General features: G+C 37.1%; 2 protein-coding genes across 2 annotated transcripts; one reads left to right on the forward strand and one right to left on the reverse strand.

Moving 5' to 3' along the window:
* The first annotated feature begins 19250 nt into the window (after nucleotides 1-19250).
* On the forward strand, nucleotides 19251-29264 carry Tcs5 (TP53 regulating kinase). The gene is made up of 2 exons (XM_090382762.1): nucleotides 19251-19446; nucleotides 28751-29264. Exons 1-2 carry the CDS (start codon nucleotides 19251-19253, stop codon nucleotides 29239-29241), a joined length of 687 nt encoding a protein of 228 aa, XP_090238888.1. The 3' UTR covers nucleotides 29242-29264.
* A 23495-nt stretch (nucleotides 29265-52759) lies between these two features.
* Nucleotides 52760-111191, reverse strand: LOC150078826 (ganglioside-induced differentiation-associated protein 1-like). Its single transcript, XM_090383390.1, has 5 exons — nucleotides 110857-111191; nucleotides 93493-93685; nucleotides 75222-75392; nucleotides 66522-66722; nucleotides 52760-52979 (listed from the first exon to the last, which is right to left on the reverse strand). Exons 1-5 carry the CDS (start codon nucleotides 110917-110919, stop codon nucleotides 52789-52791), a joined length of 819 nt encoding a protein of 272 aa, XP_090239516.1. The 5' UTR covers nucleotides 110920-111191; the 3' UTR covers nucleotides 52760-52788.
* Between the last annotated feature and the right edge of the window lie 12083 nt (nucleotides 111192-123274).

Raw genomic sequence — 123274 nt, forward strand, 5'->3', positions numbered from 1 at the left:
ATGAGAGCTCTCACTGGCCAGAAGGAACTGGCGGCAATATTATTAATATCTTTTTCATCACACTCAATTTTGAAGGATGCATATGTGGCTGCTCTCTTCAGTAAGGTGACTCTTACAGTTATATTCATGAGTTGTAGGCTTTCAGATAAAATTTGGTCTGGAGTAGTCTGAAGGTCGACTCTGGAAACAAAAATGGGTTTAGATTGTTGGACGGGTCTTGTGATCATGAGTTTTTATCCGAGAGGAGAATGATGCACCTGACAATCTACTGCAGTTGTTATTGGTAGGGTATTGTGTACCGGCTGCCAAGATGGAGTTGTTTCGGCTGTACCCGTTGCGACTAGATGAGTAGGAGGGGATGGGAGGTCTTTGAACAACTTTTCTTATGAAGAAAATTTCATTTCTGTTCCCATATGATTTGTTATTCAGTTTATTTGGCATAAGGCTACTGAGACAGTGTATAGCATTCTGGATTGGCGGGCAATCCGGCAGTCTGGTATATGAAGTATTAGCTTATTGATACGGCCACTCAGTAACGTCTTCAATTTGCCACCGGATTATTTGTTGTGGATCTGTTGATGCATTTTCCCATATGAGTTAAGTGGCCTCTCTGAAACTCAGTTGGTTTGTTTGTTGAGATATCTGGCCTTAGGACCTACCCCATTGGGATTATTTAATGTGGGGAAAATGATATTATTCACACAACAGTCACTCGATGCAGGTGCGAGACTTAACTTCTCCGTTCCATTACATGAATTGCTTGCGCTGTTTATCCTCATGAGGTACTGATAGATTAGAATGCTGCCAATTTTGAGTTTCAATTTCGAGCGAAGGAATTATACGGTTGATAACACTAGCTTCTGGAACTGGTTGAACACAACTCATGTGTTGACGGTTTTGGGTGCCTTTAGTATCATGACCATTACATGACCTCACGCTTGGTTGATATGTGTGTGAATTGACCCTGGGGATATTCGCCATCGTACCCTGATTGTCGTGATCTTCACAGAGTTTTAATAATTTGGCTTTGACTAGAGACATTAGTTGACTATCTAGAGCAGTGCTTCTCAAACTTTTTTGGATCACCGCCCCCCCTAAAAAAAAGCCCTCGCCAGGGCTTTTTTTAACCCACCAATATAAAGTGAAGCTAAATAACTGAAATGAATATTTGTCTGTTTGCCTCCAAAAACGTTAATGCAGCCCTGCATGTATGAGTGTGAATTATAAAGAAAACTATTTACTGCACTTTATTCCTTCTTCGTAAAAAATTACAACTGCATAAATAAAGTCAGTTTTAGTCACTTAAATTAAGTCATAAAAATTAAAGTTAATTACGTAAATAAGTCATGATATTAATGGAAATAGTTAATTATATTTTAATATTTAATCCAATGGATGAGCTTGGTGGAGATTTATTAGCTTATCAATATTAGGTTTAATATCTTTAACTAGAAGTCGTAAATTGCCACGTTTAACAACATCCAGACAATTTCTGTTTTGTCAGCAAATAATGGTCAGGGATTTTCTTTTGTGACCAAAATTCCTGATATGAATTTTGAAATTTTGGCTTCAGTTTAACTTCATTTTGTAACTCAATCAATTCTTCTACAAAACATTCACCATCGTCATTATTTAAAAAAGAATTTATAACCCAATCTGGAATTTTCAAATTAAGGAGATCTTCGAACCTTTCCTGCATATCTCTGTGCAACATTTCTAGATGATTACAAAAAGTTAGTAGAGTTTCATCAGCTATTTTTTCTTTTTTCTCTATTTCCAACAGATTTGGAAATTGATACAATTCATGTCGTCCTACGTTGCGCATAAAAAAGCTTTAATTTTGAAATAAATGCTGAAATTTGAGTTTTCGCCTTAATAAGGCGAAACGGCCTTTCGTCCTTGTTAATGTAAGTTCATTGAGTTGAATCTAGTAAATAAATCTGCAAGATAAGCAATATCAGTTTTCATTTTATTGAGGTCATTACTAAGGTCGTTGTTCCTATCTTCAAAAAACTCGACAACAGTATCAAAGAGTTCATAAAATCTGTCGAGACAGTTGCCTTTTGACAGTCACCGAACCTCGGAGTGAAGTAGCAATCGTTAAAAATCTTCATTGTTTTGATCACAAAGCTTTCGAAATATACGATCATTCAAAGAATGTGCTTTAATTTTGTTTATAGCAGTAATAACAGTTCGTAGAGAATTGTGCAGTTGTTCACCAAGTTTTTTCGCAACTAAATGCTGAGGGTGAATGGCACAATGAACAGTAATAATATTTGGCACAGCATTTTTTAAATAAGCCATAAAACCCTTGTAATGGCCAGTCGTTGATGGTGCTCCATCCGTCCCCTGTCATGCCTAACGCCCCCATGGATAATTCAAACGCCCCCGGGGGGGGGGCGATATCGCCCACTTTGAGAAGCACTGATCTAGAGTGTTGATTATTAGATGCCTTATTTCGTTCGCGATGAGTTCTAGTTTTTGCTCATCTAGGCGGAGGAACGTAGTATTATCTGGTTGTTGGCACACAGCTTTTTCTTTGGTTCCTAGGCAAGGTTCCGCATCCGAGTTTGATATTTTACTTGGGGCGTCTAGACTCGCGCTGTTTTTTATTTGGCTGTATTCATTTAAATTTACATTTACAATAGTATTTCCACTGTTAGAAGCAGTATCAGTCAGGGTTTTATTATAATGTTGGCTGACATATAAAATACTATCACTAGTATGCAGCCGTCTGCATTGATTTTGTCAAGTTGCGCTCGGAACGTAACTGGCTTAATGGATGCGGTAACATTGCCATTAACATCGTAATTCCCATTCACGGGAGATTGTATCCCGATATCAAAATTAGTGTAGACACGGCAGGTTGGCTGTGTTCGCCGGCTATTTTGTCATTCTCATTATGTCCGGGTGTTTTCTCCGGCATCAGGTCGTCTATTTTAAGAGCTAATAGTACGCCGCCACACATAGAATCTTCGACGCTGGGTGGCACCTCACATGCAGCTTCAATTTCATTGACAGCTACGGAGTTCGGTGAGCTGTGTAAGACTGCAGGACTGACAAAACTGTTGCCGTCGTTGATTACCGAAAGAGGCTTCGCTTTATCTACGTTAGTGGAGTTATTAGGTTGCGTTTCCTTTCCTTTCGCCCTTTTATTTGGTGGTACATTCTTATGTACAGGTGTTTTGCACGCTTGGCACAGGTACAATTTTCGCTTAGAAGCTGACAATTTTGAGAGATTATTTACCCAGCAAGCCCCTAGGCTAAGTTAACAGCTGACACACTGCACAGTGAGAGATGCAGGCTTTTGACACTGGCTACACGTGGTTTTTCCGGTGCACATGGCATTCTTCTGGGTAGGGCTTAGCATATTTGAACTCTGACAAATTTTACTGTAGCGAATTTTGAATATGCTTCTTTCAACTGACTTTTCAGTTAAGTTCAGAAGAGGAGTTACTTTCAAGACGATTTGCTACGGTGACTTTCAGCAGATTTAATTGCAGACTTCAGGCAGCTGGCGCTTGGGAGGAGGCCATTAGGGAATTTAACGCACTTAATGATCAAGGGATTTAATCAGGCCTATTGTGTGGCAACCTTGACCTGGTGAGGTTTCTACTTACACAGTTGGGCCAACCTCGAAATACCGTAGTTATGAGTGCAATATATGCGACAGAAAAATGACAGTAAAAATTTATCTGTCATAGAGAGTTGTACGATACCTCCATCAATTGGTCGCAAATACTAAACGGAGTCTTCTGGTATTCGATTCATCATGGTACACAGTTATTAACACTATATTTTTAGCACTAAACGTGGGGCATAAAAATGCGTGGCTTCAAGGTCGAGGGCAACAACCAATCATGTGACCATCTCAAGACATGCATTTGCATAGTTTGACGACACTGGTCAATTTGCAAATATCATTAATGATAAATACATAACACACACACATATATAAAAGGCGCCTCCGTAGCCAGGTGGGAAGGAGCAGCAGTGCGTAGCACACGCTTCTTGATTAGACCGGGGTTCGAGCCCGTCACCACCAAATACGGAGGATGCGGAAAGGTTAAGGAATGACCACCGCATATCCTGGAGCAATATGGCCTTAGTTGCTAATGCTCCTAAAAACCAAACAACAACAACATATATAAATCATTTATAATGCAACCCACAAACATTTTTTCCCTCCTGAATTGACCCCCATGCTGAAAATGATTGTCCACCACTGACTTAATGTTCAAAGTCACCACATCACAGCTAGAACTTTATAAAATAAGAACAGTAAACACAACATGAATAATTACAGACCTGTTAGCCTAATGTCTGTTCCAGGGAAAATAACAGAGTCACTGATTAAAGAAATAACACAAGACCACCTAGACAGGAGTGCAGTTATACTTTAGTCACAGCATGGGTTTGTTAAGAGGCAGATCTTGTCTTACCAATTTGATTGGATACTATGGTGCAATGACAAAGGAACTGGATGCAAAAAATAATTTTTATATTATTATTATTAGTCATATGGTGCAAGGAAGCCAGAGGCTTATGCTGCACCAGGCAAAAAAATTTTTTTTTGAATTATCCCAAGAGAGAGAGAGAGAGAGAGAGAAGTAGAAGGGAATCACCAAGAAAGAGAAGAATGATGATATCCAGCTCAGGACCCTGGGTGTGCCAAACCCATACTCACCAGATGTTATTGTTATTGTTATTTGGTTTTTAGGAGCATTAGCAACTAAGGCCATATTGCTCCAGGAATATGCGGTGGTCATTCCCTTGACCTTTCCGCATCCTCCGTATTTGGTGGTGACGGGCTCGAACCCCGGTCTAATCAAGAAGCGTGTGCTACACACTGCTGCTCCTTCCCACCTGGCTACGGAGGCGCTCTCACCAGATGTGAGCCCCTGGGAGTATATATTATATACTTAGATTTCAGGAAAGCTTTTGACACTGTTGCACATAAGAGACTGCCATATAAATTGGGGCAGTATAGCATTAAGGGAAAGTTGCTGCTGTGGATAAAGGAATAGTTGAGTGGGAGAAGACAAAAGTGGTTATCAATGGACACTGCTCTTTGTGGACTAATGTTCTTAGTGGAGTCCCACGGGGTTTAGTGCTAGGCCCATTGTTGTTTTCTGTATTTATTAATGATACTGATGAGGGTATATATATCAGGCTTAATTACTATGGCACTTATAAGCTTTCTTGCATTATTATTTTATTTTATTTTTTTGGCTGATGCTGTATAAGCTTGCTTTCTTGCATTAGGCAATCAGTAGAGGCATTTGATGCAAGAAAGCAAGCTTATACAGAATCAGAAAAACAAACAAAAAAAAAAAAAAAAATCCCTTCCCATTTCACCAATCAACTTTTGGAATGAGTTCTGCCTTCCAAAAGTTTGTTCCGCAATCAACCCACTGGGCTAATTTCTACACATCTATTCTACAACCACCTTTCCTCAATTTGAATTTATGCCCCCTCAAGTGCATAATCTGAGCAAGAGGAAGAATCCCCTCAACACTGCAGATGATACAAAGATTGGTAGAGTAGGTATAGTAATCAGAGTAACCAAGTAGTTATGAAAGTATGCTGCTGCAATGAGATCTAGAAAAATTAGGCAGATTAGCTGAGAAATAGCAATTAAAGTTTAACATCATTTTCAAGAAATGATGTAAGAAATTTTAGTTAATGTAGTGTTAGTATTAATACTAACACTATTTAATTAAATAAATTAAGCTATTTATTACAACTGCAGTTTGGAAGAATAATTACATATTCCTCTCATGAAAGAATTTTCTTAAATCAATTCTTATACTTTTAAATTATTGTGATATAAAAATATAACATACTCAAAACAAAAATGCAAAATACTAATTTCATTATATTTTTATTTTATATTTACTTTTTTATGGTTGTGTTGTATTAATGTTTTTAACTATAATACATAATTTTTGCACTCTAATTTGGAATATTTGAAAGTATAAGAACTGATTTTTGAATTCCTCACTGAAGGCCTCATTTCTATTATCAGAGAATTTGTGTGTGTGATTATTCTTGAAACATCGGTGGTAATAAATAAACTAATTTAAAGCAGTTTAAATTCATTAAAAATAACTACTGTCACTCTTATTTTTCCGAGAATTGACTTTAATTGAATTGAAAAGAACAATCAAAAAATTTAAGAAACCACACATGATGATTCATTTTCTTTCACATGATAATCATATCTGTGGGTATCTGAGTGGTTAAATTAAGAATAAAGCATATGCGTAAATTTTTTTTGTATACAGTCATGCTGAATGGAAACAATTCTGCTGTTCATTTGTTATGTTTTTAATTGCAAAAATATATTTAAAAATTTTTTTATTTAGGTATAATCTCAATTACAAAACTTTAAAAGTTAGCTAATCATTTAAACAATAAAAGGAAATAATGAGTACCTATATTTATAATAAAATAAGCTTACTCTTATGGAAAACATACATTTGTGAGATGCTTATATGTTTTTAGAAGTTTAATAACAATACACAGCTCAAAATTTAAAAGTAGCAAGTTCCTCTGGTGCAAATTTCATGGGGGATGCACCTTCAAGAAAAATTTACAAGAGAATTGCTCCCTTTGAAAATGCTAAGTGTGAAAAGCTAAATCCAGGAGGAAGTATATTTCTACAGGTTAAAGATAAAAAAAATAATAATAAAAGATTTTTATTATTATTTTTTTTATCTTTAGATATACATACTGGTTTTTCTGGTTAAAACAAATCAAAAATATACAAAAATGTAAATACTGTAAAAGATACATGAAGGACCCAAAAACTATTATGAGAGTGAACTGACATAAAATAATGATAAGTCATGCAAAAAAAAAATTTCTTAAAAATATTTCATTGTGGGCAAATTTGTAATTGAAAGATGCACTCAGAATTCACCAAATTCAGACCAAATTCACTCTTTTTACTCAGCTGCAACTCGCAATACTTTTCAAATAAAGACTTTTCTCAGTTTCTCTATTAAAAATTCAAGAAATCTCCACGGTATAGGTCAAAATGACCATGAAATGGATAGAATATTAACATCAATAGTAAGCTAATAACAGATGTGATGGAAACCACAATTCTGTAATAAGAATTCATGCCCTGCTTACTAAAAAAATTTATAAAGAATGCAAAAGCAATTACAACTTAATCTCTTTATGTACAATCCCTACCTCATAAATCACCATTTTTGGCTTATTTCCACAGAGAAGGGCATCTACTGATGATTCATTGCATCATATTAATTTAACCATAACTGGGCTATTCAACTTTGATCCCAAAGCAGCATAATTTCTGTACTGTTTCTGGACAGAAAATTAATGTACAACACATAGTTCTCCAAAAACAAAGGTAAGTAATAGAGGATAACTACAAAATTCAGCCACACTTGGAGCCCACTACTATCTTTTAAAAGAACCTTATAAATCACCGTAAGCTTGGGAGAAAGAGGGGGGATAGGAGTAAATTACTCTGCAATCAGAGTACCCATACTCATTCCTGATGTTGCAAGTGCCAAGTAAGGTAATTTTCACAAAAAATGTAAATAAGTAATCATTATTATTGTGCGGGTTAAATGCCACATGGTACCTGCAGTAATTCCTGATATGGCATATAGAACAGGGGTTAAAAATGCATATTGGCATTCATTGGGAGGGGGGGTGGAAGTAAGACCTAACAAACAACAATCACTAACAATGAATAATAGAAGCTAAGCGTCACAATTTTATTTTCAATTAATTCTCTCTCCCTGTCCCAACAAAAGCTGAATTTAGGTAGTCTCTGGCCCTAATACAAAGGGCACTTGAAAAGTTCATGGCTTAAATATGGAAGGATAATGGTACAGTGCTAAAAAATTCTATACTTAATGTACAACACTTGAAATGGCAACCCACCAAGTTTCATGCAGTTTCAATAAGTTTTTTTTTTTTTAATTACAGGTCCTTAAGTCAACAAAGTTGTGTGAATAAGGAAAGGTGGCCAAAATCAGTCACTGTGCATTCATCCAATATTTTGGAAAAAAGGGATTAATGCCAAAGGCAATTCATGTGGATATGGTTACAACATTGGGGGAGGATGCCCCTTCCAGTTCCTCAGTTAAGAAGTTGGCAGCAGAATTTAAACAAGGGAAGTAGGGTCTGGAAGATTTCCCATGCTGTGGAAGACCTGCAACTTCCATCACTTCAAAAGTTGTTGACAGTGTGTATGATCTGGTAATGAGTGACAATTTGAGACATTGCCAGCATCTTTGCATCTCATCTGAATGTGTGTACCACATAATAAGAGGCCCTCACTACGAAAAAGGTGTTAGCACAATGGGTCCCAAAAGTTGTTGACAGCAGATCAGAAATGCACAAGAATTGTCAAATCAAGTGAATATTTTCATCAAGCAGATCCAGCAAATTTCCTTGCAAGGTTTGTGACAATGGGTGAGACATGGGTCCATAACTTTCAGCCAGAGACAATGGCACAGTCTACACAGTGGAAATACAGCTCTTGTCCCCCTCCAAAGAAAACCAAGTTGATTCCTTCTGCTGGAAAGGTGATGGCATTGGTTTTTTGGGATGTTGATGGAGTGTTGCTTACCTGATGATTACCTTCGGAAAGGCCAGTCACAGGGTAATATTACACAGATCTTATGGGATATTTGCATGAAACATTAAGGACAAATGCGAAGGAAAACTCAGCAAAGGAGTTTTGTTACACCAGGACAATGTGCTGCTCACAATTCTGCCATTTCCATGGCTGCATTGCATGGGTGCAGCTCTGAAATCTTGGACTATCTTCCATATTCACCAGAAATAGCACCATCAGACTTTCACCTATTTCCTAATTTTAAAAAAATACCAGGCTGGCATCTATTTTCTCACCGACAGTGACATCACTGCTACAGTGGATGCATTCCTCGAGGCCTAGGAGAAAACTTTCTTCATAGCTGGAATCAACACACTGCAGTTTGGTGGAAAACGTGTATTGACTTCAAAGGGGACTATACTGAAAAGTAACATGTTACCAGACTCAAGCCACAAACTTCAAATGCCCCTTGTAATTATATTTTTAGAGGCCCTAAAATAAGGTTATAGGAGGCATTGGTGCAACAGTAATTGCACTGATATGGAGCCATGATCTTTGGGCCTGGAGTAACCATGCAGTTGCAGCTCTGTAAATCCAACATTGCCATCCTTAATTTTTTTTTTACTATCCAGGCACTGCTATGTTACTCTCCAAACAGGCAGATTAAGGATGTTTACATCACACAGAGTATTAAGGCATGATATTTCATAAAATGACAACTGAAATAAAATAAAAAAAGTGCACTATGGCAGCTCTGCAGGGGTGGAATGTCCCAGGCAGCTAAGCAGCAATAGGATGTTAACAGCTGCAAAAAAAAAAGATGGTGCTAAAATTGTTGGGTGCCACTGTGGACAACTACAGCCAGTCCACCCACTCAAGCTCTATTCCCAGGATTCAAAACTGCACTATGCACAGCCTGATGGTTACATCCACCACCACCACCACACTGTGCTATGACTTTTATTTTGGTTTAAGAGTATTATTTGTCAATGAAAAGTTTTCAACTGGTTCAGATTTTTGATATACTCACCTCTTCACAACTGTGAATTATAATAATTTAAATAATATAGTCTTAATTAATGATGGAACAACCAAAAATTAGATAGAAGCCAAATGAAAAATTGAAAAAAATTAATATATAATTCTTGGATTTGGGCACAACTGGAACAGAGAGTTACTATTAGGGCTTACAATACTGAGATTCCAGTATCCCGATAATTTTTTTTTTTCAGGATTTGAAATACCAGTATTGATACAAAATACCGGTTTTTCAGTAATAATTTAAAAAATAATTGTTTATGATTTATTCACATAAAAGTTATAAAATTGACAGCGATAAATCATTAATATTATAGAATATGCAATAGAGGGATTGTTATACACAATACAAATGCAACGGAAACCTGAAAATGTCATGAAACTAAGACAAACTCTTACAAATATATTTCTCTTAATAAGTATAGCGAAATAACGAATAACTTAAGGAATAACAAAAACATCATTATGGAAATATTTTCATTAGTGGGAGTAGGCCTGGTAGGGCATTTAAGGAATAATGTAAACAATGGCATGGCAGGTGTGGAAGGGTTAAAATTAAAAGCTTCCGAACAATAGTTTAATCCCTCTATTACACTGCTGCTTGAGGATGCGACATTTAGTGCATTTTGGGAAAGGGCATCAGTATGGAGCAATACAAATGTATTGTCAGCAGGTGATCTAGAGGTAAAAGATGAAAGAGTTTCCTCGTGTGGGAAAAAACAGAATGTCTTTCCCACACGATTCTCTCACGAAAAACATTCTGCTTTTCCCACCAAAGGAAGAAGAGTGAGTTTAAAGAATAACGCTGTAATTGGGTCAGGTTTAAATTAGATAGGCGGAGATACGTAAATGAAAAGGAAATAAATAAGGTTCTTGTGCCAAAAGAGTGGGTTGTGGTTGTTGTTCGGAGGGGTTGCAGACTTGCAGTGGTAGTTCTGGGTTCAGTTTGGGTTCTAGTTCTGGGAGTGTCCCGCTATATAGTGAAGAGTTAAGCCAGGCATGTTGCTGTGATAGAAGTTAATGGAGAAGCTGAGTAACAAGCCAGTCAGATAGTGCCCTGCCTACTGCTGTGGTAATTTCCTTCGGTATTAACAGAGAACTATTCCCGAAATAAGACAGTACTGGAAGAGATATACGGTAGAATTCAACTAAGAAGAAAGACTTCACTGCAATCTGTGGAAGGGATCCCACTGTGAAAGAGAAGGAAGGTAAGTCCTCTGAACTGTGTTATATTGAAAAGGGTGCTTAGATAAAACTGTAATTATTTTAAAGGATGAAGTTGAAGAAATTACAAGAAATTTACAGAAATGTTTAGTATTGAGTTGGTTTATTGGTTGAAGTTGTAACGAAAATTGATATTACTAAATTAAGAGAGAGAGAGATATATATATATGAAATTGTTAGTATTAAGTCAGCTTATGGATTGCTGTTCTGAAGAGAATTGATATTGCTGATTAAGAGAAATATGAGGAAGTGATTAAGTTTGAATTAGTTTAGTGTTTGCAGCTGTAAAGAGAGTTGATATTTTGTTAATTGAGAGAAATTTTATGGAAATGATAGCATGTATTAACAGATTAAATGAGAAAAATGAATACCAATTATGTATATACTTGTAGTTTTGTATGACAAATGACTTTTATAATATTTGTGTCATTGCTCATAAGAAACTATGGAAAAATCCCTCAGCTCCTACAAATTCTGATTTTTTAACGAAGTCAGGTAGCTTGTGGGCCTTAGTGCTTGAGGGGAGCTGCTGCTGTACAAAAATCATAACAATAGCCACTGACGGCAATACTAAGGTACAGGGAAATAAATAATAATAAATAACCCCACATCTTAGATTTGGTTTCCTCACCAAGCTTAAACATCAATCCCTTTCTTTCGTTAATATGGATACAGTGCCATGAAAAGCCAAAAAGAAAATAAGAATTTTTGAAGGTGAGGGAATAAGGGGGGTTAAACTGCAACTCGTCTACGACTATCTCAGTACAATAGCACCAACCAGCACAGAATCCAAAAGGATGTTTTCTGCCGCTAATTAAATATGCCAAAATTAGATCCAATTTAAATGATAACACTAGTGATTGCTTATGTTTCTTAAGAACTCACTGTATTTGGACAGGTAGTGTGGATGCTTAGTACTGTATGTTTAATAATTTTTTGTTAGAATATTTATTATTGTAATAAAAGTTTGATTTAAAACATGAATTCAAGTAATTACTTTTTTTTTTTTTCTTACTTTATTGCACCTAATTGTCATCAAAATTTATTGAGAAAAATAGGGGTTTTTTTTGGAATACCGGTATTAAGATTTTGACCAGTATTGTGGGCCCTAGTTGCTATGCCAGTTCTGATTTGCATTGTGTAAGAAAAAAAAAAAAAAAAAATCTGTTTTACTAAACAGAAAGACATTTCTCATTGTGCTGCCATGTGAGCAGTATTTTGCCCTCCAATTATAACAAAACATGCTATGTATTTTTAATAATTACTACGTTGTAATCTCAACAACCTGGAAATGAAACCTGAGCTTAATATAAATAGTTTAATTCCTTGCTACATAGTCTAAGGACAGCCTTTTGGATTTCAAGACACCATATCACACAATAATTTTATATCTTTTGAGTGAACAACAAAAATAATACTTTAAGACTACCTAGAAAGGGAATATTTATAACATGTAAAAAGAACTACCATGCTAAAAATAAACATATTCATAAATCAACAATAGTTATTTACAATAATAAATACGATTCAACAATATTTTTGTAAAAGTACAATTTAGTATTAAATGGACACCATATGGTTATTAAATGGTTTTAACAAGAATTAAGAGTATTTCATAAAAATATATTTTGTATCTGGAAGACAAGCTATATGGTTGTAAATAAAGTTTGTATAAATCGTAAATTATTTCCTTTTTCAAGTTTCCCTTTCATTCATTTTTCATCCTTGCACTAAATTTTTAGTTTCTAACAGAACAATTTCTTCATGGCAACAAAACAAAAGAGTAAGCAAACATCATAAATAATATTACAACACATCTTAACAAATATATATATATAATCTATAAATAATATATATTAAATATGTATATACAGCAGAGAATGGGAGGAGCTTGATACCACTGGGATCCTGTCCAAATACAAAGGCTAACTTCTAGTAGAAAACCTCCAAAATTCAACACTTACAACAGTGATTGTCTCTAAGATAATCACTTGCTTTATTTACTCTTTTTGTGCAATAGATACACAAACATCCAACATCCTCGGATATCTAACACTGAATGTACAGTTTGATTCCATAGTCTTACTGGTTTATGAGTAAAACAAAACTATTCTTAAATGTTCTCTCTCCATTTTGTACAAATTGATAATAAAAGTTTTGGGTTTCATGACATGAATTAAACACCACAGAGATATTTATTGCTTTCCATTTCTAATCTTAAATCAGGGAATGAAGACAAAACTCGCCAAATGTTGTTTTAACTGAGAAAGAAGTTTTTGTTCCATTTGTAAAACAGCTTCTTGTTTCACCTTTTGCACTTTTTCCACATATTTGCAAGATACTTTTTTCTGCATATCATGCATCTTATTTTCAAAGTGAATCTCTAATTTCTCAAATAATAAAACTGCTTCATCCAGGTTCTTTAGTTTCTTAGCCAGTTCAATTCTGTGTAATTTGCACTCTTTCAGATATTCTAGAAGATCATCAGAAGGTTTCGACTTTAACTTTGATTTCATTTCAACATCTGCAATTATTGAACACATACTGCTTTTATAGTCTGCTAACTCTTTGCAAAATATAGCAGTCCAGTTCTGAATTATATTTACATACTTTCTTGATAATGTATTTAATGCATGAGTCATCTGCTTTGAAATTCTGAAATTCTCGTCAAAATGGGCTACTACTACTGGAGATGATGTTTGATATATAGTTGGTGCCCAACGCTCTTTTAATGATTCTGTGCTACTAGTACAAAACGTAAATTGAGAATCAAGTGAAAATGATTTCCTGCGGAAACTACCCTCTTCTAAATTAGCATATCTGTTTCGATCGAGACTACTAAGTTTAAATATTTTAGAATTTTTGATTAAGCTATTTTGTTTTGTACATGATTCTTTTAGCTTCTTGGATGAATTATGGTCATTAGTTATTTCTACAATTTTTTCCGAGAATGAATTACGGTCATTAGTCTTTTCTATCCTTCCAATTGAATCAAATGAATTTTTACTTAAAGAGTTCATTAGAGATAATGGTGACAAGTTTTTTAATTTTTCCTGATCAGAAGCTGAGCTAACAGTATCTACCTCTTTGGCAGATGAAGGTGAACTAGATATTATTTCAGTTAGATTAATATGCTCCAGATTTTCAACTGAAGATAAGATTCTATCCGAACTGCTTTCTTTGTCATGTAATTCCAATCTAATTTTTTCAGTGGAATCATCACTTTCAGAACATATATCAGCTTTCCTTTTCATTTTATTCCCTTTCTTGCATGTAGGTAAAAATTGGTAAGTTTCTGGTTCCTGTGTTTCGTTAAACATTTCATTCAAATTCAGTGCCGTGTCTTTAATATGATTCTCTTGTTCGTCTTCAAAACCTTGATTAGACAATAATTCTAGATCATTTGGGTCATCCTGAGCTGTTTCTGTTAAGTCATAATACGTAGCTGTTTGAATAACAGGACTGTCAGTTAAGAAATTCTGCATATCACAGACTTGTTGTCTACTACCTTCCTTTCTCAAAGACAAATAAATATTTTCCATTTGCATAACAGATATTGGATCATCGGTGATATTTTTTGAAATCTTTTTAGTGTCAACAGTTCCCCCCTTTTTAGAGCTCTTGTTACGAAAAGTAGATATGTTATCATAATCAGAAGGCAGTGAAGATTTATTAGTAACTGATGGTCTTAATAACTGCTCATAATTAGGTATGTCAACTGTCATTTGAAAATTGTCAATATCAGACCAATTAACCATATGAGAATTTTCACTTTTATGAAATTTAGATGTACAAACAGCTTTTGATTCTAATTTGTTCTCTTTTGTGCTATGTCTTCTTTTTTCTTTTTTGTTACCGCTTAGTAAATACTCATCTATGTCCGTATTCTTGTATGAATCCACATTTATCTGAGTTAGATCAAATTCATTGTCTTTCTTTTGCAAGTTAAGCTGTTTATTTAATTTTGTATTTTTCTTCTGTTTAACACAATTTGATTTTTTATTTCTTGTTGTGTATGTTCGTTTGGGCTTTTCTAATATAACATTTTTTGTTTTCCCTGTTAACCAACTCACTTCACTACTTGAGTCTGTCTCTCTTTTTAAAGGATGGTTGTCCTTTTTTTTTCTGAAGGTGATAGATTTTAATGACCGTCTTTTCTCTCTGGTGCTCATAAAAGATGATGCAGCATCTTCAATTTCTCTTTCTTCTTCTGACGAAAAGGCACATGCATTAAGGATTTTATTCTTCTGTTTTGCCACCACAGCAGCTTTTCGTGGCATTCTTACTTCTTGGTTATTTTCAGAACTATTCCTCTTGAAGACAGATGTTCCTGTTCTCATTTTGTAATCATCCTGAAAAAAGTCACTTTCAGAATCATAGTGCAGTTCATTTTCTGAACTTGAACTTTTTCCATCATGGACTTCATTTAATTTATATTTGAGAATCCTTGAAGAACTGGCAGCTTCAGTACTCATCATTACTTTACTTTGAATTGCATTATCATTTTTTTTTGAATAGCAATTTTTTATTGATTCAGTTGAGTGTGTTAATAAGAGTTTATTAGATTTGGAATTTACTGAATGTGGAGATGAGGCTATACCTAAAACTTTGGATCCCCGGCCATTAGGTGATATTTCTGAAATTGTTTTCAAAGATCTTTTGTACAAACTTTTGTTAACCTTATTAACTTGTTTATTTTGAAATTCAGATTGTTTAGCTTTAGTTATCTGATTTATTTCTGTAGTGTTATATGTATTTAGTTTTATATTTTTTGTAACATATATAGTATATGTTTTCTGCTTTGAATCATTTTTGCATTCTAGTTCTTTACTCTTTCCATTTATTTTATTCCACTGTGCAACTCTCAGATTCTGTTTTTCCAATTTAGGCACTGGAGATGGCACAATATATTCATTCTGGTTTGATAACTCAGAGAGATTTTCATTTGACTTGTCTTTATTCAGTTCTAATGTTTTATTATTACCAGTATAACCAATTTTGGATGAGTTTTGTCTCTCTGTATTTTTATGTAATTCAGAATTATTACCATGTTCTATGGGTCTCCCTGAGTTCATAGTTCCTTTGATATTTTTTCTTTTTTCTGAAGTTTTCCGAATACCCAATCTACTCTTAGTTCTCAAAGAACTCTTTGTAGCTTTTGTAGTAGTAACCTTTGGAGGAAGTGCTATTGATTCCACATGTTCAAGGTTTTCAAGTTTTGATTTATTCAGAGTACCATTATTATTGTTACAAACATTAGAATTCAGTTCTTCAGGATGCTGCGAGTTATCAGTATCCTGACCTGATGGCTCTTCAAACTTGTTCTGTGATTTCTTCTGGTTTCTTTCATTTTTAGAACAGTTAAAATAAATTGTATGTACAGGAACTGATACTTTGGTTCGACTGTTTTCAGATGCTGAATTATTCAATGACAATGATATTGAAGATATAGACGAGGAAGCTTTCCTCTTTTTCTTATCAGGCTGTGAAGTCTGTGTGTTACCTAAATGTGCATCTAGTTCTATTTGGTTAGAAAGATTTGACACTGTCACTTCAAGATTATCCATCTGTGACTGTGAGCTAGCTACTTGTTGTCCATGATATGCATCTTCATAAATATGAATCAAATGTGAATGAATATTAAGGTCTTCATTAAATTTCATAAGAACTTTATTTCCAGTGATCCTAGCATTTGTAGATGTTGGTATGCTAGCATACAGTAATGTATCACAATGTTGGAAAAGATTAATTTCAATTACCTGGCTTGAACGTACCCCAACAGTTAACACGCACATAGCTACACTTTCTTTATTTATCAATATGGTTTCCCATAAACTTTGTCCTTCTGCTTGACAATCAGAACTCAGATCTTGACAATAAAATGAAATACTTTTACTTCTGTAATTAAAGTCTGTCCACAGATTACAACCATATGGTTTCTGAACTTCATATTCACCAAATATGATAGACTGAGCAACAAAAGAAAACACATTTTGCTGACTGCTATGGGTATTTAGCAAATTCAAAAATTTACGACATTCTACTTCAAATTGTATGGTCTGAAAAGAAAGAAATAAACTACATATTGCAGAATCATTATCAAACCACTGTTTTGCCCAGTAGACTCTGTTAAGGGAACTAGTAAGGCGGAACATTGACTCTATAAAATTTGCTTGGAGTTCATAATCACCAGCTAGAAGAAGGCCTTTACCCAATTTCCTTAATATGGCTTTATCATAATTTACGTTGTGACATAAAAATGTTTTAGAATTCAGTAGGTAATTTACGATGACTAGTGCTTGTTTGGATATTTTTATTTCTTGCTCAGTATTAGTTGCTAACAGCAGAAGTTCCTTACTGAAAGAAGCAGCTAACACTTCATCTTCTATTTCGTTATGATTACATACTATCCATAATAATTCTAAGATTCCAGCAGAATGGTCCACATTTTTAATAGTGTTATTCTGAATCATAGTAACAACTTCGAAAATATTCTTAAATAAAATTTCAGCATCGCTTTTTTGAAGTGGACACCTCTCAGTAACATGATCAATGATAAAATCCAAGTTTTCTGGATTCCATAATCTTTCTAAGATATTAATGTCTAACGGTTGCACAGGTTTATTTTCTGACATTTTCAAAATATTCCAAATCACACAATTTTGCTCCTTTACGACTTTTTACTCGATGATTATGAAAAACATCATGGAATTAACCCCATTTGTTTAATGGCTCATCGAAAAAGTTTTTGAGTATGCTAGAAACTATATCACTGCTGAAATTTTAAAACCCTGCATGATAAATGCTTGTTGAATTATCTCTAATACAATAAAACTTAAAATAAATACATGATAGAAACCTGTCATAAAGCAGACGACATTTTTAAAATTATCATTTGTTTCTGAAGAATCCAGTCAATCGAAAAATGTCCGCACGCATGGCCGGACGTTGCCACTGATAGCAGAGAACTCTAAGACATAATAAATATAATTTTAAAATTAATAGTTTATTTAAATTTATCCAAATTAGTGTCATTCTTTATTAATACAATATTTATATTGGCGCAATTTATAATATTCCATTCCATTCTGTATTCTGTTGTTGGAGGTTTTTTTTTTTTTTTGCACTAAATTAACTAACACAAAGAATCAGTGTTGGTAAATTATGTGTAATCTAGTGATTATTATTATTATTAGCCATGTGGTGCAAGGAAGCCTGAGGCTTATGCTGCACCAGCCAAAAAAAAAAAAAAAAAAAAAATCTGAATTACCCTGAGAGAGAGAGAAACAGACAGAGAACAAGAGTCAGAAGTTGAAAGGAATCTCCAAGAAAGAGAAGAATAATGATATCCAGCTGAGGACCCTGGGTGTGCCAAGCCATACTCACCAGATGTGTACTGTTACTATTATTTACTCAGACATTCATTCAATCAAACTATAAATACTGTCTCAAATTGAGTGGCGTAGCTACCATGTAGGCAGGCAAATTGTTCAGGGTTTGCCTTGCCTGCCTACATAGGCCCGAGCTCGAACTCGTTAGGGGTTCGGCGTGTTTGGCTGTTTCCTGTTTTTGCAATTTTCATTAATTAAGTAGGGGCCCGAACATGTTTTTTTCCCCCGGGCCCAGAGGCGGATTTAACGGCGGGCGCACCGGGCGCGCGCCCTGATTCCCGACTTCTGAAGGGCCCACGCAAAACCCCAACAAATTAGTTCAACTAATATGTTCAACTATTAGCATTAGCATTAGCATTAATGCTAATGCTAAATGATTTGTGATTATTATTATGCTATTATTAATTATATTATACATATATTATATTCAAATTTTATTGGAAATAAAACATTAATAGTACATAATATTTTTTATTTATTTAAAAAAATGATTAACATGTATTTTTATTTTCCCTGTCTCTCTCTTTTTTTAAGGGACCCAATATTTTCTTTTGCGCCCGGGGCCTAAACCGACGTTAATCCTCTACTGTCCGGGCCCGAAAAAGGGTAGCTATGTTAGTGTGAAAATTGTTGATTTTTTTATGCTTGGCTATCATTAATTATTCAAATAAAAATCTGTGTTTTTTAACTCAACTCGGATAAGTTGGAAATTTTGAATACGTTTGATTTTGTTACAGAAGTTTTCTAGAGTGCACAGAGAAGTAAGATATGTCACTAAGACCGCCGTAGCCTAGTGGTCAGGCAGCGCGGGTGCATAAGTACACGTGCCTTGAGTGATCGAGGTTCAAACCCGTGACTGCTGAATACGGTCCTGTTTCTTGTATTCTTTCTATCTTGTGAACTCCTCTGACCATTTGGTCGTCCCAGAGTATAAACAGAAAATTTATTTATTTATTTTTTACTCTGTGCTCGAGTGTAGGCAGTAGAGTGAGGCAATGGTATCTAAGGAAGAGTTTGTGTTATTGCAACAAGGGGCAGAAGCAAAAGTATACGAAGGTGTGTTTTTAGGGAAGGAAGCAATTTTAAAAGAACGCTTTCCAAAAGCATACCGGATTCAACAACTGGATGATGCTTTGGCAAAAAACAGAATGAAAGCCGAATTGCGAGGTTTAATGCGATGTAGAACTTTTGGTAAGATTGCTCTTTCGTAACCACGTGGATAGTATTTTTTATACCTTTCTCTCATGTAAGCTAAACCAAGAAATTCACGATATATCTGCATTACATGTATCGATATTAACATGAAATATTTCCACTTGAGATTATGACATCTCATCTCGTGGTTGTTCCAGCGGATAAACAGAAAACTTATTTATATTGAGACCAATATTGATATTTGTCCCGCTGTCTATATGAATATTTAACTTTAATCTGCTTTATTCACACCATAAATTATAATTAGGCCCATTCCTCAAACTACATTGCTCCAGAACAAACAAAATCGTTTAATTGGAATATACCTAGGATAATGTAGCGTGATCACTGGCATTGGAATAAACATGTTAGAAGCCGGTATTCCGGTGCTCATCAGAAGTTGTTTTAGATTTGTTTAGAGAACATTTTTCCCCCCTTCCAGTTAAGTAATCAGGAAACTGATTATCCGGACCCCGAGAAACTTTCTGCACTCTGTATAGTTGTATCCTAGTAGAAGTTATATACATAATTGGTACTAGGTAAATATAACTATTGCTTTGCATAATGAAAGTTATTTTAGCTAAAACTTGGAATGGAAAGCTGCACTAGGCCTTGTGTAATTTCACCCCAGTCTGTGGTTTTGGATTTGTTTGTAGTACCAAGTTAACATAACCAGCATTTGGAGTCCAGAAGGATGAAGAAAGCAGTTTGGCAATCTTATAAATTCAAAAAGGAGTCTATTCAAGAAAGTGACATTTCTCCCACTTGGTCTCTTATTCAGTAATCGTCATAACTTAATACCAACTGCCATATGCAAATTACAGCTATGTGGCTAGTTGAACAAAGTGTTTGTGTGAGCTGATGACAAGGTTGTCACTTTAGGACATCTGAGAGTAAAGGAAGAAAATGGCTAGTGCGAGTACAGCTGGAAAAATATATGCTTCGTTAAATCTTTGGTTAATGTCTTCCATTAGCAAACTTACTGACTCCCACAAATAATAGATTTAATTCCACACAAGCAAGGTTTTTGCTGCCCTTATAACTGGTTATGCAGCTTGTTAGCTGCATGACAAATTACATTGGCAGCAAAAACAAAACTTAACAATTTTTGTCATTACGTACAAGAAATTGAATTGGATTTCTCCATAGTAAATATTAAAATCAAAATGTCATCTAAATTGATAAAATTTTGCACATACCTTGTTAAAATTATTCTCTAGAAATAGTTAATTTTTTTATTTTCCAATGCAAAAGTATATTTTCTGTAAAGCTCATTCACTGATATTCTTTCTGAAAGTGTACTGGAGATGCATTTAAAATTGTCATTGCAGTAAATGACATTTGCCCTGGACTTTTGAGTTTATTTAACAGACTGAACTGCTATTTACATATGCAAATAGCAGAGAGCTCTGATATCTGTTTAAATGAAGTATACAAGCTAAGGACAGACTGGAAACAGCAAAATGGAACTAGCATATGTGAAGGTACTCACATAGATTAGCTCCTTTAAAAAATTATCTTTGACATGAAGACTGTGGACCTTGCTTGTGTGGAATTAAATCTCTTATTTGTGGGAGTCAGTAAGTCTGTTTATGGAAGACATTAACCAAAGATTTAATGAAGCATATATTTTTCCAGCTGTACTCACACTAGCCATTTTCTATCTTTCTTCACTCTCAGATGGCACTAATTACTAACACTACCTTTTAATTTTTATTTAAAGATGTAAATAAGTGCAGTTGTTAGTGTCTAATATCCACTGAAATGTGTTTCTCCAAAACTGCCCAACCACTAGATATACTTCTCTTAAATCCAACACATATCAATCCCCATTGGCACCACATTTCAAAGAGTTTGTTGTAATAGAATATTTCATATTTCAGGAATAAGAACATCAGGTACAATTATAAACTTAAACATTAGGTTTTCAAATAAAATTATTTGATCAGGTGTAATGATAACAAATAATTATTCATGAACAAGGCTTTCACTTGTATATTGCTTGTTTCAGCTTAAATTTAAAACTTGGAATTGCTGTGTTTTCATTCTGAGTTGGAGTCTCTTGTACCTGTCTAAAGCCAGTCTTGTCTGTATTGGAAGAATAAGAATATTCAATGTTTTGTACACACACACATACAAAATTTAGTATACAGAATTATGTTAAATAAAACTGGAGCTCTGATATCTGTTTAAATGAAGTATACAAGCTAAGGACAAGTTGGAAACAGCAAAAAGGAACTAACATATGGTAAGGTACTCACATAGATTAGCTCCTTTAAAAAATTATCTTTGACATGAAAACTGTGGAATTCCATAGTCTCTGAGTCAAAGATTTTTAGCATTATCATCAGCAATATTGTTCTTAATCCTGTTTTAGCAGCAAATGTCTGTCAAAGATCATTATTTTTAGGAAAAAAAAACATTTCTTCCTGTCCATGTACTGCTGCACAACTATAGCAAATAGTTGTTTTTGTACGGCATAAAGTTTTTGTTTTGTTTTTAAATTGTCATCAGAAACACTACAGCGATAATTAATTATGTGAATGGTAATTATACCATTGTAGCACTGGAAAATTCAACATCAATTTTGCATCATGAGTTTGATCCAATGGATGGTAGCATAGCAGCAGTAGATTAGATAACAATGAAACTTGACATGCAGTTAAAACAGTTGGCATTCATAAAATTCTTATTTGCTGAAGGTGCAAATATAAATGCATATATGAATGATGGTGTAAAGTGAACTTATACACAAATGATGACAAAGGGTAAATGCATATATGAATGATGCACAAGCAGACTTGCATCAGCAGCCATGGTGTGAGTACCACTGAAGCCATCACATTGTAATCAGACCTGGCCTTGTCATAGAGGCCACAGGAACATCTGTCAGTATGTCAACCATTGATAGGTAGCTGTGTATCATCTGCTTGGTTACTTGAAGGAAGGACTGCAGCCACATTATTATGAAGATGTTGATTTCTCGACTGCAAGAAGGAAGGCTTTTAGAGTAGGAATACATGCTCTTTCCACTGCTATATGCAGTGTAATTTTCACACATGTACCTTGCAAATTGCATGAAATAAATATTCAGAGGCATTCCTTGAATCATATTATATATTGAATATATATGCAATATAATACAAATAATTTGATATAATGTAATACAGTACCTGCAGAAGTAGCTAATATTGATCAAATTTTACATGATATGTGATTTTCTTTGATCATTGTTTGTTATGGATAGCCATTTACATACCCAGAATGTTAGTATTAACCATATAGTGCAAGGAAGCCCAATGCTTTTGCTGTACCAGCTAAAAAATAAAAAGTAAAATGTGATGTTGTTATCTGTGATATCTCTAAAATGTGATATCTCTATTTGGAACTGGGTAAAGTATCGTCAAAACATCCAGGTAGCCTTCTGAAAAACTAGCTCTTTTAGTGCGCGACTAGTTCAGATCAAATATAATGGAAGCATTGAAAAGTTTCTGAGGTTCGGAGAAATTTCTGCTAAGGAGATGATTCCAGCTGTGCTGCAACTGCAGCAATTGGACATATCAATTAACAGATCTGTTATGGCAGTTATGCATGAGGAGCAGACCAACTAGATAGAGGTACCAAATTACAGTTTGACACTAACAGTTTCATAATTTTTTAATGTGTGCAAATGGGTGAAAATTTTGTGGGAGTTAGTGAAATGTGAGACAATTGCCAAGTCTTTCAAGAAATGTGGAATCAGCAATACCCTTCATGGCACTGAAGATGACATATGACATACTCTTTAAAGAAAGTTCAGACCATAACATTAATTATGCAGTAGTTATGACTAGTTTTTGGCATTCTACAATGGCATTTTGTTTGGTAAGTGCTTATGTATTTGTTTCAAATTTATGTAATAATAAAATGTGAATGCATTATATCATCCAGAAAATATAGTATTTTGTCAGTTAGCATTAGTAGAGGCATATGATGCAAGAAAGCAAGCTTATTCAGTTTATTGAGCTCAACAAATATCTCCTAAGAACAATGTTAAATATTCCCAGAAATTGTTTTGGTCATGATAGAAATCCTGTAGGAACAGTTTTAAAGGGCTCTATGCATTCTGTTGTCATGTTTTTTGTTATTATTAGAAAAAATTGTGAAAAAAGCACTGATTCTTACTACCACCTAGTTTCTAACAGTTTAGGAAAAGCAGCATTTTATTCAGAACTACTGTAGTGGATTCACCTTACTGGTAGAAAGATGTCTGCAGCAGCGTACTTATCAGCTGAAGACATCAATTCTGTCAATGATGCTCGAGAGATAAAACTTACTGATGTTATGCCCGTCTCTTCTCTTTTTTTGTAAATTTATAATTTTGAAATTTTTTTAAATTGCACGCTTTTGTAATTATTCCTGCACATGAGATAAAAAACTGAATAAATACGATAAATAATTCTTTTTATATGTTCGTCGAACATTTCTTTTTTGATTCAATCAATTCAGCGAGCACAATTGCAAGTGCTGCACAAGCATGGGGGAAAATCTGACTTACTTAAAATTTGACTTAGGTAGCTTTCCGTGGAACGCAACCCTTATGTAAGTCGGGGAGTTCCTGTATATATACTTTCTATTAGTAATTAGATGTTATATCCCTGAAAATATGTTGTACTGTGGGCATTAAGGGCAAGTCACTACAATAAATAAAGGGATGGTTAAGTGGTAGGAGGCAAAGAATAAATGGCCACTGCTCTTCATGGACTAATGTGATGAATGTGGCTTTACAGGGGTTGGTGTTGAGCCCACTTACTGCTTTTAATATTTATTAATGATATTAATATAGGCATTTCAGGATCAATGTCTAAATTTCCTGATAAGTCTAAGGCAAAAGCCTCAAGATATGCAAGCTATATAAAGTCATTATGAAAGCTGTATAAAGTTATTGAATGTGTTGGGCATAGCCTCTTTCTATACATAGTTATGAGCAAACTGGGTTTGGTACTTAGTGACAAATCTCATATTGTGGAGGCACTTCACAAGTTGCCTTGTTATTGCACTACTCTAAATAAAAGGCTCTACTACAATGGAGGAGTATATTGCATTTTTTTTTAAAGTGTATGCCACTACAAAGACCAAGGTTTCAATCCTATTTGGGATTTCATCAGTGGGGGCAGGTAGGCATTGTTGAAGACGTGAACAACCCAGTTACAAGACATCGACAGTATGAGATGCAAGTGGTGTGCATAGTATTAGTCAGGCACCACCTGTGGTTTCCCACATCTGCACCATATGTACACTAACTGAAGAAATACAGAACACTGTAAATGCCAGAAAAGTATTATATTGGGTTCTGTTGTGTGTCCTGACATTTGGCTGCAGGGCCCCTTGTGGGACCACATGTTGTCCACACACACACTGCTAGGCGGTAGCCAGGCTGCCCATTGTTCTTTTGCTTGTCTCTGCCACAGTCACCACACCTTCCTTAATGGAGACAAAAAAAGAAAAAAGGTAGAGTCAGGGAAGTACAGAGTGTACACAAGAAAGGAGGGTATAGCTAGAAATACGGAGGATGCAGCCGAAGGCATCCTACAGGTTATCAATGGAACAATAAGCACCAACAGGTGAAAGGGGAACCCAATGAGGAGGATAAATGACATAGCAAGAGAGCTGCATGTAAGTCATCACTGGCAAATCAGGTGGCCTGTTGGCCAATTAATCCTATCCAGGGTAAGATTGGTTGGCCAGTTAGGTTAGGATCAGATGTTTGGAGTGTTCCTATTCTGCATTGGCAATAGGGTGGTCCGTCTTGTGAAGAGGGCTTGTGCAAACTTGCTAAACTCATAGTAGTAGTTCTCCTCTGTGATGAATAAATGTTCATTTCCTTGAGGGTTGTCTTGTATATGAGTAAACAGGATGCGGTGGAGGTCCTCATAATGTTGACAGGTATATACTAGATGGTTCCAGTCTTCTATTTCACCACATTCACAGTAGGGATTTTTAATAATTCCCATGGATATTAGTTTGTGGTTTATTGATCCGTGTCTGGTAATAAGGTAGGTGGGATAAAGAAAAGGAGAGAACCAATTTGGAGACTTCGGAAATACGGCATTTACATAAGGTATAAATTTCTTGGTGATTGGGCCCTTGTTGGTAGCAGTCCATCTGTCCTGCCAAGTCTGAAGTAGTAGGGTGGCAATTTGTTTCTTTTCCTACCTGATTTCATTCAGGTTATTGATGGAGTGTCCAAGGATAGTTGCTGGTATTCCCCTTGATAGACAGTCGTGGGGGCCCCTTCGAATAACCTCCAGATCAAGCGGAAGGATGCCTGCAAGAACCTGAAGGGCTGGGTTGCTAACTGTGCAGCATGCCCTTGTAATAGTAAGGATGGTGATTCCCAGTTTACGTTTGTTGTTGTAAAGAGTTGCCCTGCGAAACCAGACCCAGATCCACATGTTATGAAGGGAAGGAAGATTGATTTGTACAGAACTTTAAGGGTGCGTTGATTCAATCCCCAATCACGACAACTCACCTGTGCAATGAGAGCAGTTAGTTTCTCACTTTCATGAAGAGGTGTGCAAGGTGCAGAGAGAAAGTAAACTTAGGGTGAAGTACTATTCCCAGTAGTTTTAATGTGGAAACTAGCTTGATGGTTTGGCCTTGAATTTTGATAGTAGGGTTTCTAGTAGGCTGCAGTGATCCCTTCAGGAGATTGGATTGTGTCATCTGGGGTGAGAGTCTTAGCTTGTGTAGGGCTGTCCAATCCTGAAGGATTTGGTGCAATATGGCCTTTGTAGCCCTTGTGCCAGAAAATCCCACAACAACAACAACCTGAAGGATTTGAAGTGCTTGGTTTCCTCTGGCCTCCAGGGAAGCTCTGCTGTCAGCCTCAATAGAGATGGTGACATTATCAGCAAAGGCTTGTATAGCTACAGGGCTTAGGTCCATTCCAAAGAGCTCATCCAGAACAATATTCCACAGAAAAGGACCAAGGACTGAACCCTGGGGACAACCTCTGTAGATAGACTTAGTGATTCTTCAGTACGTTGAGATGGTAATTTTCCTATTTGATAAGTAGGTTAGGATGCATTTGTATAAATTTAATGGAATATTTGCTTGCATAAGTCTGCAAAGAATATTTGCCCACTAGAGCCTGTCGAAGGCTCCAGCATAATCTATTGCTATTAGTAGGTAGTATTTGAAGGCAGAAGCTGAGACTGCAGAGATGATCCTTTGCAGTGCAATGCCCTGGTCGAAATCCAAACTGGAAGTTGGACTGGAGCCCGGCTTTGATGTAATGGTCTTGGAGCCATACTAGGAGTAGACGTTCAAACCGTTTACTGACCATGGGCAAAAGGGCAATGGATTGATATGACTGATTGTTGGAGCGTTTTAGACGGATTTTTTTTTATCAGCTTTACATTGGCATTTTTCCATTCTTCTGAGAAAGATCCATGGGACAGGCACTTATTGAAGAGGTCGAGTAGAAACTGGATGTTGATTTGGGCAGTCTTTTTAAGGACTTCAGGTTCAGTGAGGTGTGGTCCGGGGCACTTTCTCGCCCGCATTTTGGTGAGAGCCTGCTGAGAGTTCATATCGGTTAATTGGTCTTCTACAGCATTGTTGATGCATGATGGTGCACTATGTGAAGTAAATATAGTTAGATCTACAACAAAAGTCCCAAGTTTGGAAGCCCAAGTCACTGTACATTATTGTTGTTATTATTATTATTATTAGCTATATGATGCAAGGAAGCCTGAGGCTTATGCTGCACCAGCCAAAAAAAAAAAAAAAAATTCTGAATTACCGAGATAGAGAGAGTCAGTCAGAAGTAGAAGGGCATCACCAAGAAAGAGAAGAATGATGACATCCAGCTCAGGACCCTGGGTGTGCCAAGCCCATACTCACCAGATGTGAGCCCCTGGGGTTAAGCATAGCCTCTTTCTGTACTTAGCTATGAGCAGAACTGGGTTTGCTACTTAGTACATTAATCTCATATTTCTTTGGAATTAACTGTCTACTCCACTTACCACGCTATCTCACTTATTGTAGATATATCTACAATATGTGAAATAGTAGCTGCATTGATCTCTCATTTCTCTGGAATCATCAGAAAAACAGCAAATCATCAGAAAACATCTTTTAAAAACATCCATCAATATCATTTATAAAAATTAGAAATGAGAGGGACCCAACACTAATCCCTGTGAGATATTGCTTTATACTGGTGCACCCTGAAGACTGACTGTTTATGACAACCTTCTGTTTCCTGTCTTTTAGCCAGTCTGCAATGCAGCGTAGGACTACCAATAGCTCCAGTTTTTTCTTGTTTATACAGAAACCTTTCATGAGGGACAGTACTGAAAACTGGACTAAAGTTTAGATATATAATGTAAAAATTGTTACCTGCACCTTTTTTTTTTTTTTTTTTTTGTTCATAAGTTCAACCACAACCCACACTGACTTTTAACATGGTGCTACACTGGGAGACTCACAAAATTGGTACGTCTGAGATGAAATGCATGCAGGAATTCTGGCATGTTACACAATATTCATGGCGTAGTGTCTGAATACTGTTGATAGTATACATGTTGGCCATATACAGGGTGTTTTAATTAAAAGGCACTGGGGGTCTATCTCATTTATTTTTATGATTTCTTAATTTCAGTTTTGCCTAATCAAATGCTTTTTCTTCAATGGGAACCTGTTCCCCATCCCCAGTTTTCTCCGAAAACATCATTGGTGTATTTCTGAAACAAACATTAAATGATTTTATTTGATGATTTAAAGAAAAAAATAAACAGTTGTAAGCTGAGACTTAATACATAACAAACAGCCCATGTATTGAAGAGCATAATCCTCAGGCTTTTTTGCATCATATAGCTAATAATAATAATAATGTACAGTGACTTTATGGCTTCCAAACTCGGGACTTTTGTTGTAGATTTAACAACATATAACTGTTTCCCCCCCCCCAAAGAAAAGTAGTTTGTTTCTAAAGCAACTGATAGCATTTTTAGATTAAACTGAGGATGCAGTACAACTTTCTTATTGAGAAAAAAACAGTTGATTAGGCAAATTTTAAATTTAGAAAACATAAAATATAAATGGTAATGCTTAATTTAATTTTAATATCAAATTCAAAACTCCAAATATGACACATTACAAATAGCCAAAACCTAAATAAGCAAGATAGATCCTGATGACATTTACTCAAAATACCCTGCATGTGCAAATACACCATTTATTCTTTCTTGCTTTTAGTTAGCATGTGTTTTGTATTTAACTTCTTTTACTTTTTAATGATTACTACTTTTTGCAGGTATTCGCACACCAGCCATTTACTTTGTTGATATTGAATCCAGGTGCATTGTGATGGAGCACATGAAAGGCTATATAAGTGTAAGAGAAAATATCAATAAAACTCAGAAAGATTTGGGAGAGAAAGCAAATCTACAACTAAAACCACTCATTACAAAAATTGGACGCAGTATTGGAACTATGCATGCAAATAATATAATTCATGGTGATCTGACAACTTCTAATATGTTGGTCAAAGAAAATTTAGAAACTGAAGTGAGCATTGTTTTCATTGACTTTGGCTTGAGTTTTATGTCACATGTTGCTGAAGATAAGGGTGTTGATTTGTATGTATTGGAACGAGCTTTCTTGAGTTCACATCCAAATTCTGAAGAATTATTTCAATATTTGTTAGATGCTTATAAAATTATATATCATAAAGGTGCAAATGAAATTTTGAAAAAACTTGATGAAGTACGAATGAGAGGAAGAAAAAGAACAATGGTGGGTTAATGTGGTATATCGCAAATCAGTGATAGATGTCAAAGTAGTTGATCCATTTTCCAAAGTGGTCTGATATTTAGAAATTATTCAAGTAAAGTATTTAAAAAAAATTCTCTATTTCTTTAAGTAAATTTTTATATGTTTAAATGTGATCCAGCTAATATTCTTTTCTGCATATTTTAATGTATCACTAATTCAAAAATTAATAGAAAATGACATCATAGGAATGAACCTACAAAATAAGCATGCTTCTATTATGGAATTTATAATTTTAAACCTTTAACGATTTACTTTTTTTGTTATTCTATGAACAATGAGAAGCAAGATGTAATAAGACAGATTTTCCATTAATTTTTGAATGTTTTCACTTTATAACTTGAAGCTGTTCTATAATAAATTAATTAACATACTGTTAATTTAAAAATGAAAAGTAATTTAAAATTTTTTATCAACAAAAATGGACACCTTTTTTGTGGCTACATCCTAGAAACTTGTTTTTTGTAGTTATTTTTGAAAGTTGGAAGCTTACGTCTTTTTACTTTCCACTTGGGTAAATGTTGTAATTCATACCTAATTTTTTATATGTAAACAGTACTAATATTTAATGTCAGTACTAACAGTATTTTGAATTTAGTGTCAGTTGCTTCATCCCCGATGAAGCAACTGACATTGAAAAGCAGTGTCTTTGCAGTAACTCGTGATAAGGACTTGAACCTAGCTGTCAGTAATTCTTTTACTTAATGTTGATCACACAGTGTAAAAGTATCATATAATAACAAACTGTGGACATTAAACAACATTAAACTCCTATATGTAAAGTGACCAGATCCTTTTCAATGTGGGGCATCTGGGGGGGGATTTTTCAACCCCCAGAAACAATGTACACGCATTTTTTTAAAAAAATTTATATATAAAAAATATTCACATACAAAATACATACATAAATTAAATATATTGACTTTTCTGAACTAAACTTATAAAATAAAATATCAAACTTTAAAAAAAAAAAAACAAATATAAAAATATATATTTATTTATTTTTCACAGAAAGGCTGAAATTCAGTATATGGTACCCCTCATGTTATGCTATGTAACAAACAGGTTGTGTGAAGGATGTGAACTGAGAAAAATAATTGTAATTAGAAGGGGAAACAAAACACTTTAATCAATTATTGCCAACAAGCCGGCTTTATCGATGCGTACCTTTGTACAATCAGTAACTGGCTTGGTATTATTTGTTTGTGGAGACAAAAGTTTAATTATCACTATGTATGGTAATTGTGAAATGTCACCTGGATTGTCAAAATGTGTTTATATTTCATGGCGGTCTCCAGGATTTCCCTCCTTAGCCACTCTAGTGTCTGTACGAGGCATGTATATTTTTAATCGATTTTTGTTTAGTAAAAAAAGGTTAGGTTTATTCTGAGAAATAATAATAAAAATACATACTTCTTTTAACAATAAAAACAAGAGAAATTAAATATATTTTTCTGCTGAGTGAATTTTTCTTAATTCTTTCTTATTTGCTATTTCTTCATAAAATTCTTCACAAGAATTAGCAAAATTGCACGTAACTTGTAGTATTGCTTTCAGCGTTTCTACGGTCAGCCGTGTTTTTGTTGACATCCACAGCATATTTACTATCGAAAAAACTTTCTGTTATGGTTCCCGACAAACATAATGCAAATGATTTGCATTATGTTTGCCATTAAGTATGGAATGTGGGGCAAACAAATGAAATCTGGGACTGTCCCACATAATCTAGGACGCCTGGTCACTTTACCTATATGTAACATAGTTGTTTACTTTACTCTCATTGTGTAGAGATGACGCTAATCTCCCTCTCTCCCAGAAAATGCATACATATATAATATATATAAATAAATTAGAATAATGATTAAAAAATAAATAATGCCAGCAACATGGCAAGATAGAAGAGCAAAAATAGTCAAAATTAAACATAACAATCAAACCAACAGGGAGGGGAGGGAAGAGAAGGGTAACAAGATTAAAAATATTGCAGCAGAAACTCTCCAATAATTTAGACAATCTAAATGCAAAGATAATAAAATAATAATCAATTAAATTTTGAATGCCAATTAAATAGAAATTTAATGGCACCCCCTCTAACGGGCACCAAGTCAAAATTTATGTGAAATATCACCAGCAGAGATGTAAATCAACTACAATAAAATAAAACAAAAATAAACCAAAAATGGACTGACCATTACACCCCATCTCAACAGAGGATCACAAGACCAATAATGGTCAGGGAATCACTGCATTTCGATCGCTAGACAAATTGCCGCAAAGGTGAGTCGATTGAAAGATCAGTCTGCCACCTGATCCCCAGATCGAAACGCCAATACAGAAGACTTGAATAGCGGTGGTCCCGATGCAGCGAAAATTAAAAATAGGACAGATACAAGCACTCCAATGCAAAGCCACACCACTGACAAAAGTAATCTTAATCAGATTACAGACAAATAATGAACTATGGATGGCATCATGGGCGCAGTGTTAGCAAATCTGCCCACTACTGTCATGTGATAAACATATATTTGAATGTTTGAAATAGTTTGATAATTTGATAATTTATTTATCCCTATTTTGTGTTACAATTGTTGGGAGATAACAGCAAGAAGGGAGGGAGAACACATAAGCCAGAGGCTTTTTAGGGGGTGTTCCCTTTGAAAAAGATAACAATAAAAACAGATACATCATGAATCGGACATGTTTCTACATTCCATTACAGAGACTACGTAAACCAACCACACATGTCGCGTGGTTAACAACAGTACTTATAATTACATTGTGAGTACTTTTACAATAACAAGTATGAAAGAAAAAATATGAAATAATTGCATAGAGTGTTACAAGCTTTTTTGACAGCTATTCCTTCAACTTGTTTACACAATTTCCAAACTGGTATGCATTGTGGGAAGTTCAGGAGTTGAATGGAAGGTGAATTAGATCAGACCTCCCTGATGATGTGTTCAGTCAGGAGCTTCTTGAACTTGTTTAGTGAAATGGCATTTTTGATGTTTTCAGGAAGATTATTCCAGGTTTTTGCGCCTCTGTATTTTATATTTTTCTGGCCTATGGCTTTTCTGAAAAGCAGAACCTTCAGGTTCGCTTCATTTCTTAAATTATATCTTATTCCTTCTTCTTCTATTGTTATAAAAAAGGATCTGAAGAGAGGAGGAAAGTTTGGTGTTTCCGAAGCATTATAGACAAAGACCGCCTCAGCTTTTTGTATCGGTTGGTAGATGCTTAAGAGTCTCGCTTCCTTATCAGTTGATAGATGCTTAAGAGTTTCGCTTCCTTATATCTCGAAGTCACCGATGCATTCCAGGGAAGGCCCAAAATTGAACGAACACATCGATTGACAATTGAATTGATTCTCGTAACGTTATATTGACTGGTCGTACCCCATGAGATGATTCCATATGTGAAGTGAGGCTGTATTAAGGAAAAGAATACTAGTCTGAGAAGGGAAGGAGGTACCAAGGCAGAGGCTCGGGCGAGTATTCCTGCTAGTGACGAAGTTTTCTTTCGTAAAGTGATCATTTGTTTATCCCAACTCAGCTTGTCATCTAGCCAGATTCCTAGAAACTTGGTATCATTCACCCTTTCCAGTTGTTTTCCTTTGTATGTTATTTCAAAATCAATTATTTCCTAAACACCATATATTTGGATTTTTCTGGGTTTAGTATTAGCTGATTCTTTTGAAGCCAACTATGCATTTCAGAGAGCAGGGCAGAGATCTTGCATTGAAGTTGGTTAGGGTCTTTATCAGTGATTAGAATGGAAATGTCATCGGCATACGCTACTAGGTGGGAAGATGGAAGATGAGAGAGAAATTCATTAATGTAAAGAACAAATAGGATAGGTCCGAGAAGTGAGCCTTGAGGTACTCCCCTGGAGAAATAAGAAATGTCTGAAAAAGACTGGTTTGTTTTAACGACAAATGGCCTATCAGTAAGGTAGTCTTCAAGGAGAAGGTTAATTTTTCCTCTCAAGCCAAGATTGTTGAGCTTGTTGAGTAGGATATTATGATTTATGCAGTCAAAAGCTTTTGATAGGTCTAGAAACAGTGCTATTGCATAGTGACCCTTTTCAAGACAGTCCATGATCCTGGAGCAGAAGTCAACAATTGCCAGGTCAGTGGATCGTTTTGAACGATAAGCGTACTGTTGTTGATGGATAAGCTGATTGACTTCCAGGAAGCCCATAAGTCTGCCGTGAAGAATTTTTTCGAATAATTTTGCAAAAACTGAGAGTAGAGCTATTGGACGAAAATTGTTGATAGAGTTACAATTTTTCCCCTTAGGAACAGGAACAATGACTGCTTTTTTGAATTGAGACGGGAATTTACCAGATTGAATGGAAAGATTGTAAATATACTTCAGTGGTGTTAGAATTGAGTTAAGGACCTTTTTCAGCAGAGCAGGAGAATTTTCATCAAAGCTAGGGGCTCCCTTTTCTTTTAATTGATGTCCTGCTTCTAAAATCTCTTGATCTGAGAGCGGAGCGAGGAAAAAAGAGCTCCTCATTGAGTGCTTGACAGATTCTCTCGTTGCATTATCTCTAGAGTCAACTTCATCTTTAAAAAGGTTATTCACGCTTGAGATAAAGTGATTACGGAATGCTGCGGCTTTTTCCTGGTCATCCGAAATGAGTACCTCGTTCTCAACTACATCTCCAACGTAGCTCTGTGATTTTGTTTTTCTTCCAGGTAGTAGCTTGTCCAAGACTGTCCACTTTTCCTTGCTTGTAATGACACCTTTAAGTTGGGAACTATAATATTTCCTTTTCTCCGACTTAATACTGTTGGTGACTTTGTTTCTGTACATTGTGTATTTGTTTTTATCCTCCTCCTTTCCTGTTTCTCTAGCAATTCTTGCAAGTTTGTCCCTTTTCTTTAGCATGTTACAAATTTTGTTTGACATAAATGGGCATAATTTCCATCTTGGCCTAGTGGTCTTTTTATTCCCTGGGATCCTGATGTATGACGCGCAGTTTTCATAACTATTTAGGATATGCTCAAAGAAGTTCATCGCAATTTCAGGATCATCTGTAGCAGCCACTCCATCCCACGAAGACTGCTGGAGATCATAACAGAGCTGATTGAGAGAGCCTGGAGTCACAGATCTGTAAGTGTGCATGATCTCTTCCACAATTTCTTCATTTTCAATTACCATTAAAATGGGACGATGATCAGAAATGGTTGCATCCAGTACTGCATAGGTTAGTGAGCATTCCCCAATTGCGAAGTCAAGAAGGGAATTGTGGGACTCTCCCATTCTAGTCGGGATAATTCCGTCAGTCAGAAGAGAAAAACCATTGGAAGAAATGACATCTAGGAGGTCTTGCACTTGAGAGGAAGAGCTTTGAAGTATGTTAATATTAAAGTCTCCTATCAGCAGAAGACTAAGGGATTTGCTTGTGAAGTGAGATAGAATATTGTCAAGAGTTACAAGGAAACTGTTGACTGAAGCTGAGGGAGGTCGGTATAGACACCCAATCACCAGAGAAGCAATGCGGATAAAAGTGATTTCACAAGCTTGATCAGGCAGATTTGTGATAGGAAAGGCAGAGCATCGCAGATGTGAACGTAAATAGCAACTCCACCCCCTTTAGAATCACATCTGCAACTGTAAAAGAGAGCATAGTCTTGAAATCGGACTGAAACTTCAGGGGAGAACCAGGTCTCAGTAAAAACCATCAGGTCTGGATGGAGATTCCATGATGTCAGTTGAGTGAGGATTTCATCATTATGTTTTACAAGACTGCGTGCGTTCATATAGAATGCAGTAAGGCATAAGTTATTTGGTTTAATTGTTGGCAAGTGACATGGCAGAAAGGTATTTTCACAAGAGTTAGATTCAGTTGAAATTGAATCTTTCATAATAAAAAAATAAAAAGGGATAAAGCAAACATCAGAGGTAGCAGAACGCATATTCCTCTACATGCTGCTTGAAATATAAAAATAAATTAGAATGATGATTAAAAAATAAAAATAATGCCAGCAGCATGGCAAGACAGAAGAGCAAAAATAGTCAAAATTAAACATAACGATCAAACCAACAGGGAGGGAAGAGAAGGGTATTTTTGGTTTATTTTATTGTAGTTGGTTTACATCTCTGCTGGTGATATTTCACATAAATTTGGACTTGGTGCCCGTCAGAGGGGGCACTGTTAAATTTTTATTTGATTATTATTTATTATCTTTGCATTTAGATTTTGTAAATTATTGGAGAGTTTCTGCCGCAATATTTTTACTCTTGTTACCCTTCCCTTCTCTCCCTGTTGGTTTGATCGTTATGTTTAATTTTGACTATTTTTGCTCTTCTTCTGTCTTGCCAATGCTGCTGGCATTATTTTTATTTTTTAATCATCATTCTAATTTATTTTTATATTTCAAGCAGCATATAGAGGAGTATGCTTTCTGCTGCCTCTGATGTTTACTTTACCTTTTTTTTATTTTTTATTATGAAAGGTTCAGTTTTCAACTATTTCAAACGTGTGTGTGTTCTGATAAGATTTCTGTTATTATTTCCATTTCTATTTTTTGACTCCTTTTTATAGCCCTAAATATTTAACATTGCTGTCTCTTTTAGGATTATATTTTCACATCTCATTGCTTCATTTGTCATTAGGCTAAATATGCTATATGTCTCTAGAAATTTCAGTTATTTTCATTTCTATGTCTACATAACATCTTATTTACTCATGGTCTTGGTGCATTATAGCCTTAGTTGCTAATGTGCTAATAAAATCCAAACCAACCAACCAATCTTTTTTACTCTTCAAAATTTCTAGATTCTGATAAAATTTGTTTCCAGGTGCTGCTATTATTTAGTTTTATTTTTTCTGCAAACTCTTGTTTACAGCTTTGCCTGTGTATAATTGATTGGTCAAAATTCTTTTTCAGTTATTATTAATCTACATTGCTATATTTCTAATATCTTCCATATCCCTTTATACTTCTGTGAGCTACTTACTCTTATTTTTGTTTTCAAATCTCTTTACTTTAACTAGTATTAGGCTAAAATGTTATGTCTCTAGAAATTTCAATTATTATTTACAGTTTTAATTTTGCATCTTCATTGTGTCAACTGTAAATTTCAGAAAATATTTTCTAAAATATCCCCCTTTTATTTTAGTTATTTTACATCTTTCTTTAATTTGGTAACTAAAAAATTTTATTCTTATTTTCATTTATATTGGTAAATAAAAATTTTTCATTGTCACTTATGTTTATACTTTTTACCCATTGGCTTGTGGTTTACATCAGAAACGAAGACATTATGTTGCTATTTTGCTGGCAATTCCAGCCATTGGCACTTGATGGGAGGTCGGTTTGTAAGTTGTGTGCAAAAATCTTGTTTGATCAATTTTTATGTAAATACAGGCAATCCCCGTATAACACAGTACTTCTACAACACGGTTTCGTTCTAATGCGATTGATAAAATTGTGGCAATCCTCGCACAACACAGTACTTATGACATTGGTTTCGCTTTAACACAGTTAGAGAATTTTAGTAAACCTCACATAATGGTATTTTTGAGCTTTTGTGCAGGGAAAACCCTGCTGCTTTTTTGAATCCCTGCTGTTTACTCACTAGTCAAAAAAAAATTATTGAGAAATTCCTGTATTTTATTTTGTTGGGAAATCCCCATGTTATGTTCTGTGCTATTGAACTTGTGCTTGTTGAACTTGTGGAAAAATCTAGATTTCAAAGTTTTATTACTATTGGATAGCACACCAGGCCATCCAAAAGATTTAAGTTATCCAAACGTTGAAGTTTTCTTCCTACCACCACAGTTGTACTAGGTTAATACAACTTCTTTCATTCAGCTATTAGATAAAGGCATTATATCTGCCTTTAAAACTCATACCATCAGAAAATCTGATGGAATGATTTTTTAGTTCATACTAATCTATTGAAGTAATGGAGGCATGGAAAAGTTTCTCAATTGTGGACTGTATCAGAATCATAGCTATATCGCTGAAAGAAGTAAACCATCAATGTTAAATGCGTTGGAAAAATGTATGGTCAGAGTCAGTTCATCCAGGAAGGCGCCTTCGTAGCCAGGAGCAGCAGTGCGTAGCACACAGTTTTTGATTAGACCGGGGTTCGAGCCCGTGACCACCAAATATGGAGGATACAGAAAGGTCAGGGAATGACCCCTGCATATCCCTGGAGCAATATGGCCTTAGTTGCTAATGCTCCTAAAAACCAAATAACACAATAGTTCATCAAGGAAATATGATCGAACTGGCAGAAAATGGAATCGGTGCGATAGTAGAAATTGCTATGTCGGTAGGAGGGGAAGGTTTTGACGATATGACTGCTGAAGCCCTTGTGGGTAGCACAGTTGATAGAATCGTCCTCCTCCCCACAGCGGCTGGAAAAGATCAGAGTTCGAATCCCGTCGATGATTGGAGGAATTTTTATTGGTCTTTTTCACAATGTGGCTGAGTTAGTCAGGCAAGGGTAGCGTGTTTTTTATCCCGGAAACCCAGGTTTTTTGTCCATCAAAACAGAAAATTGGCCTCAGGACACACGCAATTTATAGACAATATACACAGAGTAACATGGCCTTAGTCGCTGATGCTCCTAAAATAATATTTAAAAAATGATTACTGAAGACATTCAAGAATTACTGGTAGAAAAAGAAGCCGCCTAGCGGATTTGGTGCATATGGCATCAGAGGTCGAATCAATTCAGATGATGATATTACAGATGAAAATTCTAAACTTCCAAATTTTACACTAAAAAGCATACGGGTAGGCATAAAGTTAGACGAGCAATTAGAATCTAATTTTTTGAATGCAGATTCTTGAATGAAAGGAGCCCCAAGTTCAGAAGGGAGCTTCAAAAATTCGTAGTTCCATAGGATGAAATTCGCAATGGTTTATCAATTAAAAGCAATTAAAACCAGATTACTGATTCTTTAAAGAGAGCAGAAGATACACAAAATCTAGAATGGTGTGCTATAACTATAACTAATGTTGTTGTTTGGTTTTTAGGAGCATTAGCAACTAAGGCCATATTGCTCCAGGGATATGCGGTGGTCATTCCCAGACCTTTCTGCATCCTCCGTATTTGGGGGTCACGGGCTCGAACCCCGGTCTAATCAAGAAGCGTGTGCTACTATAACTAATAGAATGGTGTGCTATAAATAGATAACTAATCAAATATGCATTTTATTATGCATATTTGATTAGTTATCTATTATCTTCATTCTGTTTCTCTCACTTTCTTTTAAGTTTTTTTTTTTTTGGATTACTGTTCTTTTATTCCTTTTCCTCTCCGCTTATACTTTATATATACAGTCCATTCCGGTTATTTGGGACACATTGGGACTAGTGCATTTTGGCCCGATGAAGCGGCTACCCCAATTATTCGAAGTTTCACGTAAATAGTTAAAATTGTACACTGAACAATTGGTTCAGTGTACAATCAAATCATGTTACGATGAACTCACCATAGTAAAGTGCCGTTCACTATATGATGTGTAGTAAGCGCCGGTCATTTGTGATCACGTTTGTGAATTGAATTTTAATTCTATTAAACAGTGATTCTAATTAGAGAAAATAGAAGGAATATTATCCACAGGCTATAAAAGCAAAGATATATTAAGCACAAATTATTAACTTACCAATTAAAAAATTAAATGATACGTGAAAATTGGAAGAATATACGTGATAATTGGAATAATTAATATGTACTGTAATATGTACATACAAACTAGTTGACATTTCTGTTCACTGACATTTGTGGTTAAAATTTAAAACAGTAAAAAGATAAGCAATCAATAACAAAGAACACGGCACACACAAATTGCAAGTAACACAATACGCGCAAGTGAGAACGGAGTAACGAGTTACAAAGCTTTAAAAATAGGAATGAAGAGAAGATCTTAAAATTAATTTTTTTATATGATTGAAGATTTCATGGAAGTGTAAACACATTTCACCCTAATAACCCAAGAATTCCAGCTGTCGGTATTATTGCAAATTCAATAATGAGTTTACTATCCATTTAGCCCAATAATCAGGTGACTGCTAATTGTTTTTATTGATTTATGGTTGTGACCTCCAGAATTTCGACCAAATCACGTGGTACCGTTGGAGACAATTGTAGGGTAAGCTCCAGTGCTGTGGTCTCCTGCCCCGATTAAATGGCATGCTGTCCCTATTTTCTCAATTGATGTCTGTTTTTTAAGATTTTCGCCGATTAACCGGTGGCCCAAATAACCGAAATCCACTGTATATATATTTTTTTTTTCTTGTATGTTTATGCATTAGCATTAGCATAGGCATATTATGCAAGAAAGCAAGCTTATGCATCATCAGCCAAAAAAAAAAAAAAAAACTTCCACTTCACCCCTCTGTTCGTTCGAAATACCTGTCCAGCTGAGCCTTAAATTTATTTAGGCTATCAACTTCCACAACAAGGGATGGAAGTCTGTTCCACCAACCAACTACCCGCTGGCTAAAGGCAAATTTCTGCACATCTTTCCTACATCTGTCTTTCCTCAATTTGAATTTATGCCCTCTCAGGTGATTATTCTGAGCAAGAGGCAGAATCTCATCAGCATTGAGCATGCCCAAACCATTCAAGGCTTTATACACCTCTATCAGATCACCTCGCCGGTGCCTAGTCTCCAGACACTGTAATTTGCAAAACTTAAGATATTCTTCGTAAGAGCAACCCTTTGTTCCATTCACTAATCTTGTTGCCCTTCTCTGTACTCGTTTCAGCAGCTCTACATCCTTCTTGTAATGAGGCCTCCAGACCTGTATACAGTACTCAAGGTGTGGCCTGACCATTGCCTTATACAAGGGAATAATTGCCTCCTTATCCCTGCTAGAAAAATTCTTGTATATCATTGATAAGACACAATGAGCTACTCTTGCTGCCCGTCTGCACTGCTCAGAGAACTTCATATCTGCCTGCACAATTACCCCCAAGTCCTTTTCATTCTCTACCACTGTCAGTGTAGTACCACAGAGTTGATACGTTGCTCTGGAGTTGCTGTTTCCTATATGTAGTACTTTACATTTCTCAATGTTAAACTTCATTTGCTACCTTCTCAGCCCATCTGCTCAACCTTTCCAGATCCTGTTGCAGCAGCATAGCGTCAGTAGTGTCCTTAACAACCCTATCAACCTTTGTATCGTCTGCAAACTTAGACACTAAGCTTGATATACCATCATCAATATTATTTATAAATACAGAAAACAATAATGGGCCCAACACTGAACCATGAGGGACTCCACTAATAACATTAGTCCATGATGAGCAGTGTCCATTGATACCACTCTATCTTCTCCCCCTCAACCACCCCTTTATCCATAGCAGCAATTTGCCTCCAATGCCACAGTGCTCCAATTTGTGCAGCAGTCTTCTATGTGCAACAGTATCAAAAGCTTTCCTGAAATCCAAGTATATGATATCAAAATTATGTTTAGCATCCAGTTCTTTTGTGATGCATCACAGTATTCGATCAGGCAAGACTTCCCCTTAACAAAACCATGCTGTGTCCGAACTATAACTGAAACCTTGTCTAGACGATCCTGCAGTGCTTCTTTAACCAGTGCCTCCATTAATTTTCCTGGAACAGAAGTTAAACTCACAGGTCTATAATTACTTGTGTCAGCCTTTGAACCTCCTTTGTGAATTGGTGTCACATTTGCACATCTCCAGTCTATGGGTACCTCCCCTGAGTCCAAGGAAGCTCTCATAATTATGGCTAAGGGTTTGCTTACTTCCTTTGCTGCCCCCTTTAATATAACTGGATAGATCCCATCCACCCCAGGTGCTTTTCTTGTGTTTATCTTCAACAATTTCTCCTCCACTTTACTCTCAGTTATTACAAGATTATCTAGCTTAGTGGAGTTGAATAAACCTCAGGCATTCCCCTCGCTGAATAACTCATGTGTGAATGTCGATGCAAAATATTCATTTAGTTTGTTAGCTACCTGAGCAGGATCATCAACAGTTCATCCTCTTCCTTCTAGAGTTTACATAAGTAAAGAACTCTTTGCTGTTTTTCTTTGCATCCTTTACCAAAGATTTCTCGTAATCTGCCTTCGCCTGCCTAACCTCCTTTGTAACTTGGTTACAGATCTAACTTATATCTATCATAGACGTCTGTGTCACGTGTTAATTTATATGTATCCCATGCAGTTTTCTTCACTGCCATATGTCTCATTAGTTCATCTGACATCCACATAAGCCTTGAACAATATTTCTTAGTTGGTATGTAAAGCCTAGTAGAATCCAAGATAAGTTCTTTGAATGCTTCCCATTTTGACTTTGCTGTTGGTAACATTTTATAGAATTTAAATACTGTCTCAGACCATCGTAGTCGCCTTTACGAAAGCAATAATTCTTCCCTTTACCTCTGATGGTAGTTACCTCTTTGAGTAAATCCCACTTCAGCACACTGTGATCATTGCCACCTAGTGGTTCCTCTATCTGCAGATTCTTAATGCATGAAGAATCACTACTGATAATCAAATCAAGAATATTAATCTCTCTAGTTGCCTCCCGAACGTGCTGATGTAGAAAACAATCATCCAATAAATCCACAAAAGCCTTGCTAGTGTGTGAGTGGCCAACCCACGAATTCCAGTCAATATCTGGGAAATTAAAATGCCCCGTTATAAGACTCTCTGATTTACTGGCCCACTCTATTTCCCTGTACAGTTTCTTATTATACTCATCAGAGTCATTAGGCCTATAGCACACTCCTATTCTCAATTTTGATCTCCCAATGCTAATGTCACACCAAACTGACTCGACACTGCACTGTCCAGCGATGTCAACTGGCTTCACTTCCTTGGATTTTATGTGTTTCTTAACTAATAGCATAACTCCTCCTCCCTTCCTATCCTGTCTATCCTTTCTGTAGACGTTGTATGTACTCCCCAAATTGCAGTTCTGCATTCCTTATATCTGTGTGACATAAGAACAGGTGCATGTATACTTGCGTGTACACCAATGTTAGGAGTTTGGTAAATAAATTTGATAAATTTGACACCACAAAGATGTGACACCACATCTTTGATATACCAACAATATCCGCCTTTGATGCTTTGAGCAATACCTCAAATTTATCAAATTTATTTACTAAACTCCTAACATTGGTGTACACGCAAGTATACATGCACCTGTTCTTTTTTTTAGCTACCCTAGCACAACCCATGTTTACTGGTACCATAATGACTCCCATCAGTCTCTGAAATATCCTGCATCTTGTTTTCCAGGCTTCTGCTCATTCCAATAGAAGCAGTGCAAGAATCACTTTCACCTCTGCCAGTGGCTACTGTTAATCTATTAGTCCTTGTATCCCCCCCCCAAGCTAGCAGTTTTCTGACCCACCTAACAATGCCTCAATAGCATCAGCAAATATTCTTGCACTCTTTCTATATAAGTGTTTCCCATCCCTGTAGAAGCAGTCCCTTTTGTTAACAAGTACAGACCAGGCTAAAAAAAATTCTACCCCTTGAGTTTTGCACAATCTTTCCAGGGCCGAATTGATCAACAAGGCTTTCATCATATACTCCCTCCTATCGTGTCTGGGCAGAATTGCAGACACTTTCGAATTCAACCCTACTTCATGGCTATTTTTCAACAGTGACCTGCACTTATTAAGTAATTCTGCTGGTCTCCTACTCTTAATATCATTAGTGCCAACGTGTACACTATATCACCTTTTGTGCCCTTAAAAGATGATATCCGCTCTACAACATCATCAACCTTTGCCCCTGGCAGACATACCCTGGTCCTGTTCCCCCTATCCTTTTTATAAAGCATGTTCCCCGTTTCCCTGACAATAGCGTCACCAACAACTACTAGTTTCTGTGGGACCAGCGCATTCTGCCTTGGGGGTTGCCGCAGTGTTGCGTGATGACCAAGTGCAAGCTGTGGCGTTGATGTAGGCAGATGAGAGCTTGATGGGCCCTTCACTTTAGATCTTTCGAGGGCATCCACCCTGTCCTCCAAGCTCTCATATAGGCCCATGACAACGCTGAGTTTTTGCCTGATTTCGTTACGCTCCTTGCATCGCGCGCTCACACAAAGACATCCCCCATGGCAATATCATGTCCCGTACCCGATTGCTCCACAAACATCATGCAAGCAGTGCATTTTAAAAGGCTGTGATTGAGAGGGCAACTGCACCCCTCGGTTCTCCCCTGAGCCACAGCACTCCCATTAGCTTGAGCCTTTTGTTTTGCTGCTCTGGTCTGAGTCATGATTTCGATTTAGTTTCAATAAAATTTCAATTTCAGTACAAAATTATAACTCTAAACTTGTATTCCAACCCAGTTATAACGCTATATATATTTTTCAGTATCGAGTATTATCTATGAGTTCCCTTTATATAACTTCCGTATCAAGTTATGTATTAATTAATTATGTTATGTTTGTAGTCTAAGTCGTTATATGTATTTAGTTAAAAGTACAATTTAATTGACAACGAAATTTAACAAAATTAATAGATTTTACTGATTAATTGACAATATTATATTATATACTATACTAACGCTATCTAGTTCGGGATATAACGTATCGTATAACAAAGGCGGCAAGTTACGAACGGTAAATCTATGGACACTTAAGTATTAATTAACTTCCAAATCTCGCTCTCTCAATTCAGAATAAACTAACGATCCTGACTAGGTCTATAAGCTAGTTATAGATGTATTGTAGATTATTATAGATTATAGATTGATATACTTATATCAATTGGTCAATAAAGTGGCTAAATATGGCTAAAAAACGTCTCGTTCAGTGGAGCTGCAACTTGTAACACGTGGATATGATACCCTTACCGATACTTTTATGCAATTACAAGGCTGAGTAAAGAATAAATACACCAGATTAATCATAAAATCATAAAATAATGCTATACTACTAAATTTAAATCAAAAGTTTTAGAAAAACAATAATTTCAAATCAATAAATAAGAAAATCCACTTAGCGGCTTTGAACACGTCTGGCTCCCACTGATATTTGAATGTGTTTATTTATACATGTTTCTTCCCCCCCCCCCACCAGTCTCTGTTAGAAATGTTATGGATGTTTGTTCACAATTACCAGGGGCATTTTAAGTGGGACACTAATTCATCTTCGACAAACTTTATTAATTAAATCTTCAACATACTGTAATTTTCAGAATGTCGAAAAATAATACCATTCATAGAAGTAGAATTCATCACTTACTTTTGGGCTGACGGCTGTAAATCTGTTTACATAAACTAAGCTGAACACAAGCAAAAAAAAAACAAATAAAAATGTGTACTAAGCTATAGACAGAAATGAATCATTGATGATAATAGCCCAGAGTATAGTGTGGCTCAAGGTACAATACTTTCCACTACATGTCAGCCTGTATTAGATTTTATGTTGTTCTTGTTCTGTTCAGCTGTGGAATAAATAATTACGGGTAATCCAATGTGAACTCATTACAACCATGTTTTGTATGCAACCATAACAGATGTTTTGTATGCGAAACATCTGTTAGGAAGCCATAGGCGAGTAATACTGGGTGGTGATGATCTGAGCAGGGCTACTTGTTAAGTGTAGATTCTCCGTCACCATCTCTTGGTTGCTGTACCAGACACACTAACTCAAAATTATTTGTAAATACATAAGTAGTGTAAGGTGGACAAATTTACACATAATGAAGGCAATTCATAATTGCCTTCGTTATGGAACAGAGTCTCCTCCCCTATATGAAGTTATCTGCAGCAACTGTACTCAGAAGTCATACGGGACTGGTTTTGAAGATAAGCCACCCAGTGCAATTAAAGATATCAGCCACATAGCAACCATTTTGGTGTAAGTGCCATAGAGGAGTTCCTAATCTCCTAAGGAGATTTCTTTACTAATGAAGAACTATGTGAGTTTGATATCCATGTTGCTTTTGAGAAAACACAGTGGTCTTAGAAACCACTCTTGTGAGAGTTTGACTCTCAGTCATTGAAGAGTTTCAATATATAATCAATGCACGAATTTGTGGGCTTTTCATGAGTAAGTGCTGTGAATTGTTTATGACTAATCAGTGCTAGGCAAATTATGTGTAATAAGGAAAAAAAAAGTGCCCAGCAACCCACATTGGATTCATTTTTTTATATGGGCTAGTGGGGTCCTATAAAAGTTCATCATCATCAGCCATTTTCAGTCCACTGCAGGATGTGAAGACCTCTCCGGCAACTTTCCAGTTCCTTCTGTTTTGTGCAATGGCCATCCATTTACCACCCACGAACTCGTGAATTTCATCTGTCCATCTCTGTTGTTGTCTTCCAGGTTTTCTTCTAGCTCCTCTTGGGTACCATTCTGTTATTTTCTTAGTCTACCTGTCATGTCTTTGAGCTGTGTGTCCTGCCCAAGACCATTTTAGTTCTTTAGTTTTGATAAGAATGTCCTTTACTTGAGTTTGTTGCCTAATCCATGTGTTTCTCTTCTTATCTAACAGTCTGATTCCTAATATAATTCATTCCATTCTTTGCTGTGTAGTTTTCAGTTTCTCTTCCATTCTTTTGGTAAGTGTCCAAGTTTCACTTCCATAAGTCATGGTGGGGAGTATACACTGGTTCATTATTTTGTGAAGAGACAAATTGGGATATTGCTCCTTATATAGTATGTAGTATGTGACTATAAATATAGTATGTGACTATATTTCCTGAATGCTATCCATACAAAATTTATTCTTCTCTTGACTTTCCAGCCATTTCTCATTATTACAGCTAATGACTTGTCCCAGATAAGTATATGAATCCACCTTTTCGATTACTGCTCCTTCAATGATTATATCCCTTTCTGTGACATGCTTGTTTTAGCCATATGCATCTTTAGTCCAAAATCCTTACTAACTCTGCATAACCGATTAAGATTTTACTCTAATTCTTTGGGATCATGGCTTATGATCACAATTCATCTGCAAATTGTAAATGGTTTAGGTACTCTCCATTCACATTGACTCCTTTCTGCAACAAGGCTAATCTGAAAGCTTCCTGAAGAGCAGCAGTAAACAACTTCGGAGATATTGTGTCTCCTTATTGAACTCCTTTTTCAATTTTAAATTTGCTACTGTCTTTGTCTAGTCTAGTAAAGGAAGTAGTGTTCTCGTATATTTTCTTCAAAATCATAATATATGGTGTATCTATGCCTTGTCTTTCTAGTGCCTGAAACATTGCCTTATGCTGTATGGAGTCAAATACCTTTTCATAATCCACAAATGCCGGGCATAATAGTGTTTTATATTCATTTGCTTTCGTTATTAGCTGTGATATTATGTGAAGGTGATCTATAGTTAGAATCCTATCCTAAAGCCAGCTTGCTGTTTCAGTTGATTGTCATGAAGTATTCTTTCTAATCTGTTAGTAATGACCCTTGTGAACAACTTCTGGATGTGGGATAACAGGATAATGTTCTATAATTTCCAGTTTCCGATTTATCTCCTTATGCAGCAAAACTATGATTACATTATTCCACTCCTTAGGCATCACACCTTTTCTGATGCATTTTGTGAAGAGTCTTGCCAGTTTCTGTGTCATGTCTCCTCCTCCCAATTTTAATAACTTCATCTTCCTCCAGGGCTTTCTGATTCTTCATTTTCTTCAACGCATGTTCTACCTCATCAGGAAGGATATCAGGTAAGTCGTATGTGTTACTAATTTGTGATCCATCTTCCCCACTGCTGGCATCATTCCCTTGCTCCTTGTATAATTCTCTGTAGTAGTCTTCTGCTATTTGAATTATGCCTCCTCTGCTATCTATAAGTACACCATTGCTGTTCTTTAATTTTAGTATCATTTGTTTTTCTATATTACTGCTCATGGCTGCTGATTTAAGTCCTTGGTTTTCCCTTAATGCTTCCTCTTCTTTTCTTGTGGTAAATCTTATGTTCTCTCTGAGTCTCTTTCTAATGGCTTTCATAATTCGGTATACTCAGTTTTGTGCTTGTCAGTGTTTGTCTTGCTCTTCATTTGTCGTCTTTGGTTCATCATGACAAGTGTTTCTTGACTAACTTTTTCTTCTTTAGATTTCCTTTTACCTTTTATAAGTTTTTTGGACTTTATCTATCACTTTCAGAAAGTTGTAGTATTCCTTGTCGATATCTTTGTCCTGAACAGTCTGCAGAAGCTCAAACTTGTTCTTAAGTTCCAGTACATACTGCTTTATATCTTGGTCCTGAACAGTCTGCAGAAGCTCAAACTTGTTCTTAAGTTCCAGTACATACTGCTTTATATCTTGGTCCTGAACAGTCTGCAGAAGCTCAAACTTGTTCTTAAGTTCCAGTACGTACTGCTTTTTCTCCTCTTCTGTTATCACAAAAGACCTTCGTGTTATTTACTTGAGTCAGTTTTTTCCTTTCTTTTCTTATATCTAGATCAAGTGTGCATCTTACCATTCTGTGATCACTTCCACCATTTACCTTGTTCAGGACGGTAACATCATTCATGATATATCTTCTGTTAGTGAGGATGAAGTCGATTTCATTAGTTGTTAATCCATTTGGGCTCTTCCATGTCCATGTTCTGTCTGCCCTTTTCTTGAAAAAAAGCGTTCATTACTGACATTCCTGGAGATTCTGAAAATTCCACAAGTCTTTCACCTCTTTCATTCCTTTCACCAATTCCAAAATTTCCTATAGTTCCTCGTTCCACAAAGTGTCTCTTTCCAACTTTAGCATTGAAGTCCCCATAATGATAGTGTACTGTGTTTTCTGCTCATCTAGAAGACTCAATTTTGGTGTACATTTCTTCAACCTCTTTATTATCATGGCTCAATGTTGGTGCATAGATCATTATAACCTTTAACTTGTACCTCTTAGAAATACTGAGTAGTAGCTTTAACACCCTTGTTGATGTAAATTTGAATTCTGAAATAAAAGTTACACATTTCTAAATAAATATTACATACTTCAACAAAATATGTATACAGTGTATAAAGCTTTTTGTCACTTTACTCTCATTTTATTGTTCCTTTAATAATAAATAAAAATAAAATTTATTTTATTTTTATTTACTATTAAAGGAACAATAAAATGAGAGCTTACATATGCTCAATTTTTCTTATGTTCTATTAATATTTTAGAAATAAACAAGGAATTATCTTTTATTCAGTCAGTAGGATTTCTTCTTTATCAAATCTCCTTATGCGAATAAATTACGAAATGATACGTTGAAACAAAATTACATAATTTAAAATAATTTAAAACTCATGTGTTTCTCACTATTGACACACGGACAGTCCAACACCCCAGGATCACAGCGGTGAACCCCAACCCAATCCCAGCAATATTAAACCCCCCATGCAACCTCTAGTGAAGGAAGACATTTTGTCATAAACATGAATTTGGAATACGAATAAAATATTATTAAAATGAAATAAAAGTACGATAAAACAATGAAATTAAAAAATTCCTCACTGGAATACGAATAAAATACTATTAAAATGCCATAAAACAATGAAATTAAAGAATTCCTCACTTAAGCAGACTAAAACTTTTTGCCTAGTGTCATGTTCACAGGGTGGAATTAAACTAACGAAACTTGTATGTTTGGAATCTTATAAATATAAATAGGAGATTAGTCTTTGGTATGCATGTGTTCGAATGACCACAAATCAGATATGAGAAATGGACGACAAATGTTAATAGAGTTTTTTTGTATTTTCATTTCTAAAGTCTCGGCAATCAATAACTTAGTATAATTATGTTGAATATTTAAAATTTTGGCTTCATTGAACAGGAATGTGTGGTTTTCATTTATCACATGGAATGCTAGTTCCGATGAGTTCGCATGTGATGCACTGGCTGATGCTTCATGTTGGTTAACTCTAGAGTTTAAAATACATTTGGTAGGTCCAATGTAAGAAGAAATACAATCCTTACAAGAAATATGGTAGACAAGGTCATGTGTTTGTTTGGAGGTCGATAGCATTGTGTGATTTTTGAGTGTAGCATATAATTTATGGACCGGTTTTGCTACTATTTGCATTTCTGTACCTCTAAAAAGGTATAGACCTTTTTAGAGGTACAGAATTTGTCTATACCAGTGTTCAACATAGGCATTTAAATAAAATATTTTTTATTAATCCTGTTATGTTTGTTATTGATTATTTTGTCTTTAGCTTCTAATTTAATCCTATTGATAGAGGTAATAGGGTATCCTCTATTTAGGAACCTATTCATCAGTTCTATTTCTATCTGTAGGACAAGTTGTGTGGAGGGGTATTTGAATGCATTTAAGAACTTGTTTAACATGATTGACCTTTTATATGAGTATGGGTGGTAGCTACTATAGTAGCTACCACCCATACGGGGATGTTCCTACAGTGTAGGAACATCCCCGTATTTGTGGGCTTACGATAAATACTGAAATTTATATTTTCGCCCTTCCTCTTAAGTGTAAAGTTTAAAAAATTTATGGACTTTGTTTCTTCTCAGTTATAATAATTGATTAATCTCATTAATAATGACATTAATCCTGTCATTATGTTTGTTATTGATTACTGTTATTGAAAATCTTGATACTCTTGTAATAACTTACTAGATAATCTTGTAATAACTGAGAGTAAAGTGGAGGAGAAATTGTTGAAGATAAACACAAGAAAGGCACCTGGGGTGGATGGGATCTATCCAGTTATATTAAAGGAGGCAGCAAAGGAAGTAAGCAAACCCCTAGCCATAATTATGAGAGCTTCCTTGGACTCGGGGGAGGTACCCATAGACTGTTTTCTGTATTTATAAATAATATTCATGATGGTATATCAAGCTTAATGTCCAAGTTTGTAGACGATACAAAGGTTGGCAGGATTGTTAAGGACACTACTGACATTATACTGCTGCAACAGGATCTGGAAAGGTTGAGCAGATGGGCTGAGAGGTGGCAAATGAAGTTTAACATTGATAAATGTTTTTTTTTTTTTTTTTTTTTTTTTTGATTTGGTAGTTGTTGGCGCATCGGCTTCTGTGGCCATATTGCACCTCCCAAGGTTTTTGCAGTACTTTGATCCAAGCCCGAGGCGGGAATCGAACCCGCGACCTTTGGGTTGCCGGGCAGGTACTTTACCCACTCGGCTAGCCCGGTCGGCCATTGATAAATGTAAAGTACTACATATGGGAAACAGCAACCCCAGAGCAACGTATCAACTCTGTGGTACTACACTGACATTGGTAGAGAATGAAAAGGACCTGGGGGTAATTGTGCAGGCAGATATGAAGTTCTCTGAGCAGTGCAGATGGGCTGCAAGAGTAGCTCATGGTGTCTTATCAATGATATACAGGAATTTTTCTAGCAGGGATAAGGAGTTGATTATTCCCTTGTATATAAGGCAATAGTCAGGCCACACCTTGAGTACTGTATACAGGTCTGGAGGCCTCATTTCAAGAAGGATGTAGAGCTGCTGGAACGAGTACAGAGAAGGGCAGCAAGATTAGTGAATGGAACAAAGGGTTGCTCTTACAAAGAAAGGCTTAAGTTTTGCAAATTACAGTGTCTGGTGACTAGGCACCGGTGAGGTGAGGTGATGTGATAGAGGTATATAAAGCCTTGAATGGTTTGAGCATGCTCAATGCTGATGGGATTCTGCCTCTTGCTCAGAATTCAAATTGAGGAAAGACAGATGTAGGATAGATGTGCGGAAATTTGCCCTTAGCCAGCGAGTAGTTGGTTGGTGGAATAGACTTCCATCCCTTGTTGTGAAAGTTGATAGCCTAAATAAATTTTAAGGCTCAGCTGGACAGGTATTTCGAACGAACGGAGGGATGAAGTGGAAGTTTTTTTGTTTTTTTCTGGCTGATGCTACATAAGCTTGCTTTCTTGCATCATATACCTCTGCTAATGCTAAGAGAAACTTTGTAGAAAGTTTCTTCTCAATAACAATAAATAACAAACATAATGACAGGATTAATAAAAAATATTTTTTGAATGCTGGCATGTTGAACACTGGTATAGACAGATTAACAACCTTTTTAGAGGTACAGAAATGCAGATAGTAGCAAAACTGGTCCATAAATTATATGCTACTCTCAAAAATCACACGGTGCTATCGACTTCGGCGCCTCCATAGCCAGGAGGGCAGGAGCAGCAGTGCGTAGCACACACTTCTTGATTAGACCGGAGTTCGAGCCCGTGACCACCAAATATGCAGGATGTGGAAAGGTCAGGGAATGACTACCGTATATTTCCCGAGCAATATGGCCTTAGTTGCTAATGCTCCTAAAAACCAATAACAACAGCTATCGACTTCCGAACAAACACATGACCTCGTTTACCACATTTCTTGTAAGGATTGTATTTCTTCTTATGTTGGATCTACCAGATGTATTTTAAACTCAAGGGTTTTAAGCAACATGAAGCATCAATCCGTGCATCATGTGCAAATGCATCGGAACTAGTGTTCCATGCGAAAACCGCACATTCCTGTTCAATGAAGCCAAAATTTTAAATATTCAACATAATTATACCAAGTTATTGATTGCCCGAGACTTTAGAAATGAAAATACAAAAAACTAACATTCGTCGTCCATTTCTCATATCTGATTCGTGGTCATTCGAACGCATGCATACCAAAGACTAATCTCCTATTTATAAGATTCCTAACATACACATGTTTTTTTAGTTTCATTTCACTCTGTGAACACGATACTAGTCAAAGTTTTAGTCCGCTTAAGGGAGGAATGCTTTAATTTCATTGTTTATTGCATTTTAATAGTATTTTATTCGTATTTCAAATTCACGTTTATGAGAAAATGTCTTCCTTCACTAGACGTTGCATGGGGAGTTTAGTATTTCTGGGATTGAGTTGGAGTTAACCCCTGTGATCCTGGGGTGTTGGACTGTCCGTGTGTCAACAGTGAGGAACACATGAGTTTTAAATTATTTTAAATTATGTTGTTTTGTTTCAACGTATCATTTCATAATTTATTTGCATAAGGAGATTTGGTAAAGAAGAAATCCTACTGACTGAATAAAAGGTAACTCCTTGTTTATTTCTAAAATATTATTATTTAAAGGAGAATTTACCAAGGAATACAGATTTGCACTTAATGTGCAGTCGCCAGGAATAAATCTCCAACATTAAGTGGGGATTACCTATATATAACTGTATTATCATGCATGCATTCATGTGTGTGTGTGTGTATAAAAATAAACAAATACTTTTAAATTGCAAAATTTATTTTTATAAAATATCAAAATTATTGTGCTTTTATAGCATTTGCTCTCTGTAGTGATTGCATCTTGCAGCAATGAAGTTCAAATGCAGATGCAAATGAAATTTCATTTTAACAAATTTAGTTTAACTGTGATTCGATAATTTCCTTTATAAATTAAACTAGTAAAAATTCAATAAAACATTTCACTATTAAAGCATGTTAAATTATAACATTCTTTATGTTATAATTTAACATTATAACATAACATAAATTATAACATGCTTTATGTTACAACAATAAAACCACATGCTGTAAATTTATCCAAATTCTGTCTCGTAAAAATGGAGTTTTCTTTGCTTTTATTTATAAACAATATGTCATTTTAAAGCTCTTTCGCTGTTTTACTCGAGTATAGTAATTTTCCAGATGCACAAATTCTCCATTACCAAAAATATGGTCCCAAAATCCTGTGAATTCCAGTCTTTGAAGGGCCACTGTCAAAATAACATCAGCATCAGTGTACATATCTGAGCATAGCCACCAATTGGACTTTTCTAAAAGGAACATTAAAAAACCTCATTATTTTTATAATGTGAAATAACAAGCAAAAAATATATGTTAATCTTGTGATATAAAACTTGGAAACCAGTAGCAAGCATTAATTTCCTGCTCATTGAGTTCAAGTGTACATTTTATAGTAAAGAATAAATAGTAGTAATATCTGATCACTTTCACAATTTATGGAGTTTGCTTAAGTGAAGCTTTTTTCCCCCCATAGTAATTCCAAACAGAAAAAAAAAAGAAGTTAAATAGCTGAATCACTCACTGAAATGTGGACTTGATTCTCTCATATTTCTAATAGCATCATAGCATGGGAACATAACGTACTTTAATAGTGATCAGCAGCAAATTTTCTTTTGAAGGTTAGAGTTTAACCATTGTTTCTAACTTTCCTGGTTCAAAAAAATCTATTTCAACAGTAGTCATGTTATATTGTAAAGTATAAAAAAAACAAGAGACTTCCACGTCACTGCCATTTTGGTGAACACATATTTTTTTTAAAATTAATACTATTTATGCATATCACGTATGTAAATACAGTGAATCCCATTTTACGATGGACTCTCCATAATAAAATACTGTTCGATAGACGATATGTAATAAGCACCGGTTATTGTGATCACCTTTGTAAATTGAATTACTATAATTTTATTAAATGGTGATTCTAATAAGCGAAAATAGGAGGAATATTATCCACAGGCTATAAAAGTAAAGATATAAAGCACAAATTTACACTTTATTACCTTACCAATTAACAAAATTTTTTTTTACTGAAAATTGGAAGAATATTTTCCACAGGACAGCAAAATAAATATAAATTTACGCTTACGTATATAGCTTAATTAATATTGTATGTACATACTAACTAATTGATATTTATGTTCACTGACCTTTTTTTTTTTTTTTTTTTTTGGTTGCAAGGTTAGTAAAAAATAAGGTTAGTTAGTAATAGTAAAAAAGATAAGAAATCAAAAGCAAAGAACATAGCATGCACAAATTGCAACTAACACAATATACACACGTGAGATATGGAGTAATAAGTTTATGGAGCTTGAAAAATAGGAATGAAGAGAAGATTCTGAAAATTTGTTTTTTATATGATTGAAGATTTCAGTGAGGGGAAACATTTCTCCATAATGTAAAAACCCACAGAATTCCAGCTATTGGAATTATCACTAATGCAAAAAGATTGGGCTTACTACCCGTTTATTATTATTATGATTGGCTATATGGTGCAAGGAAGCCTGAGGCTTATGCTGCACCAGCTAAAAATAAAAAGAAATTTCCGAGTTATCTGAGAGAGAGAGAGAGAAGTAGAAGGGAATCACCAAGAAAGAGAAGAATGATGATATTTGCACTAACAGAAAAGCCCAATAAACTGGAAACCAAATTATTTTATGGTAGTGACCTCCAATGTGCTTTAGAAAAATATCACAAAGCATTCAAAAATGATTCTTATAACCGAACATATGATAATTAGCATTAGTAGAGGCATATGATGCAAGAAAGCAAACTTATACAGCATCAGCCAAAAAAAAAAAAAACTCCTTCCCATTTCACCCATTTCTTCGCTCCAAATGTTTGTCTAGTAGTCCTGCCTTGAATGTATTTAAGTTGTACACTTCTACAATGACAGATGGAAGTTTGTTCCAGAAATCAACCACCTGCTGCCTAAAGCAAATTTCTGCACATCTGTTCTACAATTGCCTTTCCTCAATTTGAATTTACGTTCCCTCAGGCGATTAATCTGGGCAAGAGGAAGAATCTCATCAGCACTGAGCTTGATCAAACCATCCAAGGCCTTATACACCTCAATCAGATCACCTTGCAAGTTACCTAGTCTCCAGACACTGTAATTTGTAAAACTTAAGCCTTTCTTCATAAGAGCAACCCTTTGTTCCATTCACTAATCTTGTTGCCCTTCTCTGTACTTGTTCCAGCAGCACTACATCCTTCGTAAAATGAGGCCTCCAGACCTGTATGCAGTACTCAAGGTGTCTTGACCATTGCTTTATACAAGGGGGATAATCACCTCTATATTCCTGTATATCATTGACAAGACACCATGAGCCACTCTTGCAGACCGTCTGCACTGCTCTGAAAACTTCATATCTGGCTGCACAATACCCCCAGGTCCTTTTCATTCTCTCATCTAGTGATCTGGCTCCTACTTATTTCATTTTACAATGGGCTTAAGATTGTCTCCGACCGGACCACGTAGTTCTACCTCTCAGCCAGTAGCAGTGTTTGTAAACATGTTGGCCTTGTGTTTTGTTTTTGCATCCTTTAGTTGAAGCAATTTTTTGTGTTGTGTTTAGTTGAAAATACGGTATTCAGTATTCTGTATAAAACTAATAACAATTTCCATTATAAAAATCACATTTTAGAAAGATAAATAGCTTAGTTATATAGTGAATATAACTAAGTGAAATTTTATATAGTGAAATTTTTAACTTCCGAGGTCTTGGAATGAATTACCAAAAAACCATGTGTTATTGGATTCACAATATGATATTTTCATGGTATGATGGTGTCTCTGGAACAGATTAATATCTTAAAGTGGGAGTCCATTGTACTATCAGAAAAAAAAATCATAGCAGATACTTATTTGCAGTTGAATTATAAACATCTAAAGATGAGATAAGATGATGTTGCAAATTTAAAAAAATAATAATTACAGTTATAAACATGATGTTTTAATCTCATTGAACATGAAAAAAATATGTTATAATATGTTACTGCCATAACTGTAGTTAAGCTTTTAAAAAAAAAGTTACTGCCATTATGAAAATGATATTTTATTGTTATAGTCCTAGTATTTGAACACAAAAAAATTTCAGGGTAAATTCTTTCTTGGCAAGCAACGTTATATACATGAATATCTGCTTTAATTCAAAAATAAATGTTTATTATACAGCCATTATTATTCAGGTTAACTGTTGATAATTTATTATAATTTTTCTTGTCATTAATATCATAAGCACTGTAAAATATTATATTCATAATGGCCACTAGAAACTGCCACTAAATGGTGCCTTAGAGAAAACATCCTTAAGTGGCATCATGGCTGGAGGAGAGGGATACTTCTTAATCCTAGCCTTCTTCTGGATGTGAAAGACTTGTACAACAGTACTATTCAAGTTTCTCTCATTGATAAAGAGTATTTATTCTAAATCACTGAGAGAGTGAGAGAGAATCATTTTATCATTTTAGAAATACGACCTATGCTCATATATAAAAATATTTATATGTAACAGGTACAATATTTAGCAATTTGACCCTTCAAGGCCAAAAGGCATTTTATGAGAATTACACAGATAAGTTGGAGCCCCAATACCAAGTTAAAGGAGTCCACATCGTGAGTAAAAAAGTGGAAAATCAGATAAATAAATAGAAGAATATATATTCAGTATCAACAGGAATAAATGAAAAATAGAATAAATAATTACACAGCATAACTTCACACAAAGTGCAACCTAAACTAGCTGAACAGTTAGTTTGAAAGTCACTCAGAATTATGTGGCATTGACTTAAGTCAGTCAGAGAGTTTTTATCTTGATGAAGGTCTAGAGATGATGACATTATGTACAGCTGAAAAATATCTGATGGATAATACTGGCATAATTGGTGAGAGCTAGTGATTAAGTATGCATTTTTGATATACAGGGTGATTCTAAATTATTGTTGGGGTTTCTGTGGCCTATAATTTTCAAACCAGAAACAACAAAATAAAACTGCTTATGGAATATGAAAGTGTAACTCAAAAAGTTTTATTTGGCAACGCTGTACTCGCCGCATTGATGTCTGGGAGATATTGACGGCATTACTTCAAAATGGCGACTCTTCAAGAGAAGGCAATGTGCGTGCTTTGATTTTTTGAAACAAAGTCCGTTATCACAACACAACGTCGTTACAGAACTCGGTATGGAAGATCCACCTTCAGATAATGTTATCCGACATTGGTTAAAGCAATTTCAAGAGACTGGTAGTGTTCTGCATCGAAAAGGAGCGGGAAGACCGAGCACTTCGCAGGAAGATGTTGATCGAATCCACAAAGCATTTTCTTGAAGCCCACAAAAATAAACTAGACAAGCTATTTTGCAGTTTGGTATACCACAAATGACTGGAGGGTTGTTCATAACCACCTTCACCTCTGTGCCTACAAACTGCAGATTGTGCAGGCTTTAAAGCTGAACAGTAAACCCCGCCATTTCCAATTTGCCCAAGACATTTTGTCAAATATCGAAGCTGATGAAAATTACCTTCGGAGATGGAGATTTAGTGATGACACGTTTTACGTATCAGGGAGGGTAAATCGTCATAACTGCAGAAAATGGGGATCAGAAAACCCTCAAGCCATTCGAGAATTCGAAAGAGATAGTCAAGAGGTCAATGTCTGGTTTGCTTTGTCATGTTCGGAAGTTTTTGGGCCCTTTTTCTTTGCAGGAAAAACTGATAGCGGTGACCTATCAGGACATGCTACAGCTGTATCTGTTACCCCAATTGGAAAATCATCAGCCAATTTTGGTGTTCCAGCAAGATGGTGCATCGCCACATTGGGCTCTTATTGTCCAAGAATTTCTTGACGCATTTTCCTTAGTACTGGGTTGGGCTTGGTGGATCAATTCCGTGGCCTCCATGCTCACCTGATCTTACACCACCTGATTTCTTCCTGTGGGGATACGTGAAGGACATTGTATACAAGACTTCTGTGACCTCCCTCGATGAACTGAAGCTCAGAATTGTTGCTGCGATCAAAACAGTTACACCGCAAATGCTGGAGAACACTTGGAGGGAAATTGAATATCGCTTGGACATCTTACATGCCACAAAAGGCGCACATGTTGAAGTTGTTTAGCATTCTACGGTATTGATTCTATGGATAATAAAACTTTTTGACTTGCACTTTCATATTCCGTAAGCAGTTTTATTTTGTTATTTCCGATTGGAAAATTAGGCCACGGAAACACCGACAATAATTTAGAATCACCCTAAATTGTTCTCCACAAACATGTTGAAGTCGGAATCCAGCTCTTTTCCAAGTGAAAGCATCTCAGCTGGCAGAAAACAATCTAAAAGGGAGATAATTATTATTTTTTTATTTCTCATGTGCAGTTCTGAGCCAGATTCTGGAAACCCTGCCATGTTTATGTGAAGATACTGTACTGAGAAAAGCTGATCAGTGTAGTGATGAATATGCTTGCATAATGTGATGATAGATTGTTGTTTGCATTAAGTGATTGGCCTCTTAGCCCAGTGAGATCCAGAACTTGCAACTCATAGTTTCTGTCGTTGCTCTGTGGAGGCAGGCTGTCTACTGTTGTTCTATATGCCATTACTGATAAAGGATTTCACCTTGTGTTCCACAGCAACAGGGTCAGCAGAAAAAAGAAAGTACTCAGAAAACCAATGAACTCCATACCAAAGAAAGTCATAAAACCTAAAATAAAAAGCCAAGACTAAATAACCAGTGGAAATGCCACTACAGTCTCACTTACAGTTTAGTTCTATCCCATTTCATCAAATTCATAGCTCTAAGGTTTTCTTACATTTTTCTAAACCCTTTAGTCATGAAGTTCACACCATATTGAAGCAATACAATTAGTTATAATTGCACTAATCTATAATATGACCTCTGCTTTTAAAATCTTAGGGAAATTCCATGTATCTATACTCAGTATATATAAGTTTGCTCCATAGCTATGTACCCTCATTCACTGATAAACACTCCATTTACATTGATATTATGCTCCATTTTTTTAAAAAATTCATCCACCCTGTCTTGAGTTCCATTTACTGAGATGTGCAGCAAGTAAATCATAAAAAATCCTACTTCATATTTCAATCATTTTACAAAAATTTTCATCTACACCCTTCAAGGCTATACAGCTCAGGGCTGCCCGAAATTGGAAACAACTGGAGTCAAAAGTCACAACCAGTTGAAACTGGTACTGCAACCATAATCTGTAACAAGAGCAGGGAGAAACAAAATTCTATTTCTCAATTCACTATATCTGCTTTTGCTTCCAATCAATCATTTGTTTCTCAAGAACCTTGTTACTCATTTCCTTCTCTAGCCAATTCTAATTTGTCAAATAACTGAAACACATGCAAAATCATTAATTTCTTGAGAGCTTTATACTCAGTTTGTTACGTATGAGAAATGGTGATATTGGATATAATTCAACTAAGTTTTTTCTTGAATGAATGTCAGTAATTCTAAGCAACCAAATTTTTTTCCCTATTAAAACATGTTGTAAAGATTGGATTTCTTGATGTAACTCTGGCATCGATGTCGCTGCTGTCATCTTCACCAATGAGAATTCCTTCAAGTTGTTGACATTTTGTTTCTATTGCACTTTCAAATAAATTCATGAAGTTTTCTGACTTTAGAATAAGATAAAGCCGAGAATATTTCATTCATCTGATCAAATCTTTCTTGTAAGCTAACGATAGCTACATTGATCATTATATTAAAAAATTCCGTTTGAAACATTTTGGTTGGATCAATAGAACATTTATCTGAAGTTTCGTAGGTAAACTCTCGCTTTTTTTCTAGAAACTCACACTTCTGGTAACACTGACAATACTTCCAACTCAGTTGCAATGTCTTATAGCTTATCCATACACAACACAATTTAAATCCTGATGCACTAAATTCGTTCAGTTGACCAAGAGCAGCTTCTATCAATATAACTGCAGTGTTCATATCAACTGTACTACTTTGCATGGCTTTACTTGCTTTATTTATAATACTCAGTATTTCATACAAACAACTACACTTATAATAAATTTAAAAGAAATAATTTCTATTAACAAACCTTTTATTTCAGACTGCAATTTTGCATCTTTTAATTTGGCCTGTTCCTTGATTTCATTTAATGCAGTTGTAATATCCTGTAACTGATATCATACTGCTTCAACAGTTTTTATCTTTCCTTCCTATCTTGTTTCTGGTAGAGATTTCACAGAACTTTTACATGCCTTTTTAAATTATCCCACCTACTTGGCAAAGCAGCGCAAATCATGTATAATCTTTGCAATGTTTCAAAAATAATTCTGCTGTTGTTGAAGATGTGCTGCATCAGATACAACTAAATTTAAATTATGCACGAGACACAACATAAAAAGCTCTTCTGTTTTCTTTTAAAATTCTTGCTCGAACAGCATGACAGTGGTCAGGAGCATGAGTGCAGTAGCAGGCGCTCTTTGAGTCAACTGGAGTTTAAGCCCATTACTGCTAAATATTTCACCATCCATTTGCTCTAAAAGTTTATCCAGTTCTTCCTTGAATTTATTTAAGCTACCAACTTCCACAACGACAGAAGGAAGTTTGTTCCAGCAATCAAGTACCCGCTGACTAAAGGCAAATTTCCACACATCTATTCTACAACTTTCTTTCCTCAGTTTGAATTTATTTCCCATCAGGTTCATAATCTGAGCAAGAGAAATAATCCCATCAGCATTGAGCCTGCTCAAACCATTCAAGACATTATACACCTCAATGAGATGACATCACAGGTGCTTAGTCTCCAGATGTGGCAATCTGTGGAACTTAAGACTTCCTTGGTAAGAGCACTACTTTGTCCCCCTCACCAATCTTGTTGCCCTTCTCTGTACTCGTTCTAGCAACTATACATACTTTCTAAAATGAGGCCTCCAGACCTGTACACAGTACTCAAGGTGTGGCTTGACTATTGCATTATACAAAGGGATAATCACCTCCTTATCCCTGCTAGCATAATTCCTGTATATCATTCACAAGACCCCATGGGCTGTTCTGGAAGCCTGCCTACACTGCTCAGAAAACTTCATATCTGGCTGCACAATACCCCCAGGTTTTTCATTCTCCACTACCCTGAGTGTAACACTGCACAGTGCATTAATCTGGGGTTACTGAAACTCATATGCCGTACTTTGCATTTGTCAACGTTAAATTTCAGTTGCCACTTCTCAGCCCATCTGCCCAACTTTTCTAGATCCTGTTGCAGTAGTGTACTGTCATTAACAACCCTGCCAACCTTCGTATTGTCTGCAAACTTGGACATTAAGCCTGACTGATATACCTTCATCAATATCATTGATAAATATACAAAACAACTACACTCATAAGATTAGTCCATGAAGAGCAGTGTCCATTGATTACCATTCTCTGTCTTCTCCCACTCAATCGTCCTTTCATCCATTGTAGCAACTTCCCCTTAATGCCATACTGCTCCAATTTGTACAGTAGTCTTCCATGTAGAACAGTATTAAAAACTTTCCTGACACCAAGTATATTTTTTTTGCATCCATTTCCTTTGTGACTACACTGCAGTATCCAATCAAACACATCAGGAAGACTTCCCATTAACAAACTCATGCTGTGTCTGAATTATTACTACAGTCTTGTCTAGATGGATCCTGCAATGCTTCTTTAACCAGTTTTCCCTGGAACAGAAGTTAAACTAACAGGGTTGCAATTACTCGTGTCACCCTTTGATTCCCCTTTGTGAATTGGGAATACATTTGCACATCTCCAGTCCATGGGGTCTCCCTTGAATCCAGAGATGCTGTCATAATAATGTCTAAGGGTGTGCTTACTTCCTTTAACATAACTGGATAGATCCCATCGACCCTAGGTGCCTTTCTGAAGTTTAATTTCAACAATTTCTCCTCCACTTTGCTCTCAGTTATTACAAAATCATTTAGCTCCCTGTTAGAGTTTAATAAGCTTCTGTACTGCACTTCCCTACAGAATTCCTCATGTGCAAGAGTAGATACAAAATACTCATTCAGTTTGTCAGCTATCTGAGCAGGATCATCAACAGTCGAACTATCAATATCAAATAGACTAATCTGATTCATCCACTTCCTTCTAGTGTTTACATAAGTAAAGAAGTCTTTACTGATTTTCTTTGCATCCTTTGCCAAAGATTTCTTGCAATCTGCTTTTGCTTGTCTAACGTCCTTTGTGATTTGATTACAGACTATCTTATATCTACCATAGGCTTGTGTGTCTCCTGATAATTTATGTGTCCCATGCATTTTTCTTCTCTGCCACGAGTTTAATTAGTTCATCTGACATCCATTTAGGCCTAAACCTTGAACAGTATTTCTTAGTTGGTATGAAAAGCTTAGTAGCTTCCAAAATTAATTCCTTGAATGCTTCCCATTTAGAATTTGCTGTTGGTAACATCATCAGTCAGTCCCACCATTTAGAATTTAAAAACTATCTGAGACAACTGTAGTCACTTTTATGAAAGCAAAAACCTTTCCCTTTACCCCTGACGGTTGTTATATCTTTAAGTAAATCCCACATCAGTACACTGTGATCACTGCTCTAGTGGATTCTTAATGCATAAATATAGTACTACACACCGACTGGGTTAGCCGGGTGGGTAAAGTGCCTGCCGGCAACCCAAAGGTTGCGGGTTCAAATCCCGCCTCGGGCTTGGATCAGAGTAGAAAATGCAAAAACTTTGGGAGGTGCATTATGGCCACAGAAGCCGATGTGCCAACAACTAACAAAAAAATAGTATAACACAGGTCCATAGTTATAGAACTTTTTTTTTTTATTATTTGAGTTTGGGTGATAAACAATATGTCAGTAAGGCCCTACTGTATTTTTTCAATGTTGTTTTGTTTCATTTATACAGTAACTTATTTTATATAGAAAAAGCAGTAAAATTCAGAAAGTTTAATTTTCAATAACGTGAAGTGTTTTTAATCTACCTTCAACTTTCAGTTATCGAGGGGCTGTCATATAAGCACCATAAAAATAAAACATTGCATTCGTAGTGGAAGTTTTTTTGTTTTTTTTCATTATCTTAGTGCAGAGAGCCAAAACGTTTTGCAAGAGCTGATACAAAATACATTCTGCAAAGCCAAAAAGTATAGCTATAATTTGGTGCAAGGCCACTTGCAGACATGGTTCCATTTGCTCCATCATTTAACCAGCTCTGTCTAAAAGGGAGACAAAGACCAATAGATTGACAGTAGCCACTGGCAGAGGTGAAAGAGATTCTTGCACTGCTTCTATTAGAATGAGCAGAAGCCTGAAAAACAAGATGCATGGTATTTCAGAGACTGCTGGGAGCCATTGCGGTACAAGTAAACACATGGGTTGTGTTAGGGTAGCTAAGAATAGAAACAGGTGCAGATATACTTGCGTGTACACCAATGCTAGGAGTTTAGTAAATAAATTTGATGAATTTGAGGTATTGCTCAAAACATCGAAGGCAGATATTGTTGGGATATCAGAGACGTGGTGTCACACAGATATAAGGGATGCAGAACTGCAATTTGGGGAGTACAACGTCTACAGAAAGGATAGACAGGATAGGAAGGGGGGAGGTGTTATGCTATTAGTTAAGAAACACATAAAAACCAAGGAAGTGGAGCCAGTCGACATCGCTGGACAGTGCAGTGTGGAGTCAGTTTGGTGTGACATAAACATTGGGAGATCAAAATTGAGAGTAGGAGTGTGCTATAGGCCTAATGACTCTGATGAGTATAATAAGGAACTGTACAGGGAAATAGAGTGGGCCAGTAAATCAGAGTGTCTTATAATGGGAGATTTTAATTTCCCAGATATTGACTGGATTTTGGGGGCTGGTTACTCACACACTAGCAGGGCTTTTGTGGATTTATTGGATGATTGTTTTCTACATCAGCAAGTTCGGGAGGCAACTAGAGGGACTAATACTCTTGATTTGATTATCAGCAGTGATTCTTCATGCATTAAGAATCTGAAGATAAATGAACCACTAGGTGGCAGTGATCACAGTGTGCTGAAGTGGGATTTACTCAAAGAGGTAACTACCATTAGGGGTAAAGGGAAGGGTTATTGCTTCCGTAAAGGCGACTACGATGGACTGAGACAGTATTTAAATTCTATACAGTGGGACCAACTGATGATGTTACCAACAGCAAATTCAAAATGGGAAGCATTCAAAGAACTTATCTTGGAAGCTACTAGGCTTTACATACCAACTAAGAAATATTGTTCAAGGTTTAGGCCAAAATGGATGTCAGATGAACTAATGAGGCATATGGCAGAGAAGAAAAATGCATGGGATACATACAAATTAACACATGACACAGAAGCCTATGATAGATACAAGTTGATATGCAACCAAGTTACAAAGGAGGTTAGGCAGGCGAAGGCAGATTACGAGAAATCCTTGGCAAGGGATGCAAAGAAAAACAGCAAAGAGTTCTTTACTTATGTACACTCTAGAAGGAAGGGGATGAATCAGATTGGTCCACTTGATATTGATGGGTCAAGTGTTGATGATCCTGCTCAGGTAGCTAACAAACTAAATGAATATTTTGCATCGACATTCACACATGAGGAGTTATTCAGCGAGGGGAAGGCCAGAGGTGTATTCAACTCTAGCAGTAAGCTACAGAATCTTGAAATAACTGGGAGTAAAGTGGAGAAGAAACTGTTGAAGATAAACACAAGAAAGGCACCCGGGGTGGATGGGATCTATCTAGTTATATTAAAGGAGGCAGCAAAGGAAATAAGCAAACCCTTAGCCATAATTATGAGAGCTTCCTTGGACTCAGGGGAGGTACCCATAGACTGGAAATGTGCAAATGTGACCCCAATTCACAAAGGAGGATCAAAGGCTGACACAAGTAATTATAGACCTGTGAGCTTAACTTCTGTTCCAGGAAAATTAATGGAGGCACTGGTTAAAGAAGCACTGCAGGATCATTTAGACAAGACTTCAGTTATAGCTCAGACACAGCATGGTTTTGTTAAGGGGAAGTCTTGCCTGACCAACTTGATTGGATACTATGATGCAGTCACAAAAGAACTGGATGCAGGGAATAACTTTGATATTATATACTTGGATCTTAGAAAGGCTTTTGATACTGTTGCACATGGAAGACTGCTACACAAATTGGAGCAGTGTGACATTGGAGGCAAATTGCTGCTATGGATAAAGGGGTGGTTGAGGTGGAGAAGACAGAGAGTGGTAATCAATGGACACTGCTCATCGTGGACTGATGTTGTTAGTGGAGTCCCTCAGGGCTCAGTGTTGGGTCCATTATTGTTTTCTGTATTTATAAATGATATTGATGATGGTATATCGGGCTTAAATGTCCAAGCTTGCAGACGATACAAAGGTTGGCAGGGTTGTCAAGGACACTACTGACACTATGCTGCTGCAACAGGATCTGGAAAGGTTGAGCAGATGGGCTGAGAGGTGGCAAATGAAGTTTAACATTGACAAATGTAAAGTACTACACATGGGAAACAGCAACCCCAGAGCAACGTATCAACTCTGTGGTACAACACTGACAGTGGTAGAGAATGAAAGGGACTTGGGGGTTGTTGTGCAGGCAGATATGAAGTTCTCTGAGCAGTGCAGACGGGCTGCAAGAGTAGCTCATGGAGTATTGTCAATGATATACAGGAATTTTTCCAGCAGGGATAAGGAGGTGATTATTCCATTGTATAAGACGATGGTCAGGCCACACCTAGAGTACTGTATACAGGTCTGGAGGCCTCATTTCAAGAAGGATGTAGAGCTGCTGGAACGAGTACAGAGAAGGGCAACAAGATTAGTGAATGGAACAAAGGGGTGCTCTTACGAAGAAAGGCTTAAGTTTTGCAAATTACAGTGTCTGGAGACTAGGCACCAGCGAGGTGATCTGATAGAGGTGTATAAAGCCTTGAATGGTTTAAGCATGCTCAATGCTGATGGGATTCTTCCTCTAGCTCAGAAAAATCACCTGAGAGGGCATAAATTCAAATTGAGGAAAGACAGATGTAGGATAGACGTGCGGAAATTTGCCTTTAGCCAGCGGGTGGTTGGTTGGTGGAACAGACTTCCATCCCTTGTGGTGGAGGTTGATAGCCTAAATAAGTTTAAGGCTCAGCTGGACAGGTATTTTGAACGAACAGAGGGGTGAAATGGAAGTGGTTTTTTTTTTTTTTTTTTTTTTCTGGCTGATGCTGCATAAGCTTGCTTTCTTGCATCAAATGCCTCTACTAATGCTAATGCTAATTTGTAAATTAACATAGAAATTCAAAAATAAATGGTAACGTAACATTTGATCATAGAATATCATCTTTAGAACTTTATTATTCAGGTGTAAGAAATATTACAAATCTTTTTTTTCTACAAATTACAAATAAAAATGTAAGCAATTCTTTGACCTTGTTTTATAATACACATGAATGTATTATAATATGCTACAAAAATAGCTGGTTTAGTGGCATGGGACATAGGTAAACTGAAATAGAGAAAAGTGAAAATGTAAGTATTTCAACCTGCGTAGTGTAAAATCGCTATATCGAGTAAGACTGTTTGCATATAGTAGGTGGGGAAGAGATTGCTAATCTTGAAATTGTGATTACATCATAATAGATATTTTTCTGAGGAGAAGGTTTGTATCAGGTGCCATAATTGCTGAAATAAGTAAATTACATTATAAAAGCATTTCCAATTAACAGATAATTAGTGCCAAACTACTAAGAAGAGATTCTGAATTCATTATCAAGACTACAAAAAGAAAGTAAAATATCACTCTCTTACCTTTGGTGTGTGCTACCAGTTCTTTTTCCAATTTCGTGAAAAGTGTGTGAGTATCATCTAGAATCTGCTTAAAAGAATCAATGTTGTTCAGAAGATAAACTAGATTTCCAAATTTTTGCTTTTTAAATTCATAAACATTCTTAAATTCTGGATATTTAATCTTTTGCTTGTCCATAGTGTGCAAATATTCCTCAAATAATTCTGAAAAATAAAATTTAAATATATATTACCTCTTAGATACATTGCAATATTTGAAATACCTGTTTGCCCTTCATCTTGTACATGATAGCATTCTTTCACTTACACTTTCTTTTTTCATTATTATTAAATAATTTAATCATTATTATTAAATGAATGGTATTAAAGAATTAGAAACTACATTTTGAAATAATTTTTATGTTAGTTCAAATAACAGCTGAGATGTTTCCTCCTTGCTAAAGCCTCTTTCTCACTTCACAGCTTGTATTGTGGGGTTAGTTGTTTGGAAAAAATATGCCCATTAGCAGGGGTTGAATGGTTTCATTGTTATACAGCTAGATATTAGAATTTTGAAATGTATCATACATGCTGTACCACTTTTTAAAATTAGTAGAGGCATATGATGCAAGAAAGAAAGCTTATACAACATCAGCCAAAATAAACTTCCCAATTTATTCATCCATTTGCTCCAAAAGTTTGTCCAGTTCTTAACTGAATTTATGGCACACTATGGCCATAGTTACTGATGCGCCTAATAAATCCGTAAACAAACAAACAATCCTTGAATTTATTTAAGCTATTGACTTCCACAATGACAGATGTAAGTTTGTTCCGGCAATCAACCACATCTGGCAAATCTCTGCACATCTAGTTATTTTTTATTTTTTAATTTTTTTTTTATGAAACCCCCAAACATAAGTGGTATTAGAACCTATAGTACTTAGTACCAAGTGTTCGAACTGCTTTGAAAGAGATAGTGGGAATTATAAAGCCAATTCAGAAGAACAGTGCCCATGGAAGTATCTGTAGAAAAGGCATGCAGCAGACACAGTACGTCTTTGAGACAGAGAGCGGAGAGACTTTGTTAGAGAGGAGTCATTAATTAACCTAATTGCCCTTTTCTGAATGGAATCTAAAAGTCTGAGAGAGGTTTTGGGGGCACTGCTCCAGATGTGGGAACAATATTCCATGGTATGGTGGATTTCTGATTTGTACAGAGTGAACAGCTGTTTGGAAGAAAAGTAACGCTGAGAGCGAAAGAGAAAACCAAGTTTTTTAGATGCAGAGGAAGTAATATTTGTAATGTGCTTGTGCCAAGAGAGATTAGAAGTCAGGGTAATCCCCAAAAGAGATATATCATTTTGTCAAGAAATCGGAGTGTCACCAAAGATAAGCATAGGAGCAGAAGAATACTTTTTGCGAGATATAAGATGACTGATTTTTAGAAGGACTGACATCAACTAAGTTGCCTATGTCCCACTGGAGAATTCTGGAGATCGGCATTTAAGGAATTGGTAGCGGATCTTCAAGAAGTTGAAGCTGATTGAGCAGGGCAAGGTTTCTCAAACTGGAAAGTGGAATGCAATGTGCTATCATCAGCAAAACTGGATAGAATTTGTGGTCATTCGAAGAAGGTCATTAATATACAAGAGGAAAAGAGTGGAAATTAGAAGACAGAGCACCATCTACCATCACCCTCAGTAAGCGGTCAGAGAGAAAACTGAATAACCAATTACAAAAAACAGTTAGCAAACCATAAAATGGAAGCTTGTTTAGAAGACCTTTATTGCTAAACACGATCGAAAGCCTTTGAGATGTCAAGAGCAACTGCTTGTGTTTCACCAAACTTTTCCATTGAATTTATCCATAAATGGGTAACATAAGCCAGAATATCACCAGTGGAACGACATCGACAGAATCCACACTGGTGATCATTAATCCAACGGAAGGTTTCTAGATAGTTTAAGAGTTGGCGATTAATTGATTTCTCCATTACTTTATAAAGAGTAAAAGTAATTGCAGTGGGATGATAATTGGATATGAGGGATTTGTAACCCTTTTTAGGGACTGGCTGGATATGAGCAAATTTCCAAGCAAAAGGAAAAACACCTTTGGAATAAGAATGTGAAAAAAGCCTACAAAGAACAGGAGTAAGTTCAGGAGCACAAATTTTGAGAACAAGTGGAGAAATACCATCAGGACCTGGAGCTTTCTTAGCATCAAGATTCAACAAAATCCTTTTGATGGAAGACCACAGGTGGCATTGAATGGAGCGTACTGGGAATGGTGGCAGGTGTTTTACAAAGATCATTAATACATGAGCTGGAATTAAAATGGGATGCTAGCAGGTCAGCTTTATCCTTGGCTGAAGTGACAAAGAACCATCTGTTTTTCAGAGAGGTGGGAGCAGAGATGGGCAAAAGTTGTGGCCAATAACTTTGGCAAAAGACCAGAATACTCGGCTACCATTAGGGCAAGAAGCAAGTTTTCTACTGGTAGTCTGTTCAAAATCTAGTTTGGACTGATTAATAACTGCTTTACAATTGTTGTGAGCTTTGGTGTAAGCAGAAAATGAAACTGAAGAGTTGGAAACAAGCCAATTAGAATATATGAAACATTCTTCTCTTGAAGAACCTTAGCACATTTATTGGAAAACCAAGGTTTATATAAAGGATGAGATTTTAAAGTGGAATGTGGAATAAAGGATTCCCTTCCTACAAGAATAATTTCACTGACATGATCTGAGCAAATGTTGACATCAGAAGTTTTGAAACAGTAATCCGACGAAGGGAAATAAGAAAAGAAATCTCACAGGTCATCCCATTTTGCATTCTTGTAATGCCAAACAATACGAGGTTGGGAATAGCCATGAGATAAAGGCTCCATTGGAGAAGAGACAATCACCAAGTTGTGATCTGAGGTGCCTAAAGGACCATTCACTTCAACCATGTACTTAGAAGAGTTTTTTGTGAGAAAAAGATCAAGTTTGTTGGCTGTATGGTTAGGATTGTCTGGTATTCTGGTAGGTAAGTGAACAATCTGTGCGAAGTCATTAGTAATTGCAAAAGCCTCAGCACCTTGACCAGAAGGTGCCTCCGTAGCCAGGTGGGCAAGAGCAGCAGTGCATAGTACACGCTTCTTGATTAGACTGGGGTTCGAGCCCGTGACCACCAAATAAGGAGGATGCAGAAAGATGACCACCGCATATCCCTGGAGCAATATGGCTTTAGTTGCTAATGCTCCTAAAAACCAAATAACAAACAAACCTTGACCAGCTGGCTCTGTGTGACTAGAAAATGGAAACCAGCTGGAGTTGTGAGCATTAAAATCACCAAGGAAAATTAACTTACCATTAGGAAAGTTGGACTGGAGAAAGTCAAGTTGCAGGGACAGGAGGAAGTCAGAGTTCCAAGTGATTGGTGGAGTTGGGAGAACAGTAGAGACATCAGATGAATTTGACAGAATGAGGTAGAGAGATTTTAAGCCAAAGAAGATTGAAAAGAGGAGATTCCAAATTGCCAAGTCTCTGACAGGGAATATCGGAACATATGCACAAGTACCACCTTTGAGGCGTAAAGAATCATACAGTGTATAATTTGGGAACTGAGATGAGCAGTGGTTGAACCAACCAATAGCTGAGATTCTGTCAGAAAAAGTACATGGGGTTTGGCAGACTGTAAGTGGAAATGGATACCATTGAGATTAGAACTGAGACACGTAAATTTGTATAGTTGTAAAATTAACTAGGAAGTGTTTGGGTGGTTTAAATCGTTTTGCAGATAAGTTTGTTCTATTAGTTTGACAATTCATGGTATATTCAATAGTAAGAAAAAGTGTGGGGGCAGGACATGCTGTATCAAGTAATGACATTTTTGGATATGGTATACATATGGTAAGAATATATCCAGATTCTTGACATAACGTGGCCTCGACAATACCCTTCACATACACACTACTCGGTCTCCCTCCTGTCACTATCTGGCAGAGTAGAGGTAGCAAGATTATGCACTAGCTGATCTGGAAGCCTCGTAGGGAGTTACCAATAAGTTCGTTCCGGAGTATATGCTGTTTTAGAGCTTTACCCTTGAAGTGTATGGAAGTTTGGATCTCACCATGGTGATGATCATAACCTCAAAAGACATCAATCATGCTGCATGATGGAAGAGATGGGGAAGGATTGACTGGAACTTAGCCCAGGAGACTAAACATGGATTCCACCACTTCAAGCCTCCAATAAGCAAAGTGGTGGAATTACACTGGTTAATGACAGTTATCTACCACCCAGTATTGCCTGTTAACACAGAGGGGGTATCATTCCTCTGTGTGGTGTGGGTGCCACACCTCAATCCCTGCTTATGTTGGTTCACACCTGGGTGGGTGGTCACCCACAGTGTGCATGCACATGGGGGTTATACCCAGTATTACTAACAGTCCCACCATCGTGAAGGTGCAAGCAAGGATTTGTCCGTCACAGACTATCCGGACTTCACCACTCAAGCCAAGTGGACTTCACGTGGCAAGTGAAGTCCACTTGGCTTGAGTGTCACCTGAATATCAGTTCCATCAGCATTTAGAGTCCCAGGTAGCAAGCACAGCTTGTCTGGTATATCTGAGAGAATGTCTGTGACAGCCTCAAGGACAGTCTACAATTGCCTTTCCTCAGTTTGAATTTATGCCCCCCCCTGAGGCGTGTAATCTGAGCAAGAGGAAGAATTCCATACGCATTAAGCTTGCTCAAACATTGAAGGCTTTATACAGCTCAATCTCCAGACAGTGCAATTTGAAGAACTTGAGCCTTTCTTGGTAAGAGCAACCCTTTGTTCGCTTCACCAATCTCGTTGCCCTTCTCTACTTGTTCCAGCAGCTCTGCATCCTTCTTAAAATGAGGCCTCCATACCTGTGTGCAGTACTCAATGTGTGGCCTGACCATTGCCTTATACAAGAGGATAATCAGCTCCTTATCCCTGCTAGCAAAATTCCTGTATATCAGGGGTGGCTAACAAGTCGATCGCAATCTACCAGTCAATTGTGGCTTTAATTTTGGTTGATCATGGCGAATTTTAAATATACAGTCGATTCCTGATATTTGGGACAAATCGGGACTAGTGCATTTTGGCCGATTAAGCGGCTGCCCCAATTATCCGAAGTTTCCCGTAAATAGTTAAAAATACAATGTACCTCCCCTTCACAATTAGTTCACTGTACAATCAAATCACGTTACGACGAACTTACCATAGTAAAGTACCATTCACTATATGATGTGCAGTAAGTGCCGGTCATTGTGATCACTTTTGTGAATAGAATTTTAATTCTATTAAACAGCGATTCTAATTAGTGAAAATAGGAGGAATATTATCCACAGGCTATAAAAGTAAAGATATATTAAGCACAAATTTACCCTTTATTACCTTACCAATTAATAAATTAAATGATACATGAAATTCGGAAGAATATACGTGATAATCGGAATAATTAATACGTACTGGTACATACTACCTAAACTAGTTGACATTTCTGTTCACTGACATTTGTGGTTAAAATTTAAAACAGTAAAAAGATAAGCAATCAATAACAAAGAACACAGCACACACACAAATTACAAGTAACACAATACACGCAAGTGAGAACAGAGTAACGAGTTACGAAGCTTTAAAAATAGGAATGAAGAGAAGATTTGAAAATTAATTTTTTTATATGATTGAAGATTTCATGGAAGTGTAAACTCATTTCACCATAATAACCCGCAGAATTCCAGCTGTCGGTATTATCGCAAATTCAGTAAGATCGAGTTTACTGTTTGTTTATGATAGATTTCACTAACAGAAAAGCTCAATAAACTGGGATGAGGTATAATCCTCATCCGATTGTGACTCAGATTCAGCAGACTTTACATTCCCTGTTTGAATGTTCATTCAATATCCGTTTCTGCTGGATCCCAAGCCACATTGGGATCGGGGGAAATGAACTGGCAGATGCTGCGGCCAGATTACCAGAACCCCACAACACTTATTGCCTGTTAGTCCCCTATACAGACTACAGGCAGCTAATACACACTAAATTATTGTCCCAGTGGCAACAATCTTGGCATGAGCAAGTCACAAACAAGCTCTATCCGATAAAGCCTGTAATCGGACATTGGCAGTCTAGTCTCCGCAGGAATCGCAGAGAGGAAGTTGTTTTAACTCGCCACCGCATTGGACACAGTCATCTTACACATGCATTTCTGCTTAGGGCGGATGACTGTCCTATGTGTGAGAACTGTGGCACCATTTTAACTATTCATCACATTTTAACCGTGTATCCACGTTTTAGACAGGAACGTGATTTATATTTTACCGCTTTTAGTCATCTGGCTGAGCCTTATACACTCAGTCAGATTTTATCCGACAATGACCATGTGTCTGCTGTTTTTAGCTTTTTAAAATCAAGCGTGTTTGCTTATATATAAAATTTACATTTTATTGTGATTTTCTATTGATTTACCTTTTATACATTTGTTATATATTTTGACATAGTGACCTAACTAATTAGGCCACTGAAAGTTTAAAATTTTTTATATATGACCTGGTCTTGGCACATTATAGCCTAAGTTGCTAATGTGCCAGTAAAATCTAAACCAACCAACCAACCAACCAACCAGCCCAATAAACAGGTGACTGCTAATTGTTTTTATTGTTTTATGGTTGTGACCTCCAGAATTTCGACCGAACCACGTGGTACCGTCGGAGACAATTGTAGGGTAATCTTCAGTGCTGCGGTCTCCTGCCCTGATTAAACGGCATGCTGTCCCAATTAAGCAAAGTAAACCCTGGCTATTTTCTTGATTGGTTTCTGTTTTTTAAGATTTTCCCCAAATAAACGGCTGCCCCGATTAACCGGTGGCCCAAATAACCGGAATCCACTGTATATGAAAAATAGATTAGTCAAAATCTAAATGTTGTTATTATTATTATGCACTCCACTGCATACGCTTATTACAAATCCGTTGAATCACGTGACCAATATTGTCGCCGTGCAGCAGCTAGGCTTGTCTAGTGAAAATTAACGCAGTTACATTGTGGAAAACAGCGTATGTGTCGAATTCTTATTTAGCTTACTTAATATTAATAACTGGCCAGTATTTATACATGAATTTAATACTCTTTGATTTAAAATGAATACTACGAAAAAGAGTAAAACGTATCATTTTCATCAAGAGTGGGAACTAGAATACTTTTTTTGTAATTATAAAAGTAAAATGTTGTTTGATTTGCAATGCATCCGTAGTTATACCCAAAAAAGGAAGTTTAGAAAGGCACTTCAATGAACTCCACGGTAAATACCAATCAGATTTTCCGCCTAATAGTGACTTAGAAAATATAAATTAAAAGAGCGTAAATCCAGATTATTTGCACAAAAAAATTTCTTCGTGACACCTAATTTACATTCTAATCTACAGCAGTAACTGTAGCCCATTTAAAGTGAGTCATCTTCTTGCAAAAAAATGCAAAACCATTTTCTGATGGTCAATTCACACCAAATATGCATTTTTAGAAATAACAGATTCTTTTTTTGAAAATTTTAAGAACAAAAATGAAATTAAAAGTGCTCTTTAAGATCTGTAATTATCTTTAAATACTGTGATGGGATGCATTGAAAAAATGAGTAAAAATGTAAGCGAACAATTCAGTGCTCATATTGCTAATTGCGTGTCCTTTTCTTTACAACTGGATGATTCTACAGACATTGGTGATATAGCTCAATTGCTCACTTTATTCGTATGGTTTTTGATGATTCTGCTACTAGAGGAGAATTGCTGGGTGTGGTTTTGGTAAAAGAAAGAACTAGAAGTCTTGATATATTTAACACATTCTAAATTTTTAATGAAAAAATTAAATTTCCAGTATTTAAGCTTTTATCAATAACAACAGATGGAGCTAAAGCAATGACGGGGCATCTTAACGGATTCATCGCATTGTGACAAAATGCTGATGAATTCCCAGATTTTTTGAGTTACCATCGTATCATCCACCAACAAGTGTTAGCCAGCAAAAGATTAAATACTAAAAAGTATTATGGACATAGCTTTCAAAATCGTGAATACCATCATAGGACAATCTCTTCAAAGGAGACTCAAAATGCAACTCAATGAAAATGAACCCGATCTGATATTACACACAGATGTGAGGTGGCTGAGTCGGAGCAAGTTTCTACAGAGATTTTGAATTTGCTGAATGAAATTAAAAGATTTGTTGATCAAAGGGGAGTTGATTATCAGCAGCTACAAGATACGGAGTGGTTGTGTGATCTGGCGTTTTTTGGCATTTACCAGTAAATTGTGTGATCTGAATTTGGAATTACAAGGAAAATAAAAATAATAAAATAGAATAAAAGAAAATAAATAAATAAAGAAAAAAAAAAAGTCACGAGCAGGTGGGGGGGCCTGCACCTTTGCTTCAGACCAGTTAATTCAAACCTAAGTGAAAAGAGGAACACTACTTTTCACTCAAGTTTGAATTAACTGGTCTGAAGTAGATATGAGAATAAATATGAGATGCTGCTATGACAGCCTATTTCAAGACTTACTGTCTAATTGGATAGTGAATGGTCTTGATTAGTGAATCTCAGAGGGCTTGTGATAAATGAATTTCTCAGTTTTCAACTTTATTTCATAGGCCATACAGCTTTTTCTACATTAAAATAATTTTAAAAAAAAATTAATAAATGGGAAAAAAAAGATACCTTTTCTGTATCGTATTTCTGTTTCTGATATCTTTAAACCTTTTGTTAACTGAGGATACAGAAGACAACCAAACGTAATCACAGGAAATTGAAAAGTATTTACGAGAGTTCTCATTTCTAATACTTTGTGAGCTTCTTCTGTTCCTTTTTCTGGAATAAGTCTGGGAAAATCTGGAGGGATGTGTCAAAATAAAAAAGTCAGTTCATTTGTGAATTTATTAAATACTGTATATATTTCATAGTGATATTTTAAATACAAATACAGAAACTAAATAACACATTAATTTTAAAATTTTAATATATCTTTTATGGGAGACTTCAATCTTCAACTGATGGAGCAACTGATCGAAGCTTATCATGGAGGATGAAATTTTAAATCAACTAGACAAGATAATATATATAAGTATAAAAAAAAAAAAAAAAAAAAAAAAAAAAAATATATATATATATATATATATATATATTTTTTTTTTTTTTTTATATATACAGTCCATTCCGGTTATTTGGGACACATCGGGACTAGTGCATTTTGGCCCGATTAAGTGGCTGCCTCAATTATCCGAAGTTTCACGTAAATAGTTAAAAATACAATGTACCCCCCCCCCCCTTTACAATTGGTTCACTGCACAACCAAATCACGTTATGAACGTGATTATGATGTGGACTGGTTGGTTCACTGTACAACCAAATCACGTTACGATGTGAACGTATACCGTTCGTATACGTTCACTATACGATGTGCAGTAAGCGCCGGTCATTGTGATCACTTTTGTGAATTTTAATTTGAATTTTAACAGCGATTCTAATTGGCGAAAATAGGAGGAATATTATCCACAGGCTATAAAAGCAAAGATATATTAAGCACAAATTTACCCTTTATTACCTTACCAATTAAAATATTAAATGATACGTGATAATCGGAATAATTAATACGTACTGTAATATGTACATACTAACTAGTTGACATTTCTGTTCACTGACATTTGTGGGTGGGAGTTAAAATTTAAAACAGTAAAAAGATAAGCAATCAATAACAAAGAACACAGCACACACAAATTACAAGTAACACAATACGCGCAAGTGAGAACGGAGTAACAAGTTACAAAGTTTTAAAAATAGGAATGAAGAGAAGATCAGAAAATTAATTTTTTTACATGATTGAAGATTTCATTGAAGTGTAAACTCATTTCACCATAATAACCCACAGAATTCCAGCTGTCAGTATTATCGCAAATTCAGTAAGATCAAGTTTACTGTCCGTTTATGATAGATTTCACTAACAGAAAAGCCAATAAACAGGTAACTGCTAATTGTTTTATGGTTGTGACCTCCAGAATTTCGACCGAACCACGTGGTACCGTCTGAGACAATTGTAGGGTAATCTCCAGTGCTGCAGTCTCCTGCCCCGATTAAACGGCATGCTGTCCCAATTAAGCAAAGTAAACCCTGGCTATTTTCTCGATTGGTTTCTGTTTTTTAATATTTGCCCCAAATAAATGGCTGCCCCGATTAATTGGTGGCCCAAATAACCGGAATCCACTGTGTGTGTATATATATATATATATATATAAAACAAGTATATCAGCATGATAGGGAAAGTACTAAAGCAAAGATTCTCAAACTTTAGTGACCTAAGTACCACCATTTAGCTTAAATATGAGATTTGGAAGTGATGTGCTAGGAGGAAAGAATAAGTTGAACCTTTCATCACCTGTAACCCATAAAGTTTCACAGGGAAAACAGGAACCATTAGCGAGGGGATGATCTTATTGTTATTTGGTTTTTAGGAGCATTGGCAAATAAGGCCATATTTCTCCAGGGATATGCGGTGATCATTCCCTGACCTTTCCGTATCCTCCGTATTTGGCGGTCACGGGCTCAAACCCCAGTCTAATCAAGAAGCGTGTGCTATGCACTGCTGCTCCTGGCTACGGGAGGCACTGGGTTGATCTTGGAATACAATCAGTTCTGCTATAATGCACATTTTTGCAACGTGAATTTGCTCCAACACGACTGATATATTAGGGAACAATGTGAGTATAACGCAATTTTCATGTTGGCTTCTGCGTAATTTCATCTGCGAGTGACACCAGGTGAATGCAAAATTTGGCACCGAGCTGAACGTAGCAACCTGTGCAGCAATACATACAAGTTTACGAAGCTTAAAAATGTCAAATGTGTGAGAGCTATATTTCCCATTTACTGTAGTTGTATTGGTCAGAGACACACTGTTGTCATTCGATGTATTCACAAGATAACAGGTGATATTGTAGGCCGACTCACGCTTTCAGCTCACATTTTTCTGTTTGAACAGAAATTTTGGGAGGCAGGATAGCGTGAGCGGAGGAGCACATTTCTGGAGGTCACTACCATAAAACATTAAAAACAATTTGCAGTTTCCAGTTTATTGGGCTTTTGTGTTAGTACAATCTAATTATAAACAGGTAGTAAACTCTATCTTACTGCATTTGCGATAATGCCAATAGCTGGAATTCTGTGGGTTTTTATGTTATTATGGTGAAATGTGTTTTCCCTTCATTGAAATCATATAATAAAAAACATAAAATTTCAGAATCTTCTCTTCATTCCTATTTTTTAAGCTTCGTAAAGTTGTGCAATTTGTGTGTTCTGTGTTCTTCATTATTGATTGCTTTTCTTTTTTTACTGTTTTAAATTTTATAATCCCAAAAAAAAAAAAATGTCAGTGAACAGAAATATCAATTGTTGTTGTTGTTATGTTTTCTGGTGCAAGGGCTATGTAGCCATATTGCACCTCCCAAATCAATTGACTTTACATAAAAGAGCTGCTTGTGCAGCAGTTAGAAACAGTCATACATTTGAATTTGTTTTAAATAGAGAAAGAATTCCAAGAGATTTGCTTCTTTACCTATGATGCTATTGAGACACAAAAGTTGTTGTAGATCTGAAATCAAACTAAAAGATTTTTGTCAGGCGTTGTTGAACAAGCTACATTCAAGGAGTATATGTTTTACTGTAAGTGGCTGCGAGCAGTGTGCACACCGAGGAGTATCATTTCCTGTAAGTAGGTAGAGATGTGTGAGGTGAGTGCGACTTATTAAATTCTGGCTAAGATTACTTCTTTTCTATTTTTACGAAGGCTAGAAGGCCATAATTGTGGTTCAGGTTTTATTTGAAATAGCTTGTTATTTGTTTGCATTTTCCACAGAAGTGTCCATTGTTCCATAGATGTTCTCCGTATGTTGTGTTAATAATCAGGATATGGGAACAGATCATTTGTTGAGGCTATGTTGGAAGGATGCTTTGCAGCATCATCTGCACATTCATTTCCTGGAATACCACTGTGGCCAGGAATACAAGAGAAGATAACAGTTTGCCGATGCTCATGTAGACACATCAGCTTATGTCTTATGAGCTTTAATAAAGGATTGTTAGGTGAGGAAGTGCTTTTCAAAGTTAAAAGAGCACTCTGTGAATCAGTATATATTATGGTTTTATTTATTGATGAGAGTGAGATGTTTTTCAGAGCAAGCTTAATGGCATGGAGTTCAACAGTATAATTGCCGCATTCGGCTGGAAGTGAAATTGAAATAGTTGTATTAGGGAAGACTGCAGCTGCACCCACTCGATTCTCAGACTTTGAACCATCAGTATAGATCTGGGTAAAGTGGCGGTACTTTTGTGTGTGTGAGCAAAATGTAGTTGTTGAATGTTAATATTTGTTATAGAACCTTTATCCCCATTGCTCAAAGTATTCATCACAAGACAGTGTAAAGGAAGTCCACAGGGGATCTGGATCTTTGATTCTCTAAGGATATTATCAAGCCAGATGTTCCAGCTTTCTCTTAGATTCTGCAGTCTGATACCAGTAGGCTGAATTGTTCTGGGTTTTTTCATAATGGATTTTCCACTGAGGATTATGCAGTAGTGGCCAAACAGGATGAGTAGGCATGCTTTTAATTTTAGCTGAATAATTCATCAGCAACATCTTCCTTCTGATGCTAAGTGGAGGTTCGTGAGCCTCAGTGTAAAGTCTTTGAACCAGAGATGTTCTGTATGCATCTAGGGCTAACCTAAGAGAAGAGTGTTGGAAGGGTGCAAGATGGACTAAGGTGCTCCCCCTAGCTGAGTCATAAACATGTGCTCTCTAGCCTAGCTGAGATCTAATTAGGGACTTATATAAGTGGAGCGGGTATAACGATCTGCACCCCAAGATGACCCAGAGTATATTCATTTTCTTTGCGCAAGTGGTTCTTAGAAATTTGATGTGCTCCTAGAAGTTTAACTTCTTATCAAAAATTAGCCCTAGGAGGCAAATACTGTTCACTATTGGTGGAGGGTGATTGGCCAAGTGCAGCTCAGGTTCAGGATGCATTCTGTGCTTTGTGCAGAAATGTATGGCTGCAGATTTGGGGCTTGACAGTCTGTATACATTTTGTGCCTTCCATAATTCAATATTATTTATGGATATTTGTAGATGCCTCTCAATATAGTTCATATTCTGGGAATGGCAGGATATGGTAAGTCAACAGTGTTTGGAATGTGGTTTGTGATATTGTTTGTTCATATTGAAAACAGAGTGGCACTAAGAACAGAGCCTTGTGGGACTCCTTTTTGTATGTATGTTTGAGATAAAACCTGCCGGTACCTAACTTGGAAAGATCTGTGTGTCGAAGGAAGCTTTGAATAAAACATGTTAAACGACCTCTCATATGATTAGGTTGCCTTATCGCCATGTGGTATCAAAAGCCTTCTCTATATCAAGGCATATCATGACGAGATGTTGATTTCTGATGAATGTGTTTCTTATGTTTGATTCAGTTTTTGTCATGAAGTCTAGGGAAGATCTGTTCTTTCGATAACCAAACTGATTGTTACTGATTATGTTTCGGAATTCAAGATACCAGGTGAGTTGACAGTGAACCATTTTTTCCAGTCTTCTCAAGCAGCTGGTTAGAGAAATTTGGCTATAACTGCAAGGAATCAAATGATCTTTTCCAGGTTTCAGTATAGCTATTACATAAGAATGTTGCCAGGAAGTGGGAAATATATGTTCTGAGAATATCCGATTGTAAAATTTTAGCAATGACGATAGTGATTTCTGATTGAGATATTGAAGCATTATATAGTAAATTCCGTCAGGATCAGGAGCACTGTTTCTTGAGGTATATATAGATTCTTTCAGTTCAGATATTGTGAGTGGTTGGTTATAGGGTAAAGGACATGTAGCTTTGAAGTTCAGTTTCCTTTTCTCAGCTTCGGCTTTAATTTTTTGAAAAGACGGTTGATATGCGCTTGAGGCGGACAATTCACAGAACACAGTTCCTAAGGCATTGGCAATCCCCCAGGAGAGGAAATCTCCTTCCCATTCCAGTTAATAATAGGAGAAGGTGATACATGATATTTTCCACTTAGCTTCTTTATTTTTTCCCAGATTATTCGGGTATCAGTATTTTTGTTGATTGATGAAGCAAATTTTATCCATGAATCTTTTTTGGCTTTTTGCCAGATGTAATGAGCTTTGGCTCTCAGTCTCTTGAAGTTAATAAGGTTGGCAGTGGTGGGATATTTGCGGAAGTTGTCCCATGCTGCGTTTTTTTCTCATTTTGGTTTGTTACAATTACCATTCCACCAGGGATTGGTATGCCAATGGTTTCTTATTTGAGACTGTAGGATGGCAGCTGTTGCAGCTGTTAGTATCTGCATTTTGATATGATCGGTAGCAGTGGCAATAGCAGAAGATTCGATGATATCCTCATCAAAAGATACATGATTGGTAAATTCTGTCCAGTTAGCTTTGGAAAATTTCCATTTCTTTTTTGTTTCTGTTTGTTTGGACTGGATGGTTTGAATGCAGAATAATCACCTGAGAGGGCATAAATTCAAATTGAGGAAAGACAGATGTAGAATAGATGTGCGGAAATTTGCCTTTAGCCAGTGGGTAGTTAGTTGGTGGAACAGACTTCCATCCCTTGTTGTGGAAGTTGATAGCCTAAATAAATTTAAGACTCAGCTGGACAGCTATTTCGAACGAATGGGGTGAAGTGGAAATTTTTTTTTTTTTTTGGCTGATGCTGCATAAGCTTGCTTTCTTGCATCATATGCCTCTACTAATGCTAATGCTACAAATCAGCGGATAATGGTTACTGTTTAGAGGATTGTTGTGTACTGCCCACTCTATAGTTGGGAAGAGGATTGGAGAGCAGATTGAGAGGTCTATCGAAGTGGTTGACCCAGTAGGAAAATGGATGTAAGTAGGTAAGCCAGTGGTCAATAGTGTCAAATTCTCTCTCCCTGTCAAGTAGCATTTCAGTAAGCTCACCACATCCACTGGGACCACAGAACCCCACAGTGGATGATGTCCATTAAAATCTCCTAGACAGATAGGAGACGGTAACTGAGAAATAAGATTTTCCAGATCCTGAATTGTGTATGGACGGTTTGGCAGAAGATATACCAAGACCACTGTCAATGTAATACCGATTACTATACAGGTAGCAACAGCTTCTAATGATGTTTGCAATGGAATGTGTCTGGAGGGGACTCCAGACACATAGTATAGCTATTCCTCCATGGGGACTGTTAGTTTCAGGTCATTCTTTTCTGAAGATAGTATAGTTTTTGACTGAAACTGAGATTTTTGTGTTAAGTTCATTTCCTGTAAGCACATGGCCGCAGGATTGTAATGTTGAATTAATTCATAGATATCATGAATATTGATGTGGAAACCTCTGAAATTGCATTGTATGATTTGTTTCATTATTTAGTTTTGTGAGCAGAAGATGAGTCTTTCTGTTTTTTTTTGAGTGGCTTGTTTATATCTGTCAAGTTTTGATTTTTCTTTTCTTAAAAAATTCGGGCGTCCTGAGCCATTGCTTTCTTCTATATCATCGTCTGCATGTATTTCAAGCACATCTTCTTGGCTGGTTGCATCATCTGTGTCCATGCTTGGTTGATGAGATTGCTTCACCTCAACAGGATCAGATTTCTGCAAATTATCCACTGTTTGACAACGGGGAACTCTCTGGGATGGAACTGTCAGTGGTGTATTATTGCATTGGTCTACAATGTTTGGTGGAGATGGATGCTGGACCAAGAGGACTGATCAAGCCCAGTCTGAGATCGATGTGTCTGGAGGGATGGACACTTCTGTCTGACATGCTACTGCTTGGTGACTAAGTAGCAGAAGCATAGATGCATTTTGGCATACTTAATTTTACTTGTTTTCTTGCCTCTTGTAGGAAACTTTATTTTCAATTTTATAATTTTCCCCCAACTTCCAGAGGTCGCAGTCTTTGGAATATGCCGGACGGTTGCCCTTGCAATTTGAACACTGTTGGGTTGATGCCTTACATTCTGTTTGTGTATGAGTTTTACACCCGCAGTTTGCACATGTTGCGTCTCCATGGCATGCTGTCTGGGAATGGCCAAATTTTTGGCATTTAAAACATCTTAGGGGGTTTGGGATATATATAGCCAAACACGACTGTTTAAATATCCTGTCTTGACTGAAGCTGGTAGGTTTGGAGAACTGAAAGTTAAAATTATACTCTGGGTAGGGACTAAACTGTCATCTTTTTGGATCATGATCCTTTTTGCCTGTATGTTTTTTTGTTCTTTAAGTTCCTGAACTATTTCATCTTCAGGAATGTTCAATAAATCCCATTCAATGATCACTCCCTTTGAAGAATTGAGGCTGGTATGTGGCGTGATTTGAACTGGGATTCCACTCAAGGATGTCAGATGTAATAATACATCTGTTCAGAGTGTCGAACTGGTGGTCTCTATTAATAAATCTCCAGATTGGAGACTTTTCACCATTTTTGGTCAACCTGCGGCATGTTCGAGGCATCTCTGAATGATGAAGGGGAAGAGCTTGTGCACAGGTTGTGTTGACAGAGAATGTATTATTAGGAAAGCTGGTAATTCCTGTCTGTCAGTGTCCTTTTTCATTCTTTTCAAGAGAGAGACATCATGGTCAGTATCATATTTGTCACTTTGTTGAGAGCTCTTTGGCTCTAAACGTGGAAATTTATTTGTTTCCATCTTTGCTTCTTTTTGCCCTGAAGTTGGTTTATCCCCCCAGGTTACCAGCACCGCCATGTGGAGGCACGAGCAGTGCCACCAGTGACCAAGCAGTTGTTTAAGTTAGTAGAGTTGGTTAGTGATATATATATATATATATATATATAAAGAATAAGAAAAGAAAGGTGGATTGCCTTTCTGGGTTCTTACTTTTGACGTCTAAAGTGCAGAACCATTTCAAGTAAATAAAATAACAGCCGCACTAGAAAATAAACAAAACTATATCACTTTGGAGAGCACTCTATAATCACAGGAAGAAAATCGCTTGGCACTCGGGGCCAGAAATATCAATCAAGCAAAACGTATCTTGTCAAGGTAAAGTGTAATATTTATTTATTATAAATTTAAGATGTTTAAATCCGTGTTAGCAATTTTATTGAGTTTCTAACTTTTTTTTTAGTGTTTTACTTACCAGAACATTTTTTTTTTTTTTTTTTTTGAGTGCTCTGCCACAATCCCTATTTTTCCCATAAGCCCTGTTGTTTTTAATGTGCGAAATACTATAATGTGGAGATTTTTAAGAACACACGATGCATCTATCAACTAGGATGACAACATTATTGGATGCTGTCATCCTAGTTCACTGTTTTTGGAGGCAAAAACAGGTGAATTATGGAATAACTTGAAAGTTGCCGCTGCCATTACTGAAGCCATGTATGAATATATGAGTTTACCACTGAGAAAATATAGGGTGTCTATAAATTATTCACCTGATATGAAGCTTGATTAAAATTTTATTCTAATAGGTATCTTAAAATGTTTTGCTGCAGTTATCAAAACAACTCAATGAGTTTTTTCTCATGCTGCTGGCAGCTTTAATCCCAGCAAGTGTTGCAACAGTACAGGAGAAAACAATATGCCTGTTGTGGCTATGGGATACTAAATCTCCTGTGACTGTAAAGAGACATTTTCAATGGGAATTCTAAAAAGATCCATCTATGGAACAATCAAAGCAATGGTTGAAAGAGTTTCAAGAAACCAGCAGTTTACTGCACCAGAAAAGAGCAGATAGGCCTAGGGTATCTGCAGATAAAAGTTTCATCAGGAAGTGTTCACCTGAAGTTCTACAAAATATATCTGACAAGCAAGCTTGCAGCTCCAAATACTGCACAGGGTAGTAGTTTGCAAGAGAGATTGAAACTTTAAGCTTACAAAGTGCAAATTGTCCAGAAAATTAAGCCTCACAACAAACCACAACGAGAGGAATTCGCTGTTGGAATTCACATTCTCAGCCATGAAGATGAAGATAAGCACTTTCTGGAAAATGTTGTTTTCAGTGATGAAGCAACATTCCACCTGTCTGGTAAAGTTAACAGACACAATTGTTGCATATAAGGATCTGAAAATTCCCACTCAGTTCGTGAACATGAGTGTGAGGTAATAGTCACAAAGTAAACATGTGGTGTGCACTGTTCTTCAGCCAGGTGATTGGGCCATTTTTCTTCTGTGAAAAAAAACATTGTGAACTCTGCAAATTATATAGATAAGCTCAAATTGTATGCTGCACCTCAGCTAGAAGATATGCAGTTACATGTGCTCTATCAGCAAGGTGGGGCCCATCACACTAGAGCTTGTATGTGTGCAATTTTCTCAAAAAATTTCCTAACTAATGGATCAGCTAGGATAGTCCCCGTTCCCTGGCTTCCTTGTTCTCCGAATACCACAAGTATAGATTTCTTTGCATGGAGCTACATGAAGGACAAAGTATATACAAAAAAAGTTAACATCACAGAGTTAAAAGACCAGATTGAACAGGTAGTGACTTCCATTTCTCAAGAGATGCTTCAAAAATTATTTGGAATGAAATCAGCTACTGTCTTGACATTCTATGTGCTACCAAAGATGTCCATGTGGAAGTTTATTGAAGTGCAGTTGTATGATAAGAAATTGTGATAAGAAATTCTTTGAGTTGCTTTATTAAGTGCAGCGAACCATTTTACAGTGCCTATCACAGTAAAATTTTAATAGAGCTTCATAATCTGTTGAATAATTTATAGACATCCTGTACATAAGAAGGATGCTGAAGTAGCTAAATAAGGAACTGGCTAGTTAAAAAGAGCAAAAAATGAGAGCATGGGCAGCTGTTGAGCACTGCAAAGCTCTGAGGAATATAATAGTCATAATTTGATCTGCAATCGTACCACAAAAATGGTTAGGCTGAATATGAGAAATCACACTCAGCTAAGAGAGCAGAAAAACTACAGGGAGCCTATGTAAATATGAAGGTGATAAGAGCAAATTATATTAGACCTTTATATAATAAATATGGGAGAGTCACTGATTAATTAAGGGGTACTTCACCTCAATCTTTAAAAATGAAAGTCACTTCATGGTGAATATAAACTGCTAGTGAAACTAAGCACTATGAATGAAATCAGTGATATGGAAATTACAAAGGACTGTTTACTAGGAAACTTTTCAGCCTGAAGGCAATTAAGACTCCTGGGGTAGAGAGCACATACCTAGTTATTTTAAGGACAGCAATGATATTATGCCAGATTGTCCATGATAATTGGATTGTATATGATAAATCCAATACAAAAAATAACTTTGACATTGTTTATTTTGATTTTAACAAAGCACTTGATGTGGTTCCCCACAAGAAATTGCTATATAAACCAGGAACATACTGGGATGGCAAAAGATCCTTAGATGTATTATGGAATGGTTACAGCCCAAGGAGGCAAAGTGTTTTTAATTAGTAGCTATTCTTCAGAATGGGCTCTGGTTAAAAGTGGGACCCCCTCAGAGATTGGTGTTGAACCCTTTCCTGTTTCTGGTTTACTTAAATGACATTAATGAAGGGATCCAGAATGTGATGTCAAAATTTACAAATGATGTGAAGTTTGAGGTTGATTAATGACCAGTGCCAGACTACACTTCTTCAGAATGACTTAGATAGCATGGTCAGATAAGTGAAAGCTATGTTTTCAAAACTGCTGCCACTTATCTGACCATCTATTCAAAAATGGTCAGATAAGTGGCGAGGCTAAAGTAAAGAAAGCTAACACGAGAACCATGGGAAACTTCTGGAAAACTTACCTGGCAAAATCGTTTCCTGCTACCACAGTTTCTCCCTGCATTCTCGGTAAACAGATGGTGTGTTCTATCGGTAGCGGCAGTAGAGGTTGATAACGATGTATTGATTACTTTTTTCTCATTATTAAAAGATTATTGGAGTTCATGAATGGGCTGAAATTTACTTATGGGTACACCCTCCAGACTGCCTCAGTCATAGGGTGTTTATCTCCCCCCCCCCCGCCTGCTGTTTTAACCTGATAGGAAAGTGACTTCTACTATCAGTACCGATAACATGCATTGTCTGTAGAAGTCGTTTTCGCCTCAGTCTTAGGGTGTTTATCCTCCCTTCCCGCTGTTTTAGCCTGATACGAAAACGACTTCTACAGACAATGGGTGTACCCCTAAGTAAATTTCAGCCCACTCATGAACTCCGATAATCTGCTTTTAATAATGAGAAAAAAGTAATCAATACATCGTTATCAACTTCTACTGCCACTACCAATAACATGCACCATCTGTTTGCCAAGAATGCAGGGAGAAACTGCAGTAGCGGGAAACGATTTTGTGCGGTAAGTTCTTCTGTGGTTCTCATGTTGGCTTTCTTTACCTTTGCCAGTGGCAGCTATGTTTTAATGTTGCAAAATGCAAAGTTTTACAAAGGGAAATAACAACCCAAAAATAAATGATAATAGAAAACAGCACAGAAGGGTTGAATTAAAAAACAGTTGAGGAAGAAAAGAATTCAGGAGTCATGAAGAAAGCAGCTGTGACATTCTCTGTGCAGTGTAGACAGATGGTATTTTCCATTTTCTTAATTCAACTAAAATTTCTGCTAAGGACTAATAGATTACCAGTAGCCACTGGCAGAGGTGAAAGTGATTCTTGCACTGCTTCTATTGGAATGAGCAGCAGCTTGGAAAATAAGATGCAGGATAGTTCAGAGACTGCTGGGAGTCATTGGGGTACAAGTAAACACATGGGTTGTGTTAGGGTAGCTAAGAAACAGAACAGGTGAATGTATACTTGTGTGTACACCAATGCTAGGAGTTTGGTAAATAAATTTGATGAATTTGAGGTATTGCTCAAAGCATCAAAGGCGGATATTGTTGGGATATCAGAGACGTGGTGTCACACAGATATAAGTAATGCAGAACTGGAATATGGGGAGTACAACGTCTACAGAAAGGATAGACAGGATAGGAAGGGTGGAGGGGTTATGCTATTAGTTAAGAAACACATAAAATCCAAGGAAGTGAAGCCAGTTGACATCGCTGGACAGTGCAGTGTCGAGTCAGTTTGGTGTGACATAAGCATTGGGAGATCAAAATTGAGAGTAGGAGTGTGCTATAGGCCTAATGACTCTGATGAGTATATTAAGAAACTGTACAGGGAAATAGAGTGGGCCAGTAAATTAGAGTCTTATAATGGGGGATTTTAATTTCCCAGATATTGACTGGAATTTGTGGGTTGGTCACTCACACATTACGAAGGTTTTTGTGGATTTATTGGATGATTGTTTTCTAAATCAGCATGTTCGGGAGGCAACTAGAGGGAGCAATACTCTTGATTTAATTATCAGTAGTGATTCTTCATGCATTAAGAATCTGCAGATAGAGAAACCACTAGGTGGCAGTGATCACGGTGTGAGAAGTGGGATTTACTCAAGGAGGTAACTACCATCAGGGGTAAAGGGAAGGGTTATTGCTTTCGTAAAGGCGACTACGATGGTCTGAGACAGTATTTAAATTCTATACAGTGGGACCAACTGATGATGTTACCAACAGCAAAATCAAAATGGGAAGCATTCAAAGAACTTATCTTGGAAGCTACTAGGCTTTACATACCAACTAAGAAATATTGTTCAAGGTTCAGGCCTAAATGGATGTCAGATGAACTAATGAGACATATGGCAGAGAAGAAAAATGCATGGTATACATATAAATTAACATGTGACACAGAAGCCTATGATAGATATAAGTTGATCTGTAACCAAGTTACAAAGGAGGTTAGGCAGGCGAAGGCAGATTACGAGAAATCTTTGGCAAGGGATGCAAAGAAAAACAACGAGTTCTTTACGTATGTAAACTCTAGAAGGAAGGGGATGAATCAGATTGGTCCACTTGATATCGATGGTTCAACTGTTCATGATCCTGCTCAAGTAGCTAACAAACTAAATCAATATTCTGCATCTACATTCACACATGAGGAGTTATTCAGGAAGGGGAATGCCACAGATGAAGTAAACACTGGCAGTGAGCTAGATGATCTTGTAAGAATTGAGAGTAACGTGGAGGAGAAATTGTTGAAGATAAATACAAGAAAGGCACCTGGGGTGGATGGGATCTATCCAGTTATATTAAAGGAGGCAGCAGAGGAAGTAAGCAATCCGTTAGCCATAATTATGAGAGCTTCCTTGGACTCAGGGCAGGTACCCACAGACTGGAGAAGTGCAAATGTAACCCCAATTCACAAAGGAGGATCAAAGGCTGACACAAGTAATTATAGACCTGTGAGTTTAACTTCTGTTCCAGGAAAATTAATGGAAGCACTGGTTAAAGAAGCAGTGCAGAATCATCTTGACAAGAATTCAGTTATAGCTCAGACACAGCATGGTTTTGTTAAGGGAAGGTCTTGCCTGACCAATTTGATTGGATACTATGATGTAGTCACAAAAGAATTGGATGCAGGGAATAACTTTGATATTATATATTTGGATCTTAGAAAGGCTTTTGATGCTGTTGCACATGGAAGACTGCAGCACAAATTGGAGCAGTGTGGCATTGGTGGCAAATTGTTGCTATGGATAAAGGGATGGTTGAGTGGCAGAAGACAGAGAGTGGTAATTAATGGACACTGCTCATCGTGGACTCATGTTATTAGTGGAGTCCCTCAGGGTTCAGTGTTGGGTCCATTGTTTTCTGTATTTATAAATGATATTGATGATGGTATATCAAGCTTAATGTCCAAGTTTGCAGACGATACAAAGGTTGGCAGGGTTGTCAAGGACACTACTGACACTATGCTACTGCAACAGGATCTGGAAAGGTTGAGCAGATTGGCTGAGTGGTGGCAAATGAAGTTTAACATTGACAAATGTAAAGTACTACATATGGAAAACAGCAACCCCAGAGCAACGTATCAACTCTGTGGCAGAGAATGAGAAGGACCTGGGGGTAATTGTGCAGGTAAGATATGAAGTTCTCTGAGCAGTGCAGACGGGCTGCAAGAGTAGCTCATGGTGTCTTATCAATGATATACAGGAATTTTTCTAGCAGGGATAGGGAGGTGATTATTTCCTTGTATAAGGCAATGGTCAGGCCGCACCTTGCGTACTGTATACAGGTCTGGAGGCCTCATTTCAAGAAGTATGTAGAGCTGCTGGAACGAGTACAGAGAAGGGCAACAAGGTTAGTGAACGAAACGAAGGGTTGCTCTTATGAAGAAAGGCTTAAGTTTTGCAAATTACAGTGTCTGGAGACTAGGCACCGGCGAGGTGATCTGATAGAGGTGTACAAAGCCTTGAATGGTTTGAGCATGCTCAATGCTGATGGGATACTGCCTCTTGCTCAGAATAAACACCTGAGAGGGCATAAATTCAAATTGAGGAAAGACAGATGTAGGATAGATGTGTGGAAATTTCCCTTTAGCCAGCGGGTAGTTGGTTGGTGGAACAGACTTCCATCCCTTTTTGTGGAAGTTGATAGCCTAAATAAATTTAAGGCTCAGCTGGACAGGTATTTCGAACGAACGGAGGGGTGAAGTGGAAGAGGTTTGTGTTTTTTTTTTTTTTTTTTTTTTTTTTTGCCTGATGCTGCATAAGCTTGCTTTCTTGCATCATATGCCTCTACTAATGCTAATGCTAATTCACTGATGCACTCACCAGTAAATTATAAATTAATAATTCCACTGTGTAGGTTAATTTTAAGACTCTGTACTAGGAATAGTGTATCTCAGGTATGGAAAACACACACACAAAAAAAAAAAAATAACTTTATGAAAAGGTCTAAAGACTGGCATATATTTCTTGCAAGATTGGCAAAAGGGCACAAGAAAGAATTTGAATATGTGGGCTACAGAGCATGGTAACTAAGTACCATAGTGGGTGGAGTGAAGTGAAATAAGATTAAAGTTTATAAGTTTTAATTGTAAAATCAAAGAAGGCAAAATTTTCACGACATTAACTGCTAAAAAATGAAAGATAAGAATTCAACAAAATAAATAAGTGAAACCATTATAAATAGAAATCTAAATATAAAGTTTAAATATAAAATGCTTAAACTTGCATGCTGAATTTTTTCACGGACAAGGTTGATGGACTTCCACCTATCTAAAAATGAAAAACTCAAACTAAGGATATATAAAGATGGGGGCAAGGTAGAAGTTAACTCTTTATTATAATCTGTTATGAACAGTTGATTCCATCTTGTGTTTTCAGGTTTCTTGTGTTCTTTTAATATTTCCACAAGGAATAGATGAAAGTAGGATTTGGTGAAGTGTACTCCTTGTTTGTTTTCTGTTGACGGTAGAGGTCTGAAACACAGGCTTAGGAAAGCCTCTTAAAAGGCTTTCCTATATTCCATGTGCTCTTACAATTTAGGCTGCCAAACACAGTTATGGTTATATTCATTGTCAAAATAATCGTAAACTCCTCTGACTTAGTGGTTGTGCCAGAGTTTAAACAAAACTTTTTTTAATTAGGCAACGTTCTCTGGCATTTTCAGTCTCTCATGTTTTATATCTTTGATATGTTCTTGAATTCTTTTTACCACCCTTCTGTATGATTCTCCAATTCATGTTGAGTTGCATAGCCATTTTAAAAAGTAAAATGGGCTGCTTGCCTCTAGAATAGGAATGTCATGGAATTTTGTGCAGCTCCGTCACTAATGTTATTAGGAGTCCCTCAGGGTTCAGTGTTGGGTCCATTGTTGTTTTCTGTATTTATAAATAATATTGATGATGGTATATCAAGCTTTGACTAGGATTAGCATTAGTTGAGGCATATGATGCAAGAAAGCAAGCTTATAGAGCATCAGCCAAATTCACATTTCACCCATCCGGTCATCCCAAATGTGTGTCTAGTTTAGCTTTAAATTTATTTAAGCTATCAACTTCCGCAACAACAGATGGAAATCTGTTCGAGGAATCAACTACCCACTGGTTAAAGGCAAAAGTCCGCACATTATTCTACAATTGTCTTTCCTCAATTTGAATCTATGCTCCCTAGGTTCTTAATCTCAGCAAGTGGAGGTATCCCATCAGCAATGACCCTGCTCAAACCATTCAAGGCCTTGTACACCTCAATCAGATCACCTCGCAGGTGATCTGATTGAGGTTGGAACGTTTGGAACGTTTCTGTTCGGTTGCTTTTATCCATATGCAGTACTTTGCATTTGTCAGTATTAAACTCTTGCCACTTCTCAGCTCGTCTACCCAACTTTTCTAGATCCTGTTACAGTAGCATTAACAACCCTGCCAACTTTGTATCATCTGCAAACTTGGACATTAAGCCTGATATACCTTCATCGATATCATTAATAAATACACAAAACAACAATGGGCCCTGCTATCGAACCCTGTGGGACTCCACTAATAACATTAGTCCACATAGAGCAGTGTCCATTTATTACCACTCTCTGCTGTCTCCCACTCAACTGTCCCTTTATCCATTGTAACAACTTGTCCTTAATGCCATACCGCTCCAGTTTGTACAGCAGTCTTCCATGTGCAACAGTATCAAAAGCTTTCCTGAAATCCAAGTATATGATATCAAAATTATTTTTAGCATCCAGTTCCTTTGTAACCACTTTGTAGTATCCAATCAAATTGGTCAGACAAGACCTCCCCTTAACAAACCCATACTGTGTCTGAGCTATTACTGCAGTCTTGTCTAGGTGATCCTGCATCACTTCTTTAACCAGTGACTCCGTTATTTTACCTGGAATAGAAGTTAAACTAACAGGTCTGTAATTATATGCATTACCCTTTGAACCCCCTTTGTGAATTGGGGATACATTTGCACATCTCCGGTCCATGGGGACCTCCCGTGAATCTAAGGATGCTCTCATAATTATGGCTAACGGTTTGCTTACTTCCCTTGTTGCCTCCTTCAATATAATTGGATAGATTCCATCTGTGCCAGGGGCCTTTTTTATGTTTAACTTCAACAATATCTCCTCCCCTTTGCTCTCCGTTATTGCAAAATCATTTAGTTCCCTGTTAGAGTTTAGTAAACTTCTGTCCCCTTCCTTACAGAATTCCTCATATGTGAATGTACAAATACAAAATACTCATTCAGTTTGTCGGTTATCCGAGCAGGATCATCAACAGTTGAACCACCAACATCAACTGGACCAATCTAATTCACATCCCCTTCCTTCTAGAGTTTACATAAGTAAAGAAGTCTTTGTTGTTTTTCTTTGCATCCTTTGCCAAGGATTTCTCATAATCAGACTTCCTTGCCTATTCTCCTTTGTGACTTGATTACAGAATAATTTATATCTGCCACAGACTTCTGTGTCACCTGCTAATTTATATGCATCCCACGCATTTTTCTTCTCTTCCACGAGCCTCATTAGTTCATCTGACATCCATTTAGTCCTAAATCTTGAACAGTATTTCTTATAGTTGGTATGAAAAGCCTAGTAGTTTCCAAGATTAATTCCCCGAAGGCCTCCCATTTAGAATTCACTGTTTTTAACATCGTCAGTTGATCCCACTGTATAGAATTAAAAAACTGCCCGAGACCAATGTAGTCGCCTTCACAAAAACAAAAATGCATCCCTTTACCCTTGATGGTAGTTACATCTTTAAGTAAGTCCCACATGATGGAGCTACACTTTGGAATATAGGGAATGATGAGGTTATCCTGATGACTGTTGAGTTTCTCCATGGGGTTGAGAACTTGATCTTGTTTATTTCTTCTGGAAAACCATATTGTTTTTATGATGTCTAATTCTCGTTTTAGATGTTGGTTGTCACACATCTTGCAGTTTGATATACCACTGTACTACTCTCAAATAAACAGGTTTTTTTTTTATAATAGGCAAATATGACACTCTTCTTTTTCAATTTTAAAACTAATATAAATATTGCGTTTCTGAGCATTTAATAAAACAAATTTATGTGCCCATTAATATATCCCAAATGTATAAAAAAAAATTAAAATCAAAGAATAATATGCACTTACTGGAGTTATAATTCTCCTCTAAATAGTCTATAATACAAATGGAATCTGGAATAACGTTTTCACCATCAACTAATACTGGAACTTCACCTTTGGGATTCATTTTTAGGTACCAAGGTTCACATTGTTCTGATAATGCCATATTTATTTTTCTTTGCTCAAATGGAATTCCCTTTTCATAGAGAGCTATTAATGCCTAATTAACAGAAATATATATATATATATATATATATATACAGGGTTGTTAAAATTAAAGTATCCCTATGTAGAGGGCTCTGAAGTGAGTTCTAAGGCTCGTACTGAAGATAAATTTTGACAAGGTACAATAAAGAAAATGCACTCGCTATTTATTGGAAAAAATAAAAATTAGTTACAAAATTTGTCACTATATGGTGCTGTGGCAATACAAATCACCTTAACAGTGTGGCAGTTGTTCAATGTGGCCTCCATTTTTGTCAACAACAGTTTCCATTCGAAGAACAGCATTCTCTACAGCAGAACATAACAGGTCAACTGGAATAGCCGGCACATGACGTCTAATGCTGTCCTTCAGATCTGCCATAGTTTGACATCCTTCCTGATACACCTGGTTCTTAAAAAACCCCACAACCAGAAGTCTCATGGGGTGAGATCTGGTGATCGGGGTGGCCAAGATGTCTGGAAACAATGGCTGATGACCCATTCATCTATAAAGTGTTGCCTTAGCAATCTTTGGACACAACAGTGGATGTGTGACGCACCATCTTGCATGAATATGGTATCCTGAAGTCACCCACGTTGTTGCAGCTCTGGTATTGCGAAATTTGCCAACATTTCATAATATCACTGTCCAGTGGTGGAACAGGTGCGGGGTCCAGTCGTTGTTACCTGTTCAAAAAAATATGGCCCAAAAAAAGATATGGCCTTAGTTGCTAATGCTCCTAAAAATCAAATAACAACAACATTTGTCACTTTTGGATAATGCCATGGGACCTCTTGGATAACTTGAAGGTTTTCTATTGCCTAAATGTGACAGTTGTGCGTATTCACTTGTCCATTTAAGCAGAAGTGGGCTTCATCACTCCAAAGGATGTTCCATGGCCAAGTGATATCCACTGTCATTTGGGCCAGAAACTGAAGTGTGTATGTGAAATGAATATCTGCATCACCATGCTTTAGCTGCTGTAGCATGTGCATCTTGTAAGGATAGTACCACAACACCTGACGCATTACTAGCCTTACAGTGGAATATGGCATGTCCACTTCACGAGAAACAGCTGGCACACTTGTGCTACCACACGGAGATTGACATGAAAAATCCATAGCCACATCTTCAACATGAGAGGATTCCACTCGTTTTCGAACTCTACCTGGTTGAACACCAAGATGTCCTGTCGCTTCATATTTTGTAATCATTTTGCAGACAGCACAAACAGTCATAGGTCCACACCTTATGCGCTTCTGATGCTGGAATTCTCTGATAGCCGCAGCTGCATTGTTGCTGTTCTGATAGTACAATTTCACTAATAGCACCTTTTCCTGCAACTTTGTTGCCATTGCTGCTGTACTGCAGGCAAACATCTACTGTATGATTTTGAAGAGGCTGCTTTGCTTTTATACAATACAGTAGAGCTGGGTAGTGGCGCTGCGGCAATAACTTACTATTATGCAAATAACTTACGTTATTTGCATAATCGTAACTAAGATAGTTACGCACCATACAGTGACAAATTTTGTAACTATTTTTTTTTCCAATAAATGGCGAGCGCATTCTTTATTTTACCTGTTGTACAAATTTCTCTTTGGTACGAGCCTTAGAACTCGCTTCAGAGCCCTCTACATAGGGATACTTTAATTTTAACAACCCTGTATATATATAAAAGTAATTAATGAAAAAAGACCATTTACTTTCAGAGTCAGTTTCAAAAAGAATATTAACATGAAACATTTCCCATCCATAAATTCATATTATAAGATTAACACTGTGATACAACTATGGGGTTACTTCAATATTATAAATACAGTAAACTCTAAAATCACTACCCTTGAGAGGTGGTGATTTTAGAGTTTTTAAATTTTCTGGATTTCAGAGAGATGTACCTAGTGGTTGAGTACTTTTAGAAGAGCACTTTTCAATAAATAGTAAGAGCAAACAACTGAACTTATTTACATCTGTAAATATTTATAATGACTATCTTGTCCTTCCATCTGTTTTTGCAGGCAACAGGATTTCAACTGCAGAGATAATGCAGTGGTCTTGATGCTCACAGCAGAACAAACTTGTCTTTGCAAGGAGTTTCCCTGGTGGTGTACTACTTTCAACAGATGGCTTAGAAGCTAAACTAAAATTTTGAAACTGATTTTGTATTCTGCATGGCAGCTCACATTGGACAACTTTACAATTGTTTTGGCTGCATGTTTTTACTAAAGACCACCTGTGACAGTGTGAGACCACTTAGTCCTGAGACGGGCTGTTATAGAAGTCCCATATTTTAAACGAATGGCCATTTAACTTTTTGGTATCTGTTTGAAAGCAGTGAAATACCAGGGCAACAAACTGGAAAGGCAAGTGTGTTCTGCTGCGAGAATTACCAGTGTATTATCTATGCAATTGAAATCTTGCTGGCTGCAAACATTGAACAGATAGTTAAAGGACAGATAATTCTGAAAGCATTTTATGACGTAGCCGAGTGGTCAGGAGCACGAGTGCAGAAGCACACGCTCTTTGAGTGGACCGGAGTTCGGGCCTGTGACTGCTAAATATGATTAACATGTGTATTGATTGATTTATTGCAAACTCCTCTGACCTGGTGGTCATGCTGGAGTATAAACAAAAACAGAAATATCACCCTTTTTTTGCATGGTTTCTTAAAGAAAAATGCTATTGTTGATAAGAGTGCCAGATTGAGTTGTTAATATTTCTGGATTTTAAATTGTTGATTTTTTTTGTAAAATGTGCCAGATTGTAAAGTGGCAGATTTTACTGTAGCTGTAACATTTTAGCTTATCCAAAAATAAATATAATGTACATTAACTATAAGGACGTAGTGAAAAAGAGAGTCATAAAATATGGGATGAATTAATAAGGTTTACACTACCATGTACATGTAGTTCAAATAAACCTTTTTCTTAATGAAGAATAAATGTTGGATATACAGATATTCCTGAGTTATGTAATACTCGACTTACGCAAATTTGACTGTGTGTTTTTGCCGGCATGGGCAAACTGAAAATAATATGGAAATGTATTTTGCATTGTAGGAATAAATGGAGGTATTATAAAAATATCATAATGTGAATCCAATAACAGATTGTTTTTTTTTTTTTTTTTTTGTAATTCGTTCCAAGTCCTTGGAAGTTAAATTTTGCTATATTACTAAGCTATTTATCTCTAAAAAAGATCATATTTATAATGGAAATTGCACTACCCTTTCATTGTTGTCATACGTTCCTGTTATAAGAATCAATTTCAATTTTGAATGCCATTGTGATATTTTTCTAAAACACATTTCTGGAGGTCATGACCAAAAAACAATAAAAACAATTTGCACTTTCTGGTTTATTGGGCATTTCTGTTAGTGCAATCTATTATAGACAGGTAGTAAACTCTATCCTATTGCATTTGCAATAATCCCGATAACTGGAATTCTGGGTTTTTACTCTATTATGGTACAATGTGTTCCCCTTCACTGAAATCTTTGATCATATTCAATAATCAATAATCGGCAACCCCCAAGGCAGAATGCGCTGGTCCCAAAGGAACTAGTAGTTGTTGGTGACTCTATTGTCAGGGAAACGGGAAACATGTTTTGTAAAAAGGATAGGTGGAACAGGACCAAGGTAAGTCTGCCAGGGGCAAAGGTTGATGACGTTGTAGAGCGGATATCATCTTTTAAGGGCACAAAAGGTGATATAGTTGTACATGTTGGCACTAATGATATTAAGAGTAGGAGACCGGCGGAATTACTTAACAAGTACAGGTCACTGATGAAAAAAAGCCGTGAATTAGGGTTGAATTTGAAAGTGTCTGCAATTCTGCCCAGACACGATAGGAGGGAGTATATGATGAGAGCCCTGTCGATCAATTCGGCCCTGGAAAGATTGTGCAGGGCCCAAGGGGTAGAATTTATTTCAGCCTGGTCTGTACTTGTTAACAGGAGAGACTGCTTCTACAGGGATGGGATACACTTAAATAGAAAGGGTGCAAGAATGTTTGCTGATGCTATCGAGGCAGTGTTAGGTGGGTCGAAAAACTGCTAGATTGGTGAGATACAAGGACTAATAGATTAACAGTAGCCACTGGCAGAGGAGAAAGTGATTCTTGCACTGCTTCTATTGGAATGAGCAGCAGCCTGGAAAATAAGATGCAGGATATTTCAGAGACTGCTGGGAATCATGGGAGTACAAGTAAACACATGGGTTGTGTTAGGGTGGCTAAGAGGAATAGCAGGTGCATGTATACTTGCGTGTACACCAATGCTAGGAGTTTAGTAAATAAATTTGATGAATTTGAGGTATTGCTCAAAACATCAAAGGCAGATATTGTGGGGATTTCAGAGACGTGGTGTCACACAGATATAAGGAATGCAGAACTGGAATTTGGGGAGTACAATGTCTACAGAAAGGATAGAAGGGAGGAGGAGTTATGCTATTAGTTAAGAAACACATAAAATCCAAGGAAGTGAAGCCAGTTGACATCGCTGGACAGTGCAGTGTCGAGTAAGTTTGGTGTGACATAAGCATTGGGAGATCAAAATTGAGAGTAGGAGTGTGCTATAGGCCTAATGACTCTGATGAGTACAATACGAAACTGTACAGAGGAATAGAGTGGGCCAGTAAATCAGAGAGTCTCATAATGGGGGATTTTAATTTCCCAGATATTGACTGGAATTTGCGGACTGGTCACTCACACACTAGCAAGGCTTTTGTGGATTTATTGGATGATTGTTTTCTACATCAGCATGTTCGGGAGGAAACTAGAGGGAGTAATATTCTTGATTTGATTATCAGTAGTGATTCTTCATGCATTAAGAATCTGCAGATAAATGAACCACTAGGTGGCAGTGATCACAGTGTTCTGAAGTGGGAGTTACTCATAGAGGTAACTACCATTAGGGGTAAAGGGAAGGGGTATTGCTTTCGTAAAGGCGACTACGAGGGACTGAGACAGTATTTAAATTCTATACAGTGGGATCAACTGATGATGTTACCAACAGCAAATTCAAAATGGGAAGCATTCAAAGAACATATCTTGCAAGCTACTAGGCTTTACATACCAACTAAGAAATATTGTTCAAGGTTAAGGCCTAAATGGATGTCAGATGAACTAATGAGCCATATGGCAGAGAAGAAAAATGCATGGGATACATACAAATTAACATGTGACACAGAAGCCTATGATAGATACAAGTTGATCTGTAACCAAGTTACAAAGGAGGTTAGGCAGGCGAAGGCAGATTACGAGAGATCCTTGGCAAGGGATGCGAAGAAAAACAGCAAAGAGTTCTTTACTTATGTAAACTCTAGAAGGAAGGGGATGAATCAGATTGGTCAACTTGATATCGATGGGTCAACTGTTGATGACCCTGCTCAGGTAGCTACCAAACTAAATGAATATTTTGCATCGACATTCACACATGAGGAGTTATTCAGCGAGGGGAATGCCAGAGGTGTATTCAACTCTAGCAGTAAGCTAGAGAATCTTGTAATAACTGAGAGTAAAGTGGAGGAGAAATTGTTGAAGATAAAGACAAGAAAGGCACCTGGGGTGGATGGGATCTATCCAGTTATATTAAAGGAGGCAGCAAAGGATGTAAGCAAACCCTTAGCCATAATTATGAGAGCTTCCTTGGACTCAGGGGAGGTACCCATGGACTGGAGATGTGCAAATGTGACCCCAATTCACAAGGGAGGATCAAAGGCTGACACAAGTAATTATAGACCTGTGAGTTTAACTTCTGTTCCCGGAAAATTAATGGAGGCACTGGTTAAAGAAGCACTGCAGTATCATCTAGACAAGATTTCAGTTATAGCTCGGACTCAGCATGGTTTTGTTAAGGGGAAGTCTTGCCTGACCAATTTGATTGGATACTATGATGCAGTCACAAAAGAACTGGAAACAGGGAATAACTTTGATATTATATACTTGGATCTTAGAAAGGCGTTTGATACTGTTGCAAAATTTGCACATGGAAGACTGCTACACAAATTGGAGCAGTGTGACATTGGAGGCAAATTGCTGCTATGGATAAAGGGGTGGTTGAGGGGGAGAAGACAGAGAGTGGTAATCAATGGACACTGCTCATCGTGGACTAATGTTATTAGTGGAGTCCTTCAGGGTTCAGTATTGGGTCCTTTATTGTTTTCTGTTTTTATAAATAATATTGATGATGGTATATCAAGCTTAATGTCCAAGTTTGCAGGGTTGTCAAGGACACTACTGACACTATGCTGCTGCAACAGGATCTGGAAAGGTTGAGCAGATGGGCTGAGAGGTGGCAAATGAAGTTTAACATTGACAAATGTAAAGTACTACATATGGGAAACAGCAACCCCAGAGCAACGTATCAACTCTGTGGTACTACACTGACAGTGGTAGAGAATGAAAGGGACCTGGGGGTGGTTGTGCAGGCAGATATGAAGTTCTCTGAGCAGTGCAGACGGGCTGCAAGAGTAGCTCATGGTGTATTGTCAATGATATATAGGAATTTTTCTAGCAGGGATAAGGAGGTGATTATTCCCTTGTATAAGGCAATAGTCAGGACACACCTAGAGTACTGTATACAGCCCTGGAGGCCTCATTTCAAGAAGGATGTAGAGCTGCTGGAACGAGTACAGAGAAGGGCAACAAGATTAGTGAATGGAACAAAGGGGTGCTCTTACGAAGAAAGGCTTAAGTTTTGCAAATTACAGTGTCTGGAGACTAGGCACCAGCGAGGTGACCTGATAGAGGTGTACAAAGCCTTGAATGGTTTGAGCATGCTCAATGCTGATGGGATTCTTCCTCTTGCTCAGAATAATCACCTGAGAGGGCATAAATTCAAATTGAGGAAAGACAGATGTAGAATTGATGTGCAGAAATTTGCCTTTAGCCAGCGGGTGGTTGGTAGGTGGAACAGACTTGTATCCCTTGTCGTGGAAGTTGATAGCCTAAATAAGTTTAAGGCTCAGCTGGACAGGTATTTCAAACAAACAGAGGGGTGAAGTGGAAGTGGTTATTTTTTATTTATTTATTTTACTTAATTTTTTTTTTTGGCTGATGCTGCATAAGCTTGCTTTCTTGCATCAAATGCCTCTACTAATGCTAATGCTGTATAAAAAACAAATTTTCAGAAACTTTTCTTCATTCCTATTTACGTATTACAATGATGAAAGAAAAGCAACCAACAAAAAGTGCAAGTGGTGGTAGTGCCAGGAAATGAAACAAAATTGATTTAGAAATGATGAAAATGATTAAGAAGTATGAAGCAAGACAAAGTTTGTCATCTATTGCAAGGGAATTGGCACCTCCGTAGTTTAAGTTCTGTTCCGGATAAAATAATGGAGTCACTGGTTAAAGATGCATTGCAGGATCATCTAGACAAAACTGCAGCAATAATTCAGACACAGCATGGGTTTGTTAAGGGAAAGTCTTGCCTGACAAATTTGATAGGATATTATGATGTGGTTACAAAGGTACTGGATGCAAAAAATAATTTTGATATCATATATTTGGATTTCAGGAAAGCTTTTGACACTGTTGCGCATGGAAGACTATTGTACAAATTGGAGTAGAATGGTATTAAGGGTAAGTTGCTATAATGGATAAAAGGATGGTTGAGTGGGAGAAGACAGAGGGTAGTAATTAATGGATGCTGCTCTTCGTGGACTAATGTTATTAGTGGAGTCCCACAAGGTTCGGTGTTGGGTCCTCTGTTGTTTTGTATATTTATCAATGATATTGATGAAGGTATAGCAGGCTTAGTGTCGAAGTTTGCAGATGATACAAAGGGTGGCAGGGTTGTTAATGACAGTAATGGCAGTGTGCTACTGCAACAGGATCTAGATAATTTGGGCAGATGGGCTAAGAAGTGGCAACTGAAGTTTAACCTTGACAAATGCAAAGTACTGCATATGGGTAGAAGTAACCCCAGAGAAACGTACCAACTGTGTGGTACTACACTTAAGGTGGTAGAAAATGAAAAAGACCTGGGAGTAATTGTGCAGTCAGATATGAAGTTTTCTGAGCAATGCAGACAGGCTGCCAGGGCAGGTCATGGGGTTTTGTCAATGATATATAGTTAATTTTGCTAGCAGGGAAAAGGAGGTGATTGTCCCTCTGTATGAGGCAATGGTCAGGCCATGCCTTGAGTACTGTGTACAGGTCTGGAGGCCTCATTTTAGGAAGGATGTAGATTTGCTTGAGCGTGTACAGAGAAGGGCAACAAGATTGGTGAGGTGAATGAAGGGATCCTCTTACCAAGACAGGCTTAAATTCTGCAAATTGTGGTGGCTGGAGACTAGGCACCTGCACGGTGATTTGATTGAGGTGTACAAGGCCTTGAGCATGCTGAATTCTGATGGGACCCTTCCACCTGTTCAGATTACGAACCTAAGCGGGCATAAATTCAAATTAAGAAAAGACAGATGTAGAATAGATGTGAGGAAATTTGCCTTTAGCCAGCGGGTGGTTAATTGCTGGAACAAACTTCCATCTTTCATTGTGGAAGTTGACAGGTTAAATAAATTTAAGGAGGAACTGGACAGGCATTTGGAGGGAATGGTGTGTTTTGTTTTTTTTTTGGCTGATGCTGCATAAGCTCATATACTTGCTTTCTTGCACATGCCACTACTACTATTTCAATTCGAATGTGAAAGTCATATTTCTACCGCCAAACTCGACTTCACTCATCCAACCTAAGGATCACGGTGTTATTTCAAATTTAGAAGCATATTACGGTTGATTCTGGTTATTTGGGACACATCGAGACTAGTGCAGTTTGGTCTGATTAAGTGGCTGTGCCAATTATGCAAAATATCACGTAAATAGTTAAAAATACAGCTTTATGATTGATTTTCTGTATGATCAAATCACATTACTGGACTTTCTATAGTAAAGTACCGTTCACTATACTGATAATTAGTAAGCACTGGTCACAGTGATCACATTTGTGAATTGAATTTTAATTCTATTAAAATTATTCTAATTAACGACAATAGGAGGGAAATTATCCACAGGCTATAAAAGTATAGTATATTAAGTAGAAATTTACACTTTATTACCTTACCAATTAAAAAATTAAATTGATACATGAAAATTGGAAGAATATTTTCCACAGGTTAGCAAAATAAAAATAAATTTACGCTTAAGTGCATAGCTTAATAAGTACTGTAATATGTGCATTCTAACTAGTTGATATCTTTGTTCACTAACATTTGTGGGTGGCAGTTAAAATTTAAAACAGTAAAAAAGATAAAGCAATTAATAACAAAGAACATGGCACACACACAAATCGCAAATAACATGATATGTGCAAGTGAGAATGGAATAACAAGTTATGAAGCTTAAAAAATAGGAATGAAGAGAAGGGTCTGAAAACTTATTTTTTTATATGATTGAAGATTTCATAGAAGCGTAAACACATTTCACCATAATAACAAAAACCCACAGAATGTCGGTATTCTCACAAATTCAATAAAATTGAGTTTACTTTCTGTTTATAGATTGCACTAACAGAAAAGCCCACTAAACCAGAAACTGGTAATTTTTTATGGTTGTGACCTCCAAAAATATGACCGGACAATGTGGTATGCTGCGGGTGCTGTGGTCTCCTGCCCCGATTAAACAGCATGTTGTCCCAATTAAGTGAAGTAAACCCTGGCATTTTTTTGATTGGGTTCTGTTCTTTAAGATTTGCCCCAAATAAATGGCTGCTCCGATTAACCGGTGGCCCAAATAACTGAAATCCATTGTATTTACGCACAACATTTGCTCGGTCATTGTTTGCTGTAGACGGTGAGAAAAATTTTACATTAAGAGACTTTTGGAAGTCTTACAGTATTTACCACATCATCTTAAACTTTAATAAAGCTTGGGTGGGATTACTAAAAGTTGTTTAAATGGTGCATTGGAGAAAATATGCCCACCGCACATAAAAGGCTTTGAAGGATTTGAAAAAGACAAATCATATAAAGAGGTTACAAATAGGATTGTAAAGGTTGCAGAGCTACTTCAGTTGGAGGTTGATGCCAAAGACGTGGAGGAGTTAATAGAGGAAGAAGAGAAGGAATTATCTAACAAAAGACTTACTGACTTGCAAGCAGCGATATTGAAAGAAGAAAATGCTGATGAAGAAGATGAACCAAATGAGGAGCCAAGATGCTTCATCACCACAAAGATGGCATTTTGTGAAATTGCATCGGAAATGGTGAGGTTTGAGAAGATGGATCCTGACAGCAAACGATTCTTAAAAGTTAACAGAGGGGCGAATGATATGCTTGCTTGCTACAAAGAAATCTACGATGAAAAGCAAAAAGCCACCATCCAGTCATCCGTTAATGTTCTTTCGTATGGTTGAGCGGCGGACCCCTTCTAAATCTCCACAGCCCTCAACCTCTGTAGTGGCATATTTATCAGCTGAAGACATTGATTCTGGCAACGATGCTCGAGAGGTAAAACTTACTGACATTATGCCTGACTCTTTTTTTGTAATTCTATAATTTTTTTAAATTGCATGCTTTTGTAATTTTTCCTGCACATGAGATAAAATATTTAATAAATACGATAAATAATTCTATTTACATGTTCATCGAACATTTCTTTTTTTGATTCATTCAATTCAGCGAGTGCTGCACAAGCATGGAGGAAATTCCTACTTACGCAGAGTTCCGTGAAACGCAACCCTTACGTAAATCGGGGAGTTGCTGTGCAGTATTTAAATTTTAAAAGCATGAAGCTTGGCATAATTTTTATAAATTACCATATTTCCCCATGTATAAGATGCTCCTATGTATAAGACGCACCTTAATTTTGGGGCCCGAAATTTGAAAAAAAAATGTATTACATAAAGTTATTGAACTCAAGTTTTATTCATCATAAAATTCATACAACTCCTCATCACTGTCAAAACTCCCATCCATTAGCTTGTCCTCATCTGTGTCTGATGACGAATCACTGTCTTCATATATTGCCTCGTCCTCAGTTCCATCTATGACATTTGAAATGCCACACTTCTTAAATGACTTTACAATGATCTCAATCTTGATATTATTCCAGGATCTTTTCACCCAGGTACAAACTTCTCCTATAGTTGGTTTCTTCACTCTTCCTGCTGGTGTCAAATTGTCCCCAGAAGACTTCATCCATTGGTTCCATTCGTCTCTCATGGCAACTTTGAAGGGTTTGCTAATGCTGACATCAAGTGATTGGAGCTGGGATGTCAAGCCTCCAGGTATGATGGCAAGTTTTGTTTTTTGCTCTGTAGCAATCTTCTTTGTATTTTTTGTTGTGTGCCCTGAACTGATCAAGCACCAATAGGGCAGGTTTGCGTAAGAGCCCACCTGGTCTCCTGCTCCAAACTTTCTCAAACCAGATCTTCATCCCATCCTGATCCATCCAACCCTTGTCATGAATGTGGACAATCACTTCTCGAGGAATGTCTTCTTTTGGCATTGTTTTGCGTTTGAAAATCAGCATAGGTGGCAGCTTGGTTCCGTCGGCACAACAAGCTAGAACAACTGTATAATGGCTCTTTTCATGTCCACTTGTCTTCACAGTTACAGTTTTCACCCCCTTCTTATCAACAGTTCTGTTACTTGGGACATCAAATTGAAGGGGGACTTTGTCCATATTTGCAATCTGTCCCAACTCAAACTGATGTTTGTTTTGACATTGAATGACAAAATGATGAAATTCAAGGACCTTCTGCCCATAGCTTTCAGGCATCTTTTGGGCAAGTCTGGTGCGTGTATGCATGCTTAGTCCATTCTATTTCATGAATCTGAAGCACCAACTGTGTCCTCCTTTGAAATCAGTAACTTTTTTCATCAGCAATTCTTCTTGCCTCATGCTAAACCATCTTTGTGGACACAGGAATTCCAATTGCCCTTTGCTCCTCAATTCCCTCTCTAAATCAGGCCATTTTGCTGACTTGCCTCTCATGGCCTTCTTCTGCTGTGGCGTTTTCCGTAGGGTTTCTTCTTCCCGTAGCCAGTCTCGGATTGTTTTCTCAGTTGGAGGAGGACCAAACTTACGTTCAGCAGCATGATTTCCTTTCACTTTTGCAAACTGGATCACTTTTAACTTGAATTCAGCACTGTACGAAAATCTTTTCTGTAATATACCGGTAACAAGTGCGAAACAATGAGTGCAAAGACAACAAGCGCGAAAAAGCAGGAAATGCAAGTAAAAAAATCTACAACCACTGTATAAGATGCACCCAGTTTTTAGACCCCCAAATTTTTCGAAAAAAGGTGCGTCTTATACATGGGGAAATACTGTAAATGTTACAGATATATATATATATCATAATTCAAATCAAGCAGATTCTGCTGGCAGATTATTTCCAGATTAGGCACCTTGCGATGAGATCTGACTGAGTTGTATAAGGCTTTGAATGGTTTGAGCAAGCTCGATACTGATGTGATTGTTCCTCTTGTTTGGATTATATACCCTGAGGGGGCATAAATTCAAATTGAGAAAAGACAGTTGCAGAATAGATGTGTGGAAATTTGCCTTTAGCCAGTGGGTGGTTGATTGCTGGAACTAACTTCCATCTGTGATTGTGGAAGTTGACAGCTTAAATAAATTCAGGGAAGAACTAGACAAACTTTTTGGGATGGATTGGTGAAATGTTTTTATGGCTGGTATGCATTGTTGTGTTCAGTCAAACATCAGAGATCCCCAGGTTTTGTTTATACTTCATGCAAATCATTCTCTGAACCTTTGCATAGTACACTCATTCGGAAGCATTTCTTCATGTCTGACTTTTTTTGGAACCTTGGACAGTTTATTCCTTCTTTTTTCTCTCACATCATCGATGGGAAATGCATGCAAGCATGACAGTCAAAAGACTTTCCCAGACAAGATGGAGTTGCTCATTATGACACTGTGAACCCAGTGAAGGCAAATTTTGAAAAGCTGACCTCAACCCTTGAAGTACTGTGCGATCCAAAAGGAAATGTGGACACAAGAGGATCAGCTCAGAGATTGTTGTCTGCTGTATGTGATTTCCCTTTTTTGAGTTTCCATTCTTTCTGGTGTGAAGTCCTGTAAGAAATTAATCTCACACAAAAGTAATTGCAAACAGTTGGAATCAGCCTTGAAAAGTGCATTGTGAAGCTTACAAGCTATAAAACTGTTTCTTGAAGATCAATGCAGTGAAATTGTGGAGAGGGCCATTCATCATACAACTACAAAATGTAAGGAAATGGGCATTTCTGTGGGGAGAAGAGGGAGAGTAAAATTCAGAAAAAGGATGCCAGGAGAGTTAGCAAAGGATGTTGGTCTCACATTGCCAGAGAAAGTAAAAAGGGCTATGTTTGAATGTCTTGATCGCTTTCATTAAGAATTGGAGATTTGTTCTAACCACAGGGCTCACATCTGGTGAGTATGGGCTTATCACATCCAGGGTTCTGAGCTGGATATCATCATTCTTCTCTTTCTTGGTGATTCTCTCTCTCAGGGTAACTCTGCAAAATTTTTTTTTTTTTTGGCTGGTACAGCTTAAGCCTCGGGCTTCCTTGCACCATGTAGCTAATAATAAGGCAGTGGATTAAATTCTGTCACTTTTTACTGTATTCAGTCAAGGACTTTGGTTGTTGCAATGGAAGAACAACTTTGGAAGTATATTCCAAATTTGACTTAGATTTTCAATGAATTCTTTGGTGAAAATTGGACAACTTCAGATGCATTTGGAAGCTGCCAAAATCATTACTGAAGAGGCAAAGAAATGGACAGCATTGCATTTTCTGGAGTTTATTGTGAAATGGGAGTTTGATGAATCTCTACCAAGCTTATCACTGTGTTTGAGATTCTTTCTGACTTTGTGTCTATTGCTTCATGTGAAAGACGTTTTTCCAAATTGAAATTGATAAAAAAATTTCTTTTGCTCAATGAGAGCTGGATATCATCATTCTTCTCTTTTTTGGTGATTCCCTTTTACTTCTGACTCTTGTTTTCTCTCTCTCTCAGGGTAACTCAGAAATTCTTTTTTGGGTTTCGCTGGTGCAGCATAAGCCTCAGTCTTCCTTTTTTTTTTTTTTTTTTTTTATGAAAACCCCAAACACGAAAGGTATCAAAATCTATAGTACTTAGTACCGTGCATGGGTTGAAGGAGAAGTATGGGGGGAGGGGGATGCCGGAAACTTTGCTCTAGAGACTAAACATGGGTTTCACCACTTCAAGCCTCCAATAAGCAAAGTGGTGGAATTTCACCGGTTGATGAAAGTCATCTACCATGGCTAATAATAATAATAAAGATGAATTTTGATGGGTCGTTGATCAATTTGCAGAGTTAAACTTGAAAGCAGAGACTGTGAATCCTCTCTATTTACCTTTTAAAGAATAGGCTGATTGTTGAGATTTGATTTTCTGTTTTTTATATTCAACCAACGTGGGATTACCTGTTCGCCGAATGTTTATTATTATTATTATTAGCTATATGGTGTAAGGAAGCCTGAGGCTTATACTGCACCAGCCAAAAAAAAAAAAATTCGAGAGAGAGAGAGAGAGAGAGAGAGAGAGAGAGCGTGCCAGAAGTAGAAAGGAATCACCAAGAAAGAGAAGAATGATGATATCTAGCTCAGGACCCTAGGTGTGCCAAGCCCATGCTCACCAGATGTGAGCCCCTGGGGTTAAATGTCCTGCATTTTTCTTATTTCCAATTTGCTACACAGTGCTGTTTAAAAATCTACTTGCGAACATATTTTTTCTGTATGTTTAAATTTTTAAATTATTTATGATGGGTGCCAAAGGAAGGATCTGCCCCAGGTGCTTAAATACCTTAGGTGTGTGGTATGTTCTATTAGTGGAGCCAATGAAGCTTTTTCTTCCATCTCTCCACATTAAACTTAGTCTAACAAGAGTTTTGTGAAAGCAGTGGGCCAGGTGAATTCAACAGGATTTCATTACTTAAGTAAAAAAAATTTCCAAGAATTGTGCCATGGAAGTGAAAGAGGAAATCTTTGTGAGTTCTCAAATCAGAGAGCTTCTACAGGATGGAAGCTCAGAAAAATGCCTGAATGTATTAGGACTAATAGTACGGCAGGATTTTAAATGGTTTTGTGGAACTCGTTGGGTAATCATAGGTCTCCTGTACACAAAAGTGGAGTTCAGAAACTGCTTGTTGCATGTAAAGAAATGGGATGCCACATGTTGCAGAAACTTCATTTTTTACATTTAGACTTCTTTCCCAGAAACCTTGGCACAGTAAATGTTGAGCAGGGAAAATGATTCCATTAAGTCAATCAAAAATTGCTACCAAGGTTTCTGGAAGAAACATTGTTTCTTCCAGAAATAAAAATGTGATGATAACCTTTCTTACATGTTTTGTAATGAATTGACTTTATTAACTTGTACTGATAGTACTGATAATGGGGGGGAAAAAAATTAATTTTGTTGACTAATGTTATAGAAAAGAATTGGCAGGCAAAATGAGTAATTTTTAATTTTTTTTATTATTATTATTTTTTTGGCTGGAATTGTCAGGGCCATATAAAAAGGGATACATTGGATGTGATACATCCAATTCCCGACAACACAGATGGGGGCTCCTCAAAACATTTCTTTAATGATTATAATATAGCTATAACAAAATAAAGGGCTCCCCAAAACCAATCATGTGCCCAGATCCTCGGATGTCATTGCACATTCTTGTGTACTGTGCAAGCGTTGCCTCCTTCCTTCATGTTGCCTGTACTAATACTAAATGTTTAAAATGTTTTAATATGTTTAATAATATAGATAAATAATCAGTGGTGTCACTCCAGTTTTCTAATAGTTTGTTTTCTTTATTTTTTAGAGACAGAAATAAGCACAGCACAAAGTAATACTTATATTCTAAATTTTTGACCAGCTTTACCAAACTGGTTGGGTTTTCATATTTGGCAATGTTTTATAAGGTTTTTTTTTTTTTTTAATCAAGAATATATACACATACTGTGTATGAATTATATAGGTGGGTTGTGGGATTTTTTGAGTTATTTTTTGTTTTGAAGGCAGTTATAAAAAAATCCAAAAACTGCTATGGTACAACACATAGGTAGGCACTGCTTATTGCAGTGCGATTTTGGGTTGCCAAGTCAACAGATCTTGAATAAAGGACACTTGCATGCTACCGTATAATTCCCTGTTTACCATGATATAAATTTGCCTGTGCAATATTTTTTATAATGTCATTATTATATTCATTGATAAAAATATATAGAAAGTCTTACTCTTGTAAAATCACACTACTATATTAAAATTAAACATTATATTTTGTGAATTAAAGACAGGAAAAAATTACAAATTATGATGAATGAAGCCTTTATTTATTTATGAAACTATACTTCTCATGACTTTGACCAGCCTTGAAGAAAGCTGCATCATTTTATATTGAGAGCAAAATCAGCACAATTGTCTTTCAAATTGAACTAAATCAGTTCACTTTTTATTAATTCCACTGAAAATTCTTTCGTAATTTGCAGATGTTCCAGGAATCGACAAAGCGTAGGACACCACTTTGAAAATATTTATACATTTCAAACTACTGCTTTTTAAAATGAAGTGCCATTTGCAGTTGAATTTAACTTAACCCGATTACTTAATTAATTTTGAAAACATATGCGTTTAAAACTTTTAGTAATGAATAAAATTTTGGAGTTCAATTACTGAATTAAAGGACATTTGGCATCCTTTCCTGGTATAGGACACTTGGCAACCTTAGCGTGATTATACCTTCTTCAAAACGATAAGCTAAATAATCCAAATTATTTGAAGTACACACAACTATAATCCAGTGTTTTATTTATTTATTATTATTATTGATTTCACCCCACTGCTAATAATTAGGTATTGGTCCTTGAAATTTAAAACAAAATGGTTACTGAACAGATCTATATGGCATTTTGTGAAGGGGGAAAAAAAAAAAGTCATCCACCGTCATACAATAGTTTTTAATCCGTCTTTATAGAAAAAAAAAAGTTGAGTTGGCGTAACTGGTTTATGTAAGCTGCATTACATAATCCATAAATACAAATAAGGCGGTATCGATAAGTTTTGGTTGGCCTGTTTGCTGATAAGCGTAACATACTTAAAAAAAAATTACAGGCTTGCACGAGGAAGGAGACTTACGCTCCTCCCACGCCCCTCTCTCCTACAACGAAACTCTTTCATCAGTTATTCCTTTTTATTGTCATTCTTTTACTTACGATTTGGGAACGTGATGAACCAATTGCGACATACAAAAGACGATTGACTTCGGATCCGGACATGATTGCCAATCCAAAGCTTCACAGAAACAAATTTGTTTTACACGACGCAGCACTCAAATTAAACATTTGTATAACAAGTTTTTCCTCTATCACAGCTCTCAGCACTTTATCAACGTATTGCGAAACCGGCGTCACCGTGTAGATTGATATTTTCTCTACGGGCTCTAGCCGATTACTTTAGTTTGGAGTGATGTCATTATCAAAATACGCCCCCGTAGCCTAGTGGTCAGGCGCGAGGGTGCATAAGTACACGTGCCTTGAGTGACCGGGGTTCAAGCCCGTGACTACTGAATACGGTGCTGTCTCTTGTATTCTGTCTATCTTGTGAACTCCTCTGACCGTTTGGTCGTCCCGGAGTATAAACAGAAAATTTATTTTATTTTTTATTTATATACATATTGTACGCCGGCACGACTGTTTAGGTCAAGGGCGTTTGCAAATAATCAATTTTGATAAGAATATAATCACTAACCCTATCAGTGGCAAAACTACCATACGCCAGATAAGCCACAGAGTAGTAACATGTTACTACTAGCCTACTCTACTCTGTGGCCACAGCGAAAAGCACCGAAGGTCAAAGGGACCAGGGCGGTTCGCTTAGTTAAAAAGCATTGGAGACATTCGTAAAACTTGCTCGGGGTACAGTATTTGTAGTTTCTCTGCTGAAACGTGTGTGATACTGAGATTGTCGTACTCGATTATCTGCATAACCGGAAGCAGAGTAGTAACAGATATCATCATTCTTCTCTTTCTTGGTGATTCCCTGTACTTCGCTGTGACCGGAAAGAAGTACAGTACCGGTAAAATTGGCGAATGTCAGGGCGTCATGATTCACAGGGAGTTGGAAAAACTCTGGTACACAGAATAGTAACATATCTTACTTCTCTGTGCTCTTGTACGACCAAAGTCAGAGGAGTTTATAGTAAATCAGAATACTGATCGTTAATCCCACAGAGTAGTATCTTACTACTCTGTAGTTAATCCTATTTAACAATTACGAGCTTCTATCACGGACTCAAAGAACGTGGTCGAGTGAATGAGCTTAAAAAACGTAACCGAGTGGTCAAAGTCAAAGTGCAGTAGCGCTCGTTCCTTAACATGCATTACATGACTGAGAGCTACAGCTAAAAATAATAAATATGTATATATTTAATTGCAGATGTAGTAAATTGATATTAGAACCTAAATACATAACAGCTGAGGGCTACAAATTAATATGCTATGGCACGGAGAATAGGAGGAATGGATAGGAGTTGTGGTTTAAAATAACCCAAAGGATGCAGTAATGGAAGTGTGCAGGAAAAGTGACTGGCTAATTAAAATTAAACTGTTATTGACTGGTAAATATGTGCTGAATATCATTAGTGCTTACGCCCCATAGGCAGGATGGGATGTAGAAGAGAAGCTTTTTATGAGGATTTGAATGAGGCGATCAGCATGCTATGGCACGGAGAATAGGAGGAATGGATAGGAGTTGTGGTTTAAAATAACCCAAAGGATGCAGTAATGGAAGTGTGCAGGAAAAGTGACTAGCTAATTAAAATTAAACTGTTATTGACTGGCAAATATGTGCTGAATATCATTAGTGCTTACACCCCATAGGCAGGATGGGATGTAGAAGAGAAGCTTTTTATGAGGATTTGAATGAGGCGATCAGCAGCATGCCTGATGAGGAAGGAATAATTATCGGAGCAGACCTCGATGGACACGTAGGCCAGAGAACCCACGGCTACCATGGAGTCCATGGCAGCTTTGGATAGAATGAGTGCAATGCAGATGGAGAAAGGATCTTGGCTATGGCTCATGGATTGTGGATAGCTAATACCCAGTACAAGAAGAGAGACCAACACTTTATTATATACCATAGTGGTGGGCATAGTATTCAAGTCGACTACATGATTTTGAGAGCCAAAAATAAGAAATGGTGCCAAGACTGCAAATTCATCCCAGAAGAAAGCTTATTCAATCAACACAGACTCCTGGTCTGTGATCTATTTATTGAAGGAACTTGCCAAGGCTTTCGCAAGAAGTTTGAGGAGTAAATCAAATGATTTAGGCTACAAGAACATGAGCCTAAATTGAGACTGCAGGAATTGCTCCTACAGGCTTTTAGAGAAATCGAGGAGGATCCAAACCTGATGACTGGACCAAATATGGAACAAGGGCCAGAAGAAGATTATGAAGGGAGGAGAAGAAATTCTGGGAAAAACCAAAGGAGGAAAGAAAATGTATAGAGAAACCTGGTGGTGGAGTGAAGGGGTTCAGAAGACATCAAAGGACAAGACTGCTTTTAAAGAATGGCAGAAAGACAGAATTGATGAAAACAAGAATAGGTACAAAGAAAAGACAAGCTAAACAGGCAGTAGCTGAAGCCAGGGACAGAGCTGTGGAAGGATGGTACAATAGTATATTCAAGATTGCTAGAACCCAGTTCAATAAACAGCAGGATATAAGAGCGATAAGATCACTCTTATATCCTAGTAAAAGATCAGACTGGCAAGGTTCTTATGAAAACAGGAGATGGAAAGAGTTTTTCGAAGGGATCATGAATAGTGAAACAGACTGTGGAGAAGAACAGGAGCTATAAGGCCATGATGAGGACGTTTAAGATTTAAAGGAGGAAGAAGTTTTGCCAGCATTGCATAGTATGAAGGCAGCAGGGCCTGGCATGATACCCATTGAAATTTTCAAGGGGTTAGGACACGGAGGACTCCCATTTATGACGAGGCTAAAGTATAAAATAATGAGCAGCCAAGATACCAGATGCTTGGAGGGAGAGTTATAGTACCGATATATAAAAGGAAAGGAGACATACAAGATTTCAACAACTATAGACTTATCAAACTAATGAGCCAGACAATGAAGTGGTTAGAGAGGGTTGTCGAAAGAAGACAGTTAAAATGCAAGACCAAATTACCAAGAAACAGTTAGACTTTATGAAGGGGAGAAGCACTACCAATGGAATATTTACAGTCAAGTTCCTGCAAGAGAAGTGTAGAGAGAAAGAACAAGCTCTCCACTTAGCCTTAGTAGAGCTAGAAAAGGCTTATGACAGAGTACCTAGGAGTCTTCTGTGGAAGCAGTGTGTTCCTGAGACCAATGTCAAGCTTATCCAGGATATGTACCAGGACAGTAGAACTAGAGTATGTCGTGCAGCTGGAATTACTGATGCCTTCATTGTTAACGTCGGCTTACACTAGGGCTCTGCCCTTAGCCAATTTCTATTTATTAGTTCAAATTTTCGCCAGCAGGGGAAACGGCGCTGCACATATGTAAAAGTTGTCATTTACTTCAAGACACGCTGCTTACGTAAATGACATCTTGTTCGATAAAAGCATAAGGGTCATAAAGGCCAAAGCCACCGTCAATAACCATTATGATTTGCAAAAAAGGAACGTGCTCTTTTAGGAAAACTGTTCTACCAGAATAATAGTGACGTTAATGTAACGTGAATATCGGAAATGTAATGGTTTGCATTAAGGACCTTTGATGACAGTGGGACTTCAAAAACTAATAAAGAAATTTGAAGCGACCAAAGATATTCAAAGAAATTTGACATGTATCGAAACGGAGGTGGTGGGTGAAGTGGTGGTTGCAATGGTCAGAATGTAAAACACTAACAGTCAGCAGTGCCAGAGGTGTGTCAAGAGACTTGAACCTTCCTTGGTCTATTGTACCTCAAGTGCTTAGAATAATTTTACGCCGCTGATTCCCGTTAAAGATTCATCTAGTGCAAGAACTAAAATCTTGAGATCAGCAACAACGAATAGACTTTGCTCTATGATTTCTGGCTCGTATGGAACTTGACGATACATGAGCTCGAGTGATCTTGTGGTCTGTTGAGGCACTCTTCATGGGGCTGTAAATGCACAAAACTGCCGAATATGGGGAACTTCCCGTCCATCTGCTGTGCATGAAAGACCACTACAAAGTTAATACGGTACAGTATGGTGTGGATTCACAGCAAAGTTTATAATGGGACCATTTTTATTTATTTATTATTATTATTATTTTATTTTTTTTGAAGTACACCTTACGGCGCCTACTGGCCTCGTAAGGTATACGGTGACTAGTGCACGGTACTGCGCTCTATTAAGAGATCACATTATTCCCGCTCTGCAAGAAAGGCAATGCTTGTAGACCGTAGTGTTCATACAAGATAGTACCCCTCCCCACATTGTTCGACAAGTGAAGGAACTGCTACGTTCAACATTCGGAAATGATCGCATCATTTCTAGAGACTTTCTGCAGTTCTGGCCAGCCCCATCGGCGCCTCCGTAGCCAGGTGGGAAGGAGCAGCAGTGCGTAGCACACGCTTCTTGATTAGACCGGGGTTCCAGCCCGTCACCACCAAATACGGAGGATGCGGAGAGGTCCGGGAATGACCACCGCATATCCTGGAGCAATATGGCCTTAGTTGCTAATGCTCCTAAAAAAAAAAACCAAAACCAAACCAGTCCCATCATCAATTCTCTCAATCCCTGTGATTTCTGGCTATGGGGATACCTAAAAGAATTTATCGTGGCGGCATACAGACGCTTGTCGATTTGAAAGCAAGCATTAAAACAGCATGTAGCCAACATCCCCATTGAGATGCTACACTAAGCTGTGTTGCACGCAGTCCTCCGATTTCAGAATGTCATCTCAAGTGAAGGAAAGTACATAGAAGAATATTTGTAGACTTCTAAGTTCTAATATTAAAATCTAATCCTAAGTCAGTTTTTCACAACTTTTTTCGCTATGTGACCCAGCTCGCTTTTGGACTGACATGTCATGGCCTACTAGGGATCATAGCCGAGCAATTTTTTGAAACCAAAGAAATGTCAATAATAACGACAGCTTAGTTCAATTTAAAAGTATTTAATGGAACAATGTTTCTCATTTAAACAATTTCTATAGTGAACACAAAACACTGCAGGCATTTGTCGAATGAAAAAAAAAAAAAAAAAAACCTTCAAACCAGTTTAAGCCTACTTTAATGGGAGATGTTCTGAAATTTCTGCACCAGTTTCCCAATCCTAGGTTGTGTTGTAGAATCGCACATCCAACATCTGCCTCACATTCAAGGCAGTTCCGAGCCTTTCTCTGTAGCCTTCAGCTGCACCAATGTTGAAAAACCTTATTCACAAAGATTAGTCGTTGCAAAGGGCAGGAGCTTCCGAAGGCATTCCTTTGCAATGTTGGGGTAGCTTCCCATCATTTTGGCCAAAACTCCTACAGGAAACTTCAATCAGTTCATCCTGGACATCACTGACTTTAACAAGACAAGGATTGCTCATGAGTGCCCTTCTCTCCCAATTTCTGGAGAGTACTGCAGACATTCTTCTCGGAGACAGCTGAGGTGTGTCACAACATCCTTTGCAATGCCAGGATCCAACGGATCATTAATAATGACTGCTGAAAGAGATTCAAATGTGGCAAAGTTCCCTTCCTTGGCCTTTTGTTTCCAGTTTTTAAAACTTCTGTATAAATGCACTGAGAGTGTCAATGAACTGAATGATAGTTGTTCCCTTCCTTGCAGCTTTAGATTCAGTCTGTTCAGTTGATTAAATATATCCGCAAGGAATGTGCAGCGAAAGACCCACAGCTTTTCATGGAAGGAAACTTCAGATTTCTGCTTTTCTTGCATCTGTAGGAAACTCTGCAACTCTTCAAGAGTTCATACACTCGTGGCACAACATTGCCTTTTGATAGCCAAAGCACCTTGCTGTAGTAGAGAAGGTTCTTATGCTTTGAATCCATTTCTGTGCACAATTGCTTGAACAGTCGGGAATTCAAAGCACCTCTTTTCACGTAGTTCACAATTTTGATGACTTGTTCAAGAACATCCTGAAGATGAGATGGAAGGGTTTTGAAGCAAGAGCTTGCCAATGAATCAGGCAGTGAACACCAATGATGCCTGGAGATCGATCTCAAGCAAGCGTATGGAAGCCCCTTTTTGCTCCTAGCATAGCTGGGGCGCCATCGGTGCACATTCCATATAGATTGTGCCAGTTCAGTCCATCATGATCAAAGAACTCTGATGCTATTTCCATCATATTCACAGCACTTGTATTTCTTTCGAGAGAATGGCAGAATAAGAATTCTTCCTTGATGGAAACACCCTTCACATACCGAACGAAGACAAGAAGCTGGGAATAGGATCAAACATCTGTGGATTCATCCCACTGATTTGAGAACGATCCAAAAGCAGCTTCTTTGATTTCAGCAATCACCTGTTCTTTTATGTTGCTAAACAAGTCAACAATCCTCCTATGAACCGTATTATTCGATAAAGAAATTTTGTTGAACTTTTTTTTCAGCTTCTTCTCCAAGCAGAATACGAGCACATTGTTTGATCAGAGTCTCTCCAACTGTGTGAGGTTTCTTCTGTTGTGCAATGAGGAAGCTGACGGCATAAGAAGCTTCCGTCATTCTTGCTGAAACTATGCTTCTCTTTGATCCAAGCTCTGGAGCTTCACTTTCTTTTCCATTCTCTTGACGTAGTCCACATCCTTATGTTGATGCTGCTGGATGCATTTTCTCTAAATCGAGCTTCAACTTCGATGGGCGCAAAGAGTGATTTCCGCAAACTTTAGGGCTCAGGACGCATTGTCCCTTTAATTCTCCTCGTGAAAGGATCTGAATCCAAAATTTATGTATTGCTTTTCATATCCTTGTTTTGTCATTTCAGAAGGGTTTCTGGAGTAGAACGATGAAATACCCAAGAAACAGCAATTAAAAAATATTGTAAAAAAAAAAAAAACAAGAATAAAGAAATGCAGGGAATAGAAAAAATGGACATATGATCATAGCCATTATATCGGATTTCAGATCGAGGAATAGTTTGAGTAGCTTGTTTGTTTGTTGTTTGGTTTTTAGGAGCATTAGCAACTAAGGCCACATTGCTCCGGGAATATGCGGTGGTCATTCCCTTGACCTTTCCGCATCCTCCGTATTTGGTGGTGACGGGCTCGAACCCCGGTCTAATCAAGAAGCGTGTGCTACGCACTGCTGCTCCTTCCCACCTGGCTAAGTTTGAGTAGCATGGCCCCTATATTTTTTAACAGTATTCAATGAATCGATGCTACTTGAGTGTTGACCCCGTTTATGTATCTTTTCACCATGTAATACCAAATACAGGGTGTCTCAAAAATATTGGTACAAACGTTTAGAGAAGGTAGGTAACATCCAAAGGAATGTGAATCGCATAGGAACCCATAACCGGAATTGTGGGCAAGATGATATTTTGGTAAGTGGTATATGTCAAATGCCTGGCATATGGATGACTGTACCCAGGGTATCCCAGCAGAACATGTGTGTGAGTGACCATCTGGGGGATGGTCACTCACACACTAGCAAGGCTTTTGTGGATTTATTGGATGATTGTTTTCTACATCTGCAGGTGCGGGAGGCAACTAGAGGGAGTAATACTCTTGATTTGATTATCAGTAGCGATTCTTCATGCATTAAGAATCTGCAGGTAAATGAACCACTAGTTGACAGTGATCACAGTGTGCTGAAGTGGGATTTACTCAAAGAGGTAACTACCATCAGGGGTAAAGGGAAGGGTTTTGCTTTCGTAAAGGTGACTATAGTGGTCCCAGACAGTATTTAAATTCTATATGGTGGGACCAACTGATGATGTTACCAACAGAAAATTCAAAATGGGAAGCATTCAAAGAACTTATCTTGGAAGCTACTAGGCTTTACATACCGACTAAGATATATTGTTCAAGGTTTAGGCCTAAATGGATGTCAGATGAACTAATGAGACATATGGCAGAGAAGAAAAATGCATGGGATACATACAAATTAACACGTGACACAGAAGCCTATGATAGATATAAGTTGATCTGTAACCAAGTTACAAAGGAGGTTAGGCAGGCGAAGGAGGATTACGAGAAATCTTTGGCAAAGGATGCAAAGAAAAACAGCAAACAGTTCTTTACTTATGTAAACTCTAGAATGAAGGGGATGAATCAGATTGGTCCACTTGATATCGATGGGTGAACTGTTGATGATCCTGCTCAGGTAGCTAACAAACTAAATGAATATTTTGCATCGACATTCACACATGAGGAGTTATTCAGCAAGGGGAATGCCAGAGGTGTATTCAACTCTGGCAGTAAGCTAGAGAATCTTGTAATAACTGAGAGTAAAGTGGAGGAGAAATTGTTGAAGATAAACACAAGAAAGACACCTGGGGTGGATGGGATCTATCCAGTTATATTAAAGGAGGCAGAAAGGAAGTAAGCAAACCATTAGCCATAATTATGAGAGCTTCCTTGAACTCAGGGGAGGTACCCATGGACTGGAGATATACAAATGTGACCCCAATTCACAAAGGAGGACCAAAGGCTGACAGAAGTAATTATAGACCTGTGAGTTTAACTTCTGTTCCCGGAAAATTAATGGAGGCACTGGTTAAAGACGCACTGCAGAATCATCTAGACAAGACTTCAGTTATAGCTCGGACACAGCATGGTTTGTTAAGGGGAAGTCTTGCCTGACCAATTTGATTGGATACTATGATGCAGTCACAAAAGAACTGGATGCAGGGAATAACTTGGATATTATATACTTGGATCTTAGAAAGGCTTTTGATACTGTTGCACATGGAAGACCGCTGCACAAATTGGAGCAGTGTGGCATTGGAGGCAAATTGCTGCTATGGATAAAGGGGTGGTTGAGGGGGAGAAGACAGAAAGTGGTAATCAATGGACACTGCTCAACATGGACTAATGTTATTAGTGGAATCCTCAGGGTTCAGTATTGGGTCCTTTATTGTTTTCTGTATTTATAAATGATATTGATGATGGTGTATCAAGCTTAATGTCCATGTTTGCAAACGATACGAAGGTTGGCAGGGTTGTCAAAGACACTACTGACACTATACTACTGCAACAGGATCTGGAAAGGTTGAGCAGATGGGCTGAGAGGTTGCTAACGAAGTTTAACATTGACAAATGTAAAGTACTATATATGGGAAACAGCAACCCCAGAGCAAAGTATCAACTCTGTGGTACTACACTGACAGTGATAGAGAATGAAAGGGACCTGGGGGTGTTTGTGCAGGCAGATATGAAGTTCTCTGAGCAATGCAGACGGGCTGCAAGAGTAGCTCATGGTGTATTGTCAATGATAAATAGGAATTTTTCTAGCAGGGATAAGGAGGTGATTATTCCCTTGTATAAGGCAATGGTCAGTCCACACACAGAGTACGGTATACAGGTCTGGAGGCCTCATTTCAAGAAGGATGTAGAGCTGCTGGAACGAGTACAGAGAAGGGCAACAAGATTAGTGAATGGCAACAAGATTAGTGAATGGAACAAAGGGGTGCTCTTACGAAGAAAGGCTTAAGTTTTGCAAAGTAAAGTGTCTGGAGACTAGGCACCAGTGAGGTGATGTGATAGAGGTGTATAAGGCCTTGAATGGTTTGAACATGCTCAATGCTGATGGGATTCTTCCTCTTGTTCAGAATAATCATCTGAGAGGGCATAAATTCAAATTGAGGAAAGACAGATGTAGGATAGACGTGAGTAAATTTGCCTTTAGCCAGCGGGTGGTTGGTTGGTGGAACAGACTTCCATCCCTTGTCGTGGAAGTTGATAGCCTAAATAAGTTTAAGGCTAAGCTGGACAGGTATTTCGAACGAACAGAGGGGTGAAGTGGAGGTGATTTTTTATTTATTTATTTTATTTTATTATTATTATTTTTTTTGGCTGATGCTGCATAAGCTTGCTTTCTTGCATCAAATGCCTCTACTAATGCTAATGCTAACATCACCCAAAGCATGACACCGACAGCACGGGCTTGTTTTCATCACACAGTGCATCCAGGTGTCATCAATTCCCCGATAAACGATGCACACGTACCCGGCCGTCCACATGATGCAACAGGAAATGTGGTTCATCGGACCAGACGATCTTCTTCCAATCACTCAAGGTCCAGTTTCTATGCTCGCGTGTCCATTGTAGGCGCTGTCACCGGTAAACCATGGTCGGGCTCTCGGAGCGCCTGAGGCTATGTAACCCCATTTTCAGCACGATTCGATGTACAATGTGTTGTGACACATCACTCCCGTCACTAACATTCGAATTACTGGCGAGTGGCGCCAAAGCCGCCCTTCTGTTGCCACGTACCATCCTGGAGAGAGCCTTCGTGAACCTCGAGCATCAACGAGCCGTGGGTTCGTGGATTTTCCCTTCTTGGACCACTTTCTGTAGGTAATAACGGCGGCTGACCTTGAGTATTCTAGCAGTCCTTCTGTTTCGGATTTCTCTGACCCAGTCGTCTGGCCATTACAATTTGACCTTTGTCAAACTCACTTAAGTCCCCTGCCTTTCCCATCTGAATAACAAGAGTTACACTGATTAACGGACCTCAGTATTACGTGTTTTTTTTACCGTGTCCCAACCCGCGCACGTGCCGTAGTTCACCTGCAGTGCTGTTTCGATTTGCATTACGACTCGGTGGTCATAATGTTTTGGCTCATTGGTATATGAACAAGATAACTTACCTAGAAACAGTACCTTGGAAGGTAATAAACATGAGAGAGTGATAAGCGTGTCTGACTGAAGTGCATCACAAAACACAAAGGAATAAGTTATCAGCAACTGCCAGAAACCAAATACCACACAAACACGGTACTATTCATGCACGTTTCATGAGTCATAACGTGTTATTATTATTATTATTATTATTATTATTAGCAATATGGTGCAAGGAAGCCTGAGGCTTATGCTGCACTAGCCAAAAAAATCTGCGTACCCTGAGAGAGAGAGAGAGAGAGAGAGAGAGAGAGAGAGAGAGAGAGAGAGAGAGAGAGAGAGAGAGAGAGAGAGAGAGAGAAATAAGAGGAAATCACAAAAAGAAAAGAAGAATCGTGATATCCAGCTCAGGGCCCTGGATGTGCCAAGCCCATAGTTACCAACTGTGAGCCCCTGGGGTTCTGCTATATTTTTCAGGTACTGCCAAATTTGTCAGGTTCTACAGGGATGGATTACACATAAATAGAAAGAGCTCAAGAATATATGCTAATGCTATCTAGGCAGTGTTATGTTGGTCGGAAAACTGCTAGCTTGGGCGGCACGTGCATTAATTGATTAACAGTAGCTGCTGGTAGAAGTCAATATGATTTTTTGCACTTTTTCCAGCAGCCTGGAAAACAATATACAGGGGATTTCAGAGATTGCTAGCAATCATTGCGGTACAGGGAAACACATGGGTTGTGTTAGGGTTACTAAAAATAGAAACAAGTGCAGGTACAAGTGCGTGTAGACCAATGCTAGGAGTATGGTAAATAAATTTGATGAATTTGAGGTGTTGGTCAAAACATCAAAGGCAGATATTGTCGGGACATCAGAGACGTGGTGTCACACAGAAATAAGGAATGCAGAACTGGAATTTGAGGAGTACAATGTGTACTGGAAGGATAGACTGGATAGGAAGGGAGGAGGGGTTATGCTATTAGTTAAGAAACACATAAAATCCAAGAAAATGCAGCCAGTCGACATCGCTGGACAGTGCAGTGTCGAGTCAGTTTAGTGTGACAAGCACTGGGAAATCAAAATTGAGAGTAGGAGTGTGTTATAGCCCGAATTACTCTGATGAGAATAATAAAAAAACTGTACAGGGAAATAGAGTGGGCCAGTAAATCAGAGAGTCTTATAATGGGGGATTTTAATTTCTCAGATATTGACTGGAATTTGTGGGTTGGTCACCCACACATTAGCTAGGTTTTTGTGGATTTATTGGATGATTGTTTTCTACATCAGCATGTTCGGGAAGCAACTAGAGGGAGTAAAACTCTTGATACGATTATCAGTAGTGATTCTTCATGCATTAAGAATCTGCGGATAAAAGAACCGCTAGGTGGCAGTGATCACAGTGTGCTGAAGTGGGATTTACTCAAAGAGATAACTACCATCAAGGGTAAAGGGAAGGGTTTCTGCTTTCGTAAAGACGATTACCGAGGTCTGAGACAGTATTTAAATTCTATGTGGTGAGACCAACCGATGATGTAACCAACAGCAAATTCAAAATGGGAAACATTCAAAGAATTAATCTTGTAAGCTACTAGGCTTTACATACCAACTACCAACTAAGAAATATTGTTCAATGTATACGCCTAAATGAATATCAGATAAACTAATGAGACATGTGGCAGAGAAGAATAATGCATGGAATAAATATAAATTAATGGGTAACAAGGACGCCTACGATATGTATCAGCTCGTCTGTAACAAAGTCACAAAGGAGGTTGGCAGGCAAAGACAGATTATGAGAAATCTTGTCAAAGGATGCAAAGAAAAACAGCAAACAGTTCTTCACATATGTAAACTCTAGGTGGAAGGGGCTCAAACAGATTGGT

Source organism: Mastigoproctus giganteus, chromosome 10 (genome assembly GCF_048544385.1).
Source record: "Mastigoproctus giganteus isolate SK-2022 chromosome 10, ASM4854438v1, whole genome shotgun sequence".
Taxonomy (NCBI): domain Eukaryota; kingdom Metazoa; phylum Arthropoda; class Arachnida; order Uropygi; family Thelyphonidae; genus Mastigoproctus; species Mastigoproctus giganteus.

What these genes read in the sequence shown, in the direction of transcription:
- LOC150078826 (XM_090383390.1), bottom strand. Translation starts at nt 110,919, where the DNA reads ATGTCCGGATCCGAAGTCAATCGTCTTTTGTATGTCGCAATTGGTTCA. An exon ending in AGAAATACGATACAGAAAAG is followed by an intron (nt 66,723 to 75,221) that starts GTATCTTTTTTT and finishes TTTATTTTTCAG; the next exon opens with AATTATTTGAGGAATATTTG. An exon ending in ACTGGTAGCACACACCAAAG is followed by an intron (nt 52,980 to 66,521) that starts GTAAGAGAGTGA and finishes TGTTCCTTTTAG; the next exon opens with AAAAGTCCAATTGGTGGCTA.
- Tcs5 (XM_090382762.1), top strand. Translation starts at nt 19,251, where the DNA reads ATGGTATCTAAGGAAGAGTTTGTGTTATTGCAACAAGGGGCAGAAGCA. An exon ending in AATGCGATGTAGAACTTTTG is followed by an intron (nt 19,447 to 28,750) that starts GTAAGATTGCTC and finishes TACTTTTTGCAG; the next exon opens with GTATTCGCACACCAGCCATT.